Source organism: Antennarius striatus, chromosome 2, assembly GCF_040054535.1.
Source record: "Antennarius striatus isolate MH-2024 chromosome 2, ASM4005453v1, whole genome shotgun sequence".
NCBI classification, from domain to species: Eukaryota; Metazoa; Chordata; class Actinopteri; order Lophiiformes; family Antennariidae; genus Antennarius; species Antennarius striatus.
The window spans coordinates 6,507,583-6,651,761 of NC_090777.1; the positions used below are offsets into that span (position 1 = coordinate 6,507,583).

At 41.9% G+C, this 144,179-nt stretch overlaps 4 protein-coding genes and 4 long non-coding RNA genes across 15 annotated transcripts in view; 4 read left to right on the forward strand and 4 right to left on the reverse strand.

Moving 5' to 3' along the window:
- Positions 1-3,452, reverse strand: part of LOC137607455 (uncharacterized) — a 5,508-nt gene extending 2,056 nt beyond the window's left edge. For 2 of the 4 annotated variants that reach the window (XR_011037981.1, XR_011037979.1), the window contains exons 1-3: positions 3,220-3,452; positions 3,056-3,130; positions 1-2,319 (exon numbers count right to left, since the gene is read on the reverse strand). The exon at positions 1-2,319 is cut by the window's left edge. This is a non-coding gene — a long non-coding RNA (uncharacterized lncRNA). The remainder of the gene's footprint in view (positions 2,320-3,055; positions 3,131-3,219) is intronic. The other 2 variants (XR_011037980.1, XR_011037982.1) reach the window with 2 other exon arrangements.
- An 18,426-nt stretch (positions 3,453-21,878) lies between these two features.
- pex10 (peroxisomal biogenesis factor 10) lies at positions 21,879-46,744 on the forward strand. 2 transcript variants are annotated; one of them, XM_068307248.1, is made up of 6 exons: positions 21,879-22,322; positions 22,578-22,658; positions 22,731-23,143; positions 24,845-25,011; positions 25,667-25,802; positions 45,693-46,744. In XM_068307248.1, the coding sequence occupies exons 1-6, from the start codon at positions 22,211-22,213 to the stop codon at positions 45,696-45,698; spliced, it is 915 nt and encodes a 304-aa protein (XP_068163349.1). In that variant the 5' UTR covers positions 21,879-22,210; the 3' UTR covers positions 45,699-46,744. The 2 variants fall into 2 exon arrangements, with proteins under 2 accessions (XP_068163349.1, XP_068163340.1); XM_068307239.1 differs by lacking the exon at positions 45,693-46,744 and adding an exon at positions 31,750-32,082.
- On the reverse strand, positions 39,589-43,484 carry LOC137589471 (uncharacterized). Its single transcript, XR_011034189.1, has 3 exons — positions 42,761-43,484; positions 40,673-40,867; positions 39,589-40,140 (listed from the first exon to the last, which is right to left on the reverse strand). It is a non-coding gene; the product is annotated as an uncharacterized lncRNA (long non-coding RNA).
- Positions 46,745-53,921: 7,177 nt separating the features above from the next.
- On the reverse strand, positions 53,922-66,009 carry LOC137602761 (uncharacterized). The gene is made up of 4 exons (XR_011037199.1): positions 61,748-66,009; positions 60,774-61,661; positions 59,805-60,047; positions 53,922-56,284 (listed from the first exon to the last, which is right to left on the reverse strand). It is a non-coding gene; the product is annotated as an uncharacterized lncRNA (long non-coding RNA).
- Positions 66,010-68,020: 2,011 nt separating this feature from the next.
- LOC137602762 (uncharacterized) lies at positions 68,021-81,140 on the reverse strand. The gene is made up of 3 exons (XR_011037200.1): positions 80,850-81,140; positions 73,613-73,683; positions 68,021-69,567 (listed from the first exon to the last, which is right to left on the reverse strand). It is a non-coding gene; the product is annotated as an uncharacterized lncRNA (long non-coding RNA).
- renbp (renin binding protein) lies at positions 80,562-119,770 on the forward strand. Of its 2 annotated transcripts, none has more exons than XM_068325737.1 (11): positions 80,562-80,833; positions 101,646-101,751; positions 101,878-101,953; positions 102,029-102,104; positions 110,320-110,501; positions 111,653-111,880; positions 113,040-113,121; positions 113,246-113,421; positions 113,520-113,651; positions 113,753-113,840; positions 119,174-119,765. In XM_068325737.1, exons 2-11 carry the CDS (start codon positions 101,651-101,653, stop codon positions 119,245-119,247), a joined length of 1,215 nt encoding a protein of 404 aa, XP_068181838.1. In that variant the 5' UTR covers positions 80,562-80,833; positions 101,646-101,650; the 3' UTR covers positions 119,248-119,765. The 2 variants fall into 2 exon arrangements, with proteins under 2 accessions (XP_068181838.1, XP_068181846.1); XM_068325745.1 differs by lacking the exon at positions 80,562-80,833 and adding an exon at positions 110,195-110,213 and having other exon boundaries at positions 119,174-119,770.
- A 1,990-nt stretch (positions 119,771-121,760) lies between these two features.
- Positions 121,761-136,335, forward strand: lrif1 (ligand dependent nuclear receptor interacting factor 1). 2 transcript variants are annotated; one of them, XM_068331812.1, is made up of 4 exons: positions 121,761-122,049; positions 128,679-128,853; positions 129,796-131,368; positions 133,488-136,334. In XM_068331812.1, the coding sequence occupies exons 3-4, from the start codon at positions 129,821-129,823 to the stop codon at positions 134,415-134,417; spliced, it is 2,478 nt and encodes an 825-aa protein (XP_068187913.1). In that variant the 5' UTR covers positions 121,761-122,049; positions 128,679-128,853; positions 129,796-129,820; the 3' UTR covers positions 134,418-136,334. The 2 variants fall into 2 exon arrangements, with proteins under 2 accessions (XP_068187913.1, XP_068187904.1); XM_068331803.1 differs by lacking the exon at positions 128,679-128,853 and having other exon boundaries at positions 133,488-136,335.
- Positions 136,336-136,715: 380 nt separating this feature from the next.
- Positions 136,716-142,733, forward strand: si:dkeyp-110g5.4 (uncharacterized protein LOC561637 homolog). 2 transcript variants are annotated; one of them, XM_068336384.1, is made up of 5 exons: positions 136,716-136,818; positions 138,200-138,767; positions 139,192-139,287; positions 141,786-142,014; positions 142,113-142,733. In XM_068336384.1, exons 1-5 carry the CDS (start codon positions 136,766-136,768, stop codon positions 142,115-142,117), a joined length of 951 nt encoding a protein of 316 aa, XP_068192485.1. In that variant the 5' UTR covers positions 136,716-136,765; the 3' UTR covers positions 142,118-142,733. The 2 variants fall into 2 exon arrangements, with proteins under 2 accessions (XP_068192485.1, XP_068192475.1); XM_068336374.1 differs by having other exon boundaries at positions 142,108-142,731.
- The last annotated feature ends 1,446 nt before the right edge of the window (positions 142,734-144,179 follow it).

Sequence of the window (144,179 nt, forward strand, 5' to 3'; positions counted from 1 at the left end):
CTCCAGACGTCATCATTTCCGGAACCTCCCTCCAATGAATCGAGCCTCGATAGGCGTTTCGCGGAGACGCCGCGTCTCTTACTTGGCACACACTTCGAAGCCTCGATAAGAAATGTAACATCACTACATTTTGGGGTAATTTTTGTCTGAATTGGCTCAAGGTGGAGGTTGTGCTGCTGACAGTACATAGTCTTTTCATTAAACTTGTGAGATAGAAATAAAAGGAAAAATTTCACCTGCATCCTTTTGGTTTGCTCATTTCTGTACACCTGGTCATCATCAAATGAACTTGTTTACATGGAGATGTTGATGATCAATTTATGGAAAAAAAAAGCTGTTTATTGTCTGGTTTGTCTGCATTTTACATAAAACCACTGTGGATGATTTATCATTGGACTACAGCTGCCCTGGCGTCATCAACAATTATCAAGCAACTGAAGGCCAGTTAGTGAAAATATTTTCTCAGATGAAACTGGTCCTTGGTGCATTTAAGGTTGCTGACCACTGGTTATGAGGATTTTTCTTCAGCACGAGCATTGACAAGTTTTACTTGTATTTTGCTCGTACTCGTCAAAAATGCTTTATCTGTACTGGATACCTGTCTGAAACGAGTACCAAGCTCAACCCTAGAAATAACATACAGTTTCACATTTATTGGAGGAGGATTTCTATGTTGCAAATAGATGTATGTCTTGTGCTTGCCCCACGATGGACTTGTAATGCATCTGGGTTGCACACTGCTCTCAATCATGGCCAGCTGGGACAAGCTCCAGCAGACCCATGACCGGCAGGAAGGATAAGCGGCTGCAGTCTCGTCTACAAGAAAATGGATGGAACGATGGCATTGATATGTAATCATCAGTGTATATGTCCTCAGTACATCCGATTTCTATCATCACTGTTATGTGGAGCATATCTCACAAACCATACATATTTTTGTAGTTGATCAGGTTTTGTGTATTTGATAATTTTCAACGTATTTGATTTTTTTTTATCTATTTGGTCATTTTTTCATGTTTCTTCTTCTTTTCCTTTTGGCTTTTCCCTTCAGAGGTCGCCACAGTGAATCAATTACCTCCATCTAACCCTGTCTTCTGCATCCTCTTCTCTCACACCAACTACCTTCATCTCCTCTTTCACTACCATCCATAAACCTTCTCTTTGGTCTTCCTCTAGGCCTCCTGCCTGGCAGTTCAAAACTCAGCATCCTTCTACCAAAATATTCACTATATCTCCTCTGGACATGTCCAAACCATCTCAGTCTGGCCTCTCTGACGTTGTCTCTGATGTACTCATTCGTGATCCTATCCATCCCGGTCACTCCAAAAGAGAACCTCAGCATCTTCATCCCTGTATTTTTTCATGTTTGAGTTTTAAAAAAACAGTGTAGAATTTACAAGTGTGTCTTATCGTCTGTTTCTGCTTAAACCGCTGATACAACATTCATTCATTTTTTTGCAGACGAGAATGTCAATTGTTCCATTTTCAAAAGCTTGTTTGAATCCAGGTCACAGTTCATTCTGGACCGTAACTCAATTGCCTTCAGGCGAGAGGCAGGCACACCCAGAACAAGTCACAATTTCCTCACGGTACCACACAGAAAGATGTACACCCACTCAAGCACACACTTTTACATGCTGACAATTTGGGGTGACCAATATACCTAAGTTTTTCTTTTTCTTTTTTTTGTAACTGTAGTAATCCCCGAAGGAAAATTACAAGTCTCCGACAAATACTGAAACTGAGTGGTCTAGTTGTTTTTTTGGGTAAGAGGAAGCAAATGTGGCAGCTCGAGGGCGGTTTTGGGGTCAAGTTTACTTAATTTTAAACAGTCCTTTAATTTGTAGTCGCCGACAACGCCACCTTGGGAATTTCGCCCAAGGAGATAGTTTTATTACCAGTTTAAGGCACACAGGTCACTCTATTCAATGGGCATGAGAGAGTGCTTGGTGTGTCATCTGGAAGGAAAGTAGATAAGGAGACTTGGTGGTGGAATAAGGAGGTACAGGAGTGTATACAGAGACAGAGGTTAGCTAAGTGAGACTGAGACTGCAGCGACTTCGAACAAGTTTTAAAATAAGTTTTTAAAACATTTACCACACACACGGGAGGGACAACCTTCTTCAGGTGCTGAGGCTCATCGAAGGTGCAGTGGTTGTTGAACAAAAAACAGAATTCCCAGGGAAGAAAAGTACCCCAATCACTCGTGTCACACACTGACACACACTCGGTGAAAAACTCAAATTCGGGGATCGCGGCACACCATAAGAGGAAACCACCACCAGGGCACCAGGGACCACCACCGTCGGCTCTCAGCGACTGAAAAAGGTGAAAAACAAAAGGGAATTACTGGGTCACGCACACCAAAAGGCAACCAAAATACAACAAAATAGCTCAATAATTAAACCCAAACCAATATTCAGTTAAACCAAAAAAAAAGTATCAAACACAAGGAAAATAATTAAGTACTTAGATAAATAAAGGAATAAAGCAATGAGAAATGATTTAAAAATAACTCATGAAAACAAATTCAACCAAAAATATGTTTGCCCACAAACTTAAGCCAAAACTGAAATGAAAAAAAACCCCCAAAAAAAGAAAAGTAGTGAAACAAACAAGAAGTGACTACAACCAAAAATAACCCCGCTGATCTCAGTCAGTCATTAAGATTATGTTTTCAAAGAAGCTGGGAGAAAGTCAGCTTTACATAAACGATTTAATTGGTCCAGTCCGACGTGTCGCTTTAGCAGCTAAGTTTTTATCCTTGCAGCTCCTCGACAGCGACCGACTCTAGGCCCGAGCTGGATTAGCAGCCGTAGCTCGACTGCACGGAGCACCTGAGAGCCTTGTAGCTGCAGCAGGCCAAGGCGAAAAAAGAGCTGCCGACTCCGAGTCAGGATAGGTGCCACAGACAAATAAAGCCAGGAGAAAGCAGCAGCGAAGCGAGGCCAGCAACACAGGCAAGAGGACACAGTCAAGACAGCGAAAACTAGCAGAGCAGAAGCGAAGCAGGGCAAAGCGGCATCCACACAGCAACAAGCTATGGTGTTCTTACAGTAACTTAACGCTGCTGGAACTGTAACTTAACGCCGCTGGAACTCCCCAGACACACACCCGGTCCTCACAGCCCCTGTTACAAATAAAGAATTGACTTTAGTGAGGTCTGAAGGAATAGTGGAGGAACAGAGGAAAAGCACAGGCTTGGCATCAGTCACCTACCAGTCAGGCCCCCGTGAGAGATCACCCTGAGGGAGAGGGAGAGGAGGAAGGCGAGAGCGTCAGAGGTACTGCACGATGGCGATCTCTAGAGCCGCAGACTATAACGGTGTCTAAAAGCAAGCCCAACCAGGCAAATCAGTGCAAAAATAATTAATGGGCAGTACTAGCAGCCACTGCTAACATAGCTGCAGTGGTAACAGCGAGAAGGAGGGAACGACAGGACCCGGAAGTGACAAGGACGGCCAAAGCAAGAGGGAGGGGAGGCCGCCAACACTCCGTTTTATAGAGTGCCACGATGAGGTCATTGGCTGACAGTGACTCTACACAGCAGCTCATAATTTAATACAGATGAGACACATCATCCTGCCACACAAAAAACCTCACTCTGCACATAAAGATCAAATTGAACCAACGACCCCCTTGCTGTGAGGCAACAGCTCTACCTACTGTGCCAACATGCTTCCCACAACAGTAGATCTTTTCATCGATTAATCCTATGTCTTCTTTAAGTTATGCTTATCTGTTCAAGCCAATGTTCTTCGCTGTCTTTTAGCCAACTCCTGAAAATTGATATGGTTCAAGTATCACATACTGCATTGCAAACCTGGAGGTATTTTCAATTGCTTTGCTAAGTGACATTTTTATGTGGATTGGTGCACTTTGGCATATGTAAGGGATGACAATTTCTGAAAAAGATGTTTGTTTGTATGTCAGTCATTTTCATATTACCACCGCTACATCCGCCGCAGCGGGTCACGGGGAGCTGGAGCCTATCCCAGTGGCATAGGGCGTGAGGGGAGGGACCCTCCGGGCACGACGCCAGTGCACCGCGGAGCCACACACAAAGACATACAAACACACACACACACACACACACACACACACACACACACACACACACACACACACACACACACACACTCCTACGGGCAATTTGGGACCGGCCAATCAACCTGAAGTTGAGTGCATGATTTTTTGTACTCAGATAAGGCATTCTATACTTCAGGAGTCACAGCTGTAGTGGAGGTTAATGATGCCTATCACTTCATATCATGGGTTCTTGAGAAGCCAATAACAAACACTGCTGCTTGCCAATAATACTCTATTTCAGCAGTGTTAGAGCAAACATATGGATTGGAAGATGAAAAAGGAATAGTGTTGCAGGACTTTTAGGAAGGAGTTAAGACAGGTTCTGGGTAGTCACGAGGTCCATCCAGATGACTGGACAACTACAGCTAATGTGATCAGGGAGACAGGTAGGAGAGTGCTTGGTGTGTCATCTGGAAGGAAAGTAGATAAGGAGACTTGGTGGTGGAATAAGGAGGTACAGGAGTGTATACAGAGACAGAGGTTAGCTAAGAAGAAGTGAGACTGAGAGGACAGAAGAGAGTAGACAGGAGTGCAGGGAGATGCAAGCAGAAGGTGAAAGTAGTGGTAGCAAAGGCCAAACAAGGGGCTTATGATGACTTGTATTCAACCTGGAAAAACAGCTTTACGTCATATAAGAAGGCTCTCAGTAGAAGTAGAAATATGTACTACTCTACTTTAATAGAGGAAAATAAAAACAACCCTCGGTTTCTTTTCAGCACTGTAGCCAGGTTGACTAAGAAACACAACAGTATCAAGCCTACCATTACTTTAAATCTTGAATGTGATGACTTTCTTAGGTTTTTCCAAAGCAAAATTACAAATCTTAGAAATGAGATCCATTATGTACTGCCAAACACAAATACGATAGAAGAGGAATCGACTGATTATGGCAATACCCTGGAGTATTTTCAGCAAATAGAACTCTCCGATTTAAATTCCCTAATTTCCTCTGCTAAACCCACCACCTGTCTACTAGTCAAAATTCCAAGTACGATCCTCAAAGAGGTTTTACCATTAATAAATAAACCTGTAGTATCCATAATTAATCAATCCTTAAAAATATGTTAGGTACCACAATCTTTTAAAGTGGCTATGATCAAGCCACTCCTTAAAAAACCAAACCTAGATGCTGGCATCCTCTCTAATTACAGGCCGATCTCTAACCTGCCATTCCTATCTAAGATCCTAGAGAACGTAGTGGCCAAACAGCTAAATGACTTCCTGTTGGAGAACAATCTGTTAGAGGATTTTCAGTCAGGTTTTAGAACAAACTACAGGACAGAGACTGCACTGCTACAAGTCACAAATGACCTTTTAAAAGCGTCAGATAAAGGTCTTCTGTCTATTCTAGTCTCATTAGACCTGAGCGCAGCATTCTATACTGTTGATCATAATATTCTTTTAAGGAGATTGGAAGAGGAAGTTGGGATTAAAAACTCAGTACTAGACTGGTTTAGGTCATATCTACCTGACTGATTTCAGTTTGTCTATGTCAACAATAAATCTTCAGATCGAGGGGCTCTCATCTGTGGAGTACCTCAAGGATCTGTTTGGGGCCAATTCTGTTTAATCTGTATATGTTACCACTGGGAAATATTATAAGGAAACATAACATTAATTTTCATTGTTATGCTGACGACACTCAATTATTTTTATCAATTAAAACGAATCTGATCAGCTAATTAAATTGAAAACCTGCCTCAGGGATATGAAATCCTGGATGCTTTACAATTTCTTAATGTTGAACAGTAATGGTCTGTGATGGTCTGTGTCTGTCTTGCTTTTGTATTTTATTTTATGGGTTCAGTTCATGTACCTTTTTGTTTCTGTTTCTGCCACATTTAGTGATTTGTTGTACCTGGTTTGTTTTCCCTGATTGCTCCGTTTGGAGTTTAGCCATTCTGTGATTAGTTCTCCCCATAGTTAATTAGTTTGCCATTAGTTCCACCTGAGACCAATTTAGCACCCTGGCCTGCCTATATAAGGAGCTTCTCTTCTGTTCAGCGCTGTCACAGTGTAGTTAGTAGTCCTTTGAAGCAGAGTTTCGTGTATACCGATTGATTACTGTTTTTCCTGACCACCTTTTTGTATGACCACGAGTTTAGCCTTGCCTTGTCTGTTCTTGTTTCGGTTTTGACCTCTTGCCTGTTTGACAATGACTTTTAGATATCCCACTGGTACTGTAAGCTCTGAGTTTTTCCTGCCCCTGAATTTGGACTGATTAAAGGATTTGGATTTTTTACTTTTGGACTTTCGCGCCTGGTTCCTTTTGTAACCGTAACAAATCCATTAAATACACCAGTAAAACATATACTTATGTCTTAAATTTGAAAAAAAAAATTTTTTTTACTAAAAAAGGGTTCGGTGAGTGAGCATATGAAACTGGCAGGGTTCGGTACCTCCAACAAGGTTAAGAACCACTGGTCTAGAGACAGTGTCACTGAGGAAAAAACAGGAGACAGAGCTGTAGGTACCAGAGATGAAGATGCTGAGGTTCTCTCTAGGAGTGACCAGGATGGATAGGATCAGGAATGAGTCAGAGGGACAGCACATGTTAGAGGTTTTGGAGATAAAATCGGAGAGGCCAGACTGAGATGGTTTGGACATGTCAAGAAGAGATGTTTCTGCCCACCATGTAGACGTCTAGCTTGCGATCCTATGGAATCTGAATCTATTTCGCTGTATCGTTGTACTGTTTGGGAGGCGAATTGTTGTGTTGGGTTTTTAACGGTTATAATTCTATTCTTGTGTTATAACTCTATTCTTACGCATTCTTTTGTATCTTGTATTCATGTTTATGACTGTATGTGACTGTTTGTGTGTAAGCAGACGTGAATAATTTCCCTTTGGGATTATTAAAGCATTCATTCATTCAAATCAGGGAGTCAGGCCACATTTTTTCTTTGGTGTGAATGTTCTTGAGAATTAAAACATTCAAAAAATATTATATATTATTTCTTTTTTCTCATCATAAGCATATCTATTTGTCAGCAGTGTATGTGTCATTGAGTGGGAGTTATGATGTAATGATGACTGGTCAATTGAGATGCAAGTGGACATATATTCATGTAGACATATAGTGCAAGGCCGTCTACTAGGGATTAGATCTCTCAGGTGATTGTCTTATTTCAAAAGAATTCATATGCATAATGCACCAAACAAAAAAATGACCTGTTTTAATCCAGAAATTTACTGTTGCATGGGTGTTATTATTCCATGAATTAGCAGTATAAGTTGATTTTTAATTATCATGATATTTAGCTCTTTCTACACTGGTGTCTTGCTTGGTTGCTTGTTGGTTTCCCTTTAGTTTTGGTTCAGTCATTAACTCAAGATTTTCACTTCAGTCAAAAAATTGTTAGAATCATCATTAATTTTAGACCCACCCTTACGATTTTTATACGAGACAAACATATAATGGTTAAGAGATTAACCAGTATTTTTTAATGGGTCTGTTTACTTTGCCTGCTCCCACTGTCAAGACAGATTGTAAACAATTTAATGTATTCGTGGAAAAAATAATAATTCTATTTTATAGAGTTTATACATTTAGTTTTAATCCTATTAAAAAGCAAAACACTTCAATTACTTTAACTACTAGTAGATATTTAAATGTAATATTAATATAAATTACATAATAACATGATTACTACAGTAATTAATGTTCCCTCAGATCAAGGGTGTGTGATGCTTTCATAACAAAATGAATGCAATTAAAATACCTGTGAGATTCTCTAAACATTTCTTATACACATATCCACAAGATGCACAAACATGCCATGGTTCTCAGGTGATATCTTGATGCCTTTTATGTCATGTGTGGGTGGGACCACTTCCGCCCTCTCCTGTACACAAAATGCAGTACAGCGTTTGTATATTCAATATACCCTCCTATGGCCTTACTATCGGTCCACGACCCACCCCACAAGTGTCATATTATTCGCAAAATAATACAGTATATTACCTCTACAACATGTTATATCATTAGGCCTGTGTGTGGTACTTGGTAAATGAAAACAAGCCAACAGAAATGCTATTGCTTTGGGGTAGGTAATGACGGTGAACACAAGACATCCTTTGGGTGTGGAATGGAGTTAAGCATATGCGCATGCACATGAACACATTTACACATACACACACACACACACACACACACGCACAAAGCAGACAACTTCGAATCCTCTGATGAATCGATTTGAGTTGATGCTGAGCCATGATAAAGATGTATGGAGAAGGAGCATATATTACATCAGCACAAACATGAGCAATGTGAAAGAAAACAACATACTTCATGTACATGGGTTTACCCAGCCCAGTAAACCAGAGCAATGGAAATAAGAAGAAAAAGCTATGAAGGTTTATTGGTATGATTTTATCTTACAGCTTCCTCTCTTATTTTGCCTTTTCAGCGGGTAACTATGCTCCAGTTAATGGTAGAGGTGGATACTTGTGACACTGCTGTTTCTGCTTTATTATGTGTCAAGTCAAAGCTTCTCACTTCGTCACAGCTTGTCTCCAGAGAACTCCCAGTTTGACCTTCATCCCATTTAGCTCTGGATTTTGTAACTGGCTTACTCCTCTCATAAGGTAGCAAGATCATCCTCAATATTATCTTTTCAAGAGGCTGATGTGCGTGCATCTGTGTTTGCTGTCACGGGTGCGAACAGGGTCCAAGTGCATCACAAAGAGGCAAGACAGGAGTTAAGTTCAACAGTGTTTATTTTCAGGCCAGGCGGAGTGGGAGTCGAACCTTCCGTCAAGGGACGGAAGGCTAGTCAATTTACCGGGGCTGGAACAGGAGGCAGAGTCGTTGGACAGGCAAGGGTCAGGTTTATCGGCACAGAGAGAAGAATCCGTGGATGAAGGGCGGGTAGGTTGGCTGGGAGGCAGACGAGAGGCAGAGTCCAGGGACGAAACAGGTCGTGATCGGGCAGGAAATCCGGAGTAGCACGCTTGGAGAGTAAGACATGGGTCGATTACAATCTGGCAGAGATTGAGTGTGAGACGTGGGTTTAAATACCGGACTGATTGCAGATGGGCTGTAGGTGTGGTTGATCAGCGGGAGGTGTGGTCAGGCTGGGAGGTGGTATAGTGGAAACTGTGGAGCAGACTGCAGGAATGGAGTGATCATGACAGGACCCCCCCTCAAGGGACGGCCCTTGACGTCCCAAAAACCGACCAGGGCGGGAGGTGGGGGAAAACAGGAAGGCGGGCTAGAATTCCTGGGACCCCAAGGACTCCATGCCCCCGGTGTCAAGCGCCTCCCCCTTGGATGCAGGCCTGTCCCTCTTGAACTCCTCTCGACGAGGCCGCCCACGGGTCCGAGGTGCTGGTTGCTCCAGGTGTTGGTGGTGGAAATCGCACACCATCAGGGGGTCCACAATGTGGCGACCCGGGACCCAAGACCTCTCCTCTGGACCGTACCCCTCCCAGTCCACCAGGTACTGCAGTCCGCGACCCCGGTGGCAGGAACGAATGATGCAACGGACCGCGTAGACTGGTTCTCCTTCCACTTGGATGGCAGGAGGCGGGGGGGATGAGCTGGGGACAGAGGGCTCTCATGCACAGGTTTGAGTTTCGATACATGGAAAGTGGGGTGAACCCGCATAGTGTGAGGTAGCAGTAATTTTACTGCTGTCGGGCTGATTACCTTAGAGACCAGAAATGGGCCCACAAACCTGGGGGCCAGCTTCTTGGACTCTATGCGCAGGGGAAGGTCTCGGGTGGAGAGCCACACCTTCTGGCCCAGCTGATATTTGGGTGCAGGAGTCCAGTGGCGGTTAGCAGCGGTAGCATAGCGCTCCCCGGTGCGGAGTAGGGTGTCGCGGGCCCTGGACCACACCTGACGGCAGCGGCGGACGTGAGCAGAGGCAGAGGGGCAGGAGACCTCGGCGTCCAGGGCAGGAAACAGAGGCGGTTGGTAACCATAAACACAGTGAAATGGTGAGCTGTAGTTACGGATGAATCGCCGGTAAAAGTTGGCAAACCCCAGGAATCGTTGCAGCTGCTTTCGGGAGTCTGGCGTGGGCCACTCGGTGACGGCAGAGACCTTGGACGGGTCCATCTGGATCTTCCCTGGGGAGATGCTGTAACCCAGGAAGGAGATCGATGAAGCATGAAACTCACATTTCTCAGCCTTGGCAAACAGGGAGTTCTCCAGGAGTCTCTTGGGGACTGCCTTGACGTGCTGAACATGCTCCTGGGTAGACTGGGAAAAAATCAAAATGTCCTCAAGGTAGACAAAAACAAATCTGTTAAGCATGTCCCGGAGTACATCGTTTACCAGCATCTGGAATACAGCGGGGGCGTTCGTGAGCCCAAAAGGCATCACCAAATACTCATAATGTCCCACAGGAGTATTGAAGGCCGTTTTTCATTCGTCCCCCTCACGAATGCGGACTAGATGGTAGGCGTTGCGGAGGTCTAGGTTGGTGAATACCCGGGCCCCTTGCAGGAGTTCAAATGCAGAGGTCATTAGGGGCAATGGGTACCGGTTCTTTACCGTGATGTCGTTCAGACCCCGGTAATCAATGCAGGGGCGCAGGGACTTGTCCTTCTTCCCCACGAAGAAGAACCCAGCCACGGCCGGGGAGGAGGAAGGGCGGATGATCCCAGCGGCTAACGAGGCGTTGGTGTACTCCTCCATGGCCTGTCGTTCTGGCTGAGAGAGGGAGTACAACCTTCCTTTGGGAGGGGAGGTGCCTGGGAGCAGGTCGATGGCACAGTCGTACGGCCGGTGAGGAGGCAAGGACAACACCTTGGCCTTGCTGAAGACCTGTCGGAAGTCTTGATATTCCGGGGGAACGCCGGTCAGGTCAGGAGGGTCGATGGCGGGTGATGGAGACAACTGGGGCACCGCCGCTTGACAAAGGCAGGTGAGGTGACAGGAAACCCCCTACTCCAGGATGGTTCCAGCCTCCCAATCTACGTGGAGGTTGTGCCGCTGGAGCCACAGGAAGCCCAGGACGAGAGGCAGACCAGGATGATCCAGGATGTGGAACTGAATGAGTTCATGGTGGTTACCTGAAAGTAACATGGGAACTGGGGAGGTCTGGTGTCTGATGGTGCCCAGTTTGTGTCCATCCAAGGCTCGTGCAGGAACTGGCTGAGGTAGAGGGACCCGTTTAAGCTTCAGTTGCCGAGCCAACTCTTCACTAATAATGCAAGCCTTGGCACCAGAGTCTATCAGGGCAACTAAGGAGTGGGATCCCTCAGACAGGAGAAGACGGACCTGGAGCAGCGGTTTCTGGTCGGGGGGAGACTGTATCTTGGTCGAGCTCACCAGTATCTCCCCGATTACAGGTGAGCTTGGCCTTTTGCTGAACATGTGGCTACCATGTGGCCTCCCTCCCCACAATACAGACATAGCCTAGAGCGAAGATGACGTTGGCGTTCCTCTGGGGCGAGGGAGGTGCGACCCAACTCCATTGGCTCAGACTCCTCCGACGGCCGGCCTGTCAAGGGAGGTGAGCTGGGGGAGTTCCGGCCGAATGAAGCTGATGACTGATGTCGGACGGCCTCCTGGCGCCTCTCCAGCCTCCGGACCTGGATGCGACGATCAATTCAGGTCGCCAGCTCAATGACCCCATCCAGTGAAGTAGGGACCTCGTGAGAAACCAGTTCATCCTTGATGTAGCCCGCCAGGGCGTGAAGAAACGTGGCAACCAGGGCCGTAGAGTTCCAGCCGCTCTGACTGGCCTTGGTGCGGAAATCTATGGAGTAATCTGCCACCGTCTGGTTCCCTTGGCGCATGGCCAATAGTCCCTGGTCCGTCTCTGACCTGAAAGACCCCAAGCCAAAAACCTTGCGCAACTCCTCCGAAAAGAGCTGGAAGGAGGCACAGGCGGGAGACTGCCTCTCCCACTTAGCATTGCCCCACAGTCGCGCCCGCCCCGTCAGGTGGTTGATGGTGAAAGCCACCTTGGCTTGTTCGGAAGCAAAGGTGCGGGGCTGAAGGGAGAACAGCAGGGAACAGTTTGTCAAAAAAGGACCACAGGTCTCAGGATCTCCTCCATACCGTTCTGGCATTCCCACCTGGGGTTCAGGAGCAAATGTGTCGGCGTTGGAAGGGCGGACCCCAGAGGAGAAGGGACTGGGAACGTTCTATGCTGCCGTGCCCTCCGGTGGTGGTGGTGACCCGGTGCCGACCCCCATGACATCCAGACGGGCCAAGATGTTTGCAAAGGCAGCGTCGAGCTTGCTCTCCAGGGTAGAGAAACGGACTTCATGCTCTCGGAGGACGTCAGTGACTGCAGTGTGGCCGGACACCTCTGGGGAAAGGGAGCTCGCACTGCCTGTGCGACTCGTGGAAGTGGGATTGTGTGCTGGGTCCATTACTGGCCAGATTGTACTGTCACGGGGTGCGAACAGGACCCAAGTGCAGCACAAAGAGGCAAGACAGGAGTTAAGTTCAACAGTGTTTATTTTCAGGCCAGGCGGAGTGGGAGTCGAACCTGGGTCTCCTAGGCGGCAGGCAGGCAGGTAACCGATAGGCCAGCGGAGCACGCTGGAGACACAATGGAAAGGGAGCAGGCAGGAGACGAGGTCAAGGGAAGGAAGGCTAGTCAATTTACCGGGGCTGGAACAGGAGGCAGAGTCGTTGGACAGGCGAGGGTCAGGTTTACCGGCACAGAGAGACAAGGCAGAATTCGTGGACGAAGGGCGGGTAGGTTGGCTGGGAGGCAGATGAGAGGCAGAGTCCAGGGACGAAACGGGTCGTAATCGGGCAAGCAATCCGGAGTAGCACGCCCGAGAGTAAGACAATGGTCGATTACAATCTGGCAGAGACTGAGTGTGAGACGTGGGTTTAAATACCGGACTAATTGCAGATGGGCTGTAGGTGTGGGTGATCAGCGGGAGGTGTGGTCAGGCTGGGAGGTGGGATAGTGGAAACTGTGGAGCAGACAGGAATGGAGTGATCATGACAGCCAGAGCAAATTGTGGTCTATTTAAATGAGCAGAAGGTGTCGTCCGTGACTAAAGTTTATGGATATTGTAAAAGAGGACATGAAGGTAGTTGGTGTGAGAGAAGAGGATGCAAAAGACAGGTTTAGATGGAGGCAACTGATTCGCTGTGGCGACCCCTGAAGGGAAGAGCATAAAGAAAAAAGAACATAGTAGGGCCCAGCAATGGCCATAATTCTTTAAAAGTTTTGCTGGGAAAGGGTCTAAGAGGTATGCAGTAGGTTTAGAGGTTGAAACTAACTTTAATAGTCCTTCAAGAGAGACAGTCTCAAAGGGTCCGTTTCACAAAGCCGGTTTAGTGGTAAACCTGGGTAAATTAACCCTGAAATCAGGGAAAACCAGGGCTTGCGGTGTCACAAAGGGAGGTAACTTAACCCAGAGTCAGAGGAGTACACCTAGCCTGTGTCATGAGATAAACCTGTAGGTTTGTTACCACAGTAACAGACTCTGAAGCTAGCCTGGTCTGGATGAGGGGCCGTGTCACAAAGCAGGTGCAGTGGTAACCCAGAGTAAGTTAATCCTGAAATCACGGTTCTCAAGGGAAATCACGGTTCTCAGTTTCACAAAGGGGGGTAACTTAACCCAGAGTTAGAGCAGTAACCCTGGCTTGCTTCATGTAGCGAGGTACAGTGAACCTCTGGGTTTTTTTACCGCAGTAACAGACTCTCTGAACATAACCTGGTCGGGAGCAGGTTTTATTCCACAAACCCAGGGTTTCTTTTGACTCCGCCCCTTTTCACCGCCGCTCGTGCGGCTTCATTTCCTGGTTCTGTGAGACAGAGAGTCTGACCAAAGTAAGGTTTAATAAATAACTCCGTGTTTCAGAGGTGTTTTAGAGGCGAACATGTCATGTCTGTTTGACGTGGAGCCCCTTGATGGAGTTTCCGTATTAATTCACAGAGAATTATATATGTTTGTATCGCGTTCAGATGTCCCGTCATATCCAGACAGTTCTCTGTATGATCGGTACCGATCATACTGATCCACACACACACACACACACACACACACACACACACACACACACACACACACACACACACACACACACATCCATCGTCACATCTGCAGCAGCACTGCTTGTAGCGCTCCGTTCAGTTTTTCAGTTTTTATTAGCAAACGGTAATTTTCCTATATAATGTGGGAGATGCTCAGTGCGCCTCGCCTTTAAACTTTTACCCCAGTTCTTCTATTTCACTGGAGAGAAAACTGTCAGAATCATCAAGGAGGAGTTCCACAGGACTGCAGGGGAATGATGTAGAAATCTGATTAATTTGAAAGTATGTTCTCAATGATATTGTGCTGCAATCCCAAACATTAATTTCTTTCGGATGTCCCAATGTAATTCGCTGCCATAGATGGTACCCACATTCCCATCAAGGCTCCCTCACATAATGAAGGTGATGATGTGAAGAGGATGTCCATTCACAGCAAATATATGAAGGTACAAGTACATTGACTACTGTTTCTACACGTTAAAGACTGCATCATAGATAAACTAACATCTGTCCAGATTACATGTGATGCAGCAAACTACATTTTCCACCTTTATTTATATAGCACCTAATCACTTAAGCAGACATTTCAAAGAGCTTTAACAGACAGACACCCAACAGAATCCTCCAGAGCAAACATAGCATACTGATGTGGAGATGGAGTGGTCCTGATCGGTTCCTGACTCACAGGTGTATGATGAGTCTCACCTGAGCAACAGACTAATGCAGTAACTAAAGATCAGCACAATAATTCATTTGTCTCCATCGTTTAATCCACTCTAATGAATCTACTTTCCATCACAGGAGTCTGATGGTTGTTTTCTGGGGGACAGTGGTTACCCATGCCCAACCGAGGCTGCTGACCCCTTACTAACCCAGGCCTCCAACAGAACTTCAAATGGGTTCACTGCAGGACGAGAGGCCGGGTGGAGATGACCATAGTTCTGCTGAAAGGCCGTTTCCAGTGTCCATGACACCTCAGGATGATTCCTGAGAGGACCTGTGATGCAGTTCTGTTCTTCATAATAGTATTGCTTCTATCAGAGGAGAACAGCACCCTACCCCACAAACTGAACACCCCGATGATGACCCCGTCCACCTGCCAGCTATCCAGGGTGACAGAGCAGTGACTCCATCTGCCAGAGTCATTTCAGAGTCTGTGTAACTCACCATCACCACAGCGGGCAATAAAAACATACAATATACATTTCATTTGGTCATCTTTATTACTTACAAATACAAAGTTATTTCTTAGATCATTTTAGTGGTGAACATTCTAATATTCAACATGATTCACTTGTGAACAACACCCACCTCTAACTTTGTATTTGTATGTTCAAATCTGTCCTCCTAATCTGGAGGTCCAAAGAAACCATTTTTTATCTGTTGTCTGTATTTCATAGAAAGCAAATTGGATAAACTTCTGTAACAAATAGCTGGACATACATGAGGAGGACATCAAAACATACAGTTGCATATGAATGCCACAGAAAGAACCGCTGGTGTTCACTGAGCGTCTATCTGTACATTGGATGTGATGGACTGTCCAGCTTGCTCTGTTAAAAAAAGATGAGACAGTGTTGATCCTTCAGTGGAGGCTAAATGTCACTCTGTATTGCACCAGAATGTTAAGCAATAGGAACAGTCGGTAACAATCTGTATTATTTGAGCACCTTTGTTATCTTCAATTTCCTGTTAATTTCTTTTTCTTTTTATCAATTATGTATTATTTGACTAAAAGACACATAGAATCAAACATGGAATGCCGATAGATGACAGCACATTTATGTGTGTGACAAGAGCATTCCGTTGGCGATAAAACAACTGAAAAGCTGAAAGTCCACTTATTATTTACTGTACAATGTCATTATGTTATAATGAGGAAGAGGATCCCTAACGAGATGATGCAGAAGTCTGACCTGTCTGAACAATGTTTTTAAACTCCGTTCTCAGCTGTTGACATGTGCGCTTCTCCCCTGCTGAATTGCATGTAAGAAAATAATTTAATAAACTATTATTCAAGCCGTTTACCTCCGTAATTGTACCGTGAGTCCAATGGACTACGTTTAGACGTACGCATCGACTTGAGCAGCAGTTTCAAGTCATATCTCTATTCTTTACTGCTGCAACTCTGTTCCTCTTTTCATAACATGTCCTCAAAGTCTTCATACACGTAGATTACAATCTGCACTTCAACTGCGTGAAGTAACGCGGAGCGCATCTCGTCCGTCGTCATGGTGACTCGTCGAATCTGGGCTCTATTGATGATGGCTTTTTAAAGTGGCGTCGCGCCTGTTAAACTACGGGTTAACTTACCCTGGGTTACAAAAACTAACCCCGAGAAGCGCTTGTGAAACCGAAAACCCTGGGTTTCCAAGTTCAGGGTAAAGCAACCCAGAACCACAGGTTGTACTCGGGGGTCGTTAGCCCTGCTTCGTGACGTGGGGCCGTTCAAAAAGCAGGTTTAGTGGACAACCAGGGTGAGGTCACCGTGAAATCAGGGAAAACCAGGACTTTCATTTTCACAAAGGGAGGTAAATTAACCCAGGGTTAGAGCAGTAACCCTGACCTGACGCGAGGTGAACGGAAACTCTGGGTTTGTTACCGCAGTAACAGACTCTCTGAACTTAACCTGGTCGGGAGCAGATTTCATTCCACAAACCCAGGGTTTCCTCTGACTCCGCCCCCTTTCACCGCCGCTCGCGCGGCTTCATTTCCTGGTTCTGTCGGACGGAGAGTCTGACCAAAGTAAGGTTTAATAAATAACTCCGTATTTCAGAGGTGAACATGTCATGTCCGTTTGACGAGGAGCCCCTTGATTGAGTTTCCGCATTAATTCACAGAGATTTTAATTTTTGTTGTATTTCAGATGTCCTGTCATATCGTGTCGGACAGTTCTCTTTATCAGTTCTCTTTAAAAAGGGATGAGAATCTGTTAATACTTCAGTAGAGGATAAATGTCACAGCCTATATTCCACCAGAATATGAAACAATGGGAAGAGAACAATCAGTAACATAAAATATTAGTCTACATTTGTTTTCTTCGATTTCTTGTTAATTTCTTTCTTTTTTTTAAATCAATATTAACTCCTGTGTGCATCATTTGACTAAAACAGACAGAAAATAAAACCTGGAATACCTTAAAGCGGTTATAAGCAGTACAATGTCACGGCCACTGTTGTATGAACTAAAGCAGTTTTGGCTATTACTGTATCAAACGAGCTACATGTCAGCTCTTGATTTCAGTTCTTATATATTATAGGTGTACGCAATGGTGTGAATATCCTTCTCAACTGTTTTTGTAACGTGCATATGTCGATTTACTGTTTCATCTACACAACAATAAAACGTTTTAATGTATTTCATTATTTAACAGAACCTGATATAGATGAGAGCACATTTATGTGCGTGAAAAAAGCGTTATGTTGGGGATAAAACAATTGAATAGTCAAACATCCACTTAATATTTACTGTACAATATCAAACATAATGAGGATGAGGAGGATCCCTAATGAGATGATGAAGTCTGACCCATGTGAACAATGTTTTTATTTTCATTCTCAGCTGGTGACGTGCCCTTCTCCCCCCACTGGATTGCACCTAAATAAAATAAATTAATAAACTATTCTTGAAGCCGTTTACTTCCGTATTTTTACCTTGAGTGCAATGGACTTAGAACTTACGCATCGACTTGAGCAGCGATTCACTCCCACGACATCTCGATCTTCTTTGCAGCTGCAACGCTGTTCTGTTTCTTCTAAAAATGTCCTCAAAGTCTTTCTATTCATAAATTAAAATCTGTACTCCGACTTCCGTAAAGCGTTGCGGTGCGCGTCTCGTCTGTCGTCATGGTGAATCGATGAATCGTGGCTCCATTGATGATGGGTTTTTTTCAAGTTGTGGTGTCTGTTAAACTGCGGGTCAATTTACTCTGGGTTAGAAAAACTAACCCTGAACTGCGTTTGTGAAACTGAAATCCCTGGTTTTTCCAAGTTCAGGGTAAAGCAACCCAGAACCACAGGTTTACCTCAGGGTAGGTTAACCCTGCCTTCGTGAAATAGACCCAAAGTGTGTTAAAGAGACTAATTGAGTTTTAACAACCAGAGAAGGAACCACATTAAGCTTTGATTCCGGTGAAGATGAAGAATTAATCTTATGTGTAATGTTATCAATTTTACTGTAGAAGAAATGTAAGAAATCATGAGCTGTAAATAACACACTGTTTGCCGTTGGCTGTTTTTGGGTCAGTCTGGCTACGGTGTCAAACAGATCTCTAGGACTGTGTTTATTTCTACTTATTAGTCTGGAGAAATAAGCAACTTTAGCGGTAGACGGAGCACACTTGTATTTTGAGACATACTCATGCCAAGAGGTACAATTTGGTTCAGATTTTGAGTTACGCCACCCACGTTCTAAACTCCTGCAGGCCCGTCTGAGAGCGCGTGTCTCCTCATTAAATCATGGTGTAGACCTACGCACCCCTCTGGTTTTAGTTTTTAGAGGTGCAACAGAGTCCAACAGACTACAAAGAGCTGAGTTTAGGTCACTAGTGTGGTTTTTGACTGATCTTGTTGGTACAGTAAAAGGAGCCAATACCTCAGGTAAAAGCTCACTAAGTTTAGATAACGCTGACGAGCTGATATGGCGAGTAGTTACTACATCAGGAGTCATCCTATGTGGACAAATAGAGGCTACTTTAAAAGTAAGAAAATGGCCAGATATCACTGATGTAAGAGGAAAGCCAGTCACAGCAGTAACATTTTTACCACGCAATAGAAGCAGAGCTAAGGTGTTACCACTGAAATGAGTTGCTTCATGTAGCCACTGAGTGAAACCAAACATGTCAAGGAGGTTTAAGAAAGCTTTACACAAAGGATCACTAGCTTTGTTTAAATGAATGTTAAAATCACCAGTCACTATAACCTCATCAGAATGAGTACAGGCAAATCTCAGTTTCCGACCACAATTCGTTCCGGAAGGCTGTTCGAATACCGATTTGTTCGAATTCCAAATGCATTTTCCCATTACAAATAATGTAAATGGTCTTAATCCGTTCCAAGACGCAAGAAAACTACCTTTTTTCAACATAATATGTTATTTCATAATGTCATTTATAGATCAAATTGTACAGTAATGAAACATATCAAAGAAATGTAAAAGAAAGAAACAAACATGAGAAAGAAAGAAAAAAAAATATTGACGTAATCAGGTTAACCTTAGGTATGAGTTACCGTTGTCTTTTGGACAGACGTTTGCGGTACCGTAACTCGCACCATAGGCAATGGAACGCAAATTAAGTGAAAAATTATTGAATACAGTAAACTAAAATAAAAAGCACATTAACGTCACATTGTCTCTCGACTTTTCTCACCTTTTCTTGCACTTGGCAGCGAGAAATAATATAATAATAATAATAATGGATTTGATTTATATAGTGCTTTTCTGGACACTCAAAGACACTTTACATTGGATCCATTATTCACACACTTCTCGTTTATACTTGGTGATGGTAGACTATGTATGTAGCCACAGCTGCCCTGGGGCAGACTGACAGAGGCGTGGCTGCCAATCTGTGCCTACGGCCCCTCCTACAACCAGCGGAACAATCACACACATTCACACACCATCGAGTGCCCGACTGGAGCAAAGGAAGGTAAAGTGTCTTTCCCAAGGACACAACGACAAATGACTTGGCAGGAGCGGGAATCAAACCACGATCTTAAATAATTGGACAACCCACTCTACCACTGAGCCACGGTCGCCCCAAAAAGGCAATAGTTTCACATTCGACCTCCAAATTTTGTTTGACTTCTAAGACAAAAAATTCCAAATTTTATGGTCGAATTCCAATTTGTTTGATGTCTAAAGTGTTCGAAAACCAAGGTTTGCTTGTAATTAGATTTGATATGAATTCACCACCTCTTCTCAGAATAAAGAATAGAGACCAGGCACTCTATATACAATACTACTACAAGATGAAGCGTGCTGTTTACAGCTGTAGGCAATGGTTTTAAAACAAGAGCCTCAAAAGAGTTAAAATGAATATCTAAATTGGAAGTCAAGTTAAGAATAGATTTATAAACTAAAGCAACACCTCCACTGTGTTTATCAGCCCTTCTGCATGAGCGTATGTAAAATCAGGTGGTTAAGCTTCATTCAACGGTAATATAACCCTCTTATTGAGTAAGAAAACATTTGGTTTTAGCCATGTTTCACATGAAGCAATCATATCCAGGCCATGCTGAAAAATTAAATCATTAGCAAGCAAGGGCTTAGATGATAGTGATCTCATATTTAAAAGGCCAAATTGAAAGGTGGCAATATCACTAACTTTATTATTGAATGCGTTAACAGATGAGGATGTATTAATCTTAATAAGATGTCGTGTGTCAATGAATCTGGGAAGTACTAGCCTATAAATACGATGGATGTGATAAAATAACTGCGATAGTTTCAGGTCTAGAGTCTTGTATAACCTGATCAGGTGCTTCATTGAACAGTACATTATCACTGGTGATAGGGACAAAAAGGAGATTTTCGTGCTTAATATACATTTTTAAAACGTGTGTCCTTCTATTAAAAATCCGAGGGAGGGAAACAGTCTCAATGTTACTAACTATCCCATCAGTCTGATGGTTTCCTAGTCTAGACTCCACACCCGCACTAACAACTACCCTAGCAGGTTCTCTAATCACCTGCAGCCCGAGTGCTGTATGGCTAGTGTTAAACATGCTGTAAGGTCCATATGTACCTGGACAAAAGAGTTGCCCCTGCCCCAGTAGGATGCAGGCTGTCAGCTCTCAGCAGCTCAGGGCGGCCCCAGACGGAAGGCCAGTTATCAACGATGCCTAAACCCTGTTGTGTACAGTAACACGCCAGCCAGCGGTTCATAGCTGTTAATCTACTATAAATCTCATCATTCCCCAGCACAGGCAAAAGGCCAGAGATGCATTACTCGTTACATATCTTCCTAGCGCAGTCCAAAGACCTAACCGATATATTCTTTGTAATTTCTGACTGCCGGAACCTTACATTATTGGTGCCGACATTAATTACAATGTTCCTAAATGAACTGCTGGAGCGTTTCTGACTGCCTGAGGTTAGCTTCAATGTCGGAAATTATGGCCCCAGGTAGACAGCATACTGTTGCTGGTGCCGCTAGTCTAATATTGTGGGTGATGGAGTCGCCTATGACTAACGTGCTATGTTGTCTACGCTGACCGGGTTTAACCCGTGGGCAGAAGAGGGGGAGGCCGAGGCCGAGCAAACAGGGCCAGCCAGGACCGCAGACTGGCTGGCCACTGGGGGAGGCGAGCTCAGACCGGTCCGATTACCGGTCCGCAGGCCCAGTAAGGTTTTCAGTGACCAAATCAAAGATGTTCTTTACAGAAAAGAAAAATAACTTGATCCAGTTGAAAAAGACTTGCATGTTCAGGTTATATTGTTTGAAAAGAAGTTTACATGGACAACTCATAGTGCAAAAAGAAATGAAAAAAAAAAAAAAACAACAGGATGATGCCCCGACGCAGAAGTCTCGACAGTATATGATTACTAATTGGTAAACATACATGACTTGTGCCAATGTTATGATAATCAGGAAATGACAAAAATGTCAACAACAAAAAAAAAATAGAATGTCCTCAGTACCATCCGGAAAGAAAAATCCTACAACGCATAGCAGGATTCTCAATTTTTGCAAACGAGCAAACTGAGCAGAACAATCCAGGTGTCTGCAGCTGGTAGAGCGGTTCCTGTCCACACTCCCGCTCAGACGGTGGCAGTGATGTACAGAGAAGCTGTCTGCCAACCGATACAAGTAACAGAAGAAGAGCAAGAAGCGGAAAAGGAAGTAGCAGTTAGTGAAGATGTGTTTAAAAGAAGAAAAAGTAATTAATGCGTAAGCAGACAATAAATACAGGACACGGTAGACGGAACTGGTTATGTTGGCTGGGTGTTTCTATTGCCGATACACTGGTCCCTCCTGCGATCTCTTTCACGTTGGGTTGCTGAGCACATAGCAGGTTGAGGGCTACATGTTAGCGCTTCACCAAAGGATTCTTTCCGTATTAACCTAACAGTCAGTCGACAGTCAGCCCTTTAATGTAGCATTGGTTGTTAGCGATACGTTTGAACGTGACCCCGATCCCTTCTATGAGCCTACAATGCCCCTCGCCCCTGCTAACCAGTCCCAGTTGATCCGGTCGAGTCAAAAGGACGAGTATTATCAAGTGTTCCTACGAAACAAGGCAAGCGCATCTTTTCAAACACTTGCTGGTAAGTTTGGTGACTATACCATCCCTACTCAGCCATCTAACAGCATGTAAATGCAGAATGGGCTTCTGCATAGTCTTGTACTTAATTTTTTTTTTTAAAATTAAAAACAACATTTTACGTGTTTTAAACTTTGCATCCTTCGTCTTTTGTGGAATTTGTTCAATTGTTTGTTTTTTTAAACTCGATGGGTTTATCTTGATACTAAAGCCCCCCTCCCCTCTGGCTCTCTCTGTACACACATGCACACACGTATAGGATCCAAACTTTGGCTGGACTGGAGGAAAGAGTTAGAGCTGCTGGCTGACCTTGCATACCATGGCTTAACAACATTCTCAGGTAAGTAGCCGGCCAAGCTAGCAAACCTTGCTGTGTTTTATTGTATCATATTTTAATTGTTCTTCTCACCAGGTTACCAAACCTTGGGTGAAGAGTATGTGAACGTCATTCAGGTTGATCCCAGTAAACATAAAATCCCATCTTGGGCCAGACGAGGTGTATTTGTCCTCTGCTATGTCTTCTGTCCTTACCTCCTGGACAAGGTCCTTGTGTGCCTGGAGAACGAGCTGAATGGCGGACAGGAGAGCTGCAATGGTGTCAGATGGCAACACGCAGTATCTGGACTGTGGAGCCTGGAGTTGTTGCTGAAGAGGTGGATGCAGAGGGCGTTGAGGCTGCTGTCAGTGAGCCAGAGGAAGGCATGCCTTCCAGTGGTGCCTATCCTCCAGCATGGTGTGACCCTTCTGCATCGACTCCACGTTGCTTTTTTTTACATCAATGGCAGCATTTATCACCTGTCTAAGAGGGCAGCTGGCATAAGCTATGTAGGTTAATTATTTTCTTCAGTTTATTTTATTGCATGTTTCATATAAATCTCCTATTGGACAGAATAGAAAAATCCTTTGATATGTAAATGACAAATATATTAGGCAGAGCATTACTACAACCTCACAAAAAGTTAAAAAAAAAAGGTGATGCCACTCAGTGCTAAACATGTTCTTATCCCAACAGTTAGAAATTATATGCTTGGATCAGACTAGGGTCAGCAGTGGCTCAGTGGTAGAGCAAGTTGTCCAATGTTTATAGAATTGGCGGTTCGATCCATCCTGCTCCCACTCCCCTAGTTATGTCATTGTGTCCTTGGGCAAGACACTTTACCTTCCGTGCCTCCACTGAGGGACTGACTGGTGTGTGACTGTGTGAATGCTCTGGTGGTGGTCGGAGGAGCCGTAGGCGTGGATTGGCTGCCAGGCTTCCATCAGTCTGCCTCAGGGCAGCTGTGGCTACACATGTAGTTTACCATCACCAAGTATGAATGAGGATTGAATGAATAATGGAGCCACTTTTAAGCGTCTTTGAGTGTCCACAATAGTCCTATATAAATCTAATACATTATTATTAATATTATTATTATTAATAAATAAGGATGTTATTTTCCAAGAAGATTTTTTTTTTTTTCATTTTTTGGCTGCTGGGTTGAGAGAATACCAGTATCCCCATACTTCAAAGAACACATCAAGGTTTTAAAATGAGCACAAACCAATCAGTGCATCTTCATGTTTGACTTTTAACAGTAGGGTTGGTAAATACATCACTTTGATATTAAATCAAGCTGCAATATTCATGATAAAAAAGGCTGTTCTTCATTATGGGTGAGGCTAAAATCTGCCCACCTATATATTTGAAGAAGCTCACTTGAAAACCTCACGGTGTCAGGTTTTAACTCCACCCACTACCTGTCAACCAATCACGGCGCATCTGCCAGAAGGAATCACGTGAACAATATGGTGTACAGCATCGGGCAGCAAGGTTTTTCGTTGTAATTACGCCTTTCGTCCACAGAACACTGCAGATATCCGGGGACGAAAACACTGGCCAAAGTGAAGTTTTTTGAAAATTTCGGTTCTGCATTGTTGTTTAGACGCTGTAACCGAAAGTTTTTCTATCCGGGGGGCATCTCGCTGTGACGAAAACGGCTGTGACGTTAGTGTGACCCGTGTCTACATGTATTCACAGAATGAACAGAGTTAAAACCAGCTATTTTCTGAGGTATAACAGCTCCACGTCGTAGAGGCGTTGATAAACATGCTTGACAGTTGGATATTTGTTCATCTGTTTCTTTATGAGTCATGAAGTTTATATATTCATTCACGTTCCTCGCCAAAGACGCTGCCACCAGGTCTGGGTCAGACCAGGATGCGCTGCCCCATGGTGGGAGAACTCTGTGATGGGTGCGCTTGGTTTATAATACCAATACGTTTGTTTTCATATGTTTGGTATGAAGTGTGATATTGTTTTATCGTGGAATTTCCACGGGTTCCAGCTAGTTCATAATTATAACTAAGAAAGGTCTAACGTTCTATGTGATTTTAGTCAATGAATAATGAAGTATCTTTAAAATATCAGTGTGTCACATGGAATAGTTACTCATTGTACAGTATGAAATGACGCAAATCTCCATGCTGTTGATATAGTAGTGTCCTGGTGCAAATTGTTTGACATGGTGTTATATTGTGTGTGTTTAGGTGAGTGTGACAGGGCTGAGCGGCAGCGACAGGACCATCAGGAACAGCTACAAGCTGCTGGGCACTGTGTCCGTGCTTCAGCTACTCATCACAATCTGCCTGCATTTCAATACCTGGAGACAGAGATATAGGGCCAGACAGGAGTTGAAACGGTGCAGGAACCCTAGGTACAGACCAGGACCAAACAGCTGTGGTACAGGGATTTTGTTGTGAAGCAACAAATCCATACTCTGCACGTAAATATCTCAGTGTTGCAGTTTCTGAGTCTGACCACAGTGCAGTGGAGCCACACTGTGGTCAGACTCAGACATTTGATCAGTCAAATAATGTAACCGTCGACCGCAAATCAGATTTGATCTTTGTAGTTCGTAATCTATTGCATCAGTGGTAGACTGTCTGGTTTGCATCCTTTCTCTGACCATTTCCTAGATGATGAGGACATGCGTTTTTACCTACATACAAACTTACACATAGACAGGTCCCGACAATGTCCAATCTGTCATACACTCTAGGAGACAGATCTTAGTGAGGCAGAGTTCCTTGAGTTCCACACACTTTTGCTCACAGAGTGACCATTCAGACTGCCACAACACACCCCAACTCTTTAACACTGTTCACTTGAACCTGAGCTACACTTTTGTCACGTGATACTGGACACAGACCAAACCCCATCACCACAATAGCTTTTGTGTCTGTAGCCTACACCTCCTCTGAAGTCCAACTTCTGCCATTTTGGAAACTTCATGCTGCTGCTCACTCCTGATTTTCCCCACCGCTTTTTTTTCTGTTTCCCTTACCTGAGTTCTTTCATTGTGTCTGCAGTTCTCAGAGAACACAATGCTCTGGCTCCAGAGTTACCCGCTGTATCCTTTGCCTGGAGGAGAGGAGACACTCCACATCCACTCCTTGTGGACACCTTTTCTGCTGGGAGTGTATCACTGAGTGGTGTAACATGAAGGTCAGGCTTCTGTCATGTCTGATATTGATTCAGTTGAATCTCTCTATATAACTGTACTGTACTACATGAAGAATTGGAATTGTTTCAGTATGTGCGCCAGCAAGAGTCTGAGGTTTTCTGATTAGTACCAGTAACACTAAAACTCTTACAAGTATCTTTAAGGTGAAATTTAGAATTTTTGACACACAACAGTGCAGAAATTGTAAATGTTCACAACATAAAAGTACACTGAAGCCTGGATATCCCCTGGGCGGTAAATAATATGATCTGATATCGATAACAAAACATGGAAAAATGTACAGCATTCCTGAGAATATTACAGAGGAACCTTGCTGTGCATTACACTCAGAAGTATGTTTTTTTCACATGTGTGAATGACATCAGGATTTTTTAAAAAAATACCGTACACATAAGATGTGTATTATAGGATCAACTTGAATTTGGTCAGTGCAGCCTTAGCAATGCAATTTTAAGGCAATTGAAAGGCATTGTCTTGGAAATGGCGAAGATCTATTGCTTATGCCTAAAGTTATAAGTCTGCTATTTGGGACAGCAGTAGCTCAGTACACTAAATCTTGGGCTGGGGACTGGAGGGTTGCCGGTTCAAGACCCGTGTCGTGAAAAAATTTCGGAGTGAACTGACAGTGGGAGGTGTCAGTTCACCTCTCGAACACTGCCGAAGTGCCCTTGAGCGAGGCACCGCCCCTTTATATGTTGCTCATTAAGGGTGCACTACAAAGGAGCTTCCCAACACCCTACCTCCCCGTCACCTGCATGCCTACAGGCCCCTTGTGTGTGTTACGGTCCTGTACCCATTTGATATATTTATAAATAAATATATGCAGTGGTACCTCTACTTCTGAACGTCTCTTCATACAAAATTTTCAAGTTACGAAACGACTCAACAGGAAAATATTGCCTCTTGTTACGAAAGAAATTTCAGGATACGAAAGGTAAAAATACAGTATGGGCTGCTACTAGCAGCTCCCAAAGTTTCCTGAACGCAACATTCTTACAGCTGGTCTGCCATTGGCTATTACCTATTATCTTCCTTCCTGGCATCCCATTGGCTAAGAGGGACCTCTGTGTGTAGCTAGATGGGTGTCAATGCAGCATCCTTGTCATTCGGCCCTCGACCTATGTGGTGTAGTTTTACGGAAATATATTAACTTTTAGAGTATTCACTATGGACCCCAAGAAAGTGATGGAGAAAAGAGGAAAAGAAAAGAAGAAAATTTTTTTTGGCCATACAAACAAAACAAGAGATAATAGAAAAGCATGAAAAAGTTATGTGTTTGATTGATCGCGTCAAAAAATATGTCCGTAATGCATCTACAATCGCCACATTATTAAAACAAAAGAAAGCCATAAAACAACGGGAGTTTAAGGCATTGCGTGGGTGATTCGAAGAGTTCAAAAGGAGGACTGGAATTCACTCTGTTGTTCGGCATGGTGAGGCAAGTAGCACATGAACCAAAGAGGGCAAACAACAATGAGGACAACAGTTAAAAGGTAAATGAGCATCATTTTTATTCTTTATTCTTTGTTTTTTACATTATGAATAATGCTCATTTATTGTGTAATAATCTAATTGTAATATGTATTTGTTACACGTTTTTTGATGCATTTTTATGATTTATAAAACATGTCTGAATTATGGTGGGCTTGGAACGGATTAGGGCATTTGCATGGAAAACGCGTCTCTACTTACAAATTTTATACTTTTATACTTATAATTTCTACCAGAACCAATTAATTTTGTAACCAGAGGTACCATTGTATATGTATATACATATGTGTGTGTGTCCGTTTGTGTGTATATGTATGTGTGTGTGTGTGTGTATATATGTATATGTGTGTGTATATATATATATATATCTTTACCTTTGTATGTATATATACACACTATGCATATGTATACTGTATGTTTTTATGTATAAAAAATATGCACATATATACACTGCTCAAAGGTATCAATATTCCTGATACCAACTTATCAGGGATATTGATCCGGTCAGTTAAGTAGCCGAGGGGGTTGTTAATCAGTTTCAGCTGCTTTGTTGTTAACGAAATCGACAACAGGTGTATCAGTGGGGCAGCAATCAGACGACCCCCAAAACAGGAATAGTTTTCCATGTTGTGGCCATCGATACTTTTTTCGTTCCTCATTTCTTTTGGCTGATTTTTTACTGACTGACTTTTTACTGCTGTAGTTTTTCATTTCGGTTGGATCAACATCTCTGTTGATAGCATGGTGAGGTACCTGGACGCTACAGACATTGCACAAGTACAGTGGACCCTCATTTAACATGGGTTTAAGTTCCAAAAGTACCCGTGCTAAGTGAAATCCATGAAGTGGTCCGCTCTATTTTTTAGTTATTATACAATACTGAACTACGTATACAATGAAATCAAAGACCAAAGCCTGTTTTAAGGCCCAATCATTAAACAATAAATAAAAACAAACGTTTTCAACAAATAATTATTATAGTTTTTACTGTAAAATATTTTTAATAGTCAGTACGAGGTTGGACACAGTGTGATTCACGCGTTTTTCACAGTTCCTCTAACTTTGCGTCTTCCTCACTCCGCTCCGCTGTAGCGTCTTTTTCTGCTGAAGGCTGTGGTGCAGGTGTCTTTTTCCGAGAGAAGAACATACAGTAGTAATGGGTAATTGTTGGCACTCTTTTTTTTCTTGAGGACAAGATTTTTATAAACAGACATGCCACCTTCTATTATATTTAAGACCATCCTTACAATGGTCTTGTTGCAGACAGTAACAACCCTTTTTGCATCCTTGTTTAAACTTATTGCTGCTGTCCTCCTTATGTTATTTTCCTCCTTTATGCAACGAACCGAAGATTCATTTTTTCCATAATAGCGCCAGGCAGCCGCATAGCTTCTACCTTCCTTCAGCATGTCCAGAAGTTTAACTTTTTCTGCGATATTTAGCATCTTCTCTGCCTTTTGGGCGCATTGTCAGGTGCTTTTGCCAATGCAGAACGTTTCTTTGACATTGTGGGTTTTGTCACGGAGTAAATTTGCAAACTTAAATTTGGCAAGCTGTACAGAGACGAGGCGCCAAGACTGTTCACGTTGGTCAGTCCTTTAGCCAATCAAGATGCAGAACACAACGCACTGTCAAAAAAAAGCATTAAAAAACTGCACCAAAAAAATCCGTGAAACAGCGAATCCATGTAAGTTGAACCGTGTTATAGTGAGGGTCCGCTGTACAGTATTTTTCATATATATAAGGTGTACCTAAAAGCCTTTAATTTTCTCATAAACATACAAATACATTGCGCCTTATAAGCCAATGCGCCCTATATATGGATTGATACTAACTCATTGACTGCCAGACACTTTCAGAGCGGACAGCTCCCCAGTGCCAGAGATTTTGAGCATTTTCACTGAATTTTGAAGGCCCACCAGATATTAATTTTTTAGGCTACATAAACATTCCACATATCACCCAAAACGTTAGACTGTCTTCTTTCAACAGAAAGAAAAAGTTTGTTTCTAGCATCTTTGTGTGTTTAGTTAATGCCCGTAGAACACAGGGTGGTTTCAGCAAAAATGGCTGATTTTGACCAGAAAACAGAGATAATGACGTTTTACTGCAGAGAAGCAAATTCAAGCAAAACTCCAATTTCAAAATTCTGAAAATACTTTTACTTATTGAAACAATGAAAACAAGATTAGAAAAATATTTTTTGATGAACAAATGATTTTATAATCATTTTGAAAATTAGACAAAAGATAACAAATAGTACGTTCATTTCACTCTCAACTGTCAGAACTATTCACAGGTGAGTGTATGGGTGAGTGTGAGTGTGATCAATAATATTTTTTTCGAGTGTGATACACAGTGAAGTATTCTCCTGCATGCAGGGGAATACAACATGCCTTGCACCACATCCTGGTCTCACTCCTCCCACCCCTTCTAACACACACCCAACATTTCCTTGAGGGATGTGCTTTCTTTGTGGTGGCCCTCAAATGTTCCAGTGTATGCCTGGACATCAGGCCATCGAGTCTGTCTTCTGGGTCTCGGTTTGCAGCACGTCCTCGACCTCCTTCTCCTCACCCTCCTCATGTGACACGTGCCCCTTTTCAGTCCAGGACCTTATAACACACTTCATGAACTCCAGGTGCGTTTTGTTGATCCCTGGGTTCCTGGACCTGAACAACACATAGGCATTGTACACACAAATCTGAAACAAATACACGACAAACTTTTGTCCAGTTTTGAGTTTTCCTGATGAAGGGGTAATACGCAATGTTCTGGTCAAGTTTGTCCACCCCATTCATGCAGGAATAGTACTCCACCACACACTCTGGTTTGAGCTGTGCCACTTTGTCCCGCTGACCCTTCTGCCACACCTCCACCCTCTGCATCCTGTCTTTGTGGCAGGTTGTAATCATCCTCACCAAGCGCTTGTCCTGCCAGGCCAAGACCAGTACCCGGCCGTTGTGCCGCACCACCTTCCCCTCCTCACCCAAGTATGTCTTTGACGGCTCTCTGATAATCTGTGGTTCCCCACGGTTTTTCCTCAGAGTTCTACAGACATTAGTTGTTTTTTTTACATAACTGCTCACACAGTTTGACAGAGTTATAAAAATTGTCCATGCTCGGTCAGGCGGTCAAGGAGGGAGAACACAATGTCCGGGAGTGTGGCCAACATAAGGCAACATATTATAACAAAAGCCAGTCCACGAGTCACACAAAATATAAGATTTTATGCCATATTTGACTGGCTTTTGAGTGTTGTAAACCATGAAGTTCAGGCGGCCATGCCACTGCAACATCCCCTCATCTATACAAATGTTCTCATGTGGCTGATACAGCTCTTTGAATTTACAAATTATAGAATCGAGGAAAGGACGCACTTTATAAAGTTTATCTCCATCATCCTGTGAGGCATTGTCATTGAAGTGGAGAAACTTCCTAATCAGCTGGAACCTGTTGCGTGGCATGGTGCTGTTGAAGTACGGAGTGGCTTCCAGTGGATCCTCACTCCAGTACATGCTGAGGCTGGGCTTCTTTATGTAGCCGGTGAGGAACGTAAGCCCAAAGTATTTTTTGAGCTCTGGAACTGTCACTGGTTTCCACACCCTCTCTCTGGAGTGTGTCAGAGCTTCTGGATGTGCCTGTATAAACTGCCATGCATACAGGTTGGTCTGAGAGGCAATATGACCCAGCAGCTCGTCAGTCAGAAGCAGCTCCAGGAAATCAACCGGCTGGTCCGAATCCAGGTCTGCAGCCGCATTCTGGGGACCAGGGGTTGCCACGAATGGGAACTTAGTGGGTTCCCAGCCACCATGACCCCAAACACCAGCATCCACCTCCAGTGATGGACATCTCCTCGCACCTCTCCCTTTTGCAGATGCACGTCCTCTACTCGTTTCAGGGACTGTAAAATATAGAAATAAATATACAATTTTACACAACACACACACACACATATATATGTGGTTGGTAGCAATTCTCAGGGTAGCAACTATCTGCTGGCAACAAAAAGAAGACATTGTTTCATTTCAATTGAAGTGTATTCCCGTTTCAGCACGAAGCAATTACATTATTCACTAGAGGTGGATGAACAATTAATAGGTGTCTTTTAGCGCAACCCTGTGGACATTGTTTTGTGGTGCGTGTAACAAAAACTTTAAATTGGGTTTACCTGCACATGTCAAATAACAGGACCACAGCTGGCACATTCCCCAGGCATCAGACATGATGGACATTCAATGCTGCTTGCAGCTGTTATTGTTACCATTTTTATTTCTATTATTATTATGGAGACTGTAACCCAGCAAAGTGAGTCTCTTCTGTTAGCAAAATACTTTCCCTGCAACTGTCCCTAATAAGGACAGGCACATGACAGGGACTCTGTGTACATGAATGTACTGCTGTCACATGTACATTGTTTTTGTTTGTTGTTCACAGACGGAGTGCCCACTGTGCAGGGAAACTTTCCAGCCTCACAGACTGGTCTACTTGAGGAACAGCTGCTAGAACTACGGGTTGTTATAAAGCATGATTTAATGGTTTCATTCATGTTTGAGCAGACAACACAGTAGCTAGAGCTTTTCAAAAATAGGACTTTTTTTCCCATCCATTTTTTTCAGTTGGAGCTACCTTTATTGTTGTAGATTGACACTTTTTGATTTCTAAAATGTGTAAATTTTAAAGCAGATCTTGTAAAATGTGGATAATGTCCAAATATTTGTTTTGAATTTTTAGAGGATGACATTAAAGGAACAATAAGGTCAAAATGAACCAGGTCTATATTTGAAGTACATTACTAAACAGAAGGCTTGGTGGCATTTTTACTTTTTTATGAGCAATGGGGACTAAGGAAAACAAAATCTATCATAAATAATTGAGCACACCATGACAGCGGTAGTGGCGGTTGTAGACATCACGGTAACTCCATATCAGAGCCATTATATGAATACACAGAAAGCGACGACGTAATGACCGACGACGTAACGAGCCAACAGTGTCACATTTATTTATCAGGATATTATCTAAAATCCTGTCATAGTCATCAGATACTGTGTATTTATCCCCTATAATAATCACCAGCTGTATGCAGAGGAATGGTAGTTTGCGGACATCTAGCGACTCATCACAGGTGGCTTCATCTGAAACAGACCTGTCTATCAAGTCTGATAAAAGTTTACTTTTCGCGAGTGCCATAACTGAGTGATGATCTGGTAAAAAAAAAAGTTATACAATACCTCCCAACAGCTCCAGACATGAATTAATTATCCACTAAACCTTGAGAATTCAGAATAAATGATATGGGTTGTCCGAAAATTATCTTACCTTCAAATTTCTATGAAATCATCCAGTGCTCATGGTAGATTCTCGGATCTTTGGTCATTTTTACCGTTTGTCGTTTTGTGGACTTGGAGAAGGCATACGATCGGGTCCCTAGGGATATACTGTGGGAGGTACTGTGGGAGTATGGGGTGAGGGGGCCTCTCCTCAGGGCCATCCAATCCCTGGCATCCCAGAGTGAGAGCTGCATTTGGATTCTTGGTAGTAAGTCGGACTTGTTCCGAGTAGCTGTTGGCCTTCACCAGGGCTGCGCTTTATCACCAATTCTGTTCATGATTTTCATGGACAGGATATCGAAGCATAGTCGTGGTGAGGAGGGTTTACAGTTTGGTGGGCTGAGGATTGCATCGCTGCTTTTTGCAGATGATGTGGTCTTGTTTGCATCATCGGCCTGTGACCTGCAGCACTCGCTGGTCCGGTTTAAAGCCGAGTGTGAAGTGGCAGGGATGAGGATCAGCACCTCCAAATCTGAGGCCATGGTCCTTAGCAGGAAGCCGGTGAACTGCCTTCTCCAAGTGGGGAATGAGGTCCTTCCACAAGTGAAGGAGTTTAAGTATCTTGGGGTCCTGTGTACGAATGACGGAACAATGGAGCGTGAGATTGGATGGAGAATTGGGGCAGCATGAGCGGTATTGCAGTCGCTTTACTGCACTGTTGTCGGATAGCTGGTGTCTTCCTTAAAGATGTGGTGAGAAGCACTGCTATTCGATGTTGCTTCGCGTGGAAAGGAGTCAGCTGAGGTGGTTTGGGTATCTGGTGTAAATGCCTCCGGGGTGCCTCCCTAGGGATGTGTTCCTGGCACATCCAGCTGGGATGAGGCCTTGGGGCAGACCCACGACCAGGTGGAGGGATTATATCTCAACGCTGGCTGGGAACGCCTTGGGATCCCCCAGTCAGAGCTGGTGGATGTGGCCAGTGAAAGAGAAGTTTGGGGCTCCCCGTGTGACGCTTGTACCCCGCGACCCGGCTTCGGATAAGCGGTGGAAGATGGATGGATGGATACCCTCTTTATCCTTGCTCTCTAAATCCTTCCAAGATTTCCAGAAAGTATTCTTTAGAAAGATGGGTTCCTACTGTATCTTTGTGTCTAACTCCTGTGGTGTTGGACCAACCACTCACCTCACAGGCAACCATGGCTATTTCAGGTTTGTCGCTTCAGTGATCGCACTGTGTTCTAATGGCTGCCCTGACTACTGAAGCACGGGTGTCACCGATGACGGATGACCCCCACGTAACAACTGGATATGGAAGCTGTTGCAACGCAGATTTTAAGGTTTTCTGACCACACTGATGATGCCAAACATCTGAAAAAAAAAAAATTCTTCACAATGATAAACAAAATATATGTCACTTAAAAATGAGTTTACTGTCCCTTTAAAAGTGACAGGACTGTGGCTTAATATATCCCTAGGCTGGACATAAGAGCAGTTTTTTTTTATCTTCTTTACATATTTAGGAGCAGGGTTCAAGTTGTCCTATCATGGTGTAGATAGGAAAAGAAATGGAGTACGAGTCATCTTGAAGGAGGAGTTTGTTAAGAATGTCCAGGAGGTAAAAAGAGTGTCAGATAGAGTGATTAGTCCGAAGCTAGAAATCGAAGGTGTGATGTTCTATATTGTTAGTGGTTATGCTCCACAGGTAAGATGTGAGCTGGAGGAGAAGTAGAAATTCTGGGTGGACTTTGATGAAGTGATGCAGAGCATACCTAGAAGTGAGAAAATTGTCCTTGGTGCAGACTTCAATGGACATGTTGGCGCAGGAAACAGGTGACGAGGAGGTGATGGGCAGGTTTGGTATCCAGGAGAGGAACACAGAAGGACAGATGGTAGTTGACTTTGCAAAAAGGATGGAAATGGCTTTAGGGAATACTTTCTTCCAGAAGAGGCAGGAACATAGGGTGACCTATAAGAGTGGTGGAAGGAGCACACAGGTAGACTACATCTTATGTAGATGGTTTAATCTGAAGGAGATCAGTGACTGCAAAGTAGTGGTAGGTGAGAGTGTAGCCAAACAGCATAGGATGGTGGTGTATTTGATGACTTTGGTGGTGAAGAAGATGAAGAGGGCTAAGGCAGAGCAGAGGATGAAATGGTGGAAGCTGAAAAAGGAAGAGTGTTGCATGACTTCTAGGAAGGAGTTAAGACAGGCTCTGGGGGGTCAGGAGGTGCTTCCAGATAACTGGACAACTACAGCTAATGTGATCAGGGAGACAGGTAGGAGAGTACTTTGTGTGTCATCTGGAAAGAAAGTATATAAGGAGACTTGGTGGTGGAATGAGGAACTACAGGAGTGTATACAGAGACAGTGGTTGGCTAAGAAGAAGTGGGACACTGAGAGGACTGAGGAGAGTAGACAGGAGTAGAGGCAGATGCAGCGTAATGTGAAGGTAGATGTAGCAAAGGCTGGACAAGGGGCTTATGATGACTTGTATGCTAGGTTGGACAGTAAGGAGGGAGAGACTGATCTATACAGGTTGGCAAGACAGACAGACATGAGATGATAAGAATGTGCAGGAGGTTAGGGTGATTAAGGATAGGGATGGAAGTGTATTAACAGGGGCCAGTAGTGTGATGGAAAGATGGAAAGAGTACTTTGAAGAGTGGGTGAATGAGAGAGAACAAAGACTAGAGGTGATTGTTGTGGACCAGGAAGTAGCAAAGATTAGCCAGGATGAAGTGAGGAGGACATTGAAGAGGATGAAGAGTGGAAAGGCAGTCGGTCCTGATGATATACCTGTAGAGGTTTGGAAGTTTGTAGGAGAGGTGGCAGTAGAGTTCCTGACTGGGTTGTTCAACAGGATCTTAGATAGTGAAAAGATGCCTGAGGAGTGGAGGAGAAGTTGTGGCAATCACAGAGAAATAAAGCTGATGAGCCATACAATGAAGTTATGGGAAAGAGTAGTGGAAGCTAGACTAAGGACAGAAGGGAGCTTTTGTGAGCAGCAGTATGGTTTCATGCCAAGAAAGAGTACTACAGATGCAGTTTTTGGTTTTAGGATGTTGATGGAGAAGTACAGAGAAGGCAAAACGGAGCTGCATTGTGTTTTTGTAGATCTGGAGAAAGCTTATGACAGGGTGCCCAGAGAGGAACTGTGGTATTGTATGAGGAAGTCTGGAGTGGCAGAGATGTACTGTATGTTAGAGCAGTGCATGACATGTATGAGGACTGTAAGACAGTGGTGAGGTGTACTGTAGGTGTGACCGAGGAGTCCAAGGTGGAGGTGGGACTGCATCAGGGATCAGCTCTGAGCCCCTTCTTGTTAGCTGTGGTGATGGACAGGCTGACAGACGAGGTTAGACAGGAATCTCCATGGACTACGATTTTTGCAGATGACATTATGATCTTGAGTGAGAGCAGGGAACAGGTGGAGGGGAAACTAGAGAGGTGGAGGTTTGTCCTGGAAAAGAGAGGAATGAAGGTTAGCCGCAGTAAGACAGAGTACGTGTGTGAATGAGAGGGACCCAAGTGGACGAGTGAGGTTACAGGGAGAAGAGATCAAGAAGGTGGAGAATTTCAAGTGCTTAGGGTCAGCAGTCCAGAGCAATGGAGAGTCTGGAAAAAAAAGGTGAAGAAGCATGTACAGGCAGGCTGGAAGGGGTGGAGAAAAGTGTCAAGGGGGTTTGTGTGATAGCTACAACGAAAGGAAAGGTGTACAAAACTGTGGTGAGACCAGCGATGTTGTTTGGTCTAGAGACTGTCACTGAGGAAAAGACAGGAGACAGAGCTGGAGGTTGCAGAGATGAGGATGCTGAGGTTCTCTTCGGGAGAGACCAGGAAGGATATGATCAGGAATGAGTACATCAGAGGGACAGCACATGTTAGAAGTTTTGGAGATAAAGTCAGAGAGGCCAGACTGAGATGGTTTGGACATGTCCAGAGGAGAGATAGTGACTAAATTAGTAGAAAGATGCTGAGTTTTGAACTGCCTGACAGGAGGCCTAGAAGAAGACCAAAGAAGAGGTTTATGGATGTAGTGAAAGAGGACATGAAGGTAGTTGGTGTGAGAAGACAGGGTTAGATGGAGGCAACTGATTCGCCGTGGCAACCCCTGAAGGGAAAAGCCGAAAGGAAAAAAAGATGAAGAGTAGAGTATAGAGTAGAGTATATTTATCCCTCAAGGAGGTTCCATCAGGGAAAATGTCTCCTTCGCACACAGCACAGTGAGTACACAATACACAGAAAAAGCACACAGAAAGCACTAGCACATAGAAAGTAGTACAACACCAACTACAAAGATTAATAAATAACCCATCATGAATATACAAATAGAAAATCATGAATAGGCATAGAAATAAAAAGTAAAGAAGAAGAAGAAGATACAAATAATATCTGAGCAGTCACGACTTAGATCTCTTTTGTGTTTTGAAATTTTAATGATTAAACAATGTCAGAATAAAATATACACACATTTAGGAAAAGTCAGGCTCCTATTGGTAGATAAGTTATTTTAAAAGCAAGTTATGACATTGCAAATTTTGAAAGCTGTCAAAATGACTGCCTTGGGAGTTGTAGTGTTAACCAACATTGTTTAACTTGTTGTGAAAACTAAATGGCAAGAACATAAATAAGTGGGGGGAAAAAGTTTGAACATAACAATTACAAAAAAGAAAAAAAATAGAAAGTTGTGTTTAGTATGACAATTCTGTTTCATGCCTATTGCATGTGTTGTATTCATTAATGCACTTCATGTTCTGAGTTAATAAAAAACGTGTTCTGCAAATAGTTCTCCTACTTATGTGATCAAAAACATTGATTTGAATCTCAACTTTGTGGCTGTTCTGTAAATAGTTTTAAAATAAACAATAAATATACCAACTTCTGATCAATCCATATCAATTGCAGACTTAAAATAACGTACAGATTTAAGCCCCACCCATTTCTGGTCAAACTACACCCACTTCCGGTTTAAGCCCCGCCCAGCTACGGATACAGATAATTTAGATGGTTGAACAGATACAGATAGTGTCAGATAGAGTGATATATATATATATATATAATATACTATTAGGAACCCGTTAGTATATATGAGAAGTGATAGTATTTATATATATTTTCTACTATGTGAGCAACAGAGCCTGAAAATGAATTTCTCAGAAATTTAAATTTTACTTTGTTCGGTGCCACCGGCTCACAATGTTGCCAGACTTGGGATCTCTTTCTGGTTGGATCCATTGTAAAGTAATTACAATGCAAATTGTCAGCAATTGGAATGCTAATGTGGTCAATCCAAGGGATAATGACACGATTGGCAGCACACCGCGCTGTTTCATCCATTCTAACACATCTCTGACCTGCTGGTGTATTGGATCACGCATTTGGACTAAACTGTTTCACCTGGTGAATGGAGTGCCAATGTGTCACCTGGTGAATGGGGTGCTTAGTGTTTCGTCGCACTTGTGCGCAAAACGTCATCGGTCACGTGTTTTTTTCCATGTTTGAAGCAGGCTGCGGAGCAGTCGTTCACATGGGAATGCCCACCGAGTCCGGGGAGTGAATCGGAGCACCGGAACAAAGTTGACATCACTAGTGTTCGGCCTGACCTTCCAGCCTTTGAATCCTGCCTGTTGCTCTGATTATTGTGATTGTTTCCTGGACCCTGCCTTTCGTCAACTCCTCTTCGGATTTGTCTGCCTGGTTTTTGGCCTGCCTGTTGTGTATCACCCCTGCCTGGCTTTTGGACTCTGCCCGTTCGTCTGTCGTTTGTCTTATTCATTTGCTTGTTGGACTGATTACCCGGTACCTGATCCCTGCCTGTCCTGTTAAACACTTTAAAGACTTGACCTGCCTGCTTCGCTGTCGTGCTTTTGGGTTCTCCCTGCCAGTCATGTTTTAGGCCCTGACAGTTCTCTCAAAATGCATTATTGAGTTCCACAGTATTCAGTAATAGGACCCTTTCTCTTCACTTTAAACAGTCTCACCCTGGACACATCATCAGGAAGCACAAATTAGTTTTCATCGTTTTGTGGATAATTATCATATAATTGTCATTGGAGTCACATGGATCAAACCAGGGAAATAAACTATATATATATATATATATATATATATACATATATATATATATATCCCCATCTATATATTTGAATAAGCTCACTTGAAAATCTCACACTGTCACGCTTTAACTCCACCCACTACCTGCCCAACCAATCATGGCATATCTGTCAGAAGAAATCACGTGAACAATATGGCACAAGGCATCGGGCAGCGAGGCTTTTTGTTGCGGTTACGCCTGTCATCCAGAGGACAACGCAGATATCTGGGATGAAAGTGCTGGCCAAAGTGAAGATTTTTGAAAAACAGTGGGTCTGCATTGTCGTGTGGACGCTGTAACCGAAAGGTTTTCCATCTTGGGGGCATCTTCATTGTGACGTTAGTGTGTGTGACCCGTGTCTACAGGTACACACAGAATGGACAGAGTTAAAACCAGCTATCTTCTAACGTATAACAGCTCCACGTCGATGCGCTGATAAACATGCTTGACAGTTGGATATTTGTTCGTCTGTTTCTTTCTTTGAGTCATAAAGTTAAAAATATTTATTCATTCATTCATCATTCACGTAAAATGTAGAAATCACTATTCAGCTAATCCAGAAGTAATCTACAAGGAATATGCGCTAGCATACATGACATCACTTCATCTCACACTGTGTTGTAGCAAAAGCTCGGCTAGCATCATTTGGCTATTGTTTAGCTGGAGCGCTCCATGTTAGCAGTGTCGCGTTAGCGCCATAGAACAAGGTAGCTATTTGTTCTTTTCATATGTTTGGTATGAAGTCTGATATTGTTGTTTTATCGTAGAATTTCCACGGGTTCCCACTAGTAATACAGTACAATATATACTGTATATGTTGGTATTGATGCTCTGTGATGATTTCAGAGTGCAGAGTTCTCTCTTCTTATGTGCTCCTTTAGTAACTGAAGTAACTGTTTCCACAGAGGAAGTGCTAAAGTATTTATTTCGCAAAATGTTTGACACAGAATGTTCAACATGTGATTATGAAGTATTCACTTTTCCAAAATTTATTCAGAGTAATATAACAGTTAAAAAGTTAGGATAGAATAGAAACCTATTTTGCTCAGTTCAAGTGGTGAAGTACGTTGTAATCAAATGTCCAATTTTCATGGAACCATATATACAGATAAAGAGTAGTAGGGCGTGTCCTGCAAAAATATAGACAAGTGTGGTGGTCCAGAAAGCAAACAGGTATGTGGTTCTATCACAGTAGATTGATGCAGTCAGGCCAGAAGTGTGTTCTGTGTTTGTGCTTTTAAGAGACAAAGTTTGGTTCAGATTCCTTAAAGTAGAGTTTGCATGAGGGTCAGGGTTTAAAAGCAACGTGTGGTTGAGGTCTGGAAGGCTCTTGTCCTGTTCTTTCAACTTGATGCCAGGCCTATTGTCAGGTGCAGCTGGAGTAGAAATGGTGTCATTGAAGGTGTTTGGATCAAGTCGGATGTATGACGGTGGATATACCGAATAAATCTGGTAACTACCTGAGGATAGAAAGAGTTGAAGAAACACAAAAAAAAATATTTAGTCAAGTTGAATCTGGTAATACTGTACTGTGCCTCATTATAATATGGATTTAGATCAAAGTTTCCTCCATAGATTAAAAAAAAATCTGCCATCATCTGATATCCCAGTATTATAAAGGACTCCTCCTACTCACAATAGGATAACATTAAGCTACCTTATGTTTATATTACTGTATTTGTTTGTATGAATGTGTAAGGATAAGATACCTTGTTTAGTAAGTATTTCACATGACCTGATTTCTTATGTCATTACTTCAATTTAGATGCTACCCTGACACGACATTAACATTAAATGTAATACCTGTCAAAGCATGCCTTACTGTGGGAAACTATGAGAAGACATCAAGATCATGCTTATTTTGCATACTTATTTTTATACTAATAAAGTTGTCTGGACTTAAGACATGTACATAATTAACAGGCAGCATTCATCACATCTGAAGTTTAGGACACCACCTAATGCCCTCCTTAGCCCTACAATGATAATTACCATAGAGGAACCAGATGAAAATAAACAGCAACAGGCTAAAGATACTCAGATTCCACACCCTGCTCCCTTGCGCTCTTGGAAACAGGAGCTTTGGAACAGCAAAGAGTGCCATTATGAGCAGGGCCAGTATCCCACACACCATCACATACACTGGAATTGCTGGTGCTGCTGGACACTCATACATGTTCACGGCACCTGTGCACACAGAATGAAGTCTTTCAGAAAACTGGGACAGGACATTTGATTAAAATGTAGCTATCTGTGTGTGTTTGAAAAGTACATTGTGTCAGTTGATCAAATGGTCTTTTTATTTTTATTGCCAGACATTTACGGACTCTATTATAGTACAGCATAACCAAAATGTTCTTTATAGAAAATGGGGCAAAAAGAACTAAACAAAGTGAAGAGATATGATGCAAATACTATATTAGATGATATGTATGGAGACATGATACTGGTAGGATATGGAGGCTGTTACTTTAATCCAGAAAAAAAAAAAAGATCTTATGCATGTGTAAGGAGCTGATTGTGCTTTTTACCTTATAGATAGAAAATTATGTTCACTGTATAACTAGCATAGGATTTAGCTGAAAACTGTCCAATGGTCTGTTATATTTCATTAATTAAAGAATAATTGATGATAAATGCTGTTATAATGCTGTCTGTTACAAAATGATGAGTGGTCAAGCCATACATTTGCTAAAATCAATGGCAACATGGTTCCACGAGCACATTTTACAGTTCCTGACAGACTTATTCTTGTACACAGACAGTATGCTACTACTGTGCTATGACCAGGACAATAACACACACAACAATTGACTGTCTTTTCTGTTTGTACTGCACACTCTGTTAAGTTTATTTACACTCCTCCGGTGTTTTTCCTGATTCACACATGACCCTATTTTGCTACGTAGATTTAGACGTTGATTTTCCCGTACATACTTCACATATTTACAGATCCATGTGTCAGAGGATCATCTTGAAAACAGTGTTGTCTGAGTGCAGGACATTGTGAATGTACAATAAGTAGTCTCAGTTCATCAGTCAAGAGTGTTTGTAAATGATGCAAGATTTCAATTGTGGTATAAGTCCATGAGTGTTATGTCATCCTAACATGGTCTGTTCACTAACACAGCATAGTTTCAGAGTGTTTCTATAATGTGGATAATATAGCAATACAGTGCACCCTCGCGCATTCGTGCATCAACACTTGCGGCTTCACCTCATCGCAGATTTTTGGTCGGCAGTCACGTGATACCGTGCATGCATTCTAGTGGCTGACGGAGTCTCGGACTTCCATGAGACACACAAGTGCTTTAAATAGTCAATAAGAGTGTTGGAAAAAGGTAATACAGATAGGAGGTGGTTTAATATCAGTATGGGGAGGGTTCATAAACATTTAAATTACCATAAATAATAAGATTAATAGTTTGTCGCTATATCACGGAATTTGTTATTTGCGTGTGGTTCCTGGAACACATTAACTGTGAGTAATGAGAGAGCACTGTATGTAAAAAGCAATCTTGGAAATAATTGGAAGATCCATAGTTAAGATCATTTGAACTGCATAATATTATAATAGTAATAATAATAATAATAATAATAAAATAAAACAATAATAATAATAATAATGGTGTACATTTATATTGCATTTCTCTGGACACTCATAGTGCTCACAACAGTTCCATTATTCATTCACTCCTCATTCATTTTGGTGATGGTTGTCTGATGTAATCCATGCCAACAGCAGCGCCAACCACCACTGGAACATTCATACACATTCACACACCAGTGACTGCCCTCACTGAAAGCAATGAGGGTGGAGTGTCTTGCCAAAGAACACATTGACAAATGACTGGTGGACCAGGATTCAAACTGCCAATCCTTCAATCATTAGATAGCCTGTTCTACCAACTGAACCACCGCATCCCTCAATATACGATCAATTATATAAAAGAAGAAAAACAGAAACAAAAGATCAAAACCTATAAATTACATTACAATGGTTTATTACATACTGTATATTCAGATTATTGAGATACTTTTTACTGAAGCAAGATTGCACATGAGTAGTCACTCACTCACCTAACGTGATCTGGGCAGCTGGGAAAGCTGATACAAGAAGAATGGCAAATGCTAAAAGAGAATATAGACAAGGCTCCAGTTCAATTTTAGAACATCTAAATGCTCTTATTAGCTTGATTTTTGTTTAGTTCCTTACCTGCAATCAACACATTCGCATCAAAGAACCCACATAAACAATTTTTGAAGTTCACCGCCATTTCCACAGGTGACAGTGATTCACTGTGAATCCGAATGGGCAAATAAATCAGAACAGAAAACTTTGCTTCTAAATTAAAACAGTACAAAAAATAATTTGAGATTTTATTGAAACAAACTAAAACAAGCTTGTCAGTTGTTACTCATTGTTTTTGTTTTGTTTTTTTAGTTTCAGTGAAAATATTTTCAAAACAGAAAGTACGTTACATCTTATTTTATTAAGATCAGTACAGGAAGAGACAAACTGCACTTACCTTCCAACTGAATCTGTTACAACAAATGAACATCAGGTGACAGCAGGTCAAATTAGTATGTCTCAATTCTTCATTGTGTCCTCACAGGATGGAACATGCGTGGGAGGAGTTCCTCTGAGTCAATATCTCAGCAGAAATCTTAATACTTTCAACACTCTACACTAACTACATTTACTGCATCAATAAGAAATGGTTACAGCTATGATGTACCCAATCAACGGAATTGTAAAACGCACACATACACACACACACACACACACACAAACACACACACACACACACACACGTTTTACATGTTTATTTTATTTTATTTTTTTATATACAATTTCCTCCGGGATTAATAAAGTATCTATCTATCTATCTATCTATCTATCTATCTATCTATCTATCTATCTATCTATCTATCTATCTATCTATCTATCTATCTATCTATCTATCTATCTATCTATCTATCTATCTATCTATTGTGTCTGGAAGGATAGTTTCTTCATTCATAGAATAAAGATTACTGAATATACTGTAAGTAATTGTGCTGGGAGACTCCAGTAACCCCCATGATCCACAAAAGTTGAAAAAAACTGCTCAAAAAATGAATGAATGACTGAATGATAAGGACTACCTGTCCACAAAAGACTTGTGACTTTGTGAGACACGACATGAACAAATCAAGCACATACAAGTGCTCCCAGTACAGTAGTACCTCTACTTACGAAATTAATTGGTTCTGGAAGAAATTTCGTAAGTAGAGTTTTCCATGCAAATGCCCTAATCCGTTCCAAGCCCCCCAAAATTCAGACATAAATGTTTTATAAAGCATAAAACTGCATCAAAACATGTAACAAATACATGTTACGATTAGATTATTACACAATAAATGAGAGTTGTGCGTAGTGTAAAAAACAAAGAATAAAGAATAAAAATGATGGTCATTTACCTTTTAACTGCTGTCCTCTTTGTTTTTTGCCTTCTTTGGTTCATGCGCTCTTGCCTCACCATGAACAACAGAGTGAATTCCAGTCCTCCTTCTGAACTTCTCCAACCACCGACGTGATGCCTTAAACTCCTTAAACTTCCTTTTGTTTTAATAACGTGGCAATTGTAGATGCATTACGGCAATATTCTTTGGCTAGTTCAACCAAACACAACCCTTTTTCATGCTTTTCTATTATTTCTTGCTTTGTTTGTATGGACAAAAAAACGATTTTCTTCGTCCTTTCTTTTCCTCTTTTCTCCGTCACTTTCTTGGGGTCCATAGCCAATACTCAAAAGGTTAATATATTTGCGTAAAACTGTCAGAACACCTCATGGGTTGAGGGCCGAATGATGAGGACGCTGCAGAGACACCTATCTAGCTACACACAGAGGTCGCTCTTAGCCAATGGGATGCCAGGAAGAGGCTAGGTAATAGCCAATGGCAGAGCAGCTATAAGAATGTTGCGTTCAGGAACCTTTGGGAGCTGCGAGTAGCAGCCCATACTGTATGGGCCATACCTTTCGTAACTCGAAATTTCTTTCATAACTACAGGCAATATTTTCCTGTTGAGGCATTTTGTAAGTAGAAAATTTTGTATGTAGAGACATTCATAAGTAGAGGTACCACTGTGTACAAATTTATTTAGATCTCTGTCGAAAATTCAGCTAGACTTGGAGACAACTTGGAGACATTTCGTCTGTCATCCAGTAGGCCTCTTCAGTTCAGAATGCCTGATTTTTAACCGAGTGGGAGTTGTTGAGGTTAAGTCATGACATTGTTATCTAAAGAATACTTTGAAGCCATGTGTCTCCACATTCACAAATCATAAGCCTATTCTTAATAATAATATCAAATAATAATTAATACAAATTGTAAACTATCAAACTTGATATTAACATTGAGATAGCAGTCATTGAACAATTAGAAACTGCATTTTGAGTCACTTCCTGCAGAGATGACAGAGGGATGACACATGTGGTGGTGTGTCTTTAAACGTATCGATAACAACTGCCTTGTGTGGTCATCAAGTATGTAATATTTAGTCTTGTGGAATCTCATTCTGATAAAGAACATTTTTATTAAGAACTTTCCTGTTCAGGATTTACCAGTTGTGGAAATAGACAACAATGAAATAAACCTGAGGTACTAAAAATATGGGGAACAATATTTTTAGGGGATTGTGGGGATTGTGAAAAGTGCCCTGAAGAGCATAGCTAGTCCCAGCATGACTTATTTTGTGGCAGCTTTAAGTGAGCCATAATTGCTCCAAAGCCAACACATCATCTGAAAGTCATTATGCAACACAGGCTGGTGCTTTTTCTACGTGAGCTAGATCATGTACCATGTATTTGAAAGTATCAGTTTATGTATGTTCCAAATACATAGCAAAATGGCCGCACACATGAGTGCAGTGGCTTCTTGCTGTCCTGTTTGGTGTTTAAGGTTTGAGGTGTTTTTAGTTTTATTGTTTCCGTGTTTATTAGACTCACATCAGGCTGCTTTCCAACAGTGTTAGGGCTGATGTCTCACAGAGGAAGTCAACTACTTTGCCTGCTTTGAGGTTAGATGGCACAAAACACTCCCACTGCTTCTACCAGCCCCCAGCAGCAGCAGCACTCAGGAACAAGCAGTGAGACGTGCTGAGGTCAGTGAGTCCCAGAAAGGCTGCGGGCCCTGGTGAAGTACTGGTGGAGGTACTCAAGGCGTACTCTGACCAGCTGGTGGGGGTCTTACCCAGGATATTCAACAAGCCATCATCCCATCCTGCCTTAAATCATCCATCAACCTTCCTGTCCCCAAGAAGCCAGCAGTACACAATTTCACTTATACCTGTAGTCATGAAGTGCTTCAAGAAACACATCAGGGCTTGTCTGTCTCCCACCCTGGACTGTCATCAGTTGCCTACAGGGAAAGGGGGCCACGATAGGATCACATGGTGTTTATAAAGCTTTATTTAAAAAAAAAGTCTGTTGTAGCCGATCGACCACGATTTGCTCGACCGGTCAGTAGTGGTCAGAGGAAGACAGAGTGTTTGGAGACAAAAATGAGAAGATCGTTGAATATTCCGCTGGCTATGGAGCTGTTATGACAGGGAAGATGGCAATGTGATTTTATCTTCATGACGAGATGAAACCGTTCCCGGTCTGGAGCGATTAATCGCCATTGATGAGTAGTAAGACAAACTAAACATGAATATTTAAAGCTTTCGTTTTCTTTATTCCTGTATTGTAAACATTATAAACCCATTTTATATGTGTATAACATCATGTATGTATGCAGGTTTATACTGTATATACAGAAGATCATGACTGAAATGATAAATGAAGAGAAGCTATCTGAATTAACCATCGAGTACATATGAACAATAATCTGAAAAAACTTTTTTTTTTTTTTCAAATGTTATCTTCATGTGTCTGTAAACATATGAGGAGAGTGGACACACGTTCCAGGTCAGGCCAGGTCCAGATCTCCACTAGCTCGGCCACACCATTGCTTGGACCCTTGGAGAGCTGGAGATGACCCTGACACTGACCCCTCAATAAACTTTGATTACACCTCAATTGTCTCTCAATGATATTTGCACTATTTGAGGATGCAAATCTCTCTGTTATTTTACATTTGATTTTATTACTTTATTTGTTTATTTTGAATACCAACATGGCGCCGTGCTAAGTGGCGACTGGTACAGTAGCTCCCGTGTGTTTCTTTGTTTTTGTATCATTTCTCCTTTTGTATCGTTTCTCCTTCATTTTTGTCCTTTCACCTTTGTTTTTTACTTCCTTCCGTTGCCAACCAGATTGGTGATGACCTTCTTATCCTTTTGAAACTTTTCTGGACATATCCCCAACTTTTTTATTCGGTGATACCCATGGCAACCGGTGAGTGCATTGTTTACACCCGCGACCAGATGATCGCTCTGCGCCCAGCTGGGCCGCTGCCCGGAGTGAGGCCCGACATCCCGGAGGAGCTGAGGAGGAGGCGTCGGGGCTGCAGAGCTGTGGCAAACCTGAAGGCGAAAAAGATGAGGTTTCATCCGGCAGTGCCGGCCATTATTACGGGGAACGTGAGGTCTCTGGGCAGTAAGGTGGACGAGCTCGCCGCGCTGGTTAAAACCCAGCGGGAGTATCGTGAGTGTAGCGTGATGTGTTTCACTGAGACATGGCTGCACTCGCACATCCCGGACGACAGCGTGGCGGTACCCGGCTTCAGTGTTGTTCACGCGGACAGAGACGTTATGAGTAGCAGCAAGAAGAAAGGAGGAGGGATTGCACTGTATGTGAGTGAGAAGTGGTGCAATCCGGGACACGTGCACGTGAAGGAACGTCTCTGCTGCCCGGACATCAAGCTGCTTGCCGTGGGAATGCGGCCATATTACCTGCCTCGGGAGTTCACGTCGGCTGTTATAATTGGTACCTACATCCCCCCATCAGCTGACGCACCAACGGCATGTGACGTCATCACCTCCACTGTCGCCAGGGTGCAGACGCAGCACCCGAACGCCTTCACAGTGATCACCGGTGATTTCAACCATGTCACCCTGGACCGACTGCTGTCCACATTCCGCCAGTATGTGGACTGTCCCACCAGGAACAATAAGTCTTTGGACCTGCTGTATGCTAACACCAAGGATGCATACAGCACGACAGCCCTTTCTCCCCTTGGCAGATCAGATCAAAACCTGGTCCTGCTAAATCCCAGGTACGTCCCGCTGGTCAGGAGGCAGCCTGTCCACTCCAAGATGGTCTGTAAGTGGTCTCAGGAGGCTGCTGAGGCACTGCTTTGACTCCACGGACTGGAATGTGCTCTGTAGGCCACATGGGGAAGACATCAACAACCTGACGGACTGCATCGCAGACTACATTAGGTTCTGTGAGAACACCACATGTGCCAACCCAGACTGTACGCTGCTTCCCCAACAACAAGCCATGGGTTACAAGTGACCTGAAGGAACTCTTAACCAAGAAGAAGAGGGCTTTCAGGTCTGGTGACCGAGGGGAATTGAAAAGAGTGCTGCACGAGGTACGAGACAAACAGAGAGTGTAAGGAGACCTACAGGAGGAAGCTGGAGGCCAAACTCCAGCTGAACAACTTGAGGGACGTGTGGTCGGGAATGAAGAAGATCACAGGGTGCTCAGGGGGACAACGGCAACCATCAGGCGGTCTAGACAGAGCCAACGAGCTGAATATTTTCTTCAACAGGTTCAGTTCACAACCGTCTGCCTCCTGAATGCATATTTGAAAAAAAAGATTTAGACGGGAGATTTGTACTGGTCAGAGGGATTCTACAAGGCATTTTGGTTACTCTTTTAAATGTTGATGCGCCTCCAGGATCTGATGGGAATTGATTTGATTAGCTTTAAAGCTCAAGGTATCCTCATCTGTGGAGGGGACTTTAACGTCAAACTTCACACGAAATTTGATACCTCAAAACATTATCAATCTGAGGGCCCAGAAACTACTAAAAATATAAGAATAATGAGAGAGCTTGGACTCTCAGATATATGGAGAGATTTGAATCCAACTAAGAAAGATTACACTTTTTTTCTCACCCTCACTCTGTTTATTCTAGACTTGATTAGTTAATTACATATCAAAGAGAATTGTTTAGGGTGAAAGATTGTAATATTGGAATTATGGACCTGTCAGATCACGCCCCAGTCTATATGGAGCTGATGTTGGGACCTGACAAGAAGAACACTATCTGGAGGTTAAATACGGGCATTTTAAATGAAATGAAGAAGCAAATAAGAAGGGACATTACAGACTACTTCACCGATAAATACAGTGGGCAAGTATCACGACTTATACTCTGGGATGCTTGTAAGGTGGTTCTTAGGGGGCAGATCATAGGTTACTCATCAAAATTGAAGAAACAGAAAAGAAAATATGACCAACTTCAAAAAGACTTGCAGGAATTACAAACTCAACACAAGAGAACAATGGACAGGAAAACCAAAAGGGAAATTGATAAAATTAAGAACGAAATTAATGAAATACTCTCGAATGACATTAAGAAAAAGATGATTTTTTTAAAACAATGATATTATGAAGCAGGAGGAAAATCGACAAAGCTACTCACATGCAGATTAAAAAACCCACAAGCAGAAAATACAATTTACAAAATAAAAGACCTCGCAACAGATTCTATATGTTGTAAACCATTCAAATTACCGTTGGATATCCTCTAATCTTATTATAAGGAGTTAGACAGGCAACCCAGGCTGGATGAGACACAGATTGACAACTTTTTCGATCGGATAAGAATACCTACAGTTTCAGTTGAACAAAATAAATGCCTAATTAATGAAATTAGGGAGGAAGAACTTCAAAAGGCAATCTTAAAGATAAAACCAAATAAGTCACTGGGACCAGATGGATTCCCTTCAGAGTGGTACAAGGAAATGAGAGATCTATTGATACCTATGAAGGAAACATTTAACTATGTGCTTAAAACTGGCTTAATCCCCCCTTCTTGGAGTGAAGCTGTGATTTCAATGATACCTAAAGAGGGTAAAGATAAACTAGAATGTGGAAGTTATAGGCCGATAAGTGTTCTAAACCAAGATTACAAGATTTTCACCCACATTATGGCCAAAAGATTAGAAAATATTCTGACGTGGATAATTAGTTTGGACCAGACAGGATTCATTAAGCAAAGGGACTCAAGATGACATCCGCCGAACAATACATTTAATTGAATACATTAATGAAAATAACATAGAGGCTGTTCTATTGAGTCTTGATGCGGAAAAGGCATTCGATCGGGTCAATTGGAAATTTCTGTATAAAATTCTGGGGCATTTTGGATTTCACCAGACTTTTATAAATATCATGAAGGCTTTGTATAAAAGTCCAACAGCTAGAATAAAAGTAAATGGATCTATATTAAACTCATTTGATTTGGAGAGGGGCACCAGACAGGGTTTTCCTATGAGCCCACTTCTGTTTGCCCTATTTATCGAAGGACTAAGCCAAGGTATTAATCAAGATAAAAATATTATAGGTATACAAATGTCAGCTCAACAACATAAAATCTCTTTATTTGGGGTTGACGTCCTAATTACTTTATCAAACCCAGAAAGTTCCATTTCTAAACTTAAGCCATTCCTTGACGCTTTTGGCTCTGTCTCAGGATACAAATTAAATATTTCAAAGACTCAACTATAGTTTCAACTATAAACATGGACAAATTTTAAAAACTGGCTATTGTTACTATATAAAACATAGTAACAATAGTAACAACAGAATAGTAATACAAAAATGTTTTGTATATATATACATATTTTTTTAATATCAATAGGAAAAAAAATGTGTGAGTGTATATATATATATATGTATATATATATATATATATATATATATATATAGAGAGAGAGAGAGAGAGAGAGAGAGAGAGAGAGAGAGAGAGTAGCTGAAGCTAGACTAAGGACAGAAGTGAGCATTTGTGAGAAGCAGTATGGTTTCATACCAAAAAAGACTACTGCAGATACAGTATTTGCTTTGAGGATGTTGATAAGAGAAGTACAGAGAATACAAGAGGGAGGTGCATTGTGTTTTTGCAGATCTGGAGAAAGCTTATGACAGGGTGCCCAGAGAGGAACTGTGGTATTGTATGAGGAAAGTCTGGAGTGGCAGAGAAGTATGTTAGAGCGGTACAGGACATGTATGAGGACTGCAAGACAGTGGTGATGTGTGCTGTAGGTGTGACAGAGGAGTTCAGGGTGGAGGTGGGACTGTATCAGGGATCAGCTCTGAGCCCCTTCTTGTTAGCTGTGGTGATGGACAGGCTGACAGACGAGGCTAGACAGGAATATCCATGGACTATTGATGTTTGCAGATGACATTGTGATCTGTAGTGAGAGCAGGGAACAGGTGGAGGAGAAGCGAGAGAGGTGGAGGTTTGTCCTGGAAAGGAGAGGAATGAAGGTTAGCCACAGTAAGACAGAGTACATGTGTGTGAATGAGAGGGACCCAAGTGGAGGAGTGAGGTTACAAGGAGAAGAGATCAAAAAGGGTCAACAGTCCAGAGCAATGGAGAGAGGTGAAGAAGTGTGTACAGGCAGGATGGAAACGGTGGAGAAAAGTGTCAGGTGTGATGGGTGATAGAAGAGTCTTAGCTAAAATGAAAGGAAAGGTGTAGAAAACTGAAGTGAGACCAGCAGTGTTGTTTGGTCTAGAGCAGTAGTTCTTAACCTGGGTTTGAATGAACCCTAGGGGTTCGGTGAGTCGGTATCAGGGGTTCAGCGAAGATGGAGGTCAAGACAAAACACCCGACACGCTGTGTCAGGTGTTTTAGCCGAACATGCACAAATCACTGTGTACGTTTGACACAATGTGTCAATTCGTGATGATACGCCCCGCTAAGCCATCACTGGCTGCAGGTGATCACGCTACATTGATTAGCCCTACCTGTGCTACATGGGATTTTGTGCACTCAGTAGTCGATTTATGCCTGTCATGATGGTACGTCACCTGATTGCTTTCTTAACATTTTAATTCATAGTAACTATGTTGAGCAAAAAAGAAAGTGGTCAGACAAATATGTGCAACATGAATTTACATGTACTGTATAACGGAACGTGATGAGAGTCAGCATTCTGCATGGTTTGCAATGCCAAGTTGAGCAACTCTAGTCTCGCGCTGGCAAAAGTAAATTAACACTTCCTTAAACTGCATGGAAAACAAAAGAAACAGACTTTGGTGTGAAAATAACCTAAGAGTAGCACTTGCCAAGGTGAAGCCTAGCATGTCTGAACTGGTCTCTCACTAACAACAGCAGAAGTCACACTGATTTGCAGGTAGGTAATTTCATGTCAGTTCATGCACTGCCTTGGTTTTGTTCTTTGAAAAAGGTGACATTAATGCACAATTCATTAAATACACCAGTAAAATATATACTTATGTCTAAAATTTGAAAGAAAGAAATTATACAAAAGAAGGGTTTGGTGAGTGAGCATATGAAACCGGCAGGAAAAAACAGGAGACAGAGCTGGAGATAGCAGAGAGGAAGGTGCAGAAGTTCTCTTTGGGAGTGACCAGGATGGATAGGATCAGGAATGAGTGCATCAAAGGGACATCACATGTTAGAGGTTTTGGAGATAAAATCAGAGAGGCCAGACTGAGATGGTTTGTACATGCCCAGACGACAGATAGTGAATATATTGGTAGAAGGATGCTGAGTTTTGAACTGCCAGGCAGGAGGCCTGGAGGAAGACCAAAGAGGAGGTGTAGGGATGTAGTGAAAGAAGATGTAAAGGTTGTTGGTGTGAGAGAAGAGGATGCAGAAGACAGGGTTAGATGGAGGTAATTGATTTGCTGTGGCGACCCCTGAAGGGACAAGCCGAAAGGAAAAAAAGATTTGTTTTGAACAGTTGCAGTTGAAATTTGAGTGTTTGTTTCGAGTTTAAGCTAAAAGCACCTATGAAAATACATGTTTTTATTGTAAATACTTGTATATAATATTACTTTAGTTCAATTTTACTTTTATATATTCATGTTAGAAACCTGTTTTTAACTTTTCAAGTTTCAAAACATTTAAGTGAGCATATTTGTGGGTTGTATGCAATAAATACAATTTAATTTTTATGTCAAATTTGATTGTTTTTGTATATTTTGGTTGGGACCGGCACAATATGACACTGGCTTGTGTCCTCTTGTGGCTACATTGTTTTTGTATATTTTGGCATTATAGTGAAATAATAACTAGCTGTTCATACAGATGAAGTTGTGCTGTAGAAAAAGATACCAAGCAGTTATTCACCCATCATCAACCTCTTCATCCATAATAGATTTAATGAACCAAAAGATAGACAAACTAGGCCAGGGGAGTCAAGGTGGGGGGTTTTTTTTTTTATAATCTAGTAAACCTTCTCAAACTGTTTTTGCTGACTGTATCAGTACACAGTCTGACCAGGTCTGACCTTTTCAACACCCCACCTTCTTCTTGGGATCATCTGAATATATTTTGAGCTAATCCTGTTAAGTATTCTTTGAGTGTGGAGTTTGAACTTCCACTTCAATCATTTGCCACTCTTTTTTTGCAGGATACTCTTATATATCTTAAATTATAACTGCCAGAGGAGGTATGCTGCTGACTGTAATAAATTTGGTGAAGCCATTTTATTTGTCGTCACTCTTTCTTCCCTTGTCCACTCAGATCTGTTACTTGGAAACAACTAACAGTTTAAAGTGGTGGTTACTCTGCCGGGTCACTTTCCATATCCTCTTGCTGCTGTCTTATGGGAATTGATTTAATACCTCCAATATATAATCATAATGCACCACACTCTATCTAGTAATTGTAATGTCTTTCCTGTTGCTGCATACTGTATGTTATGCAGACATAATCCTCTACTGACCTCATAATTGCTCCACAGATGTCAGTTAATGAATGTTTATCTCCTCCAGTCACTTTCAGCCACAGCTTGTAGTAAATAGGGTTGAGCCGAGTACTTGTTTCAAATGAGTATCCGGTACGGAAGACACATTTTTCACGAAGAAGTGATTGGGGGCCATAAGCAAACCCTCTTGGCATTGTAACATCAGTGGCTTCAGCTGGCAGCAGCCATCACAGCATTATTGAATGTTCATAGTAGTTAATAATTTTCATTGTTTAGGTCTAATGATGACACCAACGAATTTTGAAGCAGGATACAATTGTTTTTATTTATATATTATATATATTATATTATTTTATAAAGTTCGAATTTGGGTTGGTAATTGTAGAGAAGCTATGTTATGTCAATTACATAAATAAAACACTCAGTCCTTATAGTTTTAATTTAGTGTCCTGATGTGTTTTTCCCTATTCCACCAATTTATTCTTGGATATTTTACTGATAATCAAATTATATACAAAAAATATCTGAGCAGTCACTACTCAGATCTCTTTTGTGTTTTGAAATTTTAATGATCAAACAATGTCAGGATAAAATATACACACATTTAGGACAAGTCAGGCTCCTGGAGGGTTGATACATTTCTTTTAAACCAAGTTATAACATTGCAAATTTTGAAAGCAGTCAAAATGACTCCCTTGGGAGTTCTAGTGTTAATCAACATTGTTTAACTTCGTGTGAAAAAAAAATGGCAAGAACACAGTAGCGGGCCGTGCATTTCACACTGAGGCCTTCAGTGATGTTCTCCTTAGTCAAACGTGAATAAATACAACCCATAATACTATACGCTGCACCCACCACTGACACCTATGTAGCGTTCAGGACTGACAAAACCGACTGAAATAACCATCATTTATAACACCACAGCTAGAGAAACTAATTACAGACATATACTAACACACTACTAGATGTTGCATCACCTCTATCATGTATAAAACAGGCTATTTTCCAGCAGGCAAACAAGTCAAAGTCAAATTCAGCTTTATTGTCAAATGTACCATATATGCACAACATACTGTACAGCACAGATGAAATTGCAGTCCTCTCTGACCCATGGTAAACAGGCAGTACAACAGGCAGTACAACACAGACAGTACAACTGGCAGTACAACACAGACAGTACAACACAGGTAGTACAACACAGGCTGGACAACACAGGCAGGGCAACACAGGCAGGACAACACAGGAAGGACAACACAAGTAGTACAACAGGCAGGACAACACAGACAGTACATTAGACAGTACAGCACGAAGTATGAGACGAAACACAAGGGATGGTAAACATCTCTATACACTCCTTAATCCCGAAGGGGAAGTGATGTGTATGTAGTCCCTGAGTTGATGGGGGAGAGAAAGATAGGTAGTAAGGTGATGGGGAGAGGGCAGGGCAGTGTGAGGGTAGAGTTCAAGGCTATGGCAGAGCAGGGAGGGAGTTGAGCCTCCTGACCGCCTGGTGAAAGAAACTGTCCTTGAGCCTGCTGGTTCTGGCCCACAGACTCTGCAGTCTCCTACCTGATGGCAGCAGGCTGAAAAGGCTGTGAGAAGGGTGGGTGGGATCAACTGCAATGCTGATGGCTTTGCGGGTGAGGCGGGTGTTTTAAATGTCTATGAAAGAAAGGAGAGAGACACCAGTGATCGTTTCAGCTGTTCTCACGATGCGCTGCAAGGTCTTACGGCAGGAAACGGTGCAGGCGCCGTACCACACGGTGATGCAGCTGGTTAAGATGCTCTCAACGGCGCCTCTGTAGAAGGTGAGCTCGATGGGGGGTTGGGCTCTCGCTCTCCTCAGTTTGCAGAGAAATTAGAGAAGCTGTTGGGCTTTTTTGGCCAGCGATGCTGTGTTGCGGTCCCAGGACAGGTCCTCGGAGATGTGCACACCCAGGAACTTGCAGTGGAAAGGGTCAGCAGCACCATCGATGGCTAGTGCAGCATGCTGAGTGCGTGTTCTCCTGAAGTCCACAACAATCTCCTTCGTCTTCTCCACCTTTAGATGGAGATTGTTGTCCTTGCACCACATAGCCAGGCAGCTCACCTCTTATCTGTAGGCTGTCTCATCATCGTTGATGAGACCCACTACAGTCGTGTTATCTGCAAACTTGATGAAGAGGTTGGAGCTGGAAGTCAGTGTACAGTCATAGGTTAGCAGAGGGAAGAGGAGGGGGCTCAGTATGCATTCCTGGGGGGCTCCCGAGTTCAGCGTGATGGTGCTGGAGGTGTTGTTACCAACTTGAACTGCCTAGGGTCTCCCTGTCAGGAAGTCCAGCAGCCAGTTGAGTATGGAGGTGTTGAGTCAGAGCTGGTCCAGTTTGTGGATGAGCTGCTGGGGGATGATTGTGTTAAATGCTGAGCTGAAGTCAATGAACAGCATTCTGGCGTACGAGTCTTTGGTCTCCAGGTGGGTGAGGATTGAATGTAGAGCAGGGGAGATGGCGTGATCGGTCGAGCGGTTGGACCGGTAAGCAAACTGAAAAGGGTCCAGGGTTGAAGAGAGGGCATATTTGATGTGGTGCATGACTAGCCGCTCTGAAGCACTTCAAGAGGATGGGAGTGAGTGCAACCGGGCGGTAGTCATTGATGCCAGATGGGGTGACTTCTTCGGGACTGGGATGGTGGTGGCTTTGAGGCAGGTGGGGACAACAGCCTGGCTCAGGGAGATGTTGAAGATGTCTGTGAAGACATCTGCGAGCTCATCAGCACAGTCTCTCTGGAACATTATGAAAACAGTGTAGATTCAGCAGATAGCCAGTCAATAATCCATTTTAATAGTCGAAGCATGTACACGAATTTTGAGCCTATCAAAGACTACTTGCAACATTTCACTTGTCCATTTAGCATCATTGCAATAACTGAAACCTGGTTCAATGATGATAAAGGTATTGATTTTTGTCTTGATGGCTATGAATTAAGATATATAAACAGAGTAGGTAAAACAGGAGAGGGGGTTGCCTTATACATTCACAAATCTGTTAAATTCAAAGTTTTAACTAATATGACAACAGCTGTGGAGGGATTATTTGAATGTTTAACAGTGGAAATTATAAATGATAAAAAGACAAATATCATCATGAGTTGTGTATACAGGGCACCTGGTTCAGATATAGAAACTTTCACAGACTGGATTGGTAAACAGTTTTCAACTGTCAAGCAAAAAAACATATTTATCTGTGGTGATTTTAACATTGATCTGTTAAACCAAACCAAGCACAAAACTGTTGATGACTTCACTGACACAATGTACAGCTTGTCTCTGTATCCAACTATAACAAAACCGAGCAGAATAACGTCATATAGTGCCACAAGGATTGATAACATCTTTACTAATATTATGGGAAATCAAATCACTAGTGGCCTATTTTTATGTGACATAACTGGCCACTTACCTTTTTTTACTTTGTATAATGGTAATTTCAAGAAAACTAAAGACATTATGGCAAAAATCTCCAAACGAATATTAACCGATGAAACGATCAAAGCCCTAAACAATACTTTGGTGCTCCAGGATTGGACTTCAGTGTGCAGTGTACCTAATGTGGACAGTGCTTATTGTACTTTTTTAGACATCTTCACTTCCATGTATAATAATCACTGCCCTGTAAAGATCATATTATTAAGGAAAAATGTCACAAAAGCCCTTGGATTACCAAAGGAATAATGAATGCCTGTAAAAGAATAACAATCTCTACAAATCTTTTCTCAAAATAAAAACAAAAGAAGTGGAACAAAGATATAAGAAGTACAAAAATAAATTAACCGATATCATAAGAACAAGCAAACGATTATACTATCAAAAAAAGTTGTATGAAAATAAAAACAATATAAAAGGAACTTGGAATACTTTGAATAGCCTAATCAAACAAAAATCCTCAAAGTTGACATACCCTGATTACTTTATTGATGAAAATTGTGGAGATTATAATATGAATAATGTAGTAAAGAAGTTCAACAATTTTTTTGTGAATGTTGGCCCTAAGTTGGCTGCTGATATTCTTGATATTGGAATTGCAAAGTCAACTATTGGAAATAATGCCTTTTCATTCTTCCTCTCAGCTACAAATGAGCAGGAAGTGACAAAGATCATGCAGAAGTGTAAAAGTAAGTCCTCCACCGACTGTCATGACATTAGCATGTCATTGGTTAAAAAAATTATACTAAAAATTGTCAAATCTTTAACTTATATTATAACTTGCCAGACTGGCCATTTTCCAAGCAAAATGAAAATTGCTAAAGTAATTCCACTCTTCAAAAATGAAAACAAACATGCTATTTAATAATTACAGACCAATCTCAAATTTTAGAGAAACTTTTCAAATCTCGACTTGAAAAGTTTCTTGAGAAATATCACATAATTAATGAAGGTCAGTGTGGTTTTCGAACCAAAAGAATTACATCAATGGCAATAACGGAAGCTACTGAAGAAATAACTAATGCACTGGAGCAGAAAAAGTATGCAGCTGGTCTCTTCATTGATCTGAAAAAAGCATTTGATACTATTAACCACGTAATATTACTAAATAAAATGGAAAGATATGGATTTAGGGGGTTGGCTGGGGACTGGTTAATTTACTGGTTAAAGTTAATTTAACTGGGCGGGTACAGTTCGTAAAAACGGGTCAACATTCATCAGATGTACTTCGCATTGCTTGTGGTGTCCCCCAGGGGTCAGTGTTGGGGCCCAAACTCTTTAATCTGTACATAAATGATATATTTAACACAACCAAACTCCTGAAACTCATACTATTTGGAGATGACACAAATATATTTTACAGTAGCGATGATTATTTTGAGCTTGTTAACACAGTAAATGGAACTAAACACAATAAAAGAATCGATGGACTCAAATAAATTATGTTTGAATATAAATAAAACCAAGATAATGATGTTTGGAAATCGCAACATAATGTCTGAACAAAAAATAAGTATTGATGGCACTCAAATTGAATTTGTAAGTGAAAATAAATTTTTAGGAGTTATAATTGATAGTAAATTGTCATGGAAACCCCATGTCAGACACATAAAAACAAAAATCTCCAAAACCCTCTCAATTATAAATAAAGCAAAACTATACCTTGATGGAAATGCACTCCGTACTTTATACTGCACCTTGGTCCTCCCATACTTTACATATTGTTTTGAAGTTTGATGAAATACTTACCAGAACACAATTAATCCTCTGATCATACTACAGAAAAGAGCAGTGCGGATCATTCACAAGGCTGGTTTTCTTGAACATACTCATAACCTGTTTACGCAGTCAAAGTTGCTAAAAATTCATGATATTGTACAATATAATACATCAATAGTTTTATATAAAGCATTCAACAAATTATTACCACCAAACCTCCAACGATTTTTTATAACTCCAGTCAGGGCTCATAACTTCAGAGGTTTTAGATATTTTTCATTGCCGAGAGCTCAAACCACGTGTAAACGTTTTTGTGTGTCTGTGTGCAGATTGAAACTATGGAAAAATCATGACTCACAACACAAGAAATGCCAAAATATAGAGATGAGGGTCGTTAACTCAAACTGCTGTTCTGTTTGTTAACATGTGCTCAGTGTTTCTTGATCATTGTTGGTATTTGTTAATTACTGTTGTTGGCATTTGTCCATTACCATTGTTGGTATATTGTACATTACCATTGTTGCTATATCATGCCTTCCTTACATTGTTGTGTGGAATTGTAATTGCAATGCGATAATTTCATTGTTGCCCATGGTGACGCCATCATGATGCAATTATTGTGTGGTTATCCTTGAATCTTCGAAGTAGCAGTGAAGCTCAGTGTTTGATCTCTGAATCAGGAACTGGGGTGGGATTACATAAGTTTTCTTCTTCCCACCCCATTTCAGGCAGAATTGTATTGTTGAGTTATGATCTTTGCTTATTATTTGCTTATTTAATTATTTTGTTAATTTTTGTCTTTTGTTTGTTTTTTTTGTTTTTCCTTGCCTTGCCTGATATAAATGAATAACTAACTAACCTCACCGGGCAGGGAAGCCGCCCGGTCGCTGCTTAAATTGAGGCAAGGCAACCGCAAGGTTTCAGATTACGCTATTGACTTCCGCACCCTCGCCTCAGAGAGCGAGTGGAACCCTGTGGAGTTGACTGACTCATTCTTTCAAGGACTCTCTGAAGCGATAAAGGACCAGCTGATTTCTGTCGATCCGCCCAAAGATTTAGATTCTCTCATAGCTTTGGCCATCAAGATCAATAAGAGACTCACGGAATGGAACCAGGAACGGGGACGACTTCAGGCTCGCTCATCGCCACACCGCGGATGGAGAAGGGACTCCCAGGATCGGCTGAATCACATTCGTCCACCGGCAACATGCTTGGTTCCCATCAGCTACCCCAAGGAGGAACCCATTCAGCTGGGTCGGACTCGACTGCCCGTTGAGGAGCGTCTCCGTCGACAGAGAGACGGCAGATGATATTACTGCGGACAGCTGGGACATCTCGTGAATGCCTGTCATATCAAGGGATCCGGGGCACATTCCAGAGAGCAGATTAAGGTGACCAGAAGCTGTGTCATTGGAAATCCTGCCCAATTCCAGCCTCAGGTGGGATTGTTTCAGACTCTACTTCTCTTCTGGTCTCTGTGTTCATTGACTCTGGTGCCGACGCTAACTTTATGGACTCTTCCCTAGTCAGGAGTTGAGTAAACTCACTCTACCTCGCCCCCTTGAGGTTAAAGCCATAGATGGCACCCCTCTTGGCAGAATATGGCATCGTGCTCAGTCGGTTACACTTTTTTTTCCAGACTCTCACACGGAGAGATTAAGTTTTCATATTTTAAATTCTATTGCTCATCAGGTGATTTTACGACACCCATGGCTCAAGGCCCACAATCCCAACTTTGATTGGGATAATGGGAGGATTACCTCTTACCGAATTGAGTGAATTCCTGTCCCCCTAAATCCAACAGTCCTTCCTCTGCCAATGATCCCTTGAACCCTAACATTGCTAACATGCAGCCATGTTACCATGACCTCACTGAAGTTTTTAGTAGGGGTAAGCTTCTCAGCCTTTTCTGGTATGGACTGATCATAACAATCTTGAATACTTAAATACTGCTAAAAGACTTAATGCTAGGCAGGCTAGGTGGGCTAGTTTTTTTAGTTGGTTTAATTTCACGCTGTTCTACGTATGTTTGCCCATGATCTGGTTGAGCCTGAACCCAAGGCCATCTTACCTGAAACTTGCTTTGTTGCTTCTCTTTCCTGGGAGGTAGAAGGCAGGGTTAAGTCGACGGCTGATGGGGTCACCGTTCCTCCTGAGTGTCCTGATGGAAAGCTCTTTGTGGTTCAGGCTCTCAGGTGGGAGGTGATTCATTGGGCCCACACTAATAAGACTGTCTGTCATCCCGGTATCAATAAGACTTTGTTTGTTGTTCAACGTTTCTGGTGGCCCAAGACGACTAATGGGTTGACATAGTCAACGCTTGCCCCCTTTGTGCCAGTAACAAGATCTCTCAGGAGAACTCAGGCCCTTGCCCATTCCTCAACAGTCCTGGTCCCACATCTCCATGGACTTCGTCACGGGGCTTCCCTCCTCTAACGGTAACACTGTGGTTCTGACGGTGGTGGACAGATTCTCTAAAATGGTTCACTTTATTGCTTTTCCCAAACTCCCCTCAGCCAAAGGAACGGCTGAGGTCATGATGTCACACATCTTTCGGGTTCATGGTTTCCCCAAGGACACCCAAGGTTTCTGATCGTGCCCCTCAGTTTGTCTCACGTTTCTGGAAGGAGTTCTACAACCTGCTTTCCTCCGGTTTTCATCCACAGACCTACGGGCAGGCTGAGTGTTTCAATCAAGAACTGGGGACTGGCCTACGCATCACGGCGTCCCAGAACCCCGACACCTGGTCACAGAAACTGGTTTGGGTCGAGTTTGCCCACAATACTCTTCCGTCTGCTTCCACTGGTTTGTCTCCCTTCCAACTTGTTCATGGTCATCAACCATCTCTGTTTCCCTCTGTTGACTCAGAGTCTTTGGTGCCATCTGCATTGGCCATGGTGAGGCGCTGTAGGAGAACCTGGAAGCGGGCCCGCCAGAATCTCCAATGGCAGGCCGCCATCTACAAAGCAGATGTGGACCGAAAGAGGACAATTGATCCACGTTACAGACACGGCCAAAAGGTTTGGTTGTCTACAAAGAACTTACCACTTCGGGTGGAATCCAAGAAACTCGCTCCCAGGTTCGTCGGTCCATTCCCCATTGCCAAAGTCATTAATCCGGTCTCACTCCAGCCGAAGCTCCCAAGGTCAATGCGAGTCCACCCCACATTTCGTGTAAGTCATGTCAAGCCTGTCAGGACCAGTCCTCTTGTCCCTCCGGCATTATTTGAGGGAAAACAGAGAGATGTAATGTGTGAAAAACTCAAACAAATCCCCATTTCAATATCAAATCAGAAATATTAACGGATGATGTCTTGGCACAGTTTGATGGAGCAATTCAGAGTTCACCATGTATATCTTTGGCCATTTATAAATCTACAGATGCTACTGATAATGCCCAGCTTTTGGTGTGTGTTAGGTTCCTTCACAAAGATAAGAAGGAGTTCTGGGGGGACCTGCTGGCTGTAACATCACTAACACACACAAGAGGAGAGGACATATATGCAGCAATAAAAGATATGCTGACAAAGAGGAGTATAGATATGAAGTGAGTGGTTTCTGTCCCCACAGATGGTGCCCCTGCAATGGTGGGAAAGGAGAGGGGGGCTGTGCTCCGGATGAACAAGGACAACCCATATACCATTACCTACCACTGTCTCATCCATCAAACTGTACTGTGTGCCACTCTATCAGAACATTTTGCTGAAGTCATGAGCACTGTGATGAAACTCATCAACATCCTCAAGGCATCCTAATCCCTTCAGCGTCGCCTCCTGAGAGGATTTCTAGATGCTGTGGAGGCAAATGCCAGTGACCTGCTACTGCACAACAACGTGAGGTGGCTTAGTAAAGGCAATGCGCTGGAGTGTTTCTGGTCTATTCGAAAAGAAATAGCAGCTTTCATAGAGCAGGTCAACAGTCAGAGAGCAGTTCAGTTTTCACTGTTTTTGCGAAATGAGCACAAGATCAAGATTCAAGGTGAGAGAGATGTTTTTCTTTATGTTGAGTTCATCAACAAGCTGATTGGAAACATCAGCAAAAGGTTCAACTGCTTTGGACTTGGGCAGTAGCTCCTCCTGCTAATCCAGAATTCTTTCCTCATCAGAGATGCCAGAGGATTTTCAAAGGACACGCAACAGACATTCAAGTGGACACATGTAGGATATTTACAGCTAGAACTCATTGATATGCAAGAAAATACTGCATTAAGAGAGCATTTTGTGGCAACTGACCCTGCTACTGTCTGGCTACAGACTGTGCATTGATGATGTTTGGATCAACTTACAGCTGTGAGTCAGCTTTTTCGACCATGAACATTATAAAAAAACAAGTACCGTTCCAAGGCTCACCAACGAACACCTACATGCCTCCGTAGTCTCCTGCCTGAGGGGAGGAGTTGGAATAGACTGTGTGCTGGGTGGTGAAGCGGAGTACGACCTACTAGCTCCGTAGCATGTTCATTAAGATGATCAGGGCATACAGATGACTCTTGAGACGATGGTTGGAAGTTCATGGGACTTTATTTTCAGAGCTCCGGGTCATTCTCCAATACTACAGAACAATGGTGAAATTCAGTACGAGAAGGACAAAATCTTATCTCAAGATAGTGGTATTTATACTGTTGAAGACAGGCATGATGTCACATGACTCTTTTACAGGAATGCAACTAATTCAAAGGGACAGTCTGAGAAACAAAATGTTGAAGGGACAGTCAGTCATCTTCAGATTACCACCGCTATATCCGCCACAGCGGGTCACAGGGAACCAGAGTCTATCTCGGCGGCATTGGCGGGGGACACTCCAGGCACGACGCCAGTGCCCCACGGAGTGACACACAAAGACATACAACCATGCACACACACACTCATTCGTACGGGCAATTTGGAACGGTCAATCAACCTGAGGCGCATGCTTTTGGAGGTGGGAGGAAGCCGGAGAACCCGGAGAGAACCCACGCAGACACGGGGAGAGCATGCTAACTCTGCACATAGCGGGACTTGAACACGGTCCGCCGTGTTGTGAGGCCGCAGCGCTAACCACTGCGCCACCGTGCCGGACAAATGGTGAAGGCATGTTAACCTCAGGGTCCATAAACTACATCTTCAAAGGCTGGGAAAATGAGGTTATTTAGAAAGTGTTGATTGTATCCTGTGAGCAGACCTCATTTACAGTTAAACAAAAGAACCAAGTGTGTGTGTGGGGGAGTAAATCCTGTGGATTTCACCAAATGTTCTTCTAACCCTAAAGGTTAGAAGGTCTTGTCAGTATTTCATATGCAATAAACCTGAGCAATAAACCAGAACAACAACCCTGGAGAACAAAACTAAGGGTGAGAAGATGACCAAAGGATTCAAATGCTTTTCCCATGTAAAGACTTGAACAATGAAATTTAAATTTCCTTCAGTGGCTGGGTTGGTGGGGTCTGCCATAATGTAGGTGGCCCTCCTTCTACACCTATTCGTGTAGATTTCTGTGGTGGTAGGTAGGCCACCCCCACACTCTTCTGTGCGGCCTTCACAACCCTCTGCAGAGCTTTCTTGTCTGCTGCAGAGCAGCTGCTGTGCCACATGGTGGAGAATGCTCTCCACCGCGCCTCTGTAGAAGGCCTTCAGGACGGGACTCCCCAGTCCAGCACGCCTCAGCTTCCCGAGGAAGTAGAGCCTTCCTGATGGTGGGCCTTCCTGAGCAGGTAGGAGGTGTTACAGCCCCAGGTGAGGTCCTTGGTGAGATGAACCCCCAAGTACCTGTAGCTGGAGACCACTTCCACAGCTGCTCCTCCGATGTGCAGGGGGGGAGGGGAGTGTCTTTTCCTCTTGAAATCCACCACCATCTCCTTGGTCTTCCCCACATTGATGCAGAGGTTGTTGCGTCTGCACCAGTGTACCAGGTGCTCCACCTCCTCTCTGTATTTGGACTCATCGTTCTGGATCCGTCCCACCACTACTGTGTCATCTGCGAACTTTACTAAGTGACAGCTGGGGTGTTTTGGCAAGCAGTCATATGTCAGTAGGGTGAACAGGAGGGGGCTGAGCACGCAGCCCTGTGGGGAGTCGGTGCTGACGGTGATGGGGGAGGAGACGGTGTTGTTAATCCTGATAGTCTGTGATCTGTCTGCCAGGAAGTCCAGGACCCAGTTCCCTGTGGTTGCCGACAGCCCCAGCTCTGACACCTTCTGCACCAGGATCTGTGGGATTATGGTGTAAAATGCAGCGGTGAAGTCCAGGAACTCTGCACATCTCCCTTTTTCTTAGAAATGGGCACCAGCACACTTCTCCTCCATTCCTCAGGCATCTTCTCACTATCTAAGATCCTGTTGAACAACCCAGTCAGAAACTCTACTGTCACCTCTCCGAGACACTTCCAAACCTCTACAGGTATATCATCCGGGTGCCTTTCCACTGTTCATCCTCTTCAATGCCCTCCACACTTCATCCTGACTAATCTTTGCTACTTCCTGGTCCACAACAGTCACCTCTTCTAGTCTTTGTTCTCCCTCATTTTCCTCGTTCATCGACACTTCAAAGTACTCTTTCCATCTTCCCATCACACTACTGGCACCTGTCAATACACTTCCATCCCTATCCTTAAACAACCTAACCTGCAGCACGTCCTTCCCATCTCTGCCTCTCTGACTTGCCAACCTGTGTAGATCAGTCTCTCCCTCATTACTGTCCAACCTAGCATACAAGTCATCATAAGCCCCTTGTTTGGCTTTGCTACCTCTACTTTCACCTTACGCTACATCTACCTCTACTCCTGTCTACTCGTCTCGGTCCTCTCAGTGTCCCACTTCTTTTTAGCTAACCTCTTTCTCTGTATACACTCCTGTATCTCCTCATTCCACCACCAAGTCTCCTTATATACTTTCCTTCCAGATGACACACAAAGTACTCTCCTATCTGTCTCCCTGATCACATTAGCTGTAGTTGTCCAGTTATCTGGAAGCACCTCCTGACCACCCAGAGCCTGTCTTAACTCCTTCCTAAAAGTCATGCAACACTCTTCCTTTTTCAGCTTCCACCATTTAATCCTCTGCTCTGCCTTAGCCCTCTTCATCTTCTTCACCACCAAAGTCATCCTATACACCACCATCCTATGCTGTTTGGCTACACTCTCACCTACCACTACTTTGCAGTCACTGATCTCCTTCAGATTAAACCGTCTACATAAGATGTAGTCTAGGTATGCTCTTCATCACTTCATCAAAGTCCAACCAGAATTTCTCATTCTCCTCCAGCTCACATCCAACCTGTGGAGCATACCCACTAACAACACTGAACTTCACACCTTCAATTTCTAGCTTCAGACTTATCACTCTATCTGACACTCTTTTTACCTCCAGGACACACACACACACACACACACACACACACACACACACACACACACACACACACACACACACACACACACACTGTATTGGCCCGAATATAAGACGACCCTGATTATAAGTCGACCCCCTCTTTTTCAAGACTCAAGTTTGAAAAAAGACTTTTTGAACACCAAATTTAATTTTTATACAGAAAATAATTACAGTACATCTGAAACAAATTATTATAACAATATATTCGAGAGAAAAAGCATGGTATTTTGCCTCATTCAAATCATGCAAAAACTGTCTATCACATCTTAATATCTGAACATTTACAGTATTTTCCGCACTATAAGGTGCGCCTAAAAGCCTATATTTTTCTCATAATCCTGTAGTGCGCTTTATAATCCAATGCACATTGTATATGGATTAATATTAATGTTAATATTGGTTAAAAACAAGATCGCAGAAAAAATGCTGGCAGTCTGGTCGGCAGTCATGCCGCACCAGGAAGCACCCTCACCCACGGATATACCGTGAGTCTTATCTGAGTGGCAGAATGCAACGTGGTTGCAACGTGGTTGTTGGCTGCGGTAAAGTCTGTTACTTACAATAAGTTTCATCTCACTGAATTCGATTTAGGCGAGGACATATTAATGTGGGTGACAACAGCATTAAGGTGACGATAGAACAATTGCAGAGTCAATCAGCCACCTCATATTTACTTTGCAACAGTGGACCCTGATCGCCGGGTCGCGACCCGATACTGGACCGCTGGCCATTAGATACCGTGTGGCACAGAACGTTTGAATTTTTCCTTTTTTATTGATTATCGGTGTATAAATGTTTTCTTTTGAAAAGTGACTTCAGTGCGGAATGAGGCACAGACAAATGTCTGATGTCTCTTGACAGGTCTCAGTCACTTGACAGGTTACCAGTCGAGAGCCCATAATTTAAGCCCACAAGCAAAAATGAGTGTTCTGCCTGGACTAAAGTCAAGGCAGAATATCCTGAGATCAACCAAAAAGCCCTTAAAATCCTCCTTCGATGTCCAACCTCCTATATTCCTGAAGCGAGATTTTCAGCAGTGACCACAAACAGAAATTAAAAAAAACTAACTACGGAGTAGACTGAAGTACACCGGATGTTCGGAACACACTTCAGGAGTCGTTGTCTCCTATTATGCCTAGATGGGACTGGCTCGCTACAAGGGCTCCCACCAATTTTCATTGTTATTTTTATTTGATTGACTTGTTCACCTTTTTATGTGGAAGTAATCAGTATGTGTCCTACGATGAATGCACTGATTAGTATTCGCAATATTTCAGAATGAACCTCATCAGCGCAGTGTCTTGAGTCGAGTTTTTGGATATAATTATTTCTTATTAAAGGGACAGTACAGTTAATTTTAAGTGACATGTATGTTATTCATCATAACGAAAAATAGAAGAAAAAATAAATTTTATATGTGTAGCATCATCTATTTGGTCAAAAAAGCTTAAAATCTGCGCCGCAGCAGCTTTCACATTCAGTGGTCAAGTGGGGGTCATACGTCATTGGAGCCAAACATAGCTTAGAAACCATAAGAAACAATGTAATTCTAGACGTGATTAACACCAAAAATATCATGGTTATCTGCGCAGTCGGTTGTGTCAACAGAACAGCAAAAAGATGCAACTTTAATAAATAATAAATTCACTGTGGAATTAATAACAACTAGAGTTGTCCAATAGTAATAAATGGCGGTTAGCTCAATGCTAACATAATATGGACAATCCCATTGACGGGCTAGCGCGTTAGCCTTTTTACGATACCTTCCCAGAAGGTATTCTAAAGAACAACAGGTCCTTGCCTTTTTGCTGTTCTGTGGACACAACCTTTCACCGCACAGGTAACCATGATATTTTTGGTGTTAATTGCATCTAGAATTGTACTGTTTCTTATGGCTGCTAAGCTATGTTTGGCCCCAGTGACGCATGACACCTACATGACCACTGAATGCGGAAGCTGCTGCGGCGCAGATTTTTAATTATATCCAGGCAGATCTGTGCATCGTTTGGAGCATACTTCTCCTGGTACCTATTCTAACCACCTGTAACATACCTGGGACTGTGACTAAAGAGCAACACTGGAGCACCCCTTGGCTCCACTTTCTGGCATTCCACCAGTGACAAAATCAAAACTGACATTTTTTGGATGCGGATATGCTGTTGTCTTTGCACGGATTCACAAGTGCTCAGATCATCAAGCCGACACGCACACCTACAATCAGGAGAACGAGCAGTAGCCGGCACACAGCCAAAATGTTTGTCCTACTGCTACTATTAGCAGGGGACGTTCACCTAAACCCTGGACCCTCCTCGCAACAGGGCGGCTATCATCCTGCCAAACATTATCCTGCCAGCGCAATTAAAAACATATCCAGCGACCGAAACCCTCCACCAGACTACAACACCATCATCAACAACCCCGCACCTCACCAGAGAGAATGTTACCCCTGTGGCATTGGGTGGCGTTTGTCCATCCACAGCCGTGATGGATGGGGGTCGACTGGCCACAGAGAAGGGCTGTTTGGCAGGAGCATGGACGGGTGATCGAGCCATCGTCAAGCCAGCGGAGTTTGATCGGCCGCAGGCCGCTGTAATTTACAATCGGGTGAGCCCTGGGGCTGCACTCGCCTCATCACCGAACAGTGTGCAACGCAACTCTTCTGGGACAATGGTACAGGGTAAACAAGGATGGCACCCCGCAAGGGTCACCAAACAACAACAGTCACTTGAATCACGTCATTGCACGGCATTAAAACAGAGACAGTTCAAGTTTTTTCAAACTGTAAATCACGCACAGGTCATTTGGAACTCACAATCAAAACCCAAAGGACTATTGGGAGGTCAGTTAAACATCAGTAGCCTGTTACCAAAAATAGATAAGGAAAGTGCTAATTGATTCTAACTTGGATTTTTTGTGTATAACTGAAACTTGGCTGAATAGCAATGTCTCCACCGACAGAATTAATATATCTGGATACACATGTTTTAGGAAAGATAGGACCACAGGGAAAGCACGAGGGGGGGTACTAATCTATATTAGGGAAAGTATTAAATGTGCAGAGTCAAACTTGTTGTAAACATGGGAGTGTCTGGGACTCAATGTAACACTTTCTCCCAACATGAATTTCAACATAGTTGTGCTGTATAATCCTCCATCTCATGACGCTGATTTTTATAAGGAACTGAAAAACCTTCTCTCTGCTTGCGATAAATGTAATGAGACTATATTTTTGGGGAACTACTGTGGTGGGGGTTTCGTTTTTCTTAAGGACAGGAGACAGTGTAAAATACAAGATATTTATTTTGTCAATTCAAATCATGTATAGGTTGAGTAGCAGTACAATAATATCATCCACAGGTTGAGTATGAGTCCAATAATATCATCGATGATATTGACAGACAGACAGGTTCAACAAACAGACAAGTTCAACAAATACTTATCTAAGCATGATGAGAGCTCTGGAGATGATGAAAAAGTCCTCCGGTGTGTTGTTGCAGAACATTCTGGGTACAGGAAAAAACTTCAAGTACAAACTAGGAAATGGATCACATATGTTTTTATACCCTAAAGGTGTGACTAGGGGGAGGTATTAACCTCGGCCCATCTGCTTTCAACCAGTTCTTTACGGGCTTTCAGTTGGTACGTCATGACCTCCAGACGTTACCAAAAATATCAAGTGGACAGTTTCACAAAACTATTTTGATGACATAATATAATTAGTCACGCAAACCCTGTGAGGATCTGCTGCAGACATTCTTTGGATGTCCCTGTGCAGAAACATACATTCTAATTTCAGGTATAGCATATGAAATGATCTGGCTAGCTGCTTCTGTCAGTGTCTAACTTCTTCCAAGGATACCCACAGTCATGCAAGCATTTCCAAATATGGTCTAACAGGAATTTTTTTCATGCAGCGTCTTCATGACCTCGAGACATCCTGGTGCCACCTTCACATGCGCTGAATAATATGACACACACAACACTACAGATTTTTGGTTCACTTAGATAATATTATTTTACTATATTATTTTATTGTATTAAAAACTTTCCACCACACTACAATGTGAACTGGGCCGATAAAAAGGTCAAATCCAAACTGAAATCCGTAAGGGAGAAGTATAAATATAGACAGTTGATAGATAAACCCACCCGCATCACTAGGACGAGTGAAACTCTTATAGACCTGATTTTCACAAACAGGCCGGAGAGAATAATAAAAACTTATAATCTTATCACTGGGCTTTCAGATCACAACATGGCTTTGATAGTAAGAAAACTAACAGGAAAACATCGGATCCACCACTGTAAAATGGGAAGTTGAACCTTAACATCAGGAATCACTAGGGCAAACTTAGCTAACTTTGAACAGGATTTAATGGAAATAAACTGGGATAGGGTGACTAGAGAGCAGGATCTCTCTATGAATAATTTCACCTCAATCCTGGGCAAATTAATAAAGAAATACACCAAGACATGGAAAAGCAGGGCAAAGAAATATTCTTTCCCCTGGTTTAATCATGATATCCTCCAGATCGCGAAAAAGCGAGATCTTGCCCTTAAAAAGTCCCTAAAAACAAAAAACAGCACTGATCACCTTCTCTTCACAGGCTTGAGGAAGAAAGTGCTGTCTGAGCTACGGAAGGCCAGGAGTAACTACTTCCACAAGCTTATGTGGAAGTGAAATAATGCATGCGTAGGTCACATTTCAAATCAGAGGAAACACATTTTCAAGTTTGGCAGCGAATAACCAGATTGTCCAAAAAACAGGAAGACAGGAAGCGGGTCAACCTGACATGGGGTGGTTACCTAGGTTTGGATAGTTGCCAGGAAATCTGATGTTTCTTGTTTTCCCATGAATAAGACACTCAAACCTCTCACGTACACAAGAATGAAGGACTGTGACTATAAAAGGGTCAGGAGACATGCATCCAGGGGCTGTTCCCAATTGATCTGTACTGATGATCTGCGTATCAACAAAATAATTCCCATTTTGGCTGTAAAAACACCCTCCTTATACACTCTCACCACACTTATTGAAGAGGCTAATGGCAACAGCTCTAAGCTGTGGCAGCGTATCAACCATGTAGCTGACTCAAATAAGCATAAACACGTTAAAATAAAAGGTCTGAAAGTACACAACAGCCTTGCTGATAATAATGTGGCTATGGCTGATGCTTTCAACAATTTCTTTATTAATTCAGTAGAGGAATTGTCCACTAACTTTAGAACCATTGAGTCACCATGTGAGGAGAATAACAATGCCCATCCAGATGATTTTCAAATCAAAGTGGTATCCGGTGATGCAGTAAAAAATGCATCATAAATATGAGTAGTTCAATGTCAAAAGACATCCATAGTTTATATGCTGAACTAATAAAAAAAACCAGACCTCCTTACCAGAGCCCATTACTATTACTTATTATTATCCATAAAAACAAATAGATTCCCAGACAGCTGGAAAACGGCAATAATTTCCCCGATCCAAAAATCAGGGAACAAGGATTTAGCTAGTAATTACAGACCTGTTGCCATTCTTCCTGTTGTTTCTAAAATATTAGAAAAGATTGTTGCTACACAACTCACTGAACATCTTGAGTCTAGACATCTACTGCACCCACAGCAGTTTGGATTCAGACCTAAGCACTCTACAGAAACAGCTAACTGCTACTTACTTGACAAGTTCAAAGCACTACTGGTGAGGGGACATGTTGTGGGGACGGTGTTCTTGGACCTCAAAAAGGCCTTTGACATTGTCCATCATGGAGTCTTATTGTCTAAGTTAAAACACTTTAAAATGTCAGCAGAAGCTCTACAGTGGTTTAAGTCATATCTGGGAGGGAGACAGCAGTGTGTCAGGGTCACTGGGGAGAAATCAACGCTGCTCCCTAACAACATGGGACTGCCCCAAGGGTCGGTACTTGGACCACTGCTGTTTACTATGTACATAAACGATCTAACAAATACCTGTCCAGGCATTAGCTGCCAGATGTATGCTGATGACACTGTCATCTATGCATCTGCTAAAACAGCCAGCATGGCAGCTGCGCAGCTGACACAGGAATTAGAGAACATTTCAAACTGGCTAGAGTCATCACATCTAATTTTAAATGTACAAAGAACAGTTTCAATATTCATCTCCATCCGCAGCAGGCCTGCTGCTGATACCTTTGAGGTTCGTACCAAAAAGGAAAGTCTTGCTGAAATGAGTGAGGTAAAATATTTAGGTATAATCTTGGATAAAAACCTAAAATTTGAAAAACAGGTAAAGCATATAATTATGCAAGAAGGTTAAACCAAATCTAAATTGTTTCCATCATATTAGAAGGGACCTATCGGCCAAAACTGCACTACTGTACATGCATGCAATGATTTTCTCACACCTATCATACAGTATTACAACATGGTCACAATCCTCTCAAACTGTCTTAAAACCAATAACGTCATTATACAAACAGGCAATAAAAATCATGGATCAAAAACCGATGAGATGGCACCTTTGTGGTATCCTAAAAAAACACAACCTTCTTACGTTTGAAAATCATGTGTTCTTTTCTACTATCAAATTGGTTTTTAAGTGTTTGCATGGTCATGTTTCACCTCTGTTCTCTGGACTGATTCATCGACTCCCGAGCTCTGGTAGAGCAACCACATGAGCCTCAGCAAGTGGCAACTGTATTGTTCCCAGATGTAACAACTCTTTCGGATAGTCTGCCTTCTCAGTAAAGGGAGAAAACCTATGGAACTCTTTGCCCACGGTTCTAAAACTAGAGACAGATGGTAATGTGTTCTACAGAGGGCTCAAACTATGGTCAAAATCAAATCAACTGTGCTCACATGTATAGCCTCTGACTGGTTATTAAATTATGTTTACTTTTGTACTGAAGGTTTTGTAATGTACTGAAACGCTGCTCTAAATATTAACAGAATGTATTTTATGTTTTGTACTTGATTGGGCGTTTATTTTTAACTATAGTGGTACTGTTTTGTTATTTGTATTCTCTTTTGTTAGAAAAGTCTCCCATGGACAAGTGGTGAAAATTAGCACTCGTGCTAACACACTGTAAACTGACGCATCTACAAGTTGTGCAACTGCAATGAGCAATGTGTTTGATATGTCCATGTCAAATAAATAAACATAAACATAAGCTTTTTTGACCAAACGGATGATGCTACACACATAAAATGTTTTTTTTTTCTATTTTTCATAAACAGAATAACATATATGTCACTTAAAATTTACTTACTTTACTGTCCCTTTAACAAGGATTTTTGTTCTAAAATTAATAATTTAGTTTACTGAGATGTTGTAATCAATTTGTGAAACAAAGGTTTATTTTTTCTGTTGATTTCTGCATTTGACATTAAACCTCTGCAGTGATTTATTAATAAACTACAGCCGTCCTGGCGTCGCTGATGATTATCGAGCAAATGAAGGCCGGTCTGTCAAAATGTTGTCTTAAATGAAACCGGCCCATGGCGCATAAAAAGTTAGGGACCACTGCTGTACAATATTAAATATGATGAAAATGAGGGAAACCTGAGTCTGACCTGAGTGAAGGATGTTTTTGTGATTCATCTTCAGCTGATGCCATGTGCGCTTCACCCCCGTGGGACTGCACCTGAATGAAATGAATTAATGAACTATCATTCACTCTGTTCCCACACCATAATGTTATCGGAATTGCACAGCATTACATTTAAACTTAGAAGAAGAAGAAGAAGAAGTACACTTTATTAATCCCCGCAGGGAAATTACACAGTCACTCAGGTATATTTTACATGTTCTTGTGTTAGTTTTTTTTTTTTAATGGCAATCAGTGTATACACAGGCCCCGTGAAACACAGCACACAGGGGGGCCTGTAAGCATGCAGTTAGCGTTAGTACACACATCAAACATCACACATAGGGAGGCAGAGTGACGGGCAGCGGCCTCAGGAACGCGCCCCAATTGAGCAGCTTGTAGGGGGGACGGTGCCTTGCTCAAGGGCACCTCGGCAGTGGCTGGGAGGTGAGCTGACACCTCCCACCGTCAGCTCACACTCCCTCCGAGGATGTCCTGGCGGGAGCGGGATTCGATCTGCCGATGGTTGGGGCGAACTGTCTACAGGACATCTGCTCTACCGCTGAGCCACTGCCGCCCCCCTTACGCATTTACTCGAGCAGCGATTTCCTCCCACGCCTTCTCCCTCTCCGTTGCGGCCACAGCGCTGTTGCTCTTGCCTCTAAAAATGTGCTGGACATCGTTGAATTGGGGTTCCATTGATGATAGCTTTTTATAGTGTTGTCGCACCTGCTAAACTGCGGGTAAATCTACCCTGAGTTACTTAAACTACCCCTGAACAGCCTTGAAACCGGAATCCCTGGTTTTTCCAAACTCAGGGTAAATCAACCCAGAACCATAGGTTTACCTCAGGGTATGTTAACCCTGCCTTCGTGAAACGGGCCCATTGATTGTTTATGCTGTTTATGATTACATTGTTTATGTCAAGGAATTGTTATTATTGTTAACTAGGTTTTGAACTAACTAGGTTTTAAACTCGTTTTTGAACCCACTAGGTTTTAAACTAACTAGTTTCTGAAGTAACTAACTAGGTGTTGAACTAACTAAGTTTCTAACTACTTTTTGAACGAACTAGGTTTTAAACTAACTACTTGTTGAACTAACTGACTAACCCACCAGGTTTTGCACAAACTAGGTTCTAAACTGACCACGTTTTAAAATAACTCACTTGGTTTTGAACTAGGTTTTAAACTAACTAGTCGTTGAACTAACTAACCAACTAACTATTTAACTAACTAACTCGGTTTTAAATTAACTAAGTGTTGAACTAAATAGGTTTTGAGTAATTATTCAACATAAACAGTGTATTTATGTATGTTATCTTCATCTTCATCTTCATCTTCCACTGTTTATCCGTAGTTGGGTCGCGGGGGCAGCAGCTTCAACAGGAAGCCCCAAACTTCCCTTTCCCCTGCCACATCCACCAGTTCCGACTGGGGGATCTCAAGGCCTTCCGAGGCCAGTGCTGAGATATAATCCCTCCACCTGGTCTTTTGTCTGCCCCGAGGTCTCCTCCCAGCTGGACGTGCCAGGAACACCTCCCTAGGAAGGGGCCCCGGAGGCCCCCGCACCAGATGCCCAAACCACCTCAACTGACTCCATTCCATGTGAATGAGCAACGACTCGACTATGAGCCCCTCGCAAATAGCATTGTTTCTCATCTTATCTCTAAGGGAGACAACAGCTATCCACCTGAGAAAGCCCATGTCTGCTGCTTGTATCCGCGATCTGGTTCTTGTCTAGAAATGAAGACTGAACGGTAGATGGAGAGCTTTGCCTCTCGCCTTAGCTCCATCTTTGTGACAACAGTGCAGTAAAGCGACTGCAATACTGCTCCTGCTGCCCCAATTCACTGTCAAATCTCACGTTCCATTGTTCTCTCACTCGTGAACAGGACCCCAAGATAACTAAACTCCTTCACTTGTGGAAGGACCTCATTCTCCACTCGGACAAGGCAGTCTGCTGGCTTCCTGCTAAGGACCATGGCCTCAGATTTGCAGGTGCTGATCCTCATACCCGCCGTTTCACATTCAGCTGTAAACCGGACCAGTGAGCGCTGCTGGTCACAGGCCGATGATGCAAATAGGACCACGTCATCTGCAAAAAGCAGCAATGCAATCCTCAGTCTACCAAACTGTAAACCCTCCCCACCACGACTACGCCTCAATATCCTGTCCGTGAAAATCACGAACAGAATTGGTGACAAAGCGCAGCCCTGGTGAAGGCCAACAGCCACTTGGAACAAGTCCGACTTACTGTCGAGAACCCGAACGCAGCTCTCACTTTGGGCGGACAGGGATTGAATGACGCTGAGGAGAGGCCCTTAACCCCATCCTCTCGCAGTACCTCCCACAGTGTATCCCTTGGGACCCGATTGTACGCCTTCTCCAAGTTCACAAAACACATGTAGACTGGATGAGCGTACTCCTGAGCCCCATCTAGCTTGCCTGCGAGAGTGAAGAGCTGGTCCGTTGTTCCACGACCAGGACGGAACCCACATTGTTCCTCCTCAATCTGGGATTCGGCAATTGGGTGGAGTCTCCTTTCCAGCACCTTGCAGTAAACTTTCCCGGGGAGGCTGAGGAGTGTGATGCCTCTGTAGTTGGCACACACCCTCTGGTCCCCCTTTTTAAAAAGAGGAACCACCACCCATGTCTGCCACTCTTTCGGCACTGTCCCAGACTTCCACGTAATGTTAAAGAGGTGTGTCATCTATGACAGCCCCTCAACACCTAGAGCCTTCAGCATTTCTAGATGAATCTCATCAATACCCGGGGCTTTGTCACTGTGAAGTTGTTTAAATACCTCGGTGACTCCGCCCAGACAGATTGATTTGAATCCCCCATCATCCTCCAGCTCTGCCTCTGCAACAGAGGACAGGTCAGTTGGGGTAGTTGTATTCAGGAGTTCCTCAAAGTGTTTCTTTCACCGACCGACAACCTCTTCAGTTGAGGTCAACAGTGTCTTATCCTTTCTGTATACACCTTGAATGGTGCTCTGTTTTTCCCTCCTGAGGTGTTGGACAGTCCTCCAGAACAACTTTGGTGCCGTCTGAAAGTCCTTCTCCATGGCCTCTCCGAACTCCTCCCACACTCTCTGTTTTGTCTCCATCATAGCCGAGGCTACAGTCCTTTTGGCCTGTCAGTACCCTGCAACTGCTTCAGGAGTCCCCAGGGACAACATGCCCCTGAAAGCCTCCCTCCTCAGTCAGATGGGTCCACATGGGTCCACCACGGTGTTCAAGGGTTACCGCCCCTTGAGGCACCCAAGACCTTGAGACCACTGCTCTCAGCTGAAGCTTCAGCAATGGAAGCTTTGAACATCGACCATTCAGGTTCGATGTCCCCAGCCTCCACAGGGATGCACGAGAAGCTCCTTCGGAGGTGGGTGATGAAGGCCTTGCGGACAGAGTCCTCCACTGTTCCCAGTTCACCCGCACTACTTGTTTAGAAGGTCAGATGATACGATCACAAGATCGATCAGTGACCTCCGACCCAGGGTGCTCTGGAATCACGTACACTTATGAGCTTTGTGCTCAAATAAAGTTATGGACAATCGATGAGTAGCACAGAAGTCCAACAACATAATACTGCTCAGGTTTAGATCAGGGAGGCCATTCCTCCCAATCACACCCTTCCAGGTGTGTCCATCATTGCCGACTTGTGCATTGAAGTCCTTCAGAAGAACAATGGAATCCCCATTTAGGGACCACAAGAAGGCCGGATATTTTGATTGTTTATGTTTACACTGTTTGCGTTTACACTGTATGTTTGCACTTTTACACCCTTCATACTAACACACACCATGCTGCCACAATATGAAGGGTCTCTATATCGTTATTTATTACACCATTGCACATACTGTTTTGTAGGTATCTGTTTATTGTATATTTTAGTGTTAGCGTAGGCTTTCTGTTTATTAAGTCTGGTTTTTGCTCTTTGCACTCTGCTTTTCTTTTTTTTTGTGTGCATCAATCCTGCTTTATGTGCCTTAATTGCCCAGTGGGTACTATTAAAGTTTTTCTGAATTGAGTTTGAATGAATATTATTATTGTTGTTGTTATTATTATTATTATTATTATTATTATTATTATTATTATTATTATTATTATTATTAATAATAATAATAATAATAATAATAATAATAATAATAATGATAATGATAATGATAATAATAATAATAATAATATTGTTTTGAAAATCACATTTCATTCTTAAGAATCTTATGGTGCTAAATAATGTATGAAATAATAAAACATGAATGTAATGCTGATTGGGGGCAGCAGTAACTCAGTCTACTAAGTCTTGGACTGGGGACCGGAGGGTCGGTGGTTCAAGACCCGTGTAAATTTCGGAGTGTGAACTGACAATGGGAGGTGTGAATTCACCTCCTGACCACTGCCAAGGCACCCTTCAGCAAGGCGCACTCTCCTTTATGAATTGCTCTTTGGAGGTGCACCATGAAGGAGCTGTTAGGTTATAATTTCAGTATGCGAGTAACTTCATTATTAAAGTTCTACATATTTGTTCTGTAATGCACTTTAAAGTAAAAAGCTGCTATGCTGCTATGTTGCAGTAATGTAAAATAAATAGAAAACAACTTCATTATATTGATTATTAATATTGAGGGGATACAGTACAAACTTGCAAACATAATATGGTCATGACCAAGCAGCGCTGTCACAACTGTAAAAAAAACCCCCCACAAGAGCAGTCATTAAATTATATGATAACTGCCTGTTAAATGTGCATTCAATGTAATAACTAATTAACTCTGAGATCTTTGAGAACACTGTAATTTATTTCACAAAAAAAAGATTGCATTTAAATTTTGATGACTCGTGGAAAATAGACTTTGAAATCTGTTGTAAAATGATTTTAAGTGATTTAATTGTAAAAATCTTCATAATAAATTACTATAAATATTCTTTAGAGGATGTATGGACACCCAGTATCAAAAGATTAACATGATAATTTTTATTGCAGTGTGTGGCTGTGTTACGGTAGTGACACTTTTGCAGTAAAACATTTCAAGAACAGGCAAGGCATTAATGTATGAAATTTGACAGCACCTTTTCTGGACTTGTACCATAGAAACATGACACAATTTATGGACAAGGTTTTTGGAAAAATACAACTTTTGAAAATGTGTTTCCAACTCTGAACTTTGCACAAATTCAGTAGAATGGCTAATATATACTCAACAAAAATATAAATGCAACACTTTTGTTTTTGCTCCCAATTTTCATGAGATAGACTTAAAGATCTATAATTAATTCCAGATACACAATATTACCATTTCTCTCAAACATTGTTCACAAATCTGTCTAAATGTGTGATAGTGACCACTTCTGCTTTGCTGAGATAATCCATCCCACCTCACAGGTGTGCCACATCAAGGTGCTGATCTGACATCATGGTTAGTGCACAGGTGTACCTTATACTGCCCACAATAAAAGGCCACCCTGAAATGTGCAGGGTTTTGGTTTTTTTTTGCTTTATTGGGGGTCTGGGGACTCAGAACCAGTCAGTATCTGGTGTGACCACCATTTGCCTCATGCAGTGCAACACATCTTCTTCGCATAGAGTTTATCAGATTGTCAATTGTGGCCTGTGGAATGTTGGTCCACTCCTCTACAATGGCTGTATGAAGTTGCTGGACATTAGTGGGAACTGGTACACGCCATCGTATATGCCAATTAACACATCCCAAACATACTCAATGTGTGACATGAGTATGCTGGCCACGCAGGAACTGGGACATTTTCAGCTTCCAAGAATTGTGTACAGATCCTTGCAACATGAGGCCGTGCATTATCTTGCTGAAACGTGAGGTGATGTTCATGGATGTATGGCACAACAATGGGCCTCAGGATCTCGTCACGGTATCTTTGTGCATTCAAAATGCCATCAATAAAATGCACCTGTGTTCTTCATCCATAACAGATACCTGCCCATACCATAACCCCACCACTGCCATGGGCCACTCAATCCACAACATTGACATCAGCAAAGCGCTCACCCACACAACGCCACACATGCTGTCTGCCATCTGCCCTGAACAATGTAAAGCGAGATTCATCCGTGAAGAAATGACGTTTGTGCAGAAATTGTTTGGTTTTGCAAACCAATTGTTTCAGCAGCTGTCTGAGTGGCTGGTCTCAGACGATCTTGGAGGTGAACCTGCTGGATGTGGAGGTCCTGGGCTGGTGTGGTTACACGTGGTCTGCGGTTGTGAGGCTGGTTGGATGTACTGCCATATTCTCTGAAACTCCTTTGGAGATGGCTTATGGTGGAGAAGTGAACATTCAATGCACAAGCAACAGATCTGGTTGACAGTCCTGCTGTCAGCATGCCAATTGCACGCTCCATCAATGCTTGTGGCATCTGTGGCATTTTGCTGTGAGACAAAACTGTACATTTCAGAGTGACCTTTTATTGTGGGCAGTATAAGGTAAACCTGTGCACTAATCATGTCAGATCAGCATCTTGATGTGGCACACCTGTGAGGTGGGATGGATTATCTCAGCAAAGAAGTGCTCACTATCACACATTTAGACAGATTTGTGAACAATGTTTGAGAGAAATGGTAATATTGTGTATCTGGATTGAATTATAGATCTTTAAGTCCATCTCATGAAAAATGGGAGCAAAAACAAAAGTGTTGCGTTTATATTTTTGTTGAGTGTATATACACAGACATTTATGACTGGAGCAGTGATAATCTCAGCCTATTGAACCACTTGCACAGTACAGTGTATGCAATTCTTTACCCACACTCCTGTCTGCTTGTTGCTGCAGGGCCTGCGTTGTTTATTTATTTTTCATTAATTATTGTCGACTACTTCTTGTGAAATACTGTACTGTACACGCTATTCTGGCTCTGTTGCTCCGGCCGGAGTTGCCCATGTTTGTGATTGGTCAGAAAACGCGGACACCGCCTCCATTATGTGCACGCGCTCAAACCGGGAATGATTTGCCGTGTTGTAACGAACGTCTTCTCAGCCTTTAGCTGACATGTTCGTGTAAATCGATCCAGACACTGGAAGATACCATCGGTATGCGGAAGTCGCTTCGTAGTATAGACTCCTTTTTGTGCTGTGTCTCCGCTTCCTGAGGACTTCCGTAGCAGCACTAGTCACATGACACACCAACACTGACCTGACGCAAGCAAACATTTTTCATTTGGCTGTACCTCGTCTGCGAAGGTAAGAGTAACGTTACCAGAAAACTGTTTGATGGTCCGTTCATCCTGAATATCTCATGTTACCAGATACATGTCCGCAATATGTCCCATTACATGTCCGCAATATGTCCCATTCATTCCCATCGCATAGACCCTAAAGGGAATTGTTGTCTCGCTTCATAAGTAAGCAAATTAGCACTGCACCAGAAATAGTTATTGTAGCTGACAAGCCAAGGTGTGGCTAGAAGCTTGCGAACTGTACAGCAAACTTCGATGCTGACGTCATCGTTTACCCTTCCTGAACTAAGTGAAAACAGTAGGAGCCTATGTCAAACTAAAAATCCATGAGAATTACACACACACACACACACACACACACACACACACACACACACACACACACAGCTTGTAACCTGAGGTAGAATGATGATATACACCAGGGTCGTCAAACTTATTTTTCGTAACATAAATATAACTACTCAATGTTAAATAACTCAGACTTTATGAATAATTTAAGTTATAAACATTACAGTTGCACAGAAAAATGTTTGCTTTTTGCTCTGTTATTATATAAATCATTTTTAACATAACCAATGAAATAACAAATAACAATTGTTTTTCATTAAAAGAAATCCTTTAATTTGTCAGTTTATAAAACTCGCATAAATCCATCAGTCAAGGATCAAACTAATCAGTGAAAAAAACAACATCAAACATAAGTAAGGACATTAAGTTCAAAACGTTTTTATCAATGTTAAAATGGGCTTGATTACTGAAATGTGGGAAATGTAGTTTTGATCAAAGCACACTTATGACCTATTTGTTTTTAGACACCCTGACCATTTATGCTCTCACGGCCACATAAATGGTATGGCTGGCCACATTTGGCCCCCGGGCCTTGAGTTTGAGGCATTTGATATACAGCGATCCCTCGCTTATTCACGCTCCAATGTGCGGCTTCACTACATTCCAGATTTTTAGTAGGTGATCATGTGATACCGTACGCACATACTACTGGCTGATAGCATCTGTGTGTGTCCTGCGTCCTGAGACTAATTAAATGCAGCGCACTTCTGTGTATTAAAGAAACACTTTTCTGTAATTCCAAATTGTTTTTAACAGTCTGCAGTGGATGTAAAAAGTCTGCATACACCTGTTCAAATGCCAGGTTTTCATGACGTAAAAAAACTTAAATCGAGACAAAAAATTTCACAACTTTTTCCACCTTTAGTGTGACCTTTAAGCTGTACAAGGCAGTTGAAAAGCAAACTGACACCTTTAAGAAAAAGCATATAAAATAAAAACAAAACTTCAAATAACCTGGTTGCATAAATATGCACACCCTCAAAATAATACTTTGTTGCAGCACCTTTGGCTTTTATTACAACACTCAGTCTTTTTGGGTTGGTCTATCAGCGTGGCACATCTTAAGGTAGCAATATTTGCCCACTCTTCTTTGCAAAACTGCTCCAAATCTTTCAGATTGGGAGGGCAGATCACCCCAAGATGTTGAATAGGATTCAAGTCTGGACTCTGGCTGGGCCATTCCAAAACTTTAATCTTATTCAGGTGAAGCGATTCTTTTGTGGATTTGGATGTGTGCTTTGGGTCATTGTCGTGCAGAAATATAAAATTTCTCTTCATCGTCAGCTTTCTAACAGAGGCCCGAACAATTTGTGCCAACACTGACTGGTATTTGGAACTGTTCATAATTCCATCCACACTAACTAAGTCCCCAAAAGAAAAACAGCCCCAAAGCGTGACGCTGCCACCACCGTACTTCATTGTAGGTATGGTGTTATTTTGGTGATGTACTGTGTTGTTTTTGCGCCAAACATACTGTACCTTTTGGAATTATGTCCAAAAAGTTCAACCTTGTTTTCATCAGACTATAACACATTTTCCCACATTTGTTTGGGAGACTGCAGATGTCTTCTTGCAAAATCCAGCCGGGCTTAGACATTTTTCTTTGTTAGATAAGGCTTCCGTCTTGCCACCCTACATATGAAGAATACGGCCAGTATTTGCCAGATATTTCTGCAACTCCTTCAGAGTAGCTGTGGCTGGGCTTGCGCTAGCCATTCTCTACTTTGCCATAGGCGAAGTAAATTCCAGATTGGCTACAAGGTTTTTAGACTGTGTAGCCACAGTGGCGTTCTTATTTTTACAGAAAAAAGGCTACAACCTTTTTGCTCGCTAGCGCTGCTACTTCTGCTAGCGAGCGACGCTAGTGCCGCTACTTCTGCTAGCGAGCGGCGCTATCGCCGCTATTTCCGCATGCTGACGGAATTTAGCCGAAGCATGCCGACGGAATTGGCGGAAATGACCCAAGCTCCCAATCATTAAATCTGCACTCGGGTCATAACCTCCTCTCGTCCAATGAAAAACAAAAATATTGTTTTTTTACAAGCTGAACCCGCGAATTGGTGTATGACAAGGCGAGGACGATCGATCAAAAGAATCCAGTGTTTTATAGTAGTTTGTGTAAAAATCCTCATTAATAAACAAATGGTGAATGCTGAGAGAGGGGAGGAGTGGTGACAGACCGATCAGAAGGTACATGAAAGATATTATGAATACTTGTTTGTAGTCTTAGACTTTTGATCCCTATGACCGGCAGGAATAACCAGTGATGCATGTAAATGTGTATTCACCTCGCTTACTATTTTTCATGCCTTTTTAAATTGAAATGAAAAATCATGTTATTGAATTTAAAAAATAAATAAAACTATGGCATACCAATGGTGTTGGTGTCTTCTAGTCTAAGTAAAACTTACAAGTAAACATTGAGTAATATTTTGTATGACTGTATCATTACGTAGTGAATGCAAGTTTTCAATTGTTGAATCTCACATTCATACCTGCATAAAGTAGGACAGAAATAAAGATAGTTAAGCTTGAACTGCTGACTTTAGTGTATTTTTGTAGGTAAACTGAACAGAAGATTTTGCCCTCAGAATACAGGAAAACAACCCCATTTTCTAAAAAAATTCCCGGGGGAGGCGCACCAGACCCCCCCAGTGGGGGTGCGGTGTCCCCCCACCCCCCACCCTGCGACGAGCGTCGGTCAACCGCGCACTGCGCCACTGTCATGGATGCAGAGTGTGACTTTTTGTGGCTTGCTCAATTCTTTTACACTGAGCCACAGTGGCTTCATCATACTAGCTCCTAGTGCAAGCCCAGTGTTGGCCTCTTGGCTTGTCTCTTTCTGACTAGTTTTCTTCTTGACTTATCAGTTTTGGACGGAAGGCCTGGTCATGGTAATGTCACTGTTGTGCCATACTTACCGTGTTCCATGGTAAATTTAATTCTTTGGAAATTCTTTTGTAGCCTTCGCCTGATTGATGTCTTTGAATAATAAAATCCCTCTTACACTTTGGAAGCCATCTGTGGACCATGGTTTGTGCTGGAATATGCGGTTACAAATATGTCAGGAAAAACGTAGCAGAACAGCTGAACTTTATTTAGGGTTGATCAGGGGAACCTTCATTGGTGACGGGTGAGTGCTGAGACCAGTTAAACATGAGTTTGAATGTTACAGGTCCAATCTGTACACAACCACATCCCCAGTTATTACAGGGTGTACACACTTATGCAACCAAATAATCTCAGTTGTTCATTTTTTCTTCATATACCTGAAAGATTTTGGTTTGTTTTTCAGTTGTGTTGTAATAGAAATAGAAATAGAATAGAAAGCCTTTATTGTCACTATACATGGTATAATGTGATTTGGGCAACTCCTCACAGTGCAGTAGTGTAACAGTAGAAAGAGTAAGAATAAATACAATACAAATACAAGTATATACAAACGTTTCGCTGAATGCTGACTATTTACAGGTATATACTGTACATCGAGATACGAGAAGCGCCATGCCCAGCACGGCGTATTGCATGTTCTCAAATTGCACTGTGGGTGTGTGCGTGTGTGTATATGTGGGTGTGGGTGGGTGGGTGGGTATCAGTGCGTGCTTGAGTTAAGCAGAGTAATGGCTTTCGGGAAGAAGCTGTCGTGGAATCTGTTCTAGTTTTGAGGCACCTGTATCGTCTGCCTGTGGTGGGATTTGTCCTTTGCTATGTTCCTTGCTCTGCTGAGGCAGCGAGAGGAGTAGATCTCCGATAGGGAGGGCAGAGAGCAGCCAATGATCTTTTCAGCCACCTTCACGACTCTCTGGAGCCTCTTCCTGTCCTCCATGGTGCTGTTGTGCTACCATACTGTGATGCGGTAGGTCAGCAGGCTTTGGACTGATGAGCGGTAGAAGGCCAGCAGCAGGGAGGGGTTCAGATTGTATTTTTTGAGAACCCTCAGGAGGTGGAGCCGCTGCTGTGCTTTCTTGATGATGGCAGTGGTGTTGTCCGACCAGGATATATCTGAGGAGATGAGGACGCCGAGGAACCGGAAGGTTTGAATCCTCTCCACACACCGCCGATGTAGAGCGGGGCTGGGTCAGTGCTGGGCCTCCTGAAGCCGAGGATGAGTTCTTTTGTTTTGCTGGTGTTCAGAGCCAGGTTATGCTCTGAACACCAGGCAACCAACTTCTGGACCTCCTCTCTGTAGGCTGTCTCGTTACACCCGGAGATGAGACCGACCACTGTGGTGTCGTCAGCAAACTTGACTATCAAGTTGCTGTCGTGAGTCAGGCAGCAGTCGTGGGTGTAGAGGTAGTACAAGAGGGGGCTCAGCACGCAGCCCTGGGGGGAGCCGGTGCTCAATGTCCGTGTGGTGGAGAGGTGGGGGCCGTGTCTCACAGTCTGGGGTTGGTTTGTGAGAAAGTCCTTTATCCAGGCACATGTGAGAGGAGGGAGACCGAGGGTGAAAAGTTTATTGTTGAGGATGTCCGGGATTATAGTGTTGAATGCAGAACTATAATCCACGAACAGCATGCGGATATAGCTCTGCTGCTGCTCCAGGTGCGACAGCGCTGAGTGGAGGCCTATGGCGATGGCAACGCCAGTGGATCTGTTTGCCCTGTAGGCAAACTGGTGTGTATCTAGTCCAGAGGGCAGAATGTCCTTGATGTGCTGGAGGACTAATCTCTCGAAGCACTTGGTGATTACCGGGGTGAGGGCTACAGGGCGATAGTCATTTAGGGTGGTGGCTGGTGTCTTTTTGGGTACCGGGATAATTGTTGCGGATTTTAGACAGGGTGGGATGACAGCTTGGGTCAGGGAGAGGTTGAATATTTTGGTGAAGATGGGTGTGAGCTGGGAGGCACACGCTTTTAGCACCTTGCCTGGCACTCCATCCGGGCCAGCAGCCTTCTTGGGTTCACTGCCAGGAGCACCTGTCTGACCTCCTGCTCGCTGACGGTGAGTGTTTTGGAACTGGGTGGGGGAGGGGGGAGGTCAGGGGCTGAGGGGTAGTGTTGTGGCTGAGGAATACTGTTTTGACCTTCAAAACGGGCAAAGAAGCAGTTCAGATCCTCTGCCAGCGACGCACTTAGGTCTTCTGCTGATGTAGAAGAGCATCCTCTGAAATGGTTGATGTCCTGGATGCCCTTCCACACCTCCCGAATGTTGTTGCTGGACAGGTGACTCTATTTTTGCTTTATGGTACGCTTTGGCCTTCTTTATGCCCCTCTTCAGCTCCGCTCAAGCAGACCTGTAAAGATCTCTGTCGCCAAATCTGAAGGCAGCATTGCATGCTCTGAGGAGCGCGTGTACCTGGCTGGTACACACTGGTACATTCACCGGTGCAGTACTGCACCGGTGAATGTCTCCTGCTCCTGGTTCTCGAACAGGTCCCAGTCTTTCTCTGAAAAAAAGTCCTGCAGCCTGGAGAGTGCATCGTCAGACCAGGTTGTGATGGTCTTTATGGTGGGCGTGGCGCTGCATCTCAGGAGGGTGTAGGCTGGGGAGAGCAGGAGGGAGAGATGGTCTGATAGCCCCAGGTAGGGGAGGGGTGTGGCTCTGTATGCGTGCTTTATTTTGGAATAAACACGATCCAGGATGTTGTCCCATCTGGTGGCACACTTGACATGTTGGTAGAATTTTGGGAGTACAGTCTTGAGGTTGGCCTTATTAAAGTCTCCTGCAATAATGTGGACCCCATCTGGGTGAGCCCGCTGGTATGCATTGGTGGTGTTAAGCAGGAGGGAGAGCGCCGTGTTCACATTGGCCTGAGGTGGGATGTACACAGCCGTGATGATAATAACAGTTAGCTCTCTGGGTAGGAAGAAAGGCCGGCACCTGACGGACATGTACTCCAAGTCAGGGGAACAGTGCATGTCTATCACCGTCCCGTTGTTGCACCATTCGTTATGCACATACTTACAGAGCCCCCCTCCTCTGCTCTTAGTTTACCTTTGTTCTGTCCCCGCGAAGCAACGTGCGGCCTTCTAGCTGCATGCTAACGTCGGGTATGTCCGAGCGGAGTCAAGTTTCGGTGAAAATCATCACACAGCAGTCGCGAACATAGTGATTTCCCACGAGGAGTAGTTGCAGGTCATCCGTTTTATGCACCAGTGATCTGGCGTTGGAGAGGTACAGGCTCGGTAGAGGTGACTTGTGTGGTTGTTTCCTTAGCCTTAGCATAACGCCGGACCTACAGCCTCGTTTCTGCTTCCTCTCCCTCCTCCGCCTACGTCGTCTCTGGGACCCGACAACAAACCACGGAGAACCCGGTGTCCTCGCTGTTCCGTCTGGGATGTTGTGCGTGTGATGATAATCACTCGTAGCGGGTGTGTGGTGCTGGTTCCCGATTACCAAAGGGTTCTGGTGGGTGAAGTGGATGTTCGCGTAACCCATGGTGCACAAAAAGTGAGAAAAGGATGTGAAGTGGAAGTAAAGGAAGCACTGGAAGGAAGAGCTGTGAGCTGCTGCACCTGGGTAGTGTAGACTTTTTATATCCACCTGCATTAGAGTGTGGGAAAAGGTAATACAGATACAGGGTGGTTTAATATCAGTATGACAGTGCAGCAGTGAGCAGTCAAGCCTCACCTCAGAAAGGACTATCAAACAATCAAAATAACATTTAATGAAAGAATACAAACATCCCAGCTTAAATATGAGCTTCGAATTTCAGCTCAGGAAATAACCCACTCTGTTCAAACTGAGTGGTACACTCATAATGAACTTTAATATCAGGCTACTAATGTAATGGCAAATACGCCACTCTGTTTGACTCGTGGAAATGACTTTAATGTTGGTGTCTCACCGCCGTGAACCTCACATCACGTCACTGGTTCATAAACGTTTAAATTACCATAAATAATAAAATAAACGTTTAATCGCTATATCGCAGAATTTTGTTTTTTGCGAGTCATCCTGAAACGCATTAACCGGGAGTAACGAGGTATTACTGTACACTCTCCAAATGGCCCCACAAATTGTACAGAATATGTCATAGCCCCCAGAGCATGGGTGTTGTGTATGGATTAAGCAAAGCCATAGTGGTTTTAAAAAAAAATTGGAAGTGCTGACCCCCCCCCCCCAAAAAAAAAAGCATCTTGAAACTACAGAGAGAATTTGAACCTTTCCAGTGATACTAAGAAAAAAAGTAAACGCACCCATACATCAGCCAGTACAAATATAGAACACAAAAAACATGGTAGTGATGACTTTTTTAGTATTTTTAGGGTGGTATTGGTTTCTAGGTTTATGTGGCTGGAAGAATGTGAGGTTTTATTAGTGATTATTGTAATGGTTTATGTGCACTTCCAATGTTCAAACTAATAATAATAAGTTACCAATGTTTGGTCACTCAACTCGAATTGTGTGTACAAGAAGGGGCAGAGCAGGATGTATTTCCTGAGGAGGCTGGCCTCCTTCAACATCTGTCCTAAGCTCCTTCTTATGTTCTATTAGTCCATAGTCTCCACTGTGCTGTCATACGCCATTGTGTGTTGGGGTGGTGGGTGCAGGAAAAGAGGTATGGACCGTCTGAACAGACTCATCCGCAGAGCGGGCTCAGTGGTCGGGCTGAGCCTGGACTCTGTGGATATGCTTCTGGAGAGCAGGACCATGTCTAAAGTTAAGGCTATCATTAACAACACCAACCACCCCCTACACACCACCTTCTCCCAGCAGAGAAGCACTTTCAGCGGCAGACTGCTGTCACACAGCGCCTCCACAGAGAGGCTGAGGTCCTCTTTCGTGCCCCGTGCCATCAGGGGGTACAATGACTCTCTCAGGAGGAGCGGGGGGGGGAGGTTGTGAGGTCAGCACGGGGTTGAATGGATTTGATTTAATTTTATACTGTTTTATATTTTAATTCAATTTTATACTGTTTATATTTTAGTTTTATGCTGTTTATATTTTAATTTAATACTGTTTATATTTTAGTTATAGTTTACTATATAAGTCATGTTAGTGTTGCATATGTCCGTTAGTGTAGTGTATGTCTTGTGGTATGTCCTGTGATGTCAGTGTTTCTTTTTCTCCTGGTGTTTATCCAGTATTATTTGTTATGTAATGCCTGGATATATACAATTTCCTCCGGGACTAATAAAGTATCTATATATCTATGTAGTTATACAATTCTGTGTAATTATAGCTGCTCATTGAGCCTAGAGATCAGCTAGTGTTATTTAATGTCTGCAGTGCAATACAAATTATGAAGATGGTGAAATTAATCACGTGTTACGTGCCAGAATGTTGCTGCCACAGTTCTCTGCCATGTGCATTTTTAGCCTAACTGACGAAGGCATTGAGACAATAAATCCCACTGGGACAATCATCCGTTCTACATCTGGGGGTAGAACGGATGAGCATTCTGTTTTCCCTTTTTTTGCACGTGTGATTAGATTTCAGGCCTATATGTGTGGATAAAAATAATCTCCATTGAGTGATTGTTGTTGTTCTTTGCACTACAAATGACATAATTTGTACTGTACTGTACTCATGAGGACTGTCAGTTAGCATATTTTATCCTTACAATAAACTAAAAAGTTCTCTATAAATGAAAAACAGTGGATACAATAGTTGTTCTTCGCTGCAGCCTCCATAGGTGTTAAGGGATATGTGGCACTTCCTAAGATGATTTTTGATGTTATCCTTGTACCTTCTTTTGCCCTCACTGGCACGTTTTCCTTGGACAAGCTGTGGGTACAGGACTTGTGTGGGTAGGTGAGAATCAGGCATCGATATGACATGACCAGTCCGTCTGAGCTGGTGTTGGGCGATGATGGTCGTGATGGTAGGAATGTCTCCTCCAGGACGCTGGTGTTGTTTCGTCAATCCTTCAAGGTTATCCTGAGGATTCCGCGGAGGTATTTCTGGTCAAAGTCCTCAAGTGCTCTGAGGTGTATATTGTAAGTAGTCCAGGCTTTTGGCCCATAAAGAAGGATGGGGAGGTGCTTTGTACACCTTGATTGTGGTTTTTGACTGAAGATCATGGGTCTCAAAGATGCTATTCCTCATTCTGGTACACCCCACTCGTACAGCTAAGGCGGTGGTGTACCTCCTCATCGATTGTGGCTTAGATGATAGAAGGCTACTAAAGAATGGGAAAGTGGTCCATTTTTCCTAATCTGTTGTTGTCAATGAAGATGCTTGGGAAGGTGATACTGTTTGGTAGTGGCTGATAGAGGATTTGCATCTTTTTGATGATGACCAGACCAAGCTGTTTGTATAACTTTGCAAAAGCACTCAGGATGCACTGTAAGTCCTCACTATAGCATTATCATCTGCATACTGCAGCTACGTGATGGATGTGGTGGTGGTTTGACCTTTCGCTGATGTTCAGAAGCTGGCCTGTTCTGTACATATTTTTGACTCCTGTAAGATGGAGGATGCTGGCAATACAGATGGACAACAGTGATGGCACAATAACATGTCTCTGCTTAACTCCTGTCGACCTTAAAGGGTTCTGTTTCAACTGTGGAACCGGTCATTACAGTGGCAGACATGTTGTCATGTAGCAGCAGTACAGTACTTGTCAGGGCATCTGATTTTTTCCAGGGCCAGCCAGAGGACTCAGTACTTAACAGAGTCAAAGGCTTTGGTAAGGTCTATGAAGGCCATATATAGATGCTGATTTTGTTCCCAGTACTTTTTTCGAAACTGACGACCATCTATTTGGATGGAAACTGTTCTGAGACTCGGGAAGAGTGCTTTCCGACAGGGAGGCGAGTCTGTTGGCCAATACCCTAGTTAACACCTTCGGTACATTGGAAAAGGAGGGAGATGCTTCAGTAATTCCCAGTCTGCCTTGTCACTCTTCAGAAAAAGGGGATGACTAAGACACCTCTCAACTCTTCAGGTATTTCTTCCTTCTCCCATATTTTGAGAAGCAGGGTGTGGATGTGGTCAAAAAGGATCAAATTAACTTCTTTTAAGACCTCAGCTGGGATACCATCAGGCCATAACAGCCTTGTTGTGTTTCACTTTCCTGATCAAGCAAGCTGCTAGATTTCCAGGGCCGTTTGTATCCATCACTGGTTCTGCAGTGTCCTCACCTGCAATTGGGACAGCTGCTTTCACTTTGGCATGGGCTTCTTTTTCTTTTGGAGTTAATGTCTTTCTGCCAGGTGATGGTTTTTCTGCTTGATGTTGATAAGTCGCTGGATTTCGGTGCTGTTCTTATCAAAGCAGTCTTGATGATTCCCTATTCTGTGACCAAGAACAGTTTGAAGAAGTTCATGACAGTAGCAGAGAGTGTATCCCAGTGCTTTACAATATCCTCTGGCTACTGATAAGTAAGTATGCACTGATGGCTTCCTGCAGTTGATGTTGGTAGGTGATCTCTCCCAAATGTTCGATGTTAAGCCTTTGAGGATTCTGTCCTTTTTGAAGTCTAATTTTCTGCATCAAACAGATGAGGCACTGGTCAGTCAAGCATTCATCAGCACTGATCATTGCACATCTCGGTCTTTGGTGCCGACAATGACATAAGATGCCAGCATTTAAAACTTGGGTGCATTCAATATTTTTCCAACTTGTTCTTTTGGCATAAAACGGTGTTGGTGACAACCAGGTTATATCTGGATCACTTGGTGAACAGCCGTAAGCCACTGGGGTTAATGTTTCCAACCCCTTCTCTCCCCAGTGTGCCTCTCCATTGATTGTGGTTTTGCCCAACTCTGACATTAAAGGTTTAGCTTATCTTCTGTGGGGACTTTGGATAGAATTGTCCAGGTCAACATAGAAGGCCCCGTTTATATCCTTTATGCACAAGTGTTGGGGCATAAGCACTAATAACAGTGGCCTTCTGTCTACTTGCAAGCATCCGGCGTGCAGTAATCCTGATGCCAACAGGAATTTCATGGAGCTGGTTGACAAGTTTGTTTTTAATTAGCTAAATCTACACCATGGATTTCTGGTTTGCCTATGGACTTTCCTTTCCAGGAAAAAGTATGTCCATATTAGGGTTGTCACTTTAATGCGTTAATTAGATTAACTACGCTGCAAATTAACGCGCTATAAAAATTAACACAATAATCGCGAGTGGCAAGTCAATGTGCAAGCATTTTAAATTTGGCCCATTGAGGGACCCGTAGGCTGCAGTGACGTCACCTCGTACCTGCGCCACTAGTCAAAAGCAGGGTGACTGACAACAGAGATGGACGTGTCACAGGAGAGCGAGGCAAGCACTCGGACCTTTGGGCGGAAAGTTTATTTCTAAAAAGAACAAAGACAGGACTATCAACAAAAACGCAGTGATTCTGCACTGCCAATCTGCACTGTAGACGCCTCCGTCAGTCTGCCCCAGGGCAGCTGTAGCTACACACGTAGCTTACCATTAACAAGTATGAATGAGGAGTGAATCAATAATGAATCCAATGTAAAGCGTCTTTGATTGTCCAGAAAAGCGCTATATAAATCTAATCCATTATTATTATTATTGTTGTTGTTGTTGTTGTTGTTGTTGTTATTATTGTTGTTATTATTATTTGTACCTTTTGTAAAAGAGAATTTTCATATCACCGAAGCAGCTCCAGCCTAACGTATCATTTAAATGCAAAACATGTCAAGGTCACAGAGTTGAACGTTAGCTTACCCTTTTAAAGGAAAAGGCTGTTGGCATCTTATTTAGTTGCCTTATTTAGAAGCATGTTATACTATTCATTTTGAATTGCTTTATTGAGTGAGCTTTAGTATTCATTTTGATTGAGAGTATTTGAGACTCAGCCTTATTTTATTTCTGAATTTTATTTATTTTATTTAACTGTATTTGTATTGCATTTTTGAGAAATGCACCTGGCCTAATTGGTTTGCTGATGTGCTTGGCCTCTTTTCTTTTGAATTTCATTTATAAAGCACACTTAACCAATAAAACTGTGGATTTCAAATCTTCTCTTCTTGGTGTATTCTATTGATTAGTTATGCACTACAATTTTGTAATGTCCTATAATTCAAATTCTTTATTTGGGGGCCTTTAGCAGGTATGAGATTAAAATGTGATTAATTAGATTAATTAATTAAATAAATGTTTTTGATCGCCTGACAGCACTAGTCCATATTTTTCCTCCTTCACCTGCCCTTCATCAGCCAGGTGGGTTTTCAGAGAGAGCTGATCCCATACAGCTTTGCCTGGAACCAGTTATCGTATGGTGCCTCGAGGAGGTATGTACAAGTTTTGGCAATGGAGAACCTACTGTATGTATTGGCAGAGGAGACTTACGCATTGAGCTCATCTTTTTGTCTCCTGTGAAAGGTGACTAGCCAGCAGTGGTAGCTGGAAGCAGATAGTAAGAATCAGACTATAGCAACCCACAGAAGTGACATGCAGCATACACCAGACTTCAAACACTATTCTACTGTACTGTTACTACTCTTTCTCTCTCGCTCTCTCTCTCTCTTTGTAGGAAGGAGTGTGTGACGTCTGCACATCTACTCATTTTTTTTTTTTAATATATATTTGTACACGCTTTTGTGCACCATAATTTAACCACGGTTATATTTTAGGAGTTCGTTAGAGGAATAGACGAGTGTGGTGTCCTAATGTGCCTGTTCACTCTCTTTTTTTTCCTGCTTTTTTGTATGCCTTCACTTTCAGTTAGCAATGGTTACATCTCATTTGCGTTCGGTAGTTCGTGAGGCTTTTGCGCAAATTACCATTGCAATAATCCTGTCCATGGTGGTCTATTGGTTAGGATTTGGCGCTCTCACCGCCGTGGCCCGGGTTTGATTCCCGGTCAGGAAACATGCTTTGGTAGCGGAAGTGGCTCAGTAGTAGGCGGTAAAGCGGGTTATCCATGTTCCACAACACGGCGGGTCCGGGTTCAAGTCCCACTCTGTGCGGAGTTCGCATGTTCTCCCCATGTCTGCGTGGGTTCTCTCCGGGTTCTCTGGCTTCCTCCCACCTCCAAAAGCATGCGCTTCAGGTTGATTGGCCGGTCCCAAATTGCCCGTAGGTGTGTATGTGTGCATGGTTGTCCGTCTTTGTGTGTGGCTCCGTGGTGCACTGGCATCATACCCAGAGTGTCCCCCGCCTCACGGGGGACACTGAGTTAGGCTCCAGCTCCCCGTGACTTGCTACGGCGTATGAAGCGGCAGCAGATTAATTCTTCTGCCGCTTGATATGAAGATTAATTCTTCGGTGTACAAAAAGTACAAATCACTGCGTTTTTGTTGATAGTCCCGTCTTTGTTCTTTTTATAATTAAATTCTCTGCCAAAAGGTCCGAGTGGGCTTGCCTCGCTCTGCTGTGTCACGTTCATCTCTGTTGTCCGTCACCCTGCTTTTGACTAGTGGCGCAGGTACGAAGTGACGTGCCACTGCAGCCTACGGGTCACTCAATGGTCCAAATTTAAAATCCTTGCACATTGATTTGCCACGCACGATTAATTGCGTTAATTTTTATAGCACGTTTATAGCATGTCAAACTGACAGCCCTAGTTTTTATGTGAAATAAAATAAACATTTTACATTTTCGAATTTGACTGTCTATTTGGGCAAAAAAAAGTCCTTTGAAGAGTGGCACAAGTAACACAAACTGCACATAGTTATCTTAGAAGCCTATGGCAACCTTTTTTGAGTTCAAAATCAGATCCATGAGCATGTTTTGGGTTTTTATGTGCAATAAAACACAATTTTTCCGTTTTTGAATTTGACTGTATTTTGGCCCAATATGTCAATGTAGTAAGTTATACAGGAATAATAACTATGTCTTCATATAGTTGATGTTGTGTTGAAGATAACAATACCAAGCATGGGTATGTTAAATCATTTTAATGTGGTATATGAATATTAAAGTTAACGAAAAACTGCCACTATAGGTCAGGGGTCCAAGAGTTAAACTGTCTATTGAGAGTGTGGTAAAAGGTAATACAGATATAAGGTGGTTTAATATTAGTATGGAGAGGGTTCATCAATGTTTAAATTACCGTAGATAATAAAATAAATTGCTCTTCGCAATATCGCGGTATTTTTTATATGTTATACTATACGTATGTGTGTACACAAGTAGACAAAATTTTTGTTACTCCTCTGTTAATGAAAGAAAAACCCCAACGGTCACCAAAATCACTTGAAACTTTCCAGAGTAACAAATAAAATGTGTCAACAGAACAACAAAAAGACATGTTTTTCAAAATTCACTGTGGAATTAATAACAACTAGAGTAGATATTAATTCCACACAGGCCAATAGTAATGAATAGCGGTTAGCTCAATGCTAACATAATATGGACAATCCCATTGACGGGCTAGCGCGTTAGCATTTTTAGCGCGATACCTTCCCAGAAGGTATTCTAAAGAACGATAGGTCCTTGTCTTCGCGTCTTTTTGCTGTTCTGTTGACACAACCGTTCACCGCGCAGGTAACCAGGATACTTCTGGGGTTAATCGCGTCTATTATTGCATTGTTTCTTATGGCTGCTAAGCTATGTTTGGCCCCAGTGACGTATGACGCCCACGTGACCACTGAATGCGGAAGATGCTGAGGCGCAGATTTTAAGCTTTTCTGACCAAACGGATGATGCTACACACATAAAATTTATTTTTTCTTCTATTTTTCATGTGAATGAATAACATGTAACTTAGAATTAACTTTACTGTCCCTTTAAACAATCAAAGTCTTAAATTACTTTGGAATTGTCGTTCAACAGAATTTTTTTTTTTTTGTTAAAGAAAAAACTAATGAAACAGGCCTGGACAATAATGATGGTACCCATAACTTATTATTTTGTTGCACAACATTTTGAGGCAATCACTGCAATTAAACAATTTCTGTAGCTGTCAGTGAGACCTCTGCACCTCTCAACAGGTATTTTGACTCACTCCTCGTGAGCATACTCCTCCAGTTTGAAGTGTTTCCCCAGATGCTATGTTTCTGCTCTTTCCACAGATGTGCAATAGGATTTAGATCTGGGCTTATAGAAGGCCACTTCAGAATTAATTTCATTCATTCTTTCATTTTCATTTATTCATTTATTTCAGGCAAGGCAAGGAAAAACAAAACAAGAAACAGCAACAACAAAATAATTAAATAAGCAAATAATAAATAAAGATCATATCTCAACAATACAATTTTGCCTGAAAGGGAGTGGGAAGAAGAAAACTTATGTAATCCACCCCAGTTCCTGATTCAGAGGTCAACACACTGGGCTTCACTCATACTTCGAAGATTCAAACGATATATACCAACAATGGTAATGTACAATATACCAACAACGGTAATGGACAAATGCCAACAACAGTAATTAACAAATACCAATGATGATCAAGAAACACTGAGCACATGTTAACAAACAGAATAGCAGTTTGAGTTAACGACCCTCATCTCTATATTTTGACCAGAGTGTTTATAAAGCAGTTTGAATTGATTTGTACTTTTGCATTGCTTGTGTTGTAAGTCCAGATTGTTCCAGAGTTTCACTCCGCACACAGACACACAAAAACGTTTGCGTGTGGTTTGAGCTTTCTGCAATGAAAAATACCCAAACCCTCTCAAGTTGTGAGCCCTGACTGGAGTTATAAAAAATCGTTGGAGGTTTGGTGGTAATAATTTATTGAATGCTTTATATAAAACTATTGATGTATTATATTGTACAAGATCATGAAATTTTAGCAACTTTGACTGCGTAAACAGGTTATGAGTATGTTCAAGAAAACCAACCTTGTGAATGATCCGCACTGCTCTTTTCTGTAGTATGATCAGAAGATTAATTGTGTTCTGGTAAGTATTTCCCCAAACTTCAATACAATATGTAAAGTATGGGAGGACCAAGGTGCAATATAAAGTACGGAGTGCATTTCCATCAAGGTATTGTTTTGCTTTATTTATAATTGAGAGGGTTTTGGAGATTTTTGTTTTTATGTGTCTGACATGGGGTTTCCATGACAATTTACTATCAATAATAACTCCTAAAAATGTATTTTCACTTACAAATTCAATTTGAGTGCCATCAATACTTATTTTTTGTTCAGACATTATGTTGCGATTTCCAAACATCATTACCTTGGTTTTATTTATATTCAAAGATAATTTATTTGAGTCCATCCAATCTTTTATTGTGTTTAGTTCCCTGTTTACTGTGTTTACAAGCTCAAAATAATCATCACTAATGTAAAATATATTTGTGTCATCTGCAAATAGTATGAGTTTCAGGACTTTGGTTTTGTTAAATATATCATTTATGTATAGATTGAACAGTTTGGGCCCTAACACTGACCCCTGGGGGACACCACAAGCAATGCCAAGTACATCTGTTGAATGTTGACCCATTTTTACAAACTGTACCCGCCCTGTTAAATAACTTTTTAACCAGTCCCCAGCCAACCCCCTAAATCCATATCTTTCCATTTTATTTAGTAATATTACGTGGTTAATAGTATCAAATGCTTTTTTCAGATCAATGAAGAGACCAATTGCATACTTTTTCTGCTCCAGTGCATTAGTTATTTCTTCAATAGCTTCTGTTATTGCCATTGCTGTAGTTCTTTTGGTTCGAAAACCATACTGACCTTCATTAATTATGTGATGTTTCTCAAGAAACTTTTCAAGTCGAGTGTCGAAGAGTTTCTCTAAAATTTTTGAAAATTGAGGCAAAAGTGAGATTGGTCTGTAATTATTAAATGTATGTTTGTTTTCATTTTTGAAGAGTGGAATTACTTTGGCAATTTTCATTTTGCTTGGAAAACAGCCAGTCTGGAATGACAAGTTATAGATATAAGTTAAAGGTTTGACAATATTTAGTATAATTTTTTTAACCAATAAACATGCTAATGTCATGACAGTCGGTGGAGGACTTACTCTTACACTTCTGAATGATCTTTGTCACTTCCTGCTCATTTGTAGCTGAGAGGAAGAATGAAAAGGCATTATTTCCAATAGTTGACTTTGCAATTCCACTATGAAGAATATCACCAGCCAACTTAGGGTCAACATTCACAAAAAATTTGTTGAACTTATTTACTACATTATTCATATTATAATCTTCACCATTTTCATCAATAAAGTAATCTGGGTATGTCAACTTTGAGGATTTTTGTTTGATTAGGCTATTCAAAGCATTCCAAGTTCCTTTTATGTTGTTTTTATTTTCATGCAACTTTTTTTGATAGCGTAATCGTTTGCTTGTTCTTATGATATCAATTAATTTATTTTTGTACTTCTTATATCTTTGTTCCACTTCTTTTGTTTTTATTTTGAGAAAAGATTTGTAAAGATTGTTTTTCTTTTTAATATTTTTAACATTCAATATTCCTTTGGTAATCCAAGGGCTTTTGTGATATTTTTCCTTCATAACATATTCTTTCACAGGGCAGTGATTATTATACATGGAAGTGAAGGCGTCTAAAAAAGTACAATAAGCACTGTCCACATTAGGGTCACTGCACACTGAAGTCCAATCCTGGAGCACCAAACTATTGTTTAGGGCTTGGATCGTTTCATCAGTTAAAATTCCTTTTGAGATTTTTGCCATAATGTCTTAAGTTTTCTTGAAATTACCATTATACAAAGTAAAAACAGGTAAGTGGTCAGTTATGTCACATACAAATAGGCCACTAGTGATTTGATTTCCCATAATATTAGTAAAGATGTTATCAATGATTGTGGCACTATGTGACGTTATTCTGCTCGGTTTTGTTATAGTTGGATACAGAGACAAGCTGTACATTGTGTCAGTGAAGTCATCAACTGTTTTGTGCTTGGTTGGATTTAACAGATCAATGTTAAAGTCACCACAGATAAATGTTTTTTGGCTTGACAGTTGAACAGTTCACCAATCCAGTATGTGAAAGTTTTTATATCTGAACCAGGTGCCCTGTATACACAATTCATGATTATATTTGTGTTTATATCATTTAGAATTTCCACTGTTAAACATTCAAATAGTCCCTCCACAGCTGTTGTCATATTAACCAAAACTTTGAATTTAACAGATTTGTGAATGTATAAGGCAACCCCCCCTCCTGTTTTGCCTACTCTGTTTATATATCTTAATTCATAGCCATTAAGACAAAAATCAATACCTTTGTCATCATTGAACCAGGTTTCAGTTATTGCAATGATACTAAATGGACGAGTGAAATGTTGCAGGTAGTCTTTGATAGGCTCAAAATTAATGTACATGCTTCGACTATTAAAGTGGATAATTGACAGGCTATCTGCTGAATCTACACTGTTTTCATAATGTTCTTGGGTGAAATAATTACAGTTTTTAACAATGGCAGAGAGGAAATGATTATCAGGGTCTATTTCAGTGTCTGTGGTGGTGGTGTGCTCTTGATACTCACACGTTTCCAGTTCTACGTGTTGTTGCTGTAGGATCTTCTGTAAGATGTCCATGTCCAAATTGGTGCTTGGTGTAGTTTGTGTTCTTGGTTTGTTTGGCATTATGATGATGAGGAGTCACAAGCTCTATCAATGTCGATACTGTTCAAGGTCTTCTATGCACTTCACCACCAATACTTTTGCTGCCTCCGGTGACCCATTTAGTTTGAAGATTTTACAGTTTGTTACCCAGGTTTGTTGAATCTTGCTTTTTTTTTTCAGTTGTCGTGCGATCCTGGCGATGTCGGCATTTTTCTTTGTCAAGTGCTCGTTTATGAATACATTTGTTCCTTTTAGTTTGCGCCCCTGTTTCAGTAGTGCCATTTTCTTTTTCCGATATGTAAACCTTATGATGAGTGCTGATGGTCTCTCTTTCCTCACTGGTAGTGGGTGACACGCCTCGATGTGCTCCCGGTCCAACTCTATCCCCTTGCTCTGGAGATAGGAAGCCACCTGTTGCTCCACCGATTGTGTCTCCTGCTCACTGGGCTCCCCGCTGTCCGCGGCCACCGCACGCGCATATGAGCGGGGCCTGATGTTGATGCCGGTGATGACTACATCATTGATGCGGGAGTATTGCTCCAGCTCGTCCACTCGCCGCTCCAGATCCACAATTCGCTTATCCTTCTCCGCGTTCTGGAGGCGTAGTTGTTTCACCTCCTCCAGGAGCCCCAGAAGCTGCTCCTGCTGCGTTCTGACCGCAGACACATCGCCGCACAGAGAATTGAGAGAGAGTTTTATCTCCTCGAACTCCTCTGGTGTCGGGCTTTTCCTTGGTGGGGCCATTGTAGTTTGTTAAGCATCCAGTGGCAGGGGATACTCCAGTCTGTTTGTCAGGGCGTTCGTGTTCCCTGGCTCAGGTGCGCTAGCTTGCAGCACCGACCGAGACAAACAACAAAAGTCCACAGCGAAACACCCGGTAAAAACAGTCAGGCACAGTCAGGAATGTACGTATAAACAAAACAAAAATTATATTAAGAGTCCATTTACCACACAACAAAAATAAATAAACATATTCGACGAGCAGCCACCTAAACCCACTTCCACTTCCTCTTCCAACGAATAGTCCAATGCTTTCTCTAAGCCAGTCTTGGGTGTTTTTGGTTGTGTGTTTGGGGTCGTTATTCTGTTGGAAGACCCATGAGCAAAGCAGCCCCTGAACATAACCGAACCTCCTCCATGTTTCACAGTAGGGACAGTGTTCTTTTCTTCATATGCTAGATTTTTCGGCCTGTGAACATAGAGTTGATGTGCCGTATCAAAGAGCTCCAGTTTTGTTTCGTCTGTCCAAAGAACATTCTCCCAGAAGCTTTGTGGCTTGTCAACATGCATTTTCGCAAATTCCAATCTCGCTTTTTTATGATTTGCTTTCAACAATGGTGTCCTCCTTGGTCATCTCCCATGGAGTCCACATTGGCTCAAACAACAACAAATAGTGCTATCTGACACTGATCTGACAAGAAAACAAACCGCTGTGTCTGACAAAGCCCACGTTCCACGTGTGTGGGATGGACGAATGCGAAAAAGAAGGCTGCTTGGGCGTTACGGTCCGGCCATCCGGGTAGACTCTGGCTTCATGAGTTCGGTCCTAATGAATAAATCATCGGGATTCCCCACATGATCACGTGAAGTCAGTCATAATCAAAGAATATGAACCGCTATGTTTGACGAAGCCAAAATGGCTCCATAAGTGAGAGACATGGACAAATATGAAGACTGGAGCTAACTCGGATAGCGGCCTGAACTTTCAGGTAGATGCTGGCCAAAACTGTACATAAGAAAAGTTTGTTTAAAGAGAAAATGGAGTATTTTTTGTGGTGACAGCTATTCTGTTTAATTCCACGATGCTCTCAAGAGCTCTTTTTCACGTGATTCGTTCTTGCAGATGCGCCGTGATAGCTTGGCCACTTTATTGACAGGTAGTGGGTAGAGTTAAAAAGCGTGACAGCGTGAGGTTTTCAAGTGAGCTTATTCAAATATATAGGTGGGGAGATTATATATACACACATACTGCACACTGCATGCAGTAAAGCTTTGAAGACACAACCATTATTAAATTCGACTTACAGCCATCAATGCTTTGAGAGAGAGTGTGAGTGAGTGAGTGAGTGAGTGAGCGAGTACATGTGCAGGAGCACAACAATATAAGTAATTTATGTGTTCTTTCCTGTCTTAAGAAACAATGTCTGTGGCGAAGCTGGAGGAGTGTCGGGCAAGGATTCGCAGAGAACTGGACAACGTAGTAGATTTTTGGCTCAAATATTCTAATGACCCTCTACATGGGTACTGTATTTACTCTAAAATTTTGTCTTCTCATTTTTTTAAGTATTATTGACTTGCATCCCAGGCAGTTTTGTGTGGCTTGTCTGTTTCCTTGCAATGAACGTCAATGTCTGCTACCCCTTTCAGAGGCTTCTTCACATGCATTGGGAGGGATGGGAAAGTTTATGATGAGCTGAAATATGTCTGGCTGCAGGGTCGACAGGTAAGTGATTGAATCCACTGTATGAAATGTTATCGGCAGATATTGTATTAAAATGTAGACTTATTTGTTTCACAGGTGTGGATGTATTGTCGCCTGTACCGTACCATGGATCGTTTCCACAAGCCTGAAATCCTTGAAGCAGCTAAAGCTGGTAAGAGTTAAAATCTTGACAAGATCTTAAGTAATTAAACTAAAACCAGAGGGAGTCCATGTCTGCTTCCATAAAAGATTTAAATTCACTGAGGTAGCATACACATTTCTACCCTAAATTATCTTAATTCCTATAGAAATATGAAAATATTGCCAGCACAAAGAACCAGTAAATCTTAAGGTAACTTCTGAGTCTGTAATATGCAAGATGTTTTATTACCGTATTGGCCCGAATATAAGACGGTGTCTTTTGCATTGAAATAAGACTGAAAAAGTAGGGGTCATCTTACATCTGGGATCTAGACATTATACCCATTCACAACACTAGATGGCGCCAGATATCTTTAAAGCGAATGCTGAACTTAATTCCCCAGGCCAATGCGAACCCCTGTCACGAAGACGAAAAATAAAAATAGCGGTTGCACGAAGAAGAAAAATAAAAATAGCAGTAGCACGAAGAAAAATAAAAATAGCGGTAAGAAAGAAAATGGAAGAAAATAAGAGAAGAGATAACAGAAAATGGAGAAACGTAACGATCTCGAGAAAAGTGGGTCGGTTCTCGGATGGTAGCAAGGTTGGTGCCACTCACCATTCATTTACAAATGTGATTGCACTTTAGTTTACATATTTAAATGTTCAGATTTGAATGACGTAAAATAACATGCTTTTTCTCTCGAATATACGTTTTAATCGTTTGTTTTAGATGTACTGAAATGATTTTCTGTATAAAAATTAAATTTGGTTTTCAAAAAGTCTTTTTTCAAAGAGTCTTGAAAAAGAGTTGGTCGTCTTATAATCAGGGTCGTCTTATATTCGGGCCAATAACTCCTAAACAGAATTGGTTGACCTAAGATTGTGATGTTCTTCTGACTACAAGTAAATGTAGTAAGATACCAGGAATGACTGGATTTTGATCCGTTGAATGCCTTCTCTCTCTCTCTCTCTCTCTCTCTCTCTCTCTCTCTCTCTCTCTCTCTCTCTCTCTCCCACATTTCATATTCATTTTTTTTAAGTGTGTGTTCATGTTTGAGTGAATCTTTGATGTTGTTAATGTAACTATCTTGTAATATCGACTTCATGAATAAATGGGATTTTAAAAACCAAATCTCTCACTCTTTCTCTCTCTCTTTTATTTTAAACAATAGGATTTTGCATCATTATTTAATTTTTGCAGTTTCCTGTTTCAAGAATACAAAGTGGAACTGATTTTCATTATCAGGTGGCCTCAGATTGCTCCATTTTCACCTCAAATTTTCCAAACGTAATCCTTACACACTATTAAATTTTCATATCTGTGAAAATCAAATCATGAAAGTGATAAACACATATATACAGTATATATATATATATATATAATATATATAAAATCCCTCGTTCTTTTCCTTTCTTCGCTTCAGGGGTCGCCACAGCGAATCGATTTGCTCCATCTAACCCGGTCTTCTGCATCCTCTTCTCTCACACCAACCTTCATGTCCTCTTTGACTACATCCATAAACCTCCTCTTTGGTCTTCCTTTGGGTCTCCTGCCTGGCGATTCAAAACTCAGCATCCTTCTACCAATATATTCACGATCTCTCCTCTGGACATGTCCAAACCATCTCAGTCTGGCCTCTCTGACTTTATCCCCAAAACCTCTAACATGTGCTGTCCCTCTGATGTACTCATTCCTGATCCTATCCATCCTGGTCACTACCAAAGAGAACCTCAGCATCTTCATCTTTGCTACCTCCAGCTCTCCTGTCTTTTCCTCAGTGACACTGTCTCTAGACCAAACAACATTGCTGGTCTCACCACTGTTTTGTACACCTTTCATTTTAGCTGAAATTCTTCTTTCACAAATCACACCTGACACTTTCCTCCACCCTTACCATCCTGCCTGCACACGCTTCTTCACCTCTTTTCCACACTCTCCATTGCTCTGGACTGTTGACCCCAAGTACTTAAAATCCTCCACCTTCTTGATCTCTTCTCCCTGTAACCTCCCTCTTCCACTTGGGTCCCTCTCATTCACACACATGTACTCTGTCTTACTGCGGCTAAACTTTATTCCTCTCCTTTCCAAGGCAAACCTCCACCTCTCTAGCTTCTCCTCCACCTGTTCCCTGCTCTCACTGCAGATCACAATATCATCTGCAAACATCATAGTCCATGGAGATTCCTGTCTAACCTCGTCTGTCAGCCTGAACATCACCATAGCGATCAAGAAGGGGCTCAGAGCTGATCCCTGATGCAGTCCCACCTCCACCTTGAACTCCTCTGTCACACCTACAGCAAACCTCACCACTGTCTTACAGTCCTCATACATGTCCTCATACTTGTCTGTCACTCAAGACTTCCTCATAAAATACCACAGTTCCTCTCTGGGCACCCTGTCATAAGCTCTCTCCAGATCTACAAAAACACAATGCAGCTCCCTCTGGCCTTCTCTGTAGTTCTCTATCAAAATCCTCAAAGCACATGCCGTAACTGTTGTGCTCTTTTTTGGCATGAAACCTTACTGCTGCTCACCGTACGGGCACACTTTCTTTCACACTTTCCTCTGTATTTATCCGGGCTTGGGACCGGCACAATAACACACTGGCTTGTGTCCTCTTGCGGCTACATTCTCTAAATGCTTCGTATAGCTTCCAATTAGGGTCTGGATTCTGGTTGAAGGTATTTTTGACCATTCTTTCTCCAGTTCAGTCAGGTTTGATGGTTTCTGAGCATGGGCAGCCCGCTTAAAATCACATCACAGATTTTCAATAATATTCAGGTCTGGAACTGAGATGGCCATTCCAGAACATTGTACTTGTTCCTCTACATCAGCGGTCACCTGGTACTGGGCCGTGGGCCATTAGGTACCGGGTGGCACGGAACGTTTGAATTTTTAAAAATTGATTATCAGTCTAAGTATCTCATTTTGAAAAGTGGTTTCTGTGCAGAATGATCCACAGATGAATGCTTGAGTGCCTATGCCTCTTGACAGATCTCGGTCATGTGACAGGTTACCAGCCGTAACCCCGAAAATTAAGTGCCGACAATTGTGCCAGTGTTCTGGATTAAAATCAAAGCAGAGTATCCTGAGTTTTCTCAAGAATCATTGAAAACCTTGCTTCCATTTCCACCCTCCTAACTTTGTGAAGTGGGATTATCTGCAGTGGCCACAAACAAAACCAAACTATGGAGTAGATTTCTTGTCAAATTGTTTCCCATTACCCTATGCGAAAGGCTTCTTGCAGAGAAACAAGCTCAAGGCTCCTACTAATTCTCATTAGCATTATTATTTGATGGAATTGTTCACCCTTTTATATAGTATTAATCAGTATTTCGCCTACTTTGAATGCACTGATTGTAATTCGCTACTGTACATTTCAAAATACAGTTGTGTTCAAAATAATAGCAGTCCAACATAACCTGTTTTTGGTAGAAATTGTATTACTGCGTGGCAAATAATTTACCAGTTGCTGTAGTAGGGTCATAGAAAACCAACAGAGCCAACATTCATGATATGTATGCTCCTGAGTCTGTATAATTGAATAATGAATTATAGGGGCGTGTTCAAAAAAATAGCAGTGTGGATTTCAATTAATGAAGTAATGAAGTCAATCTGTGAAAAAACAGGTGTCAATCAGGTGGTCCTTATTTAAGGAAGAAGCCAGCACATGTTGCTCATGCATTTCTCTCTGAAAACCTGAGAAAAATGGGTCGTTCCAGACATTGTGCAGAAGAAAAACGTACTTTGATTAAAATGTTGACTAATGAAGGGAAAACGTATGAAGAAGTGCAGAAAATGATGGGCTGCTCGGATAAAATTATCTCCAATGCTTTGAAATGGAAAGCAAAACCAGAGACACGTGGAAGAAAACGGAAGACTACCATTCGAGTGGATCGAAGAATAGCCAGAATGGTGAAATTTCAACCAATTATCAGCTCCAGCATGATCAAAGACAGTCTGAAGTTATCTGTGAGTACTGTGACAATTAGAAGACGCCTGTGTGAAGCTAATCTATCAGCAAGAAACCCCCGCCAAAGTCCCACTGTTAAAAAAAAGACATGTGCTGAAGAGGATACAATTTGCCAAAGAAGACATTGGCTGGCCAAAAGAGAAATGGAGAAACATTTTGTGGACGGATGAGGATAAGATTGTTCTTTTTGGGTCTAAGGGCCACAGACAGTTTGTCAGACGACCCCCAAACACTGAATTCAAGCCACAGTACACTCTGAAGACAGTGAGGCATGGTGGTGCAAGCATCATGATATGGGGATGTTTCTCTTTCTATGGTGCCGGGCCCATTTATCACGTACTAGGGATCATGGATCAGTTTGGATACATCAAAATACTTGAAGAGGTCATGTTGCCTTATGCTGAAGAGGAAATGCCTTTGGAATTGGGTGTTTCAACAAGACAATGACCCCAAACACACCAGTAAGAGAGCAGTTTCTTGGTTCCAGACCAACAAAATTTAAGTCACAGAGTGGCCCACCCAATCCCCGGACCTTAATCCAATAGAAAACTTGTGGGGTGAAATTAAAAAGGCTGTTTCTGAGGCAAAACCAAGGAACGCAGAGGAATTATGGAACGTTGTCAAATCATCCTGGGCTGGAATACCTGTTCACAGATGCCAGAAGTTGGTCGACTCCATGCAACACAGATGTGAAGCGGTTGTCAGAAACAGTGGCTATACAACTAAATATTAGTTTAGTGATTTATAGGAATGCTGAATCCTGGATATTTTTCAGTTTATACAGTAAATATTTGAGTTTGTAAAGTAAAATGCATACACTGCTACTTTTTTGAACAGCCCAATGTTCATTTTTCATTTTCTGTGGAGTAATTAAAGAATTTCTACTTTTGTTTTGAATAAAAGACTAAAATGTGCAGTGTTCCCAATGCATGTAAATAAAAACCATATAAGGATTTTGGGCTTTACTCAATTTTTTAAAGAGACTGCTATTATTTTGAACACAACTGTAAACCTCACCAGCTCAGTCACTTGAATCAAGTTTTTTAAATTATTTTTTATTAAAAAGAATTTTCATTCTAAAATAGATACTTTTGTTTCGAGATGTTGTTTATTAATGTATGCACAAAAGGTTTTTTATTGCCTGTTGATGCATTTGACATATGACCACTGCAGATGACTAAAGTCGTCCTGGAGTCAGTAATGATTATCGAGCAAATGAAAGCTGGTCCGTGGAAATATTGTTTAAGATTAAACTGATCTGTGGCGCAAAAAAGGTTTTAGAGTCAACCCTCGGTTTTCGAACATAATCCATTCCAGAAGGCTGTTCGAAAAGTGAGTTGTTTGAAATCCGAAACTATTTTTCCCATTATAATTAATGTAAATAATTTTAATCTGTTCCAAGTCTAAAAAACAACTTTTTCAAAGTTTTTTTTTGACTGTTTTACACCATAACTGCACTGTATACTGTTTACCATAAATAAAAAAGGGTAGAAATAGACACTGTGTTTTATTTTAATAAAAGATATCCTATGGAACTTTGAACACAAATGTACTACGGAGGAAGCATCCTGGGCATTCGAGTACGCTCGGCTCCCAAGTGAGTCGCGTTCAGGTACGCTCGGCTTCTTTCGGTTTACACCATAAACTGCACTGTATACTTTTTACCATAAATAAAAAAAGGGTAGAAATAGATGCTGTGTTTTATTTTAATAAAAGATATCCTATCGAACTTTGAACACGAATGCGCTATGGAGGAAGTATCCTGGGCATTCGAGTTCACTCGGCTCCCGAGTGAGTCGCTTTCAGGTACGCTCGGCTTCTTTCGGTTTGGTCGAGACCCAAATTTTGGTCGAGTTCAAAGACGTAAAATTGCTTCTGCTCGAAAACCAATTGGTCGAGAACAGAAGCGTTCGAAAACCGAGGTTTGACTATATATGTATATATAGTATATATTTCTTAATCGTCCTGTCTCTATTTTTGTTGCTGTTGTTTCTCTTTTGTTAAAAATGTACATGGGAGGTAGTCGTCCATGGAACCCTGTTTTATGTACAATGACAAAATGCATTTGTTCATTCACGCATGTCCCTCCTACGCCAGTTTTGTGTCAGGTCAGACCGTCTGGCACTGCCAGCTGGTGGGCGAACTTTGAGATAGAAGTCTTCCTCCAAGAGGAATGGTGTGAATTTCAACATTTCCTCCTCGCTCCTGTCTGTTGTTACGGAGTTGTTACACTTACAAACGTGTTGATCAGTGCACTTATGCGTATGGACATGGCCAAAGTTAATGGTCCCTTAAGTTAATTGAATCTCATTCCTAATTTTTCTTCAGCCGAATTATTTCATCTCTACATATAACTAAACTACATATGACTAAACTAAACTACAACCCTCTCATTCAGTGTTTTTATTCATTTTTCTTACTTTCCACAGTATACATCCTGAAAACATCAGAACTATGAAGCAAGATATATAGAATAATATAGCAAAAACACAAAATTGTGAAAGCAGCAAATAAAAGCAAAGAGTGGCTATTTTGATGAATCTCAAATATAATACAATTATTCAATTCAGATTTTTTTGTTGACTATGTAAATAGTCAAGAAAATAGAGAAAACAATTTAAATGACATTGTCCAAATGTTGGACTGGTAATGTGAGTATGTACTGTAGTTGAGGGATTTTGTGCATTCCATTCAAGAATTAGAATGTGGATGTACATTATCTTCTTTAAGTTTCTGTCTTTTCATTTAGAAATGCATTTTCTAATTGTGATTTTGTGTATAACATTATATGTAATGTTTGTGTTACCTGTAAATGCTGGACTATAAGCTGCTACTTTTTTTCACGCTTTCAACCCTGTGGTCTAAGTCAGGGTTTCCCATGGCACACCGGTGTGCCATGGGAAATATTCAATGTTTTCTTAATTGGTCTTCAAAAATGCCATTGTCGAGTGTCAGTGGTCTTATCTAGATTCTAGTGACTGGCAGAGCTCAAAGGCAATACAAGAAAAGCTATTGTTCTTTTGAATGTACTTTCGCCTGCAGTAGGACAGCTCTGACCGTGTAGTGTTTGGTGCGTTGTGAAAAGCTACCTAACAGTGCTATGGTCCCAAGCTAGCTGAAACGCCATCTCCAAGCAAAAACCCATAACTTAAAAACAAAAAAGAATACAGTACTGTTTTATTAGCCTGAATAACACACAGAGAAACAGAAATCTTTTACGGCAAATGCCATAAAAGTGAATGAAAGAGCACTCAGAGCTAAGGTTGCAGCTAAAATTTAAATGACTTCACTTTACAGGAGCATCAAACAGAACTGACAACAAACTGGTTTAAAGCTAAGCTTTGCTGATCTACCATTGGACAGTTTTTGACTTGTACCAGGGAGTTCCCCATTGATGCTGTTTGTATATGTAGACACATGTAACACACATATGACATCACAGGAGTCTTCGTCACAAGCAAAACATCCGAAAACTCCACATGTAAAGGCATGCCCAGCGTTTTCAAAAAAGTTCACATTGGCCGACGTTTTCAAACACCATTGTTTTTGTGATGCTTTGTCGTGTGGAAGATAGGCCTAACGATAGGAAAATATATTTGTTTTTAAAAACACCCAGCATCATGTGGACATGGCCTTAGACAAAATTACCCCTCGTGTGTCTTCACTCTTTTTCACTAGACATAAACTGTTGACTGTGACCAAGTCCACACATTTGGTGATGGAAATGTATGATTAATAATAAATGCATTTAATATCTGAAGAATGTATTCTACCTGAAAGCCTAAAAACCATGTCAACTGCATCAAAAGTTAGTATGTCTGCAGCGTTGCTGTTCTTATTCATGAAGAGTTAAAGCCTCCTTAATCATGAAACCAGTATTCAAGTAACTTTTCTGACATGAAGTCACTAAGCTAGTTGCTTCAATGTCTGCTGGGTTCAACACACAGCCAGCCACAGAGAAAAGGAATACAGAGGAATGAGATATAGAAAAGTTGGGATTGCCACAATGACAACTGTAGGTTAGTACTGTAATATTGACATGGGAGAAACAGACACATGTCTGATGTTTTTATGTTCCCCGTTTTCTCTTTCTAACAACCACATACTGGCTACGTACGCATTTCCTGTTTTTTGGTCTCGACAGAGGGATGAAAAATACATACGTATGTGATGAAATACATATTTTTGTCAGTAGCTTTTGATCATAAAATACGAGAACCCTCTGGGGCATAACAACTGAGCTACCATTGTTTGTTGTTTGCATCTAAGGAGGAGCATTCCTGAGAAAGTTTGGTCGTATAAACATTGGCAACAGTGGCCCGTGGAAATGTGCCTTCTGTTTAACAAGAGATGGTAAAGCGGTGAAAATACAAAGGACCATATTCAGTGAGTGTTTCTACATCATGGCCATGGATGAGCTCAGCAGGGTCACTGGTGACAAGGACATGCAGGTAACCAACAGTGCTCAAATGCACTCTTTATTATACACACATCTCTTTGGAGCAAATGAAATACATTGTTATAAAATGGCACTGATGGGAATTTAGTCTTCTCCCACGGATATTAAAAATAGCATAACCCACACATTTCAACCTAGCTTAATAGACTTGCAGTTAAACAGCAGGCTGAGAAGCTCCCAAAAGGCCCTGTGGTCTCGGGGTTGACTGCATCTCCGATCACTGTTCTGAGAGTTCAAGCTGCCTTGCATATTATTAAGGGTAACCCTCAACTATCGTAGTTAAATGGGAAAACATTATTGAAATTATTAATTTAGTTTGTTTTTTTTAACTTGAGCTTTAAATTTCTCTTAACTCATGAATATTTCTCAATTTATGATATTTATAAAACCTATCTTGAACATGGTTGTATTAGCCAGATTTCTAAAAATGTTTACAGATGGATAGACAGAATGGGGGGGGGGGGTTAACACGTGTGCATATGTTTGTGTGTAGAATTCAAAAACCATTTCATGGGATGCATGGGCTCATTAATATGTCAATTAAGCAGATGAAAGGTATAGAATTGATTCCAAGTGTGGCTTTGCATTTGGGAGCTATTGCAGTGAACCGACATCCTATGGTCAAAAGAGCTCTCAGTAGAACATTCTTAAGTTGCAAAAAAGGATAAATTCATCAGAGAGGAGAAATGTTAGGAGTGGCTACATTTACAGTTTAATACATTTTGATGAAAAAAGAGGACATTCATGAGCTAGGGAACTCCAAAAAGCCTGGACATCCAACAGTGGTAGATGATCACAAGATTCTTTCCCGAATAAAGATCCCTGTGTGCGTGTGTGTGCGTGTGTGTGTGTGTGTGTGTGCTTGTCCAGAGTTTACACTGCCTCTCGCCTGTGGTTAGCTGAGATTGGCTTCAGCATATTCGTGACCTGAAAAGCAGTTGTAGACAAGATGATTATTGTCGTGTCATCTACAACAGAATGGGTGGATGCGTATGTGCGTACATATGTGTGTTATGCAGTGTGTTATGTGTCAAAGAGTTCATCCCTGGATGAACATACATTAAGAAGGAGCAGATTCCCATTCTTACATCAGCATATCTCTGTGATTGTGTGACCCCTGTTTTTTTCTTCGCTTGAGGCTAGCTTGAGGCTGAACAGGTGATGGAACAGTTGATCTACTGGGTTCGGGAGGACTCATCAGGCCTGGGCCGGCCTCAGCTTCCTGGAGACGTTCCTACGAACAGCATGGCCATTCCCATGATGCTCTTGTGTCTGGTACAACAGCTAACTGAAGGCCGAGAGCATGAGGTTATTCAGATGTACAGAGAGCTGGGCACCTGGTGTGTGCAGCAGATCCTGCAACACATTCAGGTATGAAATGTATGGTACACTGAAATGTAGATACTTTGTCATTAGTTTTTGTTTAAAACAATTCATTATTAGAATTTCTCAAAGTTCAGTAATCGTCTGTGGCGGAAGTTTTGCAATCTATTTAAATTTTCTACTCATCAAGCCAAGTCAGTTTTATTTGGTTTAGTTATCACAAAGCACTTTCTATGAAGAGACACCCATACTTTTTATTCATTTGTCAGAATGTGTCACTGGGTATCACTAGTCATGTGTATTCATGTTCTGCCTTTGTGCTGTAGTGTCAGGAGGACAAACCACATTCTTGAGTCTTAGCTTAAGTGACAATGTTTATAAAAGAAAGGCAAATCGTAGATCAGCATGAAACACAATGTCCCAAATCAAGAAATTCTGCTGCAGTTATCAAAAATTTGTGTTTGATGGTTTTTAAACTTAAGATCTTAAGTTTAAGATCTTATTTGTGCTGAGTTCCTAGCAGCCTGTCACTTCCAAATGCAACACAGTGGCCAGTAAATATTCCTACTTGAAAATTAGAACAAGTAACATTGGACATCAGTCAGAGGTCATAGGTTAGTGCTGTGTTTTCTGCTTGAAGTGATTGTTTGCTTTTTTTATGTAAAGTTTTTTTCTTATTTCTATCCAAGATGCATACAAAAGCAGATACTGACACTTGAATGGGCTGCACATATTTCTAGTGATTTGTAGTATTCCTTAACTCATTGTACAGTGCGCCCTCGTTCCTCGCGGGTAATGCTTTCCAGGAACCACACGCAAATAACAACGAACCAATTATCTTATTATTTACGGTAATTTAAATGTTTATGACCCCATACTGATATTAAAAGGCCTTTTACCTTTTCCCACTCATATAGACTGTGTCTCACGTAAGTCACAGATTCATGGAACATAGCGCACATTCGGACGCCGTCAGCCAATAGAATGCACGTACGGTATCACATGACTGCCTACCAAAAATCTGCCATGAGGTGAAGTCGTGTGCGTTGATGCGCGAATGCTCAAGGGCGTACTGTATTTGCTTTTGATGAAGGTCCTACTTTTTGAACGGAAGGCAACAATTCTCAGTGTCTCTACTTGAAGATTGTCCCTTAATGTGCTTGCAAAGTTCTGAATGTAACGATGGTTTTCCTGTAACTTGCCACAGAGAGATGGCAAAGCTATTTTAGAGACTGTTTCTATGGATGGAACAGAACTGCCAGGTTGCCAGGGCCGTCTACAGAACCCAGGTGAACACTGTGTGCTAATAGATCAAACACAATGCTTTCAAGTGCAAGACGAAGCTTGGGCAGTACACCTCCTTTGTCTTTTTACATTTTCTCTTATTTTGGTCCTCCTGTCATTCCTACTCAGGGCATGCCCTGGAAGCAGGTTGGTTTCTTCTTCAGTTCAGTGCTGCACAAGGGGATGAGGAGCTTCAGAAGATTGCAATTGACAAGTTTGTGGAGCTGCCTTATCAGTGCGGCTGGGATAATAAATATGGAGGTCTTTTCTACTTCACAGACGTGGATGGTTACTGCCCCACACAGGTAAAACAATCATCAATTATGAGCCAGTGTTAAATGTTTGCATTTGGTTTATCACTATGTTTCGTAAGTGAATCAAATCCTTTTGTACTTATAACTAGTTGGAGTCGAGAATGAAGCTGTGGTGGCCTCACTGTGAGGCCCTCATTGCCTTCCTGATGGCTTACACTCAAACTAAGAGGCCAGAGCTGCTGGAGAGATTCTGTCAAGTTTATGACTACACGTTTAGTCATGTGAGTTTACATAGCACCTATGATGTTGATGAATTAAAAACAAAAACAGTTGTACATTGAAGCGAACCGTAAGTCTAACACACTGTCTGATGACTCTACAGTTTCCTGATTGGGAAAGCGGTGAGTGGTTTGGCTATTTAACACAAGAAGGGAAAGTGGCACTTGATTTTAAAGGAGGACCCTTTAAAGGTAAGAACCATCAACTGTAAAATAGAAAAATGTCATGGTCAGGTGTGTGCAGAACTCCAGCATCTAATATGAATACCGGTAAATCCAGTATAGAAATATTTTCCACAATATTAATCAGAAGGCTATATTCATTTGTGGAGATGTTGACACAAATCTAGTGAATCCAAATAATTTTGAAGTTAGAGAAGGTTTCATGAACACCTTGCAAATTTTGAATCTTTATCCATTTATTGCTAAACTCAGCAGAATAAGAACTCCATCAGCCACACTTATCAATAATATATTCACCAATTATTTTGAAAAAAATATGTTGAAATAACTTCTCAAATATTTAACATTTTTTTGTGTACTTGTCTCATCCCCAAAGGAAAATTAAGAGAGCACACTCTAGTTCAGGTGTGTCAAACTCATTTTCACTGAGGGCCACATCCGCATAACAGCTGTCCTCGAAGGGCCAGATGTAACTTATAAATTTCCCCACTGTGGGACAATAAAGGTCTATTATTATTATTATTAAATTTAACTAAATGTAACTCAATGTAATTAAAGTAAATTTAACCCATCCTTAATGTTAAATAACTCTGAATTTATTACTTATTCAAGTTACAAACATTACAGTTAAAAAAATAGTTTCTGTTATAACATAAATCCCTTGAATTTTTCAGGTCATGAAATCCACAGAACTCCAATTAAGGATCAAACTATTCAAGTGAAAAAAATAGTGTTAAACACAAGTTAGGACATTAACTTTGTTCTAAATGTTTTTGTCAATGTTAAAATGGGCTTAATTACTGCATTGTGGGAAATGTAGTTTTGTTCAGGGCACACTCTGACCTTTTATGCTCTCACGGGCCATATAAAATGATGTGGCGGGGCACATTTGGCCCCCGGGCCTTGAGTTAGTAGTTCTTCAATCTAACGCATGCATACATATTAGTGTGTACCGGTCCCTGTAGCACATGCACACACAAGGGGGCCTGTACGCATGCAATGGGAGGTCGAGTGGCAGCTCCTTTCTGGTGTGCCCCAAATGAGCAACTTGTAAAGGGGGACAAGTTGCTCAAGGGCGCCATAGGTGAGCTGACACCTTCCACTGTCAGCCCATACTCCAGGTGTGTGAGCGGCCGCTCTTGAATCATAGGACGATCCGCTCTACTGCTGAGCCACTGCCCCCTATTTTTCGTCATTATATGACAACCTGTCCAGCAAGTAAATACAGCAAGAGACAGAAGTACACAGATAGGCCATGGATCAAAAAAGGATGATAAAATGTATGTAATAAAAAGAAAAAACCATATAAATAAAGTATATTCCGCACTATAAGGCGCACCTTTAATTTAGGCCAATCATTGAAGGTGTGCCTTATAATCAGATGCACCTTGTAATCCAGTGCACCTTATATATGAAAAAGGTTTCAAATAGGCAATTCGTTGAAGGTGCGCCTTATAGTCCAGTACACCTGATAATGCGGAAAATACTGTAGTTTCTACAACATATAAAAAAACAGAAATATGATAATTATAAAAATTAACTAGTAAGGATCTGTAAGAAAGAAGGAAAAGAAAATTGTACAAAATAAATGCAATACCAAGGGTAATCGCATAATTAAAAATTGTTCAACTGAAAAAGACTACACCGAAAAATGTTCTGCTATTGATAGAATTCTGGGTGACATGCCAGTTTCCAAGTCCAATCTCAATCTACATGAAATCTTTGTTCGATTTCAACTGCTTATCGAGAACCAGGTTGATGGGCAGCAGTTTTAGCAAGGAAGCCCAGATACTTATCTCCCCAGTTACTTCCACCAACTCCTCTGGGTAATCCCAAGATGCTCCCAGGCCACCTGAGAGATATCATCTTTCCAGTGAGTCCTGGGTCACTTTCTGGGTGTCTTCTCAAATGTACTGTACATGGAACACCTCCCAAGGAAGGGATCCCGGGGCTATCCTGACCAAACCCTGGAACCACCTTAGCGGCCTCCACTCCATGCGGAGGAGCAGTTACATTACCTTAAGCCTCTACCGGATGTCTGAGGTCTTCACTCTATCTCTAAGGCTTTCCCCAGCCACCTCTCAGAAAAAAAGTCATTTGAACTTACAACCTTATCTTATTGGCCATTGCCCAGAGCTCTTAACTACAGTTGAGGGTTAGGATATAGACACCTTGTAGCTCTCCAACGCGGACCAGTAGAACAACCTTATCATTGTGGATGCAGCCCTGATCCTCCTGTCTATTCTATCTTCCTGTTCTTACTGTCATGAGTAAGACCTCAAAATACTTTAACTCCTCCACTCAAGGGAGGGACTCCTCTCGTATTTTGGAGTAAGAACTCCATTCTTTTTCAGCTGAGAACCATATTCTCAGATTTAGAGGTGCTGATCTTCATCCTGGCTGTTTCATACACTTTTGCAAGCCAGTACAGTGCGAGTTGGAGGTCATTGTTTGACAAAACCATTAGGACCACATCATCTGCAAAAAAAACAGACAGAATCTAAATGCCACCAAATCTGACACCTTCCGCCACTTGGCTGGACGTAGAGATTCTGTCCATAAAAGTTATGAACAGAACTGGTGGCAATGGCAAAGGCCCATCCCAACCGGAAGAGTTTGACTTGCTGCTGACATGCAAACCAGAGTCTGACTCTGGGAATACAGAGACTGGACAGCATGTAGAAATGAGCCGTCCACTGGGCCATGGGAACCACCACCCCAGTCTGCCACTGCAGAGGCACTGTACTCATCGGTCTCGCAACTTTGCAGAGACATGTTATCCGTGACAGACATACAACATCCAGAGCCTTGCAATTACAAATTGCCCAAGACAATACAGCTCCTAGGATCTTTCGAGTACTCAAACCCCTCCACAATGATAAGGTGATGATTGATGAGGGAGCTATATAAAATTTACAGATACTGTATAAACAAATATAGTTAAGAACTCCAAGGACATGTATTGATTTCAATTTAATCAAGATAAGATGTATATTATTTAACTAACTATTTATGTTTCACCCCCCCCCCCCTACTGCCACGATCGCACAAATTTCCCCACTGTGGGACAATAAAGGTCTATTATTATTATCATTATTATTATTATTATTATTATTATTATTATTATTATTATTATTATTAAAAGTCATCAGGAACATCATTTATGGAATTACAAATCCATTGGCCTACATTTTGAGAAGTGTCTTAAGAGTTAAAACATGTGCTATTTGGAGATGAAAAATATTTTCTGGGGAAAATCTTCACCAGCTTTTGGAGACATTTATTTCGACAGTTCAACTTAAATCAATTTTTAATTGATTTTAAACATAACTAAGTGTATAGTCTTAACCTAATTATTACTGGAGGCACACACCCATGTTTAGGTAGAAATACCTCACACAATGAAATTCCTTCTCAATACATTACCATTTCTGACTTACTGTGTAAGTGTAGGGTAATAAAAACAGTGAAAAACTACTTCTAGCTTTATACAGTCTATAATTATACAGTTTTTGGTACTTTTGATATTTATCTCTATTACCACATCAAAAATGATTTAACATACCCATGCTTTGTATGGTTATCTTCAGCACAACTTCACCTATATGAAGAGATAGTTTTTATTTCCCTGTAACTTATTATATTGACAAATTGGAGCAAAATGGACACAGTCAAATTCGGATATGGAAAAATTGTATTTTATTACACATAAAAACCAAAAACATGTTCATCAAATTGATTTTGAGCTCCAAAAAGGTTTCCATAGGCTTCTCTCATAATTGTACAGTTTGTGTCATTTTTGCCACTCTTCATAGGAGTTTTTTGGACCAAAATAGACAGTCAAATTCGAAAATGGAACAAATTATATTGTATTGCATATAAAAACCATAAACATGCTCATCAATTTGATTTTGAACTAAAAAAAAGGTTACTTTAGGCTTCTAAAACAAATACTGTTTGTGTCACTTGTGCCACTCTTCAAAGGAGTTTTTCAAAATAAGACTATGCGCATGATTCGCACATAGAAATGCGTAAATCGCGCACATAGTCTTTTGCATCATTTAGACGTTTGCGTCACATGACACAATGCACGAATCGCAAAACATGTTTACATCACGTGAATACACGCATCACCGCTTGTACGATGGCGACTACATAGACAGAAAACGGTGCCTGCCGTCTGACGATAAGGAGCAATTTGAACCGCTTGTCTTAGATCAAATCTAAACGATCATATTTCCGGTTTTCCACAGCTCCAAATGAAAACTGGAAGACAGTTTCACATCTATACTATCACATAAACATGTGCACAGCAATCCATATGACATACTTGATTTGTTAAGAATGGTTTAAAAACCTCATGCGATCTGATCACGCCAGCGTGATCATAGGGCTGTAAGGCTTAAACAGTATATGGTTAATACGAATCTATTTGAGCTATTTGACCCAGCCAAGCATAAACTGCCACACCCACAAAAAACAATGGACACCATGTGGCTTTCAACCACACCTACCCCAACATCCCCTGATCTATGTGACTAAGTGCTACCACAAACATGTCAATGCATTTTAATTGTGTATATCAGTGCATTCACGCATGAGTGCTTTTGACTCCACCTCTTGCGGATTTTTGATAGGCAGTCACGTGATACCGTACACGCATTCTATTGGCTGACGGCATCAGGAAGTGCGCTCTGTTCCGTCAGTCTCGGATTTTTGTGTGACACAAAACTGCTTTAAACAGTTGATAAGAGTGTGGGAAAAGGTAATACAGATAGAAGGTGGTTTAATATCAGAATGGGGATGGTTCATAAATGTTTAAAACACCGTAAATAATATGATAAATAGATTGCGATCTCCATCGCGGATTCCTCAATCGCGTGTGGTTCCTGGAACGCATTAACCGCAAAGACCGAGGGTGCACTGTAATCATAACACAAATGGACTACACCTCCCACTGCACAAATTAGTCACACGCACATCTACACACAGACACACACACACACACACACACATTGATCCAGAGCATTGCAGCCCTCTTTAACCTTTGTGTACGAGTAAGTGGGTCTCTTGCTTCCATCTTACTGCATTCATACCTGCACTTAGAACCGTCCACATGTGATTGTAATGCTTGGATGGACATTGAGGTCTTGAGAGGGCCTCTGATCTGTTAAATATTTAGCGTTCTGTCTTTATCATTTCGCTTTACCGTCTATCTTCAGTATTAGCATATAGAGATACTCACAGACACTCTTAATCGTACAAGCAACCCAGAGCCAGGGTTTTGCCCTGTGGCAGTTCCTACAATGTCCATAGATAATTGTTTCTTCTCTCTTCTTCAGGGTTCTTCCACGTGCCTCGTTGCCTGTACATGTGTGAGCGTATTCTGGATGGTCTGCTGGTTAAACAAAACTAATTCTGATATGGCTGTCAAAGTGACTACATCGAATGTCATTAATGTTTCTGGTCACAAAAGAAAACCTCAATAATTGTAACATCATTGTGCTAATTTTGTTGTGTGTGTTTCTGTAAAATAACCTGTGTGATCTCAGAGCAAATGGCTCGCCACTGAGCAGCTTATGGGATTTGTTTTCTGGTGGGTCAGCTGTAATCTTATGATGAATATTATCAGCTTCTCAAATTACTGTACAAATTTTCTAAACTTCACAAAACTGTGATTAAATAATATACAAAATGGAATGTGCTTAAAGTAAGTAATTCTTCCTCAGATAATTTTTCCTGTACTGCTACTATTGCTAAATCAATTATGTGGTTAAAAAAAGATTTTAAGAATTTAATCTCAGATCTTGAAAATGTAAAACATGTATTGACTGCCTTAAAATGTCTTCTAATAAACTTTCTAATATGAATGAAGATAAAATAAATACGATCTCAAATGATACAATAAATTAAACTACTGATATGTGCAGTGCCCTGCTTAAATATTCATACCTGTTAAATTCTTCTACACTTTGTCTCGTTGTGTGCACATGCCTGTGTTTACTTGGGATTATATCTGGGATTATATTTGGGATATTGATGGGCTAGCACAGTTTAGGGAAGTATATCTACTAAGGGTAGGTGGGAGGAGGTTGCTGTACAAATACAGTACACGCACACCTCACTTTTTCAATGATTTTCTTTTTTTTTAAAAAGTAAAATCAAACAATTTAAACTAATTAAAAAAGGACATGTGCAATGAGTAGAAGAAACAGATAACATGGGGCTCACATAGTGGGGAAGGCACATCCCTCTTATAATGTAAGATGCATCCCCATCTCAACGACATCATTAACACCTGGGTTCCACCAGTATAGCACAAGAAGTCTCCTCTCCATTCATTCCCTTACTACCCACTGACTCACCTCCATCCGTCTTCTCCTGAGAGATTCATTGTACCCCCTGATGGCACTGGGCACAAAGGAAGACCTAAATCTCTCTCTTGAGGCACTCTGTGACAGCAGTCTACCACTGAAGGTGCTCGTCTGCTGGGAGAAGATGCTGTGCAGTGCCCATGATTGCCCTGGCTTTGGACATAGTCCTACAGAGTCCAGTCCACTGAACCCACTCTACGGATGTATTAAGGGCGTTCCATGTCCCTTTTCCTGGCCCCAGAACTCCAACAACAACAGGACAGCACACTGAACACTATGAACATGCGAAGGAGCTCAGAGCAGATGTTGTAGGAGGCCAGTCTCCTTAAGAAGTACATCCTACTTTTCCCCTTCTTGTATACACAGTTCATATTGGATGACCAGTTCAGTCTGCTGTCTAGCTGCAGCCCAAGGTACTTGGAATTTCCTACCACCCCCACCTCCCTGCCCTCCATGACCACCGCCAGTGGAGAGGGGGATGCCCGCTGGAAATCCATCACCATCTCAGAGATATACAGCTGACCTTGTTCTGTTCGCACCACTCCACAAAGTCCACTACCAATGTTCTTTACTCCCCATCTTCACCCTCCCTGATACGTGCCACAATCCCACTGCCATTGGTAGGGGTCAACATCCATGAATGCCAGTTACTCATGCAGTAGTGGACGCTGTGTTTAAGGCACTCGAGAAGTTGAAACAGAGCACCCTAACAGCACAGCCCTTGACGTCCAGGTAGGAGAGCGCACAATGGAGGAGGTACAGGATGGCATCGTCATCCTGAGCCCTTTTAGGCAAACTGGAGTGGGTCCATCGCGTCCCACACCTGAGGACGCATGAGTTCCAGGGTCTTCATCACATGGGAAGTAAGAGCAACTGGTCAGTAGTCACTGAGCTCAAAGGGGTGAGGTCCTCCAATTCAGCAGCACTGGCCCAAAGGAGTCTTGGGGAGACTTGATCCAGTCCAGCCACCTTCCTAGGATGAAGCCTCTGCAGAGTTGACTTCATCTGGTCTGCATTATGATGGTGTTGGTCTAGGTAGTAGGAGAAGGTCTTGGATCCAGCGAACTACATGATCCAGTGGGTGAAATGGGTCCAAGCCCTTTTGTTTATTGGTGTTTAGTGTTTTTGAGTGTTTAGTGTTTTTGAAGTTTCATCTAATGAAAAATTGTCTTCTTCTTCTTCTTTTCCTTTCGGCTTTTCCCTTCAGGGGTCGCCACAGCGAATCAATTTCCTCCATCTAGCCCTGTCCTTTGAATCCTCTTCACTCACACCAACTATCTTCATGTCTTCCCTCTAATGAAAAATTGTAACATGTTCTAAATGTTCTGAATGTGATTGAAGTTTTTTTTGCAAAAAAATCTTCTTCTTCTGAAGCACTTTAGTGCTTTCATCTAATGTAAAATTGTAAAATGTTTGAATGTGATTAAAGTGTTTTTGCAAAAAAAAAAAAAAAATTTCTACGCGTGGTCTACACTCCACTCCAGTGCGGGGCGGTATTGACCCTAAATCCAGTTGTCGCCACCAAGAAGAAACAGAACAAGAAGACGGAGAAAAAAAACAACTGCTGTTCTCACAGAATGTATGCACAGGCGGTACACAAAGGTGGAACTCAAGGAAAATGCAATTGAATTTTTTTTCAAGGCGTCCCCTTCTTTCATCGACATGATGGAAAAACCGATAGGTTAGCCGCTGTACAGTTACAACAGCTACACAGCCAAGGCTTTTGCGTCAAACAGTCCAGTTAATAGTAACTGTTTCCAGTAATTATTCGGTCCCGTGTGTGATGAGCCTCGCTTCATGGGATCGATGTTTCCTGTTATTAAGAGTATGGATTCGATGTACAGGTACACTTACATTATTGGATACATTTTCAACTCTGGAGTTATACAACTGTTTTTTTTGTTTGTTTTTTTCCCTTGTCTTATAAGAAAATAGTGTTTATTAACAGTGTTATTACATTAACTGTGGCATCAACCCAATAGTTCTGCTTAGACTATTCATGCGGCGTTACGTTATTTTGTGTGCTTCTTGTCCTCCTCCTCATTTCGGCTTTTCCCTTCAGGGGTCGCCACAGCGAATCAGTTGCCTCCTCCTAACCCAGAGCTACCTCTAGCTCGGTCTCCCGTCTTTTCTTCAGTGACACTGTCTCTAGACCAAACAACATCGCTGGTCTCACCACAGTTTTGTACACCTTTCCTTTCATTTTAGCTGAAACTCTTCTATCACACGTCAGACCTGACACTTTTCTCCATCCTGCCTGTACACGCTTCTTCACCTCTTTTCCACACTCTCCATTGCTCTGGACTGTTGACCCTAAGTACTTAAAATCCTCCACCTTCTTGATCTCTTCTCCCTGTAACCTCACTCTTCCACCTGGGTCCCTCTCATTCTCACACATGTACTCTGTCTTACTGCGGCTAACCTTCATTCCTCTCTTTACCAGGACAAACCTCCACCTCTTTAGCTTCTCCTCCACCTGTTCCCTGCTCTCACTACAGATCACAATGTCATATGTAAACATCATAGTCCATGGAGATTCCTGTCTAACCTTGTCTGTCAGCCTGTCCATCACTATAGCAAGAAGGGGCTCAGAGCTGATCCCTCATGCAGTCCCACCTCCAACTTTAAATTCCTCTGTCACACCTACAGCACACCTCACTACTGTCTTACAGTCCTCATACATGTCCTGCACTGCTCTAACATACTTCTCTGCCACTCAAGACTTCCTCATAAAATACCACAGTTCCTCTCTGGGCACCCTGTGTACACTCTGTGTACTCACTGTGCTTTGTTTGACGGAGAAATTAATTTCCCTGATGGCACCTCCTTAAAAGGAGAGTAAAGTTAATTTTAAGTGACGTATATGTTGTTCATCATTATGAAAAATAGAATAAAAATACATTTTATATGTGTAGCATCATCCCTTTGGTCAGAAAAGCTTAAAATCTGCGCAGCAGCAGCTTCCGTATTCAGTGGTCACGTTGGTGTCATACATCACTGGCGCCCATAAGAAACAATGCAATCCACGATGCAATTAACTCCAAAAATATGGTTACCTGCGCGGTGAACGGTTATGTCAACAGAATATCAAGGAAACACAAAGACCTATCGTTCTTTAGAATACCTTCTGGGAAGCTAGGAAGGAGATGGGCACGGATAAATCGGGTCAATATGACCAAGGATCCGAGGATCTGCCATAAGCACTTTACCTCGGAGGATTTCCAAAGAGATTTGAAGGTAAGATCATTTTCAGACAACCCATAGTATTTATTCTGAATTCCCAAGGTTTAGTGGATGATTAATTAATGTCTGGAGCTACTGGAGATATTATATAAATGTTTTTATGACCAGATTATCGCGCGATTATGGCACTCACAAAAAGTAAACAAAAGTGATAGAATGGTCATTTTACTGAGAAGATCTGTGACACTGAAATACAACATACAGTTAATCGCGCTGCCGATGCTAATGTGGTAGCCGGTCAATGGGATTTTCCATATTATTAGCATTGAGCTAGCCGCCATTCGTTACTGTTGGACTGTGTGGAATTAATATTCTAAGGAACGATAGGTCCTTGTCTTTGTGTTTTCTTGATGTTCTGTTGACACAAGTTCACTGCGAAGGTAACCATGATATTTTTGGAGTTAATTGTGTCGTGGATTGCATTGTTTCTTATGGCTGCCAAACTGTGTTGGGCGCCAGTGACGTATTACGCCCACTTCACCACTGGATGATGAAGCTGCTGCGGCAAAGATTTTAAGCTTATAAAATTTATTTTTTCTTCTATTTTTCATAATGATGAATACCATACATGTCACTTACAATTAACTTTACTGTCCCTTTAAATAATGTACCTCTATAGTAGTCCTCAACTTATGAACATTCGACTTAAGAACCATAGGAGATACAACCAAATGCGCGCCATCATATCGGACTTGTCTTGCAGTTTCTCTTTTTGCCGCAACCCCCACTGAGCAGCATTGCTACCTTTGCGCATTCTCCACACTCATCTACCCCTCTTGTTCTTGTTTGTTGTTGACTATGTGAGCGTGTCAAAGCATCAGGCTTCGTACTTTGGATACTTTACTACTTATCATGGATGACAAAGCAAAGGATAGTGAGAATACTGTTAGTGGTAGATGACAACTTTGCATCTGACCAACAATTCCTTTCTCCTCCTCCTTTTCCTTCTCTCTAAAGGTATGCTACTAGTTACAGTAACATCAACAAGTGACTCTGGCTAATGTTGTTGGATATGCTTAAAAACTGGTCGACAGTTCCTTGAAGGGTTTGCTTATTTTTCTCCTCAAGGATTCATTTATAAGGAGCAAAAGGTTTTCATAAACTAATGTGAATTCAAAGCAGTTGCATTAATTACCAGTGATGCTTAACAGTAGATATTTTAACAATACATACATATTTTAATATACGTTTTTAGTCTATTGTTGTACAGTAACATGGTATTACATGCTTTGAACAGTGTTATAGTGATTCTGAGTCTAAATTTTGTGGTGGACTGATGTTAATTAGTATTTTTCTGTGTATTTTTAAAAAAAATGACATACTAATCGAGGATGACTTAACTCGAAACAACCTGCTCCTGTATGTTATTTTATTATGTGTTATTTTTATGTTGTCAGATGGTCTACCTGTAGGAGCTAATTTACGTCGGAACCAATGTTTTTGGGTTAGGTTTCTGGCCAGAGGCATTTACTGATGTTGAATGCTGAACTCTGATTTTGTTGTTAGTGGATGTTAACTAATTGTCGCGTTAACTGGCAAACTTCATCCATCCACCTTCAACCATTAATCTGGAGCTGGGTCGAGGAGGCAACAATCTCAGCAGAGATGCCCATACTTCTCTCTCCCCAGACACTTCATCTAACTCTAATCACTTTTTGGCCTGCCAAGCCTTTCCAGGCTCCTGCCTTGCCAGTGGATCCAGCTCACCACCCAGTGGAGATTGGTTGACAGCTCTGCCCCTCTCTTCACCTGAGTGTCCAAGACACACATTCGGAGGTCTGATGATGCAACAATAAAGTCGATCATTGACCTTTGGCCTTGAGTGTCACGGTGCCATGTGCATATCCTTGTGAAAGGTGTTCATTTTGAACAAACTGACTAGTTCAGATCAGGGAGGCCAATCATCCAAATCACCCCTTTCTAGGTGTCAATGTCAGTGCCTACATGAGTGTTGGAGTCCCTAAGAAGAACAAGGGAATCCCCGGTTGGGGCATCATTCAGTATCCCTCTCAGGGACTCCAAGATATTATGCACTGATGCAGAATAGCTCCAGCAGTGAAATAACAGTGAGGCACCTATTCACGACCTGATGGCACTGGGATGCGACCCTCTCTTTCACTGGGGTATCCTCCAACTCATGGCGGCTGAGCTGTGGGGCTATAAGCAAGCCCACACCAGCCAGTCTGGAGGGGTTTAGTTCCATAGCCCAAGTTTTGGGTGGAGGTGAGCCTGACTACATCTAGTCCGTACCTCTCAACCCCCTTTACAAGCTCCAGCTCCTTTCCCCCCAGCGAGGTGACATTCCATGTCCCAAGAGCCAGTTTCTTTGTCCAGGCATTGGGTTATTGAGCACCACATTGTCGACTGGAACCAAATTCATATTGCACCTGTACCCTATGGTTCCCTCAGCAGGAAGTGAGTTCACAGGAGATTTGGCCCACTTTGGGCTGAGGCCTGGCTCCAGGGAGGAGCCCTGGTTGTGCCATCCCAGGCGATATCACAGTCCTTGATTTACTTCTTCCAATATTTTCTTCTACTGCTCCTAGTGCGGTCACGACCTGTTTGCCATCGGAGACCCCAACCAGTTGCATAAAGCTCCCGCATCATAGCTCCTAGGATCATTCAGGCACTCAAATTCCCCCACCAAGTACTACAGGGCGGCACGGTGGCGCAGTGGGTAGCACTGTCGCCGCACAGCAAGGCGGTTGCTCGTTCGCATCCAGCTCTGTGTGGAGTTTGGATGTTCTCCCGGTGTCTGCATGGGTTCTCTACGGGATCTCCGGCTTTCTCCCACCTCCAAAAAACATGCGCTTCAGGTTAATTGGCTGTCTTCAAAGTGTCCATAGGTGTGAGTGTGTGCGTGGGTGTTTGTCTCTATGTGGCTCTGCGGTGCACTGGTGTCACGCCTGGAGTTTCCCCCGTCTCACACCCTTAGCCAGCTGGGATAGACTTCAGCTCCCCGCTACAGCGGATAAAATCAGCTAAGAATTTAAAAAAAATTTTTATATACGATTTAATCATCGAAGGGAAATTAGTGGCACACTCTAGTTAGTTGAATCATGCATATAGTGTCTTGCAAAAGTATTGCCCCCCCCCCCAATAACTTTTTGACATTTTGCCACATTTCAGGCTTCAAACTTAAAGATAACAAACTGAAAATAGTTTTCAAGAATCAACAACATGTGAGACACAATCGTGAAGTGGAACCAAATTTATTCAACATTTTATATTGTGTTTAAAAATAAAAGTAGGATGTGCAAAAATATTGGTTCTCTCAGCTCAGCCAACCGACTCCAGAAGTTCCCTGATGACTTCTGAATGATCCAATGTTGACCTAAATGACAAACAGATAGATAGATAGATAGATAGATAGATAGATAGATAGATACTTTAATAATCCTGGCAGAAATTGCACATATCCACTGCTCAGGCATTACATAATGAATAAATCAATAAATACTGGGTAAACACCAGGGGGAAAAAAAGAAACACTGACATCACAGGACATACCACGAGACATACACTACACTAACAAACACATGTAGCATTAACAGGACATATACTAAACTATAACTAAAATATAGACAGTATAAGATTGAAATATAAAATTAAAAAATAAACAGTATAAAATTAAAATATAAACAGCATAAAATTAAATAGAATACATTCAATCGCGTGCTGACCTCGCCGCATCCCCCCCGTTCCTCCTGAGAGAGTAATTGTACCCCCTGATGGCACGGGGCACGAAGGAGGACCTCAGCCTCTCTGTGGAGGCTGAGGCGCTGTGTGACAGCATTCTGCAACTGAAGGTGCTCCTCTGCTGGGAGAAGGTGGTGTGCAGGGGGTGGCTGGTATTCATGATAGCCCTGACTTTTGACATGGTCCTGCTCTCCAGAAGCATCTCCACACAGTTGAGACTCAGCCCGACCACTGAGCCCGCTCTGCGGATGAGCCTTTTAAGATGGTCCATATCTCTTTTCCTGGCCCCGCCACCCCAACACACAATGGCATATGACAGCACACTAGAAACTACGGACTGATAGAACATGAGAAGGCGCTCAGGACAGATGTTAAAGGAGGAGGACCTCAGCCTCTCTATGGAGGCGCTGTGTGACAGCAGTCTGCTGCTGAAGGTGCTCCTCTGCTGGGAGAAGGTGGTGTGCAGGGGCTGGCTAGTGTTCATGATAGCCCTGACTTTGGACATGGTCCTGCTCTCCAGAAGCATCTCCACACAGTCCAGGCTCAGCCCGACCACTGAGCCCGCTCTGTGGATGAGTCTGTTAAGACAGTCCATATCTCTTTTCCTGGCCCCACCACCCCAACACACAATGGCATATGACACCACACTAGAAACTACGGACTGATAGAACATGAGAAGGTGCTCAGGACAAATGTTAAAGGAGGCCAGCCTCCTAAGGAAGTACATCCTGCTCTGCCCCTTCTTGTACACACAATTCATGTTGAGTTACCAGTCCAGTTTGCTGTCTAGCCGCAGTCCCAGGTACTTTTAGTTTCCTAGTCCCTCCACCTCACTGCCCTCGATGATCACTGGTTGTGGAGAGGGAGGTGCCCACCAGAAATCCAGCAGCATCTCCTTCGTCTTTGAGACGTTGAGCTGGAGCTGGTTCTGCTGGCACCACTCCACAAAGTCAGCCACCAATGCCCTGTACTCCCCCTTATCACTCTCCCAGATACATGCCACAATCGCAGTGTCATTGGAGTACTTCTGTATGTAGCATTTATCGGAGTTGTGCTTGAAGTCCGATGTGTAGAAGGTAAAGAGAATGGGGGAGAGCACGGTCCCCTGTGGTGCCCCAGTGCTGCTCATCACCATAGAAGACAAACAGTCCCCTATACGGACGTACTGGGGTCTGTCCGTTAGGTAGTCCGTGATCCAGCTCACGAGGTAGGGGTCCACAGCCATGGAGGTTCGTATATCCTGCAGGACCCGGGGCTGGATGGTGTTGAAGGCGCTCGAAAAGTCAAGAAGAGCATCCTGACGGCACAGCCCCCGGTGTCCAGGTAGGAGAGCACACGGTGGAGAAGGTACAAGACAGCGTCATCAATCCCAACCTTGGCCTGACAGTGAACTGAAGAGGGTCCATTGCACCCGTCACCTGTGGATGCATGAGCTCTAGGACCAGTTGATCTAGGGTCTTCATTACATGGGAGGTAAGAGCGACCGGTTGGTGGTCGTTGAGCTCAGTAGGGCGTCTTTTCTTGGGTACAGGGACGATGAAGGTCTTCCACTGTGACGGGACCCTGCCCAGCCGCAGACTGAGGTTGAACAATCGCTGCAGGGGGTCCCCTAGTTCTGAAGCAAAGGCTCGGAGGAGTCTTGGGGAGATCTTATCCGGTCCAGCCGCCTTATAGGGACGGAGCCTCCACAGCGTTGTCGTCACCAGGTATGCAGTGACGACGGTCTCGGTCGTGGTGGGAGCAGGAGGTCGTGGCGAGGTTGGCAGTCCAGTGGTTGAGGTGGGGCTGTTGAGCTTTGCAGCTCTTGGAGTGGGCTCGTGAGAAGTGGCAGGGGCAGTGGTGGAAGTTGAAGTGGCAGGGATAGAAAAAACGCAAAATTAAGCACAACAAAGTCGCTCAGAGCACAAGAAACTGCAGCCTGCTCGCGCATGCGCAGTGCAACAGTTTATTATCTTTAAGTTTGAAGCCTGAAATCTGGCAAAATGTCAAAAAGTAATGGGGGGGGGGCAATACAATACTTTTGCAAGACACTGTATATGTGTGTACAGGCCCTGAACACACAAACACACACACAGGGGGCCTGTGCATGCAGCGGAGAGGTAGAGTGGCGGGCAGCTCCTTTGTGTTGTGCCCAAATGAACAACCTGTAAGGGGGACGGCGCCCTGCTCAAGGGTGCCTTAGCAGTGCTCCGGAGGTGAGTCAACACCTCCCACTGTCAGTTCACACTCTGGGTGTTTTTTGGGCAGGAGTGGAACATTGGACGACCCACTCTTATCTCCCACTCTACCATTGAGCCACCGCTGCCCCTGATGAATAAATGAACTAAAGTATTACAGTAATTTATTAAATCCTTTAACTTTTTCTGATACGTCTTAGGGAATAGTACTTTCGTATTCAGTGTAATAATAGCATTTAAATGACCTCAAATGGTGGTTATAGATTTGAGTTTAATCAATAACCACTTACAAAAAATCTCTCGGAACCAATTATGTTTGTGTGTTGAGGACTACCTGTAGTAAAAAATATATACCTGCTTTGTTCTGAAATATACAAAAGTGTGGTCTTAATGAACATAGATTACTAAATTTGAAGTGAACATCTTTTAACCATTCCTGTTGGCTAACATGTTTGCATGCTTCTTCCCCAGTGAGACTGGTGTGTTCTACCAGGCCATGCCTGCTGTTGGAGCTGATGGAAAGAACATTATGAAACTAATTCCAGTACAAATGATCAACGGGGAATTTGTCCAGGGTCAATCGAGTAATTCCCAAAGTCATTCAACACCACAGAAAACTGTTAACATGAATTTGGGCTCATCTTCTGTTAAGATGGTAAAAAAGACTGCTTTGAATTCCGCTGCAGGTCAAATTTCTGGGCAGCAGGATTCCCTTTTGAATGTTTTGCCAAATTACATGGGCTTGGATCCTAGGAATTTACTTAAGAGTCCGCTACATTCGCAGACCATACCTCCAGTGGCAACAATCTCAACAATCTCTGAAAAGTTGATAAGTGTATCACGTCATCTCCCAGTGATGGTAAAATCTCCAGTACTCCCAAGAGGACATTATCTTCAGATTCCACCTAATGCTCAAATACGAACAGTTCCAGCATCTGAACTCCCTCCAGCTATCAAGAAACAGATTTTTACTTCAGCCAGCTTCGCCCCGGGTTCAGGTGTACCCAGTGTGGTGTATGTGTCACCTGTCTCAACCATAAATCAATGTGCTGTTCTACCCAGCAATTCTGCACTTCACTCACTGAAGCTTCTATCTAAGACATCAAATACAGGTTCAAGGGAACCCCCATCAAAGGGCTTCAAAAGACGTTTAAAATTGATTCCGAAGGTTTCACAAAGGCCCAACAGTCCAATAAAGTGGATGATTGAAGAGGAGGACACTTCAACAAGTACAACTCTCAACCCACTTACTTCTTCAGAGATTCTTTTGACCATGGCGCAAAGTAAAAATGCTATCAATTCCTGTGATGTAATGACAGAGCCAGCTTCTCAGGTTTTTCCAACAGCAAATGGTCAAGGAGAAGAAAATGCCTTGGTCATGTGCAATGGGAAGGTGTTTTTTGTGGCCAAAAGGTCCAAAAGGTACAGCCTACCCAATAGAATGCAAAAAAGGGACTCACTGGCATCATCACATGGTGAATTTAAAAAAAGCACAGTCGTTTCATCACAACAATCATTACAGTCAGTCACACCTGAGATCAGACAGGACATCAGCATTCTCATTCCAGATGAATCAGATGAAGTGATTGACCTTTGTGATGATGATGATGACTTGTCTCAAAAAGCAGCGCCAGTTACTATGCCAACAGTCACTCATTCAGATGAAGATAATGTCATATTTGTTTCTTATATTCCACCCAAATCCAAGTGTACATCAGAGCAAGATTTGACAGTAAAAACCCAGTTGTCTTTTATGAAAAGAACCGACCACATCGAGACATGTAGCTTGGACAGTGTGACAGAACAAAAGAGACTGGACAAATCACCTGGTGGAGGTGACAACTCCCCACTGAGAGGAACAGAAGCTGACCAGAGTGTGTCAGTCAGCACAGTCAATAATATTCCTGATGTTTGTGGTTCAATCGTGATGAAGATGCATGATAACAGTCAGCCGTGTACCTCCATCCAACAGCTGAAGACCATCCAAAGCCCATCAGATACCAGTACCTCTGATAGCAGCGCTGGAGCCTCTAACAGCAAGGAGGTGAGAAAACTGCTCTTTTTTTCCAACTTTATTATCCAACATAAATTAAGAATCAGAATATTGTTGAGGAATGTAAAGATGTAGTAATAACATGGAGGGAAAGTTCATGTGGACAGTTTGGTGGGAAAGTGAGAGATGTTGTTGAAATGGTTTGGATATGTATGTAGTAGAGATGATAGTAAGTCATGGAAAAGGATGCTGAGGATGGAGAATGGTATTGGTGGAAAATATTCTGCTCTGGTAACCCCTAATGGGAACATGTTTTAAAGAGAACATATGAAAAAAATTAATACTTCAAAAATCAAATGAATTATTTGAAAACCAGATGGCAGGCATTGAAACAGAAAAAAATTAGAAGCTCAGTAAGAGTGTCTATGTGAGAACAAGAAGGATTTACTCAGATAGTACCATTTCAAACAATAAGAATTTAGAAAATTCATACAAACATTTTTGTGTAATTTCTCAAATTTGAATGTCTTCCTAGGAAATACCACAGCTGAACAAACATACCACCTTACAGTTTGAGTTTCTTTAACTTTTGGAGAAAATGGTCACTTGATATATTTAGAATAAGATTTATCCATAACAAATAAAATTATTTATTCTCCAATCTGAAAATGCACACTTCTATTATAAATGTGGAAAAAGTCTATATTTCAAAGTAGACCAGATGAATTTGTTGTAACATTTCCAATTGCACAATTTAATCTCAAAGGGACATCCATTTATCCTTAAAGGAAAATTATGTGGGTTATAACACAAACCAAGTGGACCACATAGAACAGGAACATTCAAAACGCATGTTACAGTGTCCCTGTAGGTTTTCTCGGGTTCAAATAAATAGTAAGGTTTAGTAATCCCGACGTGATGTTATTTAGCTGGATCAAAGGTAAAGCTTTTTTTTTTTATGTCCGATGACAATACCTTCAAATTACCTTATAAGCAACAGTTGTGCAGTCCACTAAATTTGTATTATTTCAGAAAAATTAAAAGAAATTGAGGGTTTTATCCATCATTGGATTTATCTTGTGAAAATGGATGTGTCATCTGTGAATTAACATATTTTAAATTATGTATTGACGAAATGTGTGAAAAACAGATTCATCACACCCAGGGTACAATAGTTTTAAGCTTTTGTTCTGTCCACACATCCATTTTCTTGTAAATGATATAACCATAATAGTCTCTTCTACAGCCTCATTTCCACATTGTGGGTCACTGGAGAGATGGGTGGATTCAAGATTTTTTTCCCCTCTAGTTTGGATTTTTTTTTCTTTTAATGTTTTGAGTTAATTAAAGAGGACATACAAGTATGCGACCATTAGGGCATTCTAGTGTTGGATGTCATCAAGAGTTTTCAGCAAGTAATATAAACTAAAAAACTTTCATGAAAGCTCTCAGTTCACTGACAGTGTAATCTGCACAACCTTTTAAATGTGACTAAAAAGGATATAGATTGAGTCATTCTGAAATGCAAAATCATTGGACAGATTTTCAAGTCTTTACTGATGTACATTGTATAAACAAATAAAAATAGCCTAACGGTAAATGTAAACAACAATCATCAAACCTTTTAAGGATGTATTCATTGAACCAATAAAATTTGACTAACTTAACTTGCTTGAGTTTCTTCAAGCAAGAGAGAGTGATGGGGTATTATTCTGCACTGCACCAAATTGCTTGTGTTGGATGAAGTTACAGGCAGTAGGATGTTTACCATGTTGTTTACAGCACTTACACACCTGTCACTTCTGCTCAGTGTTTTCACTTCTCTCATCTGTGAGGTGAGGGAGACACTGGGAAATGCCAATGGAGCTATATGGACAGTAAAGACAGTAGCGTGCAGGTTATTTTATAGGACTCTGGCAGTGTTCCTCCCGTGTGTGTGTGTGTGTGTGTGTGTATGTGTGTGTGTGTGTGTGTGTGTGTGCGTGCGTGCGTGCGTGCGTGCCTACCTGCCTGCCCGCATGCCCATGTGTGTCCTATTAGTCAGGTGAAATGCTTCCTCATTCATATTATCATTTAGCTCAAATTATTACATAAAGTTAGAATGGATGTAATGTTATATTTTGTTATTGTCTGTATATTTATTATTGGCTATTATTTTTTCTGTTTACAGAGCTCTTTAAATCATACAACAGTGTTGAAACCTTCGCCGGCGCCAAGATCCAATCAGATGGCCGATCATATGTTGAGGCAGATGTTTAGTATAACAGCTGATGTGAAAATTTTGCTTCAGAGGATTGATGAAGCATCAGCTGTTGAGTCTCTGCAGAGACAGTCTATAATGTTAGCAGAGACGCTTTTGAAAAAAACAAGTTGGTTGAGAAACAAAGACTGTCTCTTACAGAACTTTAACAGTCCTCAAGAAATGCACAAAGACAGTAGTCTCATTCATTTTAAACCTGTAGAATCTGTAGCTGAACAAAACCTGCTAGCAGACCCTCCTTCTCCAAATCAAAATGTACATACCGCACCTCTCAAATGTTCACATTTTAAGAAGAACACAGATTCTTTGTCCAAGAGTTCACTGACCGAAACATCGTATGATGTAATGAATTCAGCATTATGCTATGTGGAACCGATAGACGAGGATTTCCTCAGCACAGATGAAAATGACATCCCCAACTCCCAAAACACAGATGCCCGGCAACTGATTCCAACTTGTGTGGATCTGATTGCAAACACAAGAATGGGAAGAACGAGGAAACGCACAATTTGTCCGTGTTGCAAGTCTGGTAGTCAAGGTCCTGCAGTGAAGTCCAACACAAAGACAGAACAACCCATGAAGTGGACGTGGATGACGGCAAAGATGAGTAAAAAAAGTGGAAGGACAAAGACTCTTACAAAAATTGTGAAAGCATCTGGTCGAATCACCTGTTTAACTGCCAAGAATGAGCAGATATCTAGCTATGAAGGCTCAGACAGTAACATCATATCCGCATCATCCATGGGCAATGATGATGAATTAAAAAGACATGAAAAACTGAAAGACCTTCTTATAGAGAAAGAATCATCTTTAGAACTCATGAGACATGGAATGAATTGAGCTAAACACACTTTTATAAAGCTAATCCATTTATCTTGAAATATAGACCTCATCATCATCTTAATCTGTATTATCTGTAGTTGGGTCGCAGGGACAGCAGTTTTAACAAAGAACCCCAAATTGCCATTTCCCTGGCCAAATCAACCAGCTCTGACTGGGGAACCTTGAGGTGTTCCCAAGTCAGTGTTAAGATATAATCCCTCCACCTGGTCCTGGGTCTGCCCCGAGGTCATTCGCACCAGATGTCTGAACCACCTCAGTTGACTGGAGCAGTGACTCCACTCTGAGCCTCGCATATAGCAATGTTTCTTACTCTTTCTGTAAGGGAGGCACCAGCTACCTACATGAGAAAACCCATTTAATTCGCTTGTACCCATGGGTACAGTATATAGACCTGATATTTATAACGACCAAGAGCTAACATTCCTACTTTATATAACATATGTACAGACTCTCATAGAAGAGCTAGGAGAATATTCTTTATCCATTGCAACACTACTGTCATTTTAATGGAATGAATAAAAGCCATTTATTATGCTTTAGGAGAATGTTTACCTGATGTTTTGTTTTCTCCAAACCCCCATGTATTTATAAGGATGTTATTTATACCCTTTTTGAACTGAAATCTTCACTGCTTCTAATTTAAAAACATGAGCACACCCTATGTTGAATGTTGAAAACTTTCAAAAAACATGGCCTCTCATGACGACACTGAGAACTTTGGATTGATGCATAATAGAGTGAATTTCATGCATTGAAACTGATGAAAAATATTTAATCAGAACCTAATGTATAGTTCACATTTTAGCCCCTTTATTTTTATCAACAAAATAGAGCAACCCATGCTGTGAAAACATTTGAGAGGATCATAAAGATGGTGAACTATGTCAGTGCGAGACATCGAGCCAGAACAAAATTTGATGGAGGCCCATAGCAATTAATGGTGTGACCTGGGTATTGGGGCCAAAGGCGAATAGAGCTGGTTCCTTCATACTTGAACCATCTTTCTCTCATTTTTCCTGTCAACAAATCTTCAACTGTCTAATCAGTTAAAGACAAAAGTTACCCCTACACAAAAACATATAATATTTAATAAATATAATTACATTTATTTGTTTAGTTTTTTGAGCTGTAAGTCATTAAAAAAATACTACTGTAAAAGCTTGAAATATTTTCAGTTAGTTTAGTTACAATGCAGCATGGTGGCGCAGTGGGTAGTGCTGTGGCCTTACAATGGGAAGGTTCCAGGTTACATTTCTTTCTGTGCTGACTTAGTATGTTCTCCCTATTCCTGTGTGGGTTCTCTCCAGATTCTCTGTTCTATCTAAAAACTGGTCTAGCCCTAATTGTTTGGTTGTATTGCAGTTGTTTTTTTACTGAGGACATTCAAATATTTTTTTCAAATTCAATTTTTCACAGATCATTAGTCTTTGTGCTTTTTTTGTCATGTTATCAGATGTATACCATACACATCTTTATGAAATCGATGGATCTAGATCTAGCAATTGGCAGAGGGATTCTTCAGCACTGTGAGACTGCAGTTTTCATTGTTTTTGGCTTTGATACTTGACCAATGTAACATAACTGTATATTAAAAATAAGGGTAAAACAATTCCAGAACCCTTCCAAATGTTACGACAGAGTGTCAACCTCTGAGCAATCTTGTGGTGTAGACATAAAAAGCATTTTTTATTTTATCTTTGTGAAAAGTGAAATTTTTTATTTGATGCTTGGAATCTCTTTAGATGCAGGCGAATGTTTTGCCAAGGTAAGAACAATAAAGAGTGTGTTCAGTGTCCCTTAGCAAGTAGTGAATGTACTGAAAAATGATTAGAGCAGAGTAGAGAGTAGAGTATGACTATTGATCCCTTAAGGTGGTTCCGTCAGGGAAATTAACATCTATTGATTTAACAGATTAATAGATAGATTAATATAGATCTTAATCTTAATATATATCTGAACTATGTTATAACATATGATTATATAAGATCTGATTTATGTTGTAACAGAGAAATAAACATTTTTTTCTGTGCAAGTGTAATGTTCGTAACTTGAATAATAAATTCAGTTATTTAACATTAAGGAGTAGTTACATTTATTTTACTTTACACTGAGTTACATTAGATCTTAATATAGATCTAATATAGATTAATATAGATCTTAATCTTAATGAAAATATTGACACACGGGCCAAGTGGTCATGACACGAAATACTGTATCTACACTTCTTTGAGATGTCCTGCTCCTTTTTTCCCAGAGGGTGGCGCTAACAGATCCGTGTACTTTCTGTTGCCAACCATTATGAATGAACGAAGAAGAACGTAAAGCGATCACGTAGACGGCGAGTGATGTGTGTTGGAAATAAGCAAAGGAAAACCAGGTTTGGTACCGACTATATCAGGTAAAATTAACTTATCGCAAGTAAGCCAGGACTATTTACAATCATTTGACGGCAAGGCGCGAGCAGAGAGATCAACAATGTATCGGCCAATAGCTGTGTCCTAACTTAGGGGTCGAAGAATGCGACTTTCCTATGTTGACTGATGGTCAACATAGGGTCAAAAATAATACGAATTAAAACCAATGCATTTTTACAGTAAACTGGTCATCAAAATCCTTTTTTAAAAAGTTTGTAATATTTTTATATTCCATATATTCCTTGTAAAACATGTTCGTGACATGAGGCCGTTTGAATTCATATTTATTTTTTCGTTAACTGTAAGAAATTACAGTTTTTGTATCACTCTGCCTCTCACAAGTGGAGTAAAGCGGGTCGTCCCTAAGATCGGCGGTCCCACCCTAAAAAACACTCGGGTGTGTGAGCTAACAGTGGGTGTCAGCTCACCTCCGGAGCACTGCTGTGGCGCCCCTGAGCAAGGCTTTCGATTTACCGCTCAATCCACGTTCCTACTCTCACCTATGGTCATGAGATTTTGGTCATGACCGAAAGGATAAGATCCTGGATACAAGCGGCTGAAATGAGTTTCCTCCATAGAGGGGCTGGGCGCACTCTTAGAGATAGGGTGAGGAGCTCAGTCACCAGGGAGGCGCTCGGAGTAGAGTCGCTGCTCCTCCGCCTCGAGCGGATCCAGCTAAGATGGCTCAAGCATCTGTTCCGGATGCCTCCTGAATGCCTCCCTGCAGAGGTTGTTCTGGGCATGTCCTACTGGGAGGAGACCTCGAGGAAGATCTAGGACACGCTGGAGGGACTGTGTCTCTTGGCTGGCCTGGGAATGTCTTGGGCTCCTCCCGGAGGAGCTGGAGGAGGTGTCTGGGGAGAGGGAAGTATGCTAAGACCGTTGCCCCCACGACCCGACACTGGATAAGCGGTTGTAGATGGATTCATGGATGGAGAAAATTCCATAGGGCTTGTTTTTGACCCCCCTTATGGAAGACTCAGGTAGTGATACAAAAATGGTAATTTCTTAAAATTAATTAAAAAAATGAATAACATTTCAAATGGCCTCATTTCATAATCATGTATAATGAGAAATACCTGCAATATGAATATTTTACAACTTTTCATTTTAAAGCTTTTGAAGAAAGCATACTGCTGTAGATGTCTTTCATTAAGATCCAGGCAACCACAGTGTGTTAGAGAAGGAGGAGAAGTAGTATACTCCTGTAGTAAAATATACAGAGCCCTAAAATGTAGGCAACAGTGCACTGTTGGGCTATTAGGCCGTTAGGTACATCAGTACTTGTTTTTTGTCCATAGCTACTGATGAACATCTTTATTTAAGACAATGAGCAACAGTTAATGTGTTTTAATGTGTTGACAGGGAAAAATACAGAAGGAATAATTTAAGTATGGAAATTTTCATCCCAGTGGAGGCTGAAGTGAAAAAAATCCTCCTGTGGAGTTTACCAAACTCAGTGCTCAGAAAAATGGGCCTCCCATTGTCTAACGCTGAAGGCTGCAGGACATTTCCAGAGTCTCCAGAGGGTATATGGATTTCTCCAGTGGTACTACGGAGAAAAGGCCAGAAACACAAACCCCTTACTGGAAACACCATGGGAAGTATGTCCTCAGTCATAGGCACCATGTCACAGGTCACACCAGTTCCCTATCCAATATCATTTGTCTCTTCTTCGGACATGGCTTACAAAGTACTGAAGGACACCATGCCAGGCCAAACAGTTCCTTTTCACTCATTTCACATCTCCGAGTTACTTGTAACTCCAGCACCACATACCCATCAAGACGCTGTCGTCATCTACCAAGACCGTGTTTACCTGTCTATCAGGAGGCTTTGTCAAACCCAGCATCTAGCACAGACATATGATCCACAACACGTTTCCATGGCTTCCATTACTTCAACAACAGACACGTCTTCTAAAAGCAGAAAGGTAATGTGACATTTCAGCTGAGAATCACATTCAGCTTCCACACATGCTAACGACTCTGATGCTGTAGCCACATTTGAAGTTATGTATTTACATATTTTTCACTACTTTAATGATTCACTTTGATGATATTTGAAAATAAATAATAAAAAGGATGTACTAGACAGACATGTTTAAGTCATTGCAGTGGACTGTAGATACAAGAGGGTCTATATTTTTTTAGCTTGTCAGCTGACTCAGGCATCTCACAAGCTGCAGTTCACCTCAACACATTATTCTTTGGTACAAGATGAAACATTGGTCCCTTTTATGACTTCCTATGGGGAACACAGTGCGTGAAAATGACACTTAAAAATTAAGGCACTTGTTCTTCCATAATTGTTTTGTGCATAGTTACGTTAATCTGTGATGCTGATTTCTCCTGCAGCACACCCAGGCTTCACTTGAATCTCCAAACATGGAGATACAAAGGCCATGTGTTGCTTCAAAGCACTCAAAAGAAGCCAGTTCCACCAGATATGAGGTGAGTGGAATAACAGCTTAGTTTGGACTTTTCTTAATATTTTTAAATTCTGACAAAAGTGGGAGAGTGAGATAGGGATGGGTTGAATTTGGGATGTTTATAGTATAACTCAAAAACTGGTTCTGTCAAATTATTGGTATGATATCGCACAAAAAGAATATCCTAGAGAGGCTGTCTTTCTGAAGTAAAGATGAAGAGAGTTCACCTCTCTTAAAGATGGCAATGAAAATAATTTAACTATTTCAAACTAATGGTAATTTAAGGAATTGTGGTCCAATCACAAGTAGAGAAGTGGAGGTGCATCATGATAATGAGATAGTCCACCTATACTGGATAATTTTATATACTGGATAGTTTTTCAGGTATTTTTAATTACAGTATTTTCCGCATTATGAGGCGCACTTAAAAGCCTATTATTTTCTCATAATCCTGTAGTGCGCTTTATAATCCGAAGCGCCTTGTATATGGATCAATATTAATATTGGTTAAAAACAAGATTGCTGAAAAAAAATCCGGCAGTCTGGCCGGCAGTCAGGCTGCCCTACACCACCAAAGAACACCCTCACAAGGCACTGTGGCTGGCCTACGCCCCCAACAATGGTAGTCAAGTGGCTGAAGTCGTGGCTCTCACTGACCTGCTGTCTGACAGCAGAGCAGCCTGCTGAGAGCACCGGTGACCGGCTACGATAACGTAGCAAAACAGGAAATTTTCAACAATTCTATTAATAAAATTTGACTGACTGACTGATCTCAGTATTTCCCAACCACTGTGGCGCCAGAAATAACCCACTTTAAACTTAATTGGTCGATGCTATTGTCGAGTGTCAGTGCTGTAATGTGGTATCTAGTGATGGTCCATTCTATTAGTCTGCGGAAACACGGAGAAACTGGCATAAAGGTGAATGACAGATCCTCAAAGCTGAACTTCCAGCCTTTTCTGAAATTTCAAGAGCAGAGTCACTTCTAGACCAAGGTGCCTGGTGTGCTGCAATTGATTTTCAAATGTAGTTGATACCTGTGGGGGGGTGGAGTGGCGCAGTTTTGGCTTGTGTATTCTGTCTGGCAGCAACGTGTGGTGAGATTCACGGCGGTGAGACACCGATGTTAAAGTCAGTTCTATGGGTAAAACAGAGCGTCGCATTTGCCAGTAAATTAGCAGCCTGACATTAAAAACTAGTTAAAAAATTGTTTAGGATACACAGCAGCAAATAGCTGCACCTCACCTCGGACTGGACGACCGGTCGATCAAAACAAGATTTGATTAATAAACGAAGACAAACTACGTGCTTCGAACTTCAGATCAGGAAATAATCCGTCCTGTTCGAACTGAGTGGTCCACTCGTAATGAATTTAACCAATTTTTTATGTCGGGTTTTTTAATATGGCATATTTTGCCAGACAGAGTGGCAAATACACCACTTTGTAATTTGACTGTTTATAGATAATTTTATACTACAGTATTTTGTAGGACTTTTATCAGTAATTCTCAGCAGCTAAGAAAAAAACCCATGCGTGTTGACTTATTTCTAAGACGGCAAAGTGATCAAGTGATCAGGTTTTTCTTGACGAGGCTCAGAATGGCCTCACTGACATGACAATTGGGGGCATTCACAGTTGATTAAAGGTACTCACAGCCATGAATGCTTCATCTAGTGGACGGATAGCGCGACTACAGCCACTATTTTTTTTTTTATCTTTTTTTTTCTTTAAATATTATATGCGCCTTATAATCCAGTGCGCCTTATATATGGAACAAATTATTTAAAAAATAATTCATTAAAGGTGGACCTTATAATCCAGTGTGCCTTATAGTGCAGAAAATAGTGTATGTAATTGGGCCTCACTGTTTTATTCTTGATTGTTTCAATATACTTTTAAGGTTCCTTGCTCCAACCGCAGGTACACGGCCCCCCCTCCCTCAACACCATTCCTGATATTACTGCTTAGAAACTGTCTTCATTGCTGCTAACAGCACTGTTCATCTGTTTATAGTACATGAGTCCATTGAATTTCCCAATAGAACCGAAACCAAAGGCCTCCAGCAACTCGCATACCAAATTAACGGTTTTCATAAGAGGGGAATTAAAGAGTAATTCCTCCAAGAATATTATGATATGTTGGACAGCTTTTATTTAGAATTGTTTAGTGTGGCAATTATATATTGATGAGTTAACTGACTCAACACTTGGGGGACACCAATAGCAAAGACAAGTTAGTTTACAAGGAAAGGGAGCTGCTATTTTTCTTGGAATAATACAGGGTAGAAATCCAGGAACCACATATTCTGCAGAGTCTTTGGTTATTTGAGTGAGGGAACCAAACAGATTTCTGTCATTGACTTTGAACAACAAAGCCCTGATAGAAATGAAACGTGGTTGTCTTGGTTTATTTTGTACTATTTTGTATCATGAATCTCAACAGACAAACTACTATTTGTTTGTACTTTGACAAACTCATGTACTATAGCCTCATGTACCATTGCTTTGTGTGCCCTACAGGAGCATCTGCATGACAACAATACCAAAAATAAAATCATCACATGGAAAGGAACATGCAGCAAAACTAAACAGGATATAGCCTCGTCCATGACTGCAAGGTCTGCCATTCAGTGCACTGACTGGGTTGACGATGTGAGTTGTAAGCAGTCTGCAGAGCAAGTATCTGTCAGGAAGGAAGCTTGGATTCATCTTCAGAGGGAGCAGAAAGACAATGAGATAAAGCTGGGAGGTGAACAAGCTGAGATTGTCACTCATAATAGCTGTATAGACACAAATATAAAAACTGTCAGCAGAGGATGTGTTAACATTGTTGGATTTGTAGCGCAGTGTAACAACCCGAGCTGGACAGGGGGAGGATGTGAGGATGCAGCTTCCACATTGCTGCAGCAGAAAGCAGACTACAAGGAGCTGGCTCAAGAGGAGGAGATTGCACGACTGAAGGCCAAACTTAGACGAAGCAATGCAGCACTCAGCAGCCTGCAGTCATCAGAACAACAATAATAGTGATTTAGTGCTAAAATTATGTACATGTGATCAAAATTCCTTTTCTGGATATGTAAGTATGTGTTAGCTCACCAAACAACCCATAATGATAGATCATCTATGAAATATGGGAGCTTCTTCACTCTCCAAACAATGTCCCTGTTGTGGGATAAAATAAAGGCTCTTGAAGCAGATCTGCATATTAGAGCTTCACTCTATCCATGCATGCGTGAACATATTTGAGCGAAGCTGTGCCACATTTCCAGACCTTTTTTTCTAAAATAGCCTGCATTGTACGGAACTTTATTATACAGTGAAAGTACCTGTTTAAAATTCTAAATTCCTTGATAGTTTACTAAATGTCTTCTTTTACAAACTATTATGTTTGAATAAATTATGGTCCATTGTGTGAAATATATAAGTACAAAAAAAGAAACAATATGTTCTACAAATAATAAACATTTTTATTTGAAATAAAACTGTTCATTTTACTTTATATACAGATTTATTGTGTCTCCTTATATAGGCACACAAGTAGGTCTAATAAACATGCAACGTCATTGGTAGGTGTTTTCATGCATTGCATTAATGTTACAATTTTATTAACTTGGCAATCGTGCGATCACATGTTGGTGTCGTACACTTGATTTTTAAATCCAAGTACAATCAGCTAAAATGGCTTCAGTTAGGTTAAGATGCAGTAGCATCAGGATATAGTACTATAAAAATAAGTTTAGAAATCATTTAGAGGGACAATAAAGTTAATTTTAAGTGACATATGTTATTCATCATTATGAAAAATACAAGGAAAAATATGTGTGTAGCATCATCCGTTTGGTCAAAAAAGCGTAAAATCTGCGTCGCAGCAGCTTCAGCATTCAGTGGTCACGTGAGCATCATACGTCACCGGGGCCAAAAATAGTTGGCCCCAGTGACAATGCAATTCTAGACGATTAACCCCAGAAGTATCCTGGTTACCTGCGCGGTGAACGGTTGTGTCAACAGACCAGCAAAAACACGCGAAGACAAGGACCTATCGTTCTTTAGAATACCTTCTGGGAAGGTATCGCGCTAAAAATGCTAACGCGCTAGCCCGTCAATGGGATTGTCCATATTGTTAGCATTGAGCTAACCGCCATTTATTATTATTGGACTGTGTGGAATTAACAACAACTCTAGTTGTTATTAATTCCACAGTGAATTTGTTTGAAAGTCGCGTCTTTTTGCTGTTCTGTGGACACAACCATTCACCGCGCAGGTAACCATGATATTTTTGGTGTTAATCGCGTTTAGAATTGTATTGTTTCTTATGGCTGCTAAACTGCGTTTGGCCCCAGTGACGTATGACACCCACGTGACCACTGAATGCGGAAGCCGCTGCGGTGCAGATTTTAAGCTTTTTTGACCAAGCGGATGATGCTACACATTTAAAAAAAAATTTTCTTCTACTTTTCGTAATAATGAATAACATATATGTCACTTAAAATTAACTTTACTGTCCCTTTAAAATGCATGACAAAACAGCTACTTGAGTTTTTACATAGGTAAAAGCAACCTTCAAGATAGCACTTTCAATTTTACTAATCCACCTTTATCTGTTACAAGATATGTCTTGAAACACTCTTTTTAAAAAAAACAAAAACAAAACACTAACACGTACTGTAAATCTCCAAGAGCTGCCACCTTATTGTGGTGGTGGTGGGGGGGGTTGAGTGCCCGAATGATCCCAGGAGCTATGTTGCCAGAGTCCAGCACCCTTGAGAGGTGCTGGACTCTCAACTTTTCTGGTGTTGCCCAAGGTGAGAGGCGGCGGGCTGGTGTGGGCTTGCTTGTGGCCCCACAGCTCAGCCATCATATGTTGGAGTTCACCCCGGTAAACGAGAGGGTCGCCTGCGCCTTCGGGTTGGAGAC

Bases quoted from the DNA above. Each gene is read 5' to 3' on its own strand.
- pex10 (XM_068307239.1), top strand. From the start codon at position 22,211: ATGCCCCTCGCCCCTGCTAACCAGTCCCAGTTGATCCGGTCGAGTCAA. The intron at 22,659-22,730 runs GTAAGTAGCCGG...TCTTCTCACCAG, and splicing joins TGGCTTAACAACATTCTCAG to GTTACCAAACCTTGGGTGAA. The intron at 25,012-25,666 runs GTACAGACCAGG...TTGTGTCTGCAG, and splicing joins AAACGGTGCAGGAACCCTAG to TTCTCAGAGAACACAATGCT.
- renbp (XM_068325737.1), top strand. From the start codon at position 101,651: ATGTCTGTGGCGAAGCTGGAGGAGTGTCGGGCAAGGATTCGCAGAGAA. The intron at 101,954-102,028 runs GTAAGTGATTGA...TTTGTTTCACAG, and splicing joins TCTGGCTGCAGGGTCGACAG to GTGTGGATGTATTGTCGCCT. The intron at 113,841-119,173 runs GTAAGAACCATC...TCTCTTCTTCAG, and splicing joins TAAAGGAGGACCCTTTAAAG to GGTTCTTCCACGTGCCTCGT.
- lrif1 (XM_068331803.1), top strand. From the start codon at position 122,003: ATGGGATCGATGTTTCCTGTTATTAAGAGTATGGATTCGATGTACAG. The intron at 122,050-129,795 runs GTACACTTACAT...CTTCTTCCCCAG, and splicing joins AGTATGGATTCGATGTACAG to TGAGACTGGTGTGTTCTACC. The intron at 131,369-133,487 runs GTGAGAAAACTG...TTCTGTTTACAG, and splicing joins GAGCCTCTAACAGCAAGGAG to AGCTCTTTAAATCATACAAC.
- si:dkeyp-110g5.4 (XM_068336374.1), top strand. From the start codon at position 136,766: ATGTGTGTTGGAAATAAGCAAAGGAAAACCAGGTTTGGTACCGACTAT. The intron at 136,819-138,199 runs GTAAAATTAACT...ATGTGTTGACAG, and splicing joins TTTGGTACCGACTATATCAG to GGAAAAATACAGAAGGAATA. The intron at 142,015-142,107 runs GTGAACAAGCTG...TTGGATTTGTAG, and splicing joins CAATGAGATAAAGCTGGGAG to CGCAGTGTAACAACCCGAGC.